Source organism: Triturus cristatus, chromosome 11 (assembly GCF_964204655.1).
Source record: "Triturus cristatus chromosome 11, aTriCri1.1, whole genome shotgun sequence".
In the NCBI taxonomy this organism is placed as follows: Eukaryota; Metazoa; Chordata; class Amphibia; order Caudata; family Salamandridae; genus Triturus; species Triturus cristatus.
Window position 1 is genome coordinate 131,207,596 of NC_140594.1, and position 144,179 is coordinate 131,351,774.

Sequence of the window (144,179 nt, forward strand, 5' to 3'; positions counted from 1 at the left end):
AGCTACTCGCACAGGCAGGCAGGGGTGAGTACTACTGCCTAAGTTGTCACCGACACTCACATGCTGCAAGTATCTGTCATAATGGGAGGACGGGGCCAGCACGCCACACATCAAACCAAATTAGACAAGTACGCCTGCAATAAGCCAAACCAGGAGCTACCGGACCAGGCGACAACATCGATAGAAGAGCATACCGCAACAGACGGCAAAGAAGTCGCGCTCCAAGATATAATGGCTACGTTAACTAAGATGCATACATCCTTAGAGTCTAGAATATACACTGTCGCCACTGAAATAACGTTAGTCCATGCGGATTTCCGCAAACTGAGTACGAGAGTGACGGACGTTAAAACGACGACAACTACTCTTGGCGAAGATACTGCTGCCCTCAAGTGGCAAGTGTTGCGCCTAGAAACAGAGCACAAAGTCATGAAAACGAAACTGGATGATTATGAAGGCCCCTCGCGGCGCAATAATGTTCGTATCATAGGGGTGCCAGAAGGAACAGGGGGGCCAGCCATCGACCTGCTTGTGGAAGACCTAGTCAAGAATCACCTCCAACCCCGAGGCCTCTCCAACTACTTCTCAGTCGAGAGGGCCCATCGCGTCCCTGGAGGTAGGCCTAAACCAGGAGCACCCCCAGGGCTATATTAGCCTGTGTTTTCACCTTCCGAGATCCTTACCTTATTTTGCAGACAGCCAGGGTGGCCCCTCCCATCAGGTACAAACAAAGTACAATCTCCTTCTTTCCCGACAGCCACAGTCATAGGCAACAACGTGATTTTTTTAGCAGTGAAGAAAGAACTACGGGCTCGCGAGCTCAAATACTCCATGATGTTCCCCTCAAAGTTAAAGAGTAGTAGCCAATGGGAAAACATGGTTCTTTACAACGCCAGAAGAGGCGTGGGACTGGCTTGAGGGTTGGCGCCAGATCACTCATCCTGGTAGAGCCGGAAAAGAACAAGAGCATCAAGCAACAGGCACATCACTGTCAGATCGATGAGATGACAGGCCCGATGGGGAGAAATGACTGACTGGAGGAACACCTCCCTTCTGAGGACAGCAGGGTCGTCTATAACCTATCAAAAGCGTGAAGTATCCACAAACATTACTGGTGAAACGATAAGGTCGTAGGCAACAGACCAAAAGTATAAACCTACTGATCGAACACTTATTGATATGTATAGACACGTCAGCACCGCCTGATGACACTTTCGGGCAGGCCCTTCGTGGTGGCCGAGAAGACGCCGTAGTGATCGTACTTATCTCTGAAGATCCATGCATGATTGACTAGAGAACATACAACATGTTGGCGAATAATCTAGGGAGGATACTGGGGTGATCTCACCCCCCTACAGAGTTACTGGGAAATGGGCATTAAGCACTCTGCACAGTTGGGGAGGCGGGTAGTTCGTGAACCGTGATGCAGGGAAGGGGAGCGACGAATGTTTAATTGTATTAGTTTAAGTTTATTTTCTTTGTGTTCTATGTTGTGGGTCACAGTGCACCCCCATTACACTCATGTGAGGCCGCTACATAGAGACCAGCATTTGAACTCCTCCACCCCAGACCCCAGTGATGCACACAACCACCCACCCTAACACCCCGGCTAACGTGCCTGTACACCCGCTACACCTGTCGCTGATTTCTTCCTGGAACGTAAATGGCCTCAGAGATAATGTAAAGAGTGGACTGATATTACAATATCTTAAACGCAAAGCGCCTGCGGTCGTACTTCTGCAGGAGACCCACTTAGTAGGGACAACTTCTAAGGCTCTAGACAGATGGGGCTTTAAACTGATAGTCCACTCTGAATTCACATCCGGTTCCCGAGGGGTTGGGATCCTGATTAAGAAACAAAGCCCACTCATCATCAAACACACATACACAGATGAACAAGGTTGTTTCGCAGCCATGTCCTGCCAATGGGAGGGACGATCGATCAACATCGTGACCGTGTATATACCAATAGCACTTCACTCGTTGGCATTCCCGGCACTTAGCGCATTCCTACTCCGACTTCCAGAAGGAGACCTTATCCTGGGAGGTAACCTTAATGCAACCCTCAATGACACGCTTGACAGGACACCATACCGACAACAACATCGAACACACTTTCCCCTAGCAGACTTCCTTGACACAATAGGCCTAGTCGACATCTGGCGTTCGCAATTCCCACACACACAGCAATATACACACCACTCAGTGGCACATAATAGTCTCTCTAGGATAGACTATATACTGACATCAGCGGACAACGTGGAAAGATTCATCGACATGACACATCTGCCACGGGGAATATTGGACCACGCACCAATATTCATTAAATACACAAGACACACATCTACCCAAAACCGTATTTTCCCCATATATCCAGGATATCTAAAAAATCCCAAAATCGGAAAGGGCCTAACCACAACCACAAAGCACTATTTCAACGAAAACAAGTCCTTGGTCACCTCACCCCTCACTCTATGGGAAGAATACAAGACCGTTCTCCGTGGACTGGCCATATCCCTTATTGCAGAACTCAAAAGGGAAAGGGTGAGACTGATATCGACACTCGAGCAGGAATTGAAAGACTTAGAATCAGAGCATTCACAGGACCCCCCGGACACCAACACACACCGGCTTCATCTTAAAAAACAAGAATACAAGGAATATCTATGGCAAGACGCCAAAACTCGATTGACAACCACTCTTCATACAGTTTACAAAGCAGGGGATAAAGCCGGTAGGCTTCTGACGTGGCTAGATATGCGAGAGCGAGCAAGTCGCTGGGTAGCAGAACTCCAAAACTCTATGGGAGAAATAATAACAGACCCCCAAGCGATAATAGACACACTGGCCCTTCACTATAGTGACATATATACCCCCACAGCCACAATACATCAGGAGGACGCAGCAGCGTTCTTCTGAGACATACAACTCCCCAGACTCACAGAACAAGAAACACTGTTGTTGGAATCGGAATTCACCACTGATGAACTAACAATTGCTATAGGGAACGTACAATCTGGGGAAGCTCTAGGGCCGAATGTCATTCCGATGGAATTATATAAACGAAATGCGACTGCAATTACCCCACACCTACTAAACATGTACAACGCGAGCTTGGAATTGGGAAAACTCCCCAAGGATCAGAGGACGGCCACAGTGGTGGTTATACACAAGCCAGGAAAGCCTGCCTAGGAAAGCACCTCCTACCGGCCCATCCCCCTAATCAACGCGGAAGCTAAGAGTTTGGCCAAAGCATTGGCAAACAGAATGACGCCCTGTAGGAGAGAAGGGTCTGCCTCTTATGGTTACCCCCACTTTTTGATGATGTATCACTGTTTTTAACTTAGACTGGCTGGGATCCTGCTATTCAGGACCCCAGCCTATCTGCTTTCTCCTGTAAATTGATTGCATGTACTTTAGGTACACTCAAGATTGGATTCTGGGGTACCCTTATCAGTCTTTAGTATATGGTACACCATGTACCCAGGGCATAGATACCCCAGAGGCCTCCCAGGGGCTGAAGCATGTATTGTGCCACCCCTGAGAGGCCATTCAAAATGACACCACAGGTCTGCTACTGCAGCCTGTGTAAGGAGGTGCATGCGCGCCTTACTTAGATATAGGTTCCCTATATCTCTTCTAAATCACTACATACTTAGACCTATCAGTCACCCCTATGGCAGGCCTTAACAATCCTTAAGGCAGGGTGCTGGGTTTTGTGTGAGAGGGTGACCCTACATGAGTAGGGCCCCACTGCAGCCTTTGGAACCTATTTTCCGGGGTTATCTGTGATGCAGCCAACCATATATATCTTTAAGTGCATTATAACCTCGCGGTAAATGCTAACTTTAAAATGGCTGCTTAGAATAATGTCATGTTTAGTGTCAAACACCTTGGAATGATACCTCCCCTCCAGTAACTGGTGGGGGAGGTATGATTCCATCTTCCTAGAGGGACTTATGTGGAACACCAGCTTTCTCGACCTGGGCATCACAAAATGGATGCTGCCAGCCACAGACTCGTGTCTGCCCTCCTACTGCTGAGCCAAGCTCGAGCAGAGGAAGGCCTGAAAATAGGTTTCCTGTCACAGGGAGGTGTGACCACCACCCAGACAGGCTTTAGTGTATTGGGGCTGGGTGGGGGCACTCTGATAGTGCCAGAAAGTCTGCACTGGGGGCACATTTGGTGTCCCCATGCATAGTCCAGCTCAAACCAGTTGCAGGAGCCATTTGCTCCTGCTCTGGCACGAAACTGGACAAAGGACATGGGTGTAGCCAGCCCTCTGTCCTGTCCCTCCCCTAGGAGGGTCCCCAGAGTCAGTCCAACCCCTTCCCTGGGTATAAAGTGGGAAACCTGATTACAGGACTATGGATTTTACCTGGACTAAACTCTGCAACAGAAACCAAGTACTTCGACAATCTACACTTCGCTGGACGACAGAAGAATCTCCCTTGGAGTAAAGGAGTTACTCCCCTGCAGCCGCAGGCACCTAAACGCATCTGACCTCTTTGAATCTCCCGAGCTCCTGAGGACTCCGAAGATTTCTGAAACACAGGAGATGGGTTCCCGAGCCTTTCTGAGGTCGATCTGCTCTCTCAGCAATCCTGAGACCAGTATCCCTCGTGGGGACCGTGCAACCTGAACCCCTGTGCACTGTGTACGTTTGCAGCAGCATATGCTTTTTGGAGATCCTTGAGGCTGTGCTTTGGACTACGTGTAGTCCCGACCCCGAGCAGTATTTCCACCGAAGATCCACTCCACGAGTGCTCTGTGGGCTGGTGCTTTGTGAATTCGCTCGATGTCCCCTCGTGATCCCTGTCCGTTGGCCTGTGGGTCCTGGCGAGGGTCACTTTGATTTTCCTTGGGTTTCCCTGGTTGCTCCAGACGTTCCCCTGACTCCCCATAGCTTGGAGAGTCACCTGGACCTTGCTGATCCACACCGTAATCTGTTTCCTCTGCCCGCGTTGGTTGCCTTTGTCAAGGCTTGTTAGTTTTCAATCCGGACACTGACCCCTCAGCAATCGACATCCTTTGTGGGACAGCTCACCTCCAGACTTTAGTCGCCGTCGACATCTCCTGCTCCCCGTGGCTGCAGAGTCAAGCATCCTATCTTCACACCTGAAGCACCCCACATCGGTGGGCATTCGTCTTTCGAGCCCCTGGTCATCCTGAAGTGACCCAGACTATGTCCCCTCTGCTTTCAGGTTCTTCTCACCTCGGATCCAGGCTTGGATCCCAACAGACACTTCATCTTCCCGGCAGCAGCACTTCTTCGCATCATGCCAATTGAAACCGACGAGGGTTTCCGACACCACTTGACCCCTATGCAACCTGCTCCTCTGGGATAGGTAACATGGATACCTCGGTACTCATAAGGGTGCTGGCCTTAAAACCTTCTAGGTTCCAAAGGGTTTGCTGAAAGTCCTTTCCGAAGTGTCCTTAAACTGTAATTTTCCAACCGCGACTTTCCCATAGAGTTTACGGAGCACGCCTCTGTGTTCCCAAACTGCACCCGTCCTCCGTGGGCTCCCTGTATCACTCCTTTGGGTGGTTCCTTAGGGTCTCAGCGATTCTACGTGCTCTAAGCACTGTGTCTATTGAAGTCGTTGTTGTTATACCATTTTTTTAGTATATGGTTCGGTCTTCCCCTGGAGCCCGCGAGAAAAAAATGGCAACTCTCCGCACTCGCATGCAGCGGAGAGTCGCCATCCCCAGTGTCCCCATTTTTCTTTTGGATTGACTCCAACTTCACAACTCTCCCCCATCGGTACCGACTCGCGGTACCTCGAGGAGCCGTAGTTCATCTAATCTCCACAATTGCCAATGTTCCCCCTGTGACACGACATTCACCTCATAAAACGCGTCTCGTCGTGTTTTTACATTCAGGATATCCCTTCTTGGAATCTGGACTACACCACTACAATAATTTCTCCTTCGTTCGCCAGGGACACGGGCTAGTGTCCTGCTCAGCACCGCTCTAATTCAACAACCCGGTTCTGAAGATGATCCTGAGTCAGAGGATCGAAACGTCGCAAATAATAGTGCATGATACACTGTGGTTCTATCAAACAACTGTCTCCATTAAACAAATGTGTTAAATTATTGCCAGAACCACCAATATTCACTGTATATATCAGTTCACTTATCTCTCGTTGCGCCGTTTTCCGCTGATTACACTTTGTCACTTGCGTTGCCACTTGTTGTGTCACTTACACAATTGAGCACCAAGTCCAATTCGGGTTGTTTTACGCATTTCTTGCCTACAGTGCTTTACTGAGTTTTGAAAATATATGATGCCTGGTGCACCTTTCAAAAAATTCTACGAGAGTCTTACTCTTCCTTGCATGCAAAGTATTATACATGCATTTCTAACCGTCCTCAATAATCATACCAGTTGAGATATTGTTATTGTACTTCTCGCACCTACCCACATCTCAACGTGGTTTATGGGTTATACTCCTGTCGTGTTATACAAGTTTCCAGGTAAGAGCCACACCCTGTTTAGTGACCAAACAGGCCACGCCCCAAAAAGATTTGCTTAGCCCAGGGACCCCCAATTTCCTCCACCAATCCCAATAGCACAGCATGGGGTGTGAGATCCAGGGTGATGCCCAAAACAGAGGAAAGCACTCACCCCACCCCCTCCCAAAAGAGCCTCAACACTGAACACTGCCATGCTACATGAAAGAAATCTGCTGCGGGAAGTGGCCTCGCGCACAGACTGCCTGAGAGTCGGGGAGCACGTGTTGCAGGCTCAGCTCCAGGTTTCAATGTGATATCACAGTCCGATGGATGAGGTGGTGGCAACAGACTGACCTTTGGTTTGTTAAAGATGTCAGACAGTTATAGATACTGCTCTGGAATCATATCCAGAGCCGCCACCCCTTGAGCGCTTCCATTTTCTTCTGACTGGGTTCTTTCCATTCCAATTTCTGGTTCTCTCAAACAGTTTTGGTGGCAATATTCTGAACTAAGGTACATAGGTTTGGCATCACAATTATTATAATGGTTCTGATGGCACAACCTGTGAAGTCCTAAAATCACAGGATGACTAGGTAATGTATCTAGCAGCAATTGTACATGAAGACTTTCAAAATAGCAGTACATTCTGTGAGTGGACCAGAAGTTCTTGGGATCCCATGGGGTTCCATCGACAGTGTGCACCAGTTCAGCCTTATTTTTTAATCGCCTTTTAATAGTATGATTCTTGGCCAATTTGAGATCCATAAAGATTCTAGCCATATGCCAGAAACCGGTCCTAGGAAGCTTGTTTCCGGTCCAGGGAAGACATGGTTTGGCAGTTTGGGCTGGACTGTTCCCATGAGGCACAGGGTCAGACTGATTTGCATATGGCCATGTCTGAACTGGGGTGGCAGAGTGGGCTAAAGAACGGTGATGGATTAAACCCAGATTAGTTGACTGGGGGTGAGTGCTTGCAATGTTCAACACTCCATCCATCATTTCCTTTGGTTTTTGCTTTGTTCGCCATAAGTTGGCAGGGTATGCTCAGACGTGAGTCCCTTGCTCACTTTGCCACTGGATTCAAGCCAGCCTGTCTGAAAACGGCTGAAATGCCAGAAACCGGTCCTAAGAAGCTTGTTTCCGGTCCAGGGAAGACATGGTTTGGCAGTTCGGGCTGGACTGTTCCCATGAGGCACAGGGTCAGACTGATTTGCATATGGGCATGTCTGAACTGGGGTGGCAGAGTGGGCTAAAGAACGGTGATGGATTAAACCCAGATCAGTTGACTGGGGGTGAGTGCTTGCAATGTTCAACACTTTGTCCATCATTTCCTTTGGTTTTTGCTTTGTTTGCCATAAGTTGGCAGGGTATGCTCAGACGTGAGTCCCTTGCTCACTTTGCCACTGGATTCAAGCAAGCCTGGCTGAAGACGGCTGAAATGCCAGAAACCAGTCCTAAGAAGCTTGTTTCCGGTCCAGGGAAGACATGGTTTGGCAGTTCGGGCTGGACTGTTCCCATGAGGCACAGGGTCAGACTGATTTGCATAAGGCCATGTCGGAACTGGGGTGGCAGAGTGGGCTAAAGAACGTTGATGGAGTAAACCCAGATCAGTTGACTGGGGGTGAGTGCTTGCAATGTTCAACACTCCGTCCATCATTTCTTTTGGTTTTTGCTTTGTTCGCCATAATGTGGCATGGTATGCTCAGACGTGAGTCCCTTGCTCACTTTGCCACTGGATTCAAGCAAGCCTTTCTGAAGACGGCTGAAATGCCAGAAACCGGTCCTAGGGAGCTTGTTTCCGGTCCAGGGAAAACATGGTTTGGCAGTTTGGGCTGGACTGTTCCCATGAGGCACAGGGTAAGACTGATTTGCATAGGCCATGTCTGAACTGGGGTTGCAGAGTGGGCTAAAGAACGGTGATGGATTAAACCCAGATCAGTTGACTGGGGGTGAGTGCTTGCAATGTTCAACACTCTGTCCATCATTTCCTTTGGTTTTTGCTTTGTTCGCCATAAGTTGGCAGGGTATGCTCAGACGTGAGTCCCTTGCTCACCTTGCCACTGGATTCAAGCAAGCCTGGCTGAAGACGGCTGAAATGCCAGAAACCGGTCCTAGGAAGCTTGTTTCCTATCCAGGGAAGGCATGGCTTGGCAGTTCGGGCTGGACTGTTCCCATGAGGCACAGGGTCAGATTGATTTGCATATTGCCATGTTTGAACTGGGGTGGCAGAGTGGGCTAAAGAACGGTGATGGATTAAACCCAGATCAGTTGACTGGGGGTGAGTGCTTGCAATGTTCAACACTCTGTCCATCATTTCCTTTGGATTTTGCTTTGTTCCCCATAAGTTGGCAGGGTATGCTCAGACGTGAGTCCGTTGCTCACTTTGCCACTGGATTCAAAAAAGCCTGGCTGAAGACGGCTGAAATGCCAGAAAGCGGTCCTAGGAAGCTTGTTTCCGGTCCAGGGAAGACATGGTTTGGCAGTTCGGGCTGGACTGTTCCCATGAGGCACAGGGTCAGACTGATTTGCATATGGCCATGTCTGAACTGGGGTGGCAGAGTGGGCTAAAGAACGGTGATGGATTAAGCCCAGATCAGTTGACTGGGGGTGAGTGCTTGCAATGTTCAACACCCCGTCCATCATTTCCTTTGGTTTTTGCTCCTTAAGATACCCGCCATCAGCGAACAACTTACTGAACAGACTGACCACTATTTCGCAGAAAACCTTGGGTCGGTGGAATCAGCACAGACAATTTGGGAAGCGTATAAAGCAGTGTTGAAAGGCCACGCACTTGCGCTAAAGATGGGCCATATCCGGCGTCACAACGAGCACATACTTGAAATTGAGAGTGACCTACAACAACCAGAGTTGCTCCATAACTCTTCGCCCAGTGAAAACACAGCGCACCGCCTAACTGCTAGACGTCTTGAATACACAGCCCTAGTGCAAGAAAAGGCAAGGGCGCGATTGCTGTCCACAGTTCACAGAGTGTATGAGATGGGGGAAAGGGCAGGTAAGATGCTGGCTTGGCTCGAGCGTCCGGAACAAGAACACAGATGGGTGCCCGAGTTATCTACCACTGCGGGCGTGAAAATATCTGACCCGCAAGAAATTGCAGATATGTTTGCAGACCATTTGGAGAAGGTATACACACCCTCCACCACGTACACGTCGGAAGACTCCCGGCAACTACTTGTGGATAGTGATTTGCCCTCCCTGACGGAAACAGACAGGGTTGATTTGGAGGCAGATATCACTAATGAGGAACTCTGCAAAGCTATATATAGTGTTCCGTCAGGAATAGCGATGGGGCCGAATGGCATCCCAGTAGAGTTTCTTAAATCCATGGCGGTGAAAATAGCCCCCCCACCTTAACCTTATGTACTCGGAGAGCCTGGAGAAGGGCCTACTGCCACCAGATCAGAGACTGGCGTCTTTAGTAGTTATATGTAAACCCGGGAAAGCAGCGGATAGTTGCGGATCGTACAGGCCAATCTCGTTAATAAATGCAGAGGCTAAGGTTCTAGCGAAACTATTGGCCTCCCGTTTGAATGCCGTGTAGCTGTCCCTGGTCCATGCGGACCAGTCTGGCTTCATCACTGGTCGCAACACAGCGTTAAAGATTCGCATGGTCCATAATGTGCTTGCGAGGCAACCCTATTTGGAGGAAGACGCAGTGATCATGTCATTAGATGCCTTTGGATCTCAGGTTTGCTGAGAGCATAGATGGGCCTCGGGGAAGCTTGGAAACCCACCTCCTGTATTGCAAATTCGTGTCCTTCAGGAGCAGCGTCGATGCAAACCGGACAGATGCGTCTTTGGTGCCTGCCTTTCAGGGGAGTAACTCCTTTACTCCAAGGGATATTCTTTGATCATCCAATGTCGTGTAGATAGTAGAAGTTCTGGGATTCTGTAGCAGAGTTTCGTCCAGGTAAATCTAAAGTCCTGTAGTCAGGGGTTCCTACTTTATACCCAAAGAAGGGGTGGGACAAACTCTGGGGACCCACCAATGGGAGGGTCAGGACAGAGGGGTGGCTAAACCCATGTCCTTTGTCCAGTTTTGTGCCAGAGTAGGGGCTGAGTGCCGGTTTGAGCTGGACTATGCACAGGGACACCAAATGTTCCCCCAGTGCAGACATCAAAGCACTCTTGGAGTGCACCCACCCAGCCCCAATACACTAAAGCCTGTCTGGGAGGTGGTCACATCTCCCTGTGACAGGAAACCTATTGTCCAGGCCTCCCCTGCCGGAGTTTCGTCCAGCAGCAGGAGGGCATACTCGTGTTTGTGGCTGGCAGCATCCATTTTGTGATGCGAAGGTCTGTGAAGCTGGTACCGGGTGTACCGGTAAAGCAATGGTTCTCCCTTTAGTAGGGTGGAATCATACCTCCCACACCAGTTACTGGTGTGGGGGTATGATTCCAAGGTGTTTGACACCAAACACGACATGTTTCCATGCAGCCATTCCAAAGTTAGCATTTACAGCAAGGTTATAATGTACTTAAGAGTATATGGTTTGGCTGCATCACAAACAACCTCAGAATTAAGGTTCCGAAGGCTGCAGAGGGGCTCTGCTCATGCAGGGGCACCCTCTCACATAAAACCCAGCACCCTGCCTTCAGGATTGATAAGGCCTGCCATAGGGGTGACAAATAGGTTTATATGTGCAGTGATATGGAGAGATATAGGGAACCTATATCGCAGTAAGGTGTGCATACACCACCTTATACAGGCTGCAGTAGCAGACCTGTTGTGTCATTTTAAATGGCTTCCAAAACACCCCCCCTCCCCTGAAACTACACCCCCGGGTGATGGCTTCTATCGACTAAGGTGCTCCAATTAAATCTAAGACTTGGACTAGAGCTTTAGCATCTACACCCTGGTACTCGGAAGAACTGAAAGACCTCAGACGGCAGTGCCGGAGGCAAGAGCGGAACTGGAGGGCTAACTCCACTCTAGAGGGGAAAGGCAAACATAAAGATTTGTTACTTATGTATAAACGTGCTATTGTGGCTGCCAAATCTCTTCACTACGTTAACAAAATCAGGTCTCCCACCAATTCACCTACCAAACTATTCAAGGTGTTTAGAGAGCTCTCAGACGGCTCAGCAGTCCTTGGACAGATCACAAAGTTGCTACAACAATGTTGAAGTGTACTTCAGGGATAAGATCTTGAAGATCTATTCTGACTTTAATGTCAGTGGGGATAGGCCTCCCCTCACGTTGCCTGCTCAGGACACTACGGATCGTCATTCCTCAGCAGTTGTGTCTGCTTTCCCTCCCATCCCCCCAATGAAAGTATAAAATCTCCTTCTAAACCTGAAGTCAGGTTCCTCTGATGATCCCTGCCCTCCTTGAATTTTGCAGCACGCCCCTGATCAGATTGCGACCTTCCTGGCAAAGGTCTTCAATCAGATATTGTCAATGGGAGTCTTTCCCTGACCTTGGAAGGAGGCCGCAGTTATTCCACGTCAAACGAAACCCAATGAGGATCCTTTGGACTTCAAAAACCTGCGCCCAATTTCTCTTCTGCCCGCACTGGGAAAAAGTCTTGAAAAAAATATCAACAAGGAACTGGCTGAGTTTATTACAGCCTCTTGAACCCCGAACAGAATGGGTTCCGCAGTGGTCATAGCACCGAGTCGGCACTGGTTCCCACTGCAGATTCCATTCGCTGCCAAATCAAGGAGACTCTGCTATCTTGGTAATGTTGCATCTGTCAGCGGCATTTGACACAATATACCCACCCCGCTTGGTGTGAAGATTGCATCAAGCAGGGCTGAGTGATACAGCTTTGGACTGCCTGGGTTTTTTTTGTTGACAAATAGGACTCCAATAGTCAGCTGTGGGAACTTCAGGGCAGAACTGTTCTAGCTCCTTTGTGGGATCTCACAGGGGTCCTTCTATTTAACAAATATGTTACTCCCCTGGCTTAACCAGTGGAGTCGTTTGGCTTTCAGGTGTTGTCCTATGTGAACGACACCCAAATCATTGTTTCCATATCAGAAGATTTGCCCTTGGTAGCTGATAAATTCAAAATCTGTATGATCAGTGTGAGCGCATGGATGAAGATTAAATGCCTATCATACAGAGATTCTGCTCTTTGGGGCACTGCAGTCAGTGTGGTCAAAGCTCTGGTGGCCAGAGAAGTGGGGTCCTTCACCTACCCCAGTGGCTTCCGCTAAAAACGTAGGTGCTATTTTTGATAACACTCTTGCCTTTCAAACCCAGGTCAATAGGACCGCGAGGTCTTCCCATTTATTCCGGCTGAGCTCAGAGAAGCAGTGGTCATTGCTCTAATTACATAGCCCCTAGATTATTGCAATGCTCATACATAAACATCAATAAATCCTCGCTTAACAGACTGCAGGTCATTCGGAATTCGGCAGCCTGCCTGGTCCTGAATGTTCCTATACAACTCATAGTTAGGGAAGGCATGCACTCCCTTCACTAGCTGCCTGCTAGGAAGTGTGACATACAAAGCTCTTTGCATAATATTTCTGGCTCTTCATCCTCAAGGGCTGGTTCCTCTGAAAACAACATTTCACTGGCATACCCCAAAAAGACACACCAGAACCTGGGCTTCTATGGGAATTCACAAGGGCATATTATCAAGCCCATTATCGCTGCTTTAGCGGCGGTTTCCTGCCGCTAAAGCGGCGATAACGTTATCGCCGTTCCTTGATAATATGGCCCCACATTCTTTTAAAGCCAGACGGATTGGCATTGACATTGCTTGTTTTCTTGTGTTGATCTAGTGCTAATGGTGTCTTCATTCAGTCTGTTTGAGGCCTCTGATAGCCTCGCCCACTGTCTTTGGTCAAAGCTCCTCATTAAGCAGCTTTGAGCCTCAACTAATATCTCATGTGCTCTCCATCATCTACAAATATAAACAATACCTACCTTCATCCTCGGCCAACCCATGCCATGCTCAGACAAGATCATGTCCAGCTCATGGACCACTGCCCCTACTCCTCCAACACCCTCACTTGACTGTACCTCATCACCCCCGGCTTGTGCCTGGGTATCACTATCGAGTACACTTGTGCATGCGAAGCTTACCATAAGTCCATTGCACTCGTGTCTGTCGATGAAAGCGTTTGCATGATCTGCTTCTGTGGATGCCCGTAGAGGTTCACGTAGACGCAGAGCAACAAATCAATGACATTGAGCGAAAGTTGTGAAACATGTTTATTGAATGTGCAAGCATGCAAATACGTTAAATAAAGGATCATTGGCTCCAGTAATGCAGTTGTATGGACATACGATGAACAGAAAAGAACAAAACCATATTCTGGTGGAGAGTTTTTGTAAGTTACCAGCTGAAGCATGTGAACACAGCTCCATCAATGGATGGCAGTCTTACTCCAGCTACTGGATAAATCATAGGCTGTTCTGGAATATGGTGGCCCCATTGCTTAGACAAGTCATGAGCCTTGAGGCATAAGGGGCATTTTCTCAGGCAGGTCCTGCTCCTCGATAGACCTTATTTGCAGTATTTTTTTACATCCACGTTCTTGTACTCGGGGTTGTACTTAGACTTGGAGAAGCAGATGGCGGCAGCTCGGTCGCACTCACAGATAAATGCCTCGCAAGGGTTGTTTTTACCTGGAGAAAGAAGAGAAGTTTTTGTTAAAAGTTGTGTCTTATCTGAGAAAGCAGGAAACCTTGGGAGAATAGGCTGCATGTGAGGGACATTGGGACTGTTGTTGGCCTGTGCCAGAACAAAAAGATCTCTGGACTTGACTCAGGGGTCCAGACCTGAATATTACACTCTTCCGACTTTCAAGACTTTACAGAGTTTGCTTGCATGGCTGCTGCTTACTGCTGGAAGTTTTAATCCCCCCCTTCAAAGAGTGTACAACCTGGCCAGGGTCCACCATGCACCTAGCTATTGTGAATTTTACTAGGCACAGTTATGCTGAACCCAGGACAACTGGACGGTTCTGTTCTCCATCCTTGTTTGCAGCATACATAGATAGAGGAAAACACCTCACAAGATTGTTTTTGTGTAGGAAGGCGTCCCTTCCTACACAAAAACAATCTCCCCTAAAACGCAGACACCCTTGCACCATGACGCAAAGGTGCCTGCATTGACACATGGCAGCCTATTGCACGCCAGCCTAGAGGAAAGTACAGGGATGTGACATATTGTTGTAAATATGATGCATACCAGTGCTTTGTAAGTGACGCAGCACGGCACAGCCAAATGGCTTGCAGTGCCACGCTGTGTCACTTTCTTGTAAATATGCTCTTAATGTTTAGCAATACTTTCTTACCTGTCACTGATACCCGGCCTTTGTAAAATGTCACTGTATGTAGAAGTCACCTATTCTAAAGCAATAAGCGTCACGAAGTGTAAAGTGTGTAAATGAGGAGCTGTATTATGGATGTAGACAAATGAATATGGTAATATGTTTATGATGCTATAAAACTCAATAAATAAAGTTAAAAAAAGTGTTTAGCAATGCTTAGGTTCCCATTATCAGTGACCACACGCAGCTGGCCCAATTATGGCACACTTATACGTTTTTGAGCCTAAAACCAGTAATATTTCTATATGATGTACTAGTACCATACGTTCATTTGCATGTTTTTCCCAATTACAGGGCGGTTTATAGGTGAATCTCTGGCCAGAAATCCTGTTCCTCTGGTAATGGGGCCCTTTGTGTTTATTTACCCATCGGAGTGTTTATTATACTTGCCGGATCTTTCCTGTTTAACTGCCCCCCTTGTCACACTGTGATCCCACTCAAAGTACCTTGAATCAGCTTTTGTGGCATTCTACTGTGGTGTGTCTAATTCAGGTGTACACATTGTCACTGAAAGGGAGAGTTAGAGAGAGAGAGAGAGAGAAAGAACCTAGTACTGGTTGAGACTGAGGGGCATATTTACAAAGGCATTGCTCCACAGAACGTCACTTTTAGCAACGTTCCTGTGGCGCAGTTCCCTGCCCATATTTACAAAGTGTTGTTAAGCCACTTTTTGTGACTTAACGCTGATTTGTAATCATGGTACCATTTCAAGCAGGTATCTGCGTGAAAAGGGCGTTCAGTGGGTGTTGCTGTGGGCGTTCCCCCGCAGCACCCATTGGTTTTTGACGCTGCCCCAGATTTACAAGAATGTGTAGATCTGAGGCAGTGGCAAAAGCTAATGCCATGCAGGAGCCGGCGTTAGAATGGTGCAACGAGGAAAATACTTTTATTTCTCCTCGTTTTTGCAATATACCTTCCTGCACATAAACAATCTTTAAATAATGATGATTTGCTACTTCTATGTATGCTGCATTGTGCCGCACACATAGATAACAAATCGCCATTATTGATTGTTTATGTGCATGAAGGTACAACTTCCTACAGATAAACAATCATTCCCTGCAACGCAGGCACCCTTGAACATAGGTGCTTGGCAGCTAACTTTAGCGCCAGCGCTGGGGAAAATACAGGGGTGCTCTGTATTGTAGAAATACGATGCATCCCTGCATTTTAGAAATGTCGGAGCTCTGCGCTCCGACATTTCCTTGTACATATGCCCCTAAGTGACGGAGAACCAGAAATTGGGAAGTAAACATAGGGTACATACTGCTGCAGGTGATGCTGGTCCCAGAGCATGAATAGGTGTAGTTCTCGGTGTAGGGGTTGTCACCGATGCCTCTGCAGCTGGGATGGCTCATAGCTTGACCATAGCAGTCATCATGGACGTAACAGCATCTGTAAGAGAAGGAAAGAAACACTTGTTCATACGAGATCATAGCAAATCGCGGGATGTTATGTTATGATATGTTATAAATTCTTGTAAAGCACATGGCTGCCCCAGTAACGGGGCGTCCCAGTGCTAAGATTGACAGGAGCATGAAGGGAAGGTTTCAACTAAAGGTTAGAGAAAATACATGTTTTAATAATTTTTCTGATGGCCCAATGGTCTTGTGTTCCCCCGAGCAGCAAGAGGGATAGAATTCCATAGGACGGGTGCCATGGCCCTGAAAGAACGTCCCCCTGCTCTTTGCCTGCGCACTCAGGAGACACAGGCCAGATGCAGATCCGCGGAGCACAGAGCTCAAGCCGGTACATACGGTAAGCACAGCCCGTACAGGATTTGCCGGCCTTGGCCATGCAAAATCTTGTGCGTAGTACAGAGAATCTTAAAATAGACTCTCTGTTCTATTGGCAGCCAGTGAAGTCGGCAAAGAAGGTCTGAAGCATTGTAATGCATAGGTAGTGCAAAAAGCATATGGGCAGCAGCGTTCTGGGCCCGTTGGAGTCTTTTGGTCATGGATTTATTCACGCCAAGTAAGAGCCCATTGCAGTAGTCTAGTCGGGACTGTACAGTAGATTGGACAATCATTTGATTGATGGAAGCGTAAAAGAATCCCAGAATGGGTTTCAGGCCACGTAAGAGGCCAAGAAGCAAGTGCCTGCCACTATTTTGGCTTGACTTCAAATGAGAGGGCACTGTCCAGCAGAACTTCTAAGTTCTTAACCACGGTTTTCGGTTGGGGAGGGGTACCCAGGGTCGTAGGCCACCATTGGTTGTCCCGTCGATGGGCATCGCGGCCCACCAGGAGCACCTATGACTTGGTGGAGTTCAGTTGCAAGTAGTTATCCACCATCCAGTCAGATATGGCCATAAGATCATCTTGAAATTTAGCTTGGTCCTGTTTGGAGTTATTGGAGAAAGTGGATATCAGTTGGGTATCATCGGCGTATGATACCATGTCGATGTTCTGTGCTTTGGCCAGAATGGCCAGGGTGCGGACATAAACATTGAATAGGGTGGGGCTTAGGACAGAACCCTGGGGAACACCACATCCGAGAGGGTGGACGCTGGAAAAAAAAGGAGTAGCAGAGATCTGAAAGGAACGATCGGTCAGAAAAGACGCAAACCAGGCCAGCACCTTGCCCTTCACCCCGATCTCCTCTAACCGTTGTAACAGAATTTTATGGGAGACTGTGTCAAATGCTGCACTGAGGTCCAACAAAATCATTGCCATGGTTTTGCCCTCATCCAGAGTGACCCGTAGCTGCTCTGTGACTGCAAATAGTGCAGCTTCAGTGCTATGACTGGGCCGAAAACCCTTTTGTGACCTATCCAGGATAGGTTATAAGATGACCAAGTTACACTCAAGAGACTGAATTACAACAGTGTTAAGCTCTCTACAAGATTAGAGATATTCTAATCTATACAGGAAGATTGATTCCTATTGACCAATGGCGTACAATCTAGAAGGAGGAGGCTTGCATACATGATATTTTTTCAGTACATCAAGCTAATAAATTTGCATACTTTGGGATCTATTCACAAACTTCTCTTCATTAGTTTGATTTCAAATATGTGAATGAAATTAAACTTACACCCCAGAAGAGGCAATGAGATAATGGGTGCACACTTTCGGGCTGCCTACTCCTTCCTCTCTTTGGGATCCATTGGATTCAACCCAGATCAGTGTTGAATTTTCTACAACATTCTTGGCCTTTAGATCAGCATTTGAGCAAGAGAGGAAGCCACCTAATTTGCAGTGCTTAATTAGTAAAGACATAAGTGTCAGGGTCCTCATCAAGCTATAAAAATGGCTTAGGCGGCAGGTGCTCCCCACTTTTAATCAGGCTCCCCCTCCCCCCAGGATATCACAATTTCGCGATTTGCAAAAAAACTGCAAAATTGGGACTGTTGTAAAAATCCTACGATTTTTACAAAAGTGCCCTAAAATTTGCGTTAATTAAAAAAATCTTGGGCTTCACCCTCTCTTTAATTGCTTTCCGCTCGCTAAGCCAGTGAATGGAAGGTGAACAGCATACTAGCAGTCAGCAGAGGTTTTAACTTTCTCTGTCACCTGCCTTTCAAATGGACACAGTGGCGTAGCTAGACAGTTGCCCCACATGGCGGTCCCTGCGGCTGCCAGCCCCGCAGAAGCTGTATGTAAGAGCAGGGGGTGCTGGCGATTCCTGCAACGGCAGCCCCGCGACGGCTGCAGATAAGAGTGGGGAGCTGCCGTCCCCATAACTTGTGCCGCCTGGGACGGCCCCTCCCCCTGCTATGCCACTAAATGGACAGAGCCCCTCCTGTGAAATTAGCCTGCAGCCCTTATCACATGTTTCAGTGTGCCCCCTGCGGACTCTGCAGGCTGTTGAAAGGCACTCTCCCCCCACCCTCCACTGTACTCCTCTCCCTCAGTCCGCTCTGTCTTTTGTCAATCCCTAACCCACCCTCATCTCCTCTTTTTTTTTGTGTGCATTTTTTTTGCTGCCAACCTTCACTGCCCTCCACCCCCCAGACCCTGCTGCCCTGCATATGGCTGGGAACGCAGGTTGTCTAATGACAGAAAAAGCCAGTTTCCTATTGTAATCTGCTCTCTTTGGTATCAGACATCCTCCAATTTGTGTGGCACTATGCTTATGCTGCTGGAGACTGCAAAGTTACAGATTGTGACATAGCACAGTCTCCAGCAGTGACAGAGCACAGGCCTTGCAGTATTTTTGTGGCAGGCACAGTTTTGCCCAAATCAATATTACTGTGAATTTTGCGGTTTTGGGATACACATTTTCCTTTTTTGTGTCTCACAATTTGCCACACAAAGCTGCAAAATCCTGGGGGGTATGTTCAATGTATATTGAATGAATAAACAACTATTGTGTTCAATCTGAAAAGCAGACAAACAGAGCCACCATGTGGCAGACTGTCATAAGTGCTGGTATTGACAATTAAGTGCTGGTGCCGAGCACCAGAAACCACAGGCTCAAATTAACCACTGCTTTCTATCGGAAGATAAGAGTTGTTTGTTTTTCTTACGAAGACCTCCTGCATTCTACATTTCTAGCACTGCTTATGGGTACAAACTAGAGCCGCTCTCTTATATGCAAACTTGAGGACCAATTCACATAAAGCATGCTAGAAGGATGCTAATTTTAGGGTTTGTTTTAGAGAAGTGCTTATTTTATTTTATTTAGGCTTGGTTTTGGAAAGTGCCAACTTTAGGCTTGGTTTTGGGAAGTGCTAATTTTAGGTGAAGTTTGGGCCATGGTTTTGGGCAGAATGGGTATTTTATCACCTTTGACCGTTGACAGATCATTATCGAGCTCTGCCATGAACTTTTGTTCTATTTCCCTCTGGCTTTCCTTACAAGCACAGTTGATTCTGGGGCACTTTCCACATTTCAATTGCTTCTTTTGCGGGTTACAGGTACTTGCATTACAAGCTGTTACTGATGATAATGCAGGCTGTAATGCAGCATGGGTGGAGAACATGCAAAGTGCACATGACTGTTCGGCCGGCCCGAGAGCTGCAGCAGCTACAGGAAAAAATAAAATGCTAACAACTAGTTATCATTTTATTTTTCCTTTATTTACACTGCTTAGTGGAGGAGCTGCTACTGGCTTAAAAGATATCAGTATAGGACCATTACGCCCAGTGAAAGGTTCACTGCACAATGGGCAATGGAAACCCTCTTTGGACAGGACAGAGACATGTGATGCACTCTCCCGCATCCAGCCCTACCAGACCTATCTAGCGCTGTTTCCAATGCCCTCGCCGGCACTTGCAGAGCAGCGCCTATTCCTGGGAGTGCAACAAGGCTGCTCGGGGAAATTATTTTGTGGAAGAGGTTTGATCAATAGAGGTTAATTTTAAAACAAATCACTAACTTTTGGATATCAGTTTGCTATGTATTTTAGGAAATGTGACAAAATCTCAGTGAAATGAGCAATGCTAGGATCTCAAGATGGAAAATTCAATCTGCAAATGCTAATTGCAGAAATTCACATTAGGAAAAAAGTATGAAATATTGTGTGTTCTTTACTTTAGAAAACCAATCTCCTTGCTTTAGAAAACATAAATGGAGGACTTGGCTTCATTTTGAACTAGAACTTCGACAGTTCTGGGCAAGTCTGATACATTTTAAGTAGTGGACTCACCCCTTCTGGCTGAAGCCGCAGAACTGCCTCTGTGTGTTTCTATTTAAAGTTCTTATATCACTCTTGCTTTTGTCAATAGACTAAAAGAAGAAACAAACACCTTCAAAAGGTCATGTAAGTATATCTGATATCTTTTGTATTTCATTGCATATCTCCTGTGTAAAATATTAATAGATTTGGGCTTAGGTTACTCTTGAGAGCAGGGCGGTCTCAGACCATCTGCCAAAAATCACAGGAAATGTCCCATATCATATAGAGGTGGGGGACCCCTTCGTTTCTGATGGTGAAGTCTCAGCTAGTTCTGTTACCATGAACCCTTTCAGAGGTGGCCAGCTGCCACAGGGCCACTGCTGAAAGGCATTGGAAATTTCCCCTATTTACGATGGGGCTTCTGGTGCTGTGTTTTACTACCTGAGACAACTTTGTAGAGCTTTGCAATGCAGGGTGTGGCAGTCCAAAGCAAAAAACACACCAGGGGCGGCTCCTCAACTAGGGCGGAGGAGCGTCGCCCCACTGCTTTCTCACATGCGAGAAGCAGAAACATAAAATGGTAACAACTTTCAGTTATTACCATTTTATGTTTGGTTGCAGGCGGGCGGGGCAGCTCTGAGAGCAGGGGAGGAGTGGTGTGCCTGCCCATTCCCGAGTGTGCAAAGGATGTTTGTTCGGCCCCTTGGGGTCGTCCAAACCAGTCATTTGCACTCTGCCCTTCTCCATGAAGGCAACCTACATGGAGAAAAAGGCCTCCACAAAAGCCCCTGGCTGGGCGGCGTCCCGACCAATTACAACGCTGCTTGCAGCATTGTGGTTGGCTATGGGGAGGATGGCTGCCTGCTTCTGCTTCCTGTGCCTGGAGAGCAGAAGAGCAAAGAAGATGCGAGACCCCGCTGGCGGAAAGGTAAGTTTAATTAAATATACTTTTTATCAAATTAAGCCCACTGCGAGACCCCCCTCTCCACGTGACCCCCCTCCCAGCGTGACCCCCCCCAACCTCCAACCGCGAGTCATGCCGGCCGCGACTGAACACACCAACAAAGTCACCAAGGAACTGAGAAAAAACATCCGTCAAATCTTTTCAGAAACAAAGCCCCCACTTCTTTTTTTTAAAAGGAAAACATGCCGACTGGTTCACCATTCCAGCGTGATGCGGCAGAACAGTCAGCAATGGTCATTCTCAAAACCCAGTCTGACCCATTGGGAATCTCTAATACGGTGGATGAGCTGCAGCGTGGCTGGTAAAAAGAAGGACTTCAGCCGTCACAACAGCTCAGCAGCAGCCTGCCTGCCTGCCTGCCTGCCTGCCAGGGTCTCAATTCCTCTCTAATAATCCAGGTGCCTCAGATGCCAACCTTGGCTACAGATCTCATCCAGTGCTTAATTTGTAAAAAGCATAAATGCCAGGGCCCTCGTCTAGAAGTTAGTGCACCACCCATTGCCCCTTCCAGCTCTGCCAATGAAAGTGCCAACACAACTAATAACCATCGCACTTTTACAAGTCTGATAATTCAGGCTTTGCCAGGCCACAAAGCTATAAGAATGTATTCGGTCGCATGTATTGGTCATGTTTGATGTGTATTGAATTAATAAACAGCTGTTGTACTCCTCTCTAAATTAGACAGACAGCGCCACATTGTGGCAGTCTATCAGAAGTGCTGGTGTTTACAATCATGTGCCAGGGCCTGCACCAGAAACCACCGGCTCATATGAAGCACTGATCCCAATGAGAGAACTACAGTGAGAGAAGAGAAGGAAAGCGGATGCAGAGGGAAATAAGCAAAGGAGAGGATGCCTAAGAAAGAGAGGAGGCGAGATAGTGAGATAAAGTTGGTGCAAGACCGATCTATGGCAAAAGATACGTAGAAGAAAGGTAACTCTCTTGGAGGGCAGAAGATGCTCTCACTCACCTGTCTAGATCATCGAGCGGAGTCCCGCTGCCTCCGTAGCCGCAGAAACAGCCGTAGTCGTTGTAGTCCAGGAGAGGGTTGCTGGAGGGGACGGCGCACTTTATCATGTTCCTGAAATTCAATAGTGAATTCAGGTCTGGGCTGCCATTTTTTGCAGAGGCCACTGCAGAGAAAGAACAGGACTTATGTCAGGTATCTTCATGTCATCAGCAGCATGAGGAAATGAAATGTGTAGACCTCAGAGTGCAGCACGAGGAAGGAGGGTGGAGGCCCGGGAGTGCAGCAGAGGTAAGGCCAGATGTAAACCAGTCTAAAGTTGGGGGCCTCACAGTGCAAAGCCAAAGCCATATGAGTCTACAGGTAGATCAAGAAATGGTAGCATGCGCCAGCGCCACTTAAGATCTGGTATCTTTGGGGACAAGTCTGCATGGGCAGCTCCACCCAAACCCTCTTGATCTTCCGGAGGCGCTGAGCTGTTTGTTGTGTAGTTTGCCTCCAGGTGTGAGGAGCATCTCTACAATAAAGTGCTCAATGCGTGGAACATCAGAGGACCCCTCTTTTACAAGAAATCTGCAGGGTTAGTGAGTGTAATTCAGTCCTGCACACAGGGGCACATGTTTTATCAACCCATTATTACAGGCCTCCATTACACTCAGCTAGCTCATGATGCAAGGGTGTCTGTGTTCGGGCTAGGCAGATATTTTTGGCACCAGAGTAAGGGAAAATACAGGGGTGCATCATATTCTTGTGAATATGGTGCATCCCTGTGTTTTTTAAATGACACAGCACGGCGCTGCTAAATTGCTTGCGGCACCGTGCTGCACCATTTCTTTGTACATTTGCCCCACTGTGCTCTGAAACTATAATGGTGTCTCCCTAGTAAGACTGTATTATGAACTAAAACACCTCACTGGTGAGACTATGCCATGAGTTAAGGACACCTCACTGGTGAGACTATGCCATGAGTTAAGGACACCTCACTGGTGAGACTATGCCATGAGCTAAGGACACCTCACTGCTGAGACTATGCCACAAGCTAAGGACACCTCACTGGTGAGACTATGCCATGAGTTAAGGACACCTCACTGGTGAGACTATGCCATAATCTAAGGACACCTCACTGGTGAGACTATGCCATGAGTTAAGGACACCTCACTGGTGAGACTATGCCACAAGCTAAGGACACCTCACTGGTGAGACTATGCCATAAGCTAAGGACACCTCACTGGTGAGACTATGCCATGAGTTAAGGACACCTCACTGGTGAGACTATGCCATAAGCTAAGGACACCTCACTGGTGAGACTATACCATGAGTTAAGGACACCTCACTGGTGAGACTATGCCACAAGCTAAGGACACCTCACTGGTGAGACTATGCCACAAGCTAAGGACACCTCACTGGTGAGACTATGCCACGAGTTAAGGACACCTCACTGGTGAGACTATGCCATGAGTTAAGGACACCTCACTGGTGAGACTATGCCATGAGCTTAGGACACCTCACTGGTGAGACTATGCCACAAGCTAAGGACACCTCACTGGTGAGACTATACCATGAGTTAAGGACACCTCACTGGTGAGACTATGCCATGAGTTAAGGACACCTCACTGGTGAGACTATGCCATAAGCTAAGGACACCTCACTGGTGAGACTATGCCATGAGTTAAGGACACCTCACTGGTGAGACTATGCCATAAGCTAAGGACACCTCACTGGTGAGACTATGCCATGAGTTAAGGACACCTCACTGGTGAGACTATGCCACAAGCTAAGGACACCTCACTGGTGAGACTATGCCACAAGCTAAGGACACCTCACTGGTGAGACTATGCCACGAGTTAAGGACACCTCACTGGTGAGACTATGCCATGAGTGAAGGACACCTCACTGGTGAGACTATGCCATGACCTAAGGACACCTCACTGGTGAGACTATGCCACAAGCTAAGGACACCTCACTGGTGAGACTATGCCATGAGTTAAGGACACCTCACTGGTGAGACTATGCCATAATCTAAGGACACCTCACTGGTGAGACTATGCCACAAGCTAAGGACACCTCACTGGTGAGACTATGCCACAAGCTAAGGACACATCACTGGTGAGACTATGCCATAAGCTAAGGACACCTCACTGGTGAGACTATGCCATGAGTTAAGGACACCTCACTGGTGAGACTATGCCATAAGCTAAGGACACCTCAATGGTGAGACTATGTCACAAGCTAAGGACACCTCACTGGTGAGACTGTGCCACAAGCTAAGGACACCTCACTGGTGAGACTACGCCATGAGTTAAGGACACCTCACTGGTGAGACTATGCCATGAGCTAAGGACACCTCACTGGTGAGACAATGCCACGAGCTAAGGACACCTCACTGGTGAGACTATGCCATGAGTTAAGGACACCTCACTGGTGAGACTATGCCATAATCTAAGGACACCTCACTGGTGAGACTATGCCACAAGCTAAGGACACCTCACTGGTGAGACTATGCCATAAGCTAAGGACACCTCACTGGTGAGACTATGCCATGAGTTAAGGACACCTCACTGGTGAGACTATGCCATAAGCTAAGGACACCTCACTGGTCAGACTATGCCATGAGTTAAGGCTGGTGAGACTATGCCATAAGCTAAGGACACCTCACTGGTGAGACTATGCCATAAGTTAAGGACACCTCATTGCTGAGACTATGCCATGAGTTAAGGACACCTCACTGGTGAGACTATGCCATGAGTTAAGGACACCTCACTGGTGAGACTATGCCATGAGTTAAGGACACCTCACTGGTGAGACTATGCCATGAGTTAAGGACACCTCACTGGTGAGACTATGCCATAAGCTAAGGACACCTCACTGGTGAGACTATGCCATGAGTTAAGGACACCTCACTGGTGAGACTATGCCATGAGTTAAGGACACCTCACTGGTGAGACTATGCCATAAGTTAAGGACACCTCACTGGTGAGATTGTGCCATGAGTAAAGGACACCTCACTGCTGAGACTATGCCATAAGCTAAGGACACCTCACTGTTGAGACTATGCCATACACTAAGGACACCTCACTGGTGAGACTATGCCATGAGCTAAGGACACCTCACTGGTGAGACTATGCCACAAGCTAAGGACACCTCACTGCTGAGACTATGCCATAAGCTAAGGACACCTCACTGCTGAGACTATGCCATAAGCTAAGGACACCTCACTGGTGAGACTATGCCACAAGCTAAGGACACTTCACTGGTGAGACTATGCCACAAGATAAGGACACCTCCCTGGTGAGATTATTTCACAAGCTAAGGACACCTCACTGGTGAGTCTATGCCATGAGTTAAGGACACCTCACTGGTGAGACTATGCCACAAGCTAAGGACACCTCACTGGTGAGACTATGCCATAAGCTAAGGACACCTCACTGGTGAGACTATGCCATGAGTTAAGGACACCTCACTGGTGAGACTATGCCATAAGCTAAGGACACCTCACTGGTGAGACTATGCCATGAGTTAAGGGCACCTCACTGGTGAGACTATGCCATAAGCTAAGGACACCTCACTGGTGAGACTATGCCATGAGTTAAGGACACCTCACTGGTGAGACTATGCCATAAATTAAGGACACCTCACTGGTGAGATTGTGCCATGAGTAAAGGACACCTCACTGGTGAGACTACGCCATGAGTTAAGGACACCTCACTGGTGAGACTATGCCATAAGCTAGGGACACCTCACTGCTGAGACTATGCCATAAACTAAGGACACCTCGCTGGTGAGACTATGCCATGAGTTAAGGACACCTCACTGGTGAGACTATGCCATGAGCTAAGGACACCTCACTGGTGAGACTATGCCATGAGTTAAGGACACCTCACTGGTGAGACTATGCCATAAGTTAAGGACACCTCACTAGTGAGATTGTGCCACGAGTAAAGGACACCTCACTGGTGAGACTATGCCATAAGTTAAGGACACCTCACTGGTGAGATTGTGCCATGAGTAAAGGACACCTCACTGGTGAGACTATGCCATGAGTTACGGACACCTCACTGGTGAGACTATGCCATGAGTTAAGGACACCTCACTGGTGAGACTATGCCATGAGCTAAGGACACCTCACTGGTGAGATTGTGCCATGAGTTAAGGACACCTCACTGGTGAGACTATGCCATAAGCTAAGGACACCTCACTGCTGAGACTTTGTCATATGCTAAGGACACCTCACTGGTGAGACTATGCCATGAGTTAAGGACACCTCACTGGTGAGACTATGTCATGAGCTAAGGACACCTCACTGGTGAGATTGTGCCATGAGTAAAGGACACCTCACTGGTAAGACTATGCCATGAGTTAAGGACACCTGACTGGTGAGACTATGCCATGAGTTAAGGACACCTCCCTGGTGAGTCTATGCCATGAGTTAAGGACACCTCACTGGTGAGACTATGCCATAAGCTAAGGACACCTCACTGCTGAGACTATGCCATAAGCTAAGGACACCTCACTGGTGAGACTATGCCATGAGTTAAGGACACCTCACTGGTGAGACTATGCCATGAGTTAAGGACACCTCACTGGTGAGATTGTGCCATGCACTGTGAACATGTCACTGGCAAGACAGTGAAATGAGCTAATGAACGAATGAGCTGAGAGCCGCACCCTGGAGAGGCCGTGCTTCTAATCTATAAGAGCAGCTTCCTGAGAGTCTGTGTCGAAAGTGAAGGCGCCTCCTCCTTCATGAACTAGGTGCACCTCGCTTATGAGACCGCGGCATGACCTAAAGTAATCTCCCTGGTGACGCTGCACCTTCCTCATGATGAAGGATGGTCTGTGGACCCTGCTCAATGGCTGTAGCAGCCTTTGCTTGTTTGACCATGGGAGGTGGGCGATGCCTTGGGCTGCCTCAACCCTTCTGTGCCGTGAAACCAGCAGATCCATAAACTCATCCACTTTCCAACTAAGTGGCCTTCTGTACCAGAGGCTTCTGCAGCCTGACTGACACTTCTGCTAGTAAACTCAAGAGTCATACACAGAGATGGAGGCTTCTATAAAACAGAGAGGAGTGAATCACCAAGAAAGGTAGAATTGAGATGCCCTACGGATATAGTATCCCCATGAAGCGAGCGCTGTGCCAGGAGGAGAGCTGGAGACTGCATTACCTGCCAGGAGTAGGACGGCTACGAGCAGCTTCATGGTGAGGGTGTCTTGGGTGTTCCAGCAGCAAACTGAAGGTGTCCCTCCAATCAGCCTATTTATTCCCTAACACTGCCCTTCATTTCAGCTCTAGATAATATTTACATTTTTAGCTTTTTCCGCTCCTCTTCTGGCATTTGCAATGTTCCTGGTTTGTTGACAAGCATGTGGGCTTGGCCTTCACCACATGGGAAAATCTTGTCCTTGGGGAAGGGTTTGACATCTGAAGTCTTTCCAGGAATTGAAATTCCTCTCATTTGGCAGTCACCAAACTTTGAATTTACTGCTCAGGGTCTCACATTGTTGGAGCTGTCTCTTCATAGGATTTCTCTCCACTGTGTTTACTTTTGACTGTATGCGTCACATTCATGTACAGTACAACAACTTCCATCTAAACATCGACCAATCACTGGGTTTTGCAAACAAATAAGCACCTATAGTAAACATTAGCAGTCCATGCAGCAGGGAACCTTAAAGGAAGTGGTGGAACAGGATGAACACTTAACTGCGCCTTAGGATTTTTCGAGGGTCTGGCGACCAGTCCGTTGCTACATTAGGGTATCAGAGGCATTTACTCTGCTGCCCTTGCAGAATACTGACCACCATATTTACAGTTCCCCGCCAGGCAGACGGAGATCTGTATACATTCAGCAGAGCCACTGTTACGTTGAAGCCATGTTTAACGAGGTGATCCGAACAGATTGTAGCTCTAGCAAATTCCCAAAGCAAGATTTTCTTTTTGAAAACAAAACATGAATGGCCCAGACATGCTGGGAGTATTTGTCCCAACATGAGGGCATTTCTTTTTTGTTTGCTTTCCTGTTTGGGACCACAAGCCTTTCCCTCGCCACCCCGAACATGGAAAAAATGAATCAGATCATCTCCCTAAATAGATTGGGCGGTCTGAGATACCTTGATCAACAGCCCAATGTCAGTCAAGCCGTCGGTCTAAGGTTTCTGCCGGAAGCGGCAGCGGAGGCACTAATGGTGGTCACGTGACTTTAAATGGAATGGGTGGACTGCCAGTTTGGCATAAAGGGCACTCCTCCAATTTTGTGGCAGAATATCCTGTCTGCCAAACTCTAGATAAGCCTCTCTATAAGAACCAGATTTGTGGGAGTCACCAGACCAATGCCATTCAAAGTCATGCCTTATATAAAAGAGAATCTGATGCCACCTTCCCTTTTTGAACAAGCATTGGCAAAGCCACTAGTTCTGGATTCAATGCACATAGTGAACACAGGCATGCACAAAAGCTCACAGAATATTTCTGCTGTGTCACTATTTAACCTTGTGCATGGCACTGAAACTTTCAAAACACTAGCTGAACTGACTATCATACAAGTTTGTAAAATTTTGTGAAGATTCATCAAACGTTGCCAAAGTTATTGGCAAAAGAAAAAGCGCTTTTCCTATGGAAACTAGATCCTACCTATGACTACCTACTGGTGACGCCAGTATATATATATTGGAATTGGTATTTAAAAAACCTTAGAAATTCACTGAAAAAACCATAGGTTTCAGGGGTGTTATAGTTAGCTGGACAGGAGACACTACAAGGAGAAATGTCTTCATTTCTCCTATTTTTTTCCTTTTTATATGTGTGCTGCATTCTGAAGAACATATAGAAAGAGGAAATCGCCTGAATTGATTGATTTTGTGCAGAAAGGTGTCCCTTCCTGCACAAAATCAATCAGCCCCTCTACGCAGGCAACGTTGCACCATGGTGCAAGGGTGCCTGTGTTGGCGCATGGCAGCCTGTTGTGCGCCAGCTCAGTGGAAAAGGACAGGAATGCTCTGTATCTGATAGATATGGTGCATTCCTGCCCTTTTCTTTTGACGCAGGGCAGCAAAGCAAGATTTCTTGTGGCACTGCCCTGCACCAAAACCTCATAAATGAGGCCCAAAAGGATTTTGCATCGGGCTGCGCCACAAAAGTGAGGCTTCCCCAAAGCAAAGTTATAGTAGATCTGTGCCGCAATGTCTGGAAGGTTTTAAACTTTGTCTTGCATAGTATCGCACACTTGAAGGGAACGCTTCCAGTACAGAACCTGTGCTAGAAATCACACACCTTTACACTGTGGAGTTAAGATGTGTGCTTGGTGCTAAATAGTCTGATTGTGTACCAGTGTTGGGGAAGAGAGCAGCAGCGCCATTCCTATGTATATAGTTAAATAAACATAAGAGGGTCCCTGATACTAGGGTATGAGAAGAGGAGGGCAGGGAAAGAAACACAAATTAAACAAGAGCCTCTTCTCAACAACTAATTATACAGTGGGGAGTATCTCCACAATCAATGTATAACAACAACCATGTACCACAGAGTTGAATTTGTAATTCACAGTTTTATTAATCAAAATAAATATATTATTTTTGTATTTATCATTTTATCTTTGAAGACATACAATTACACATACAAATAGTCATGTGTTAATTTGGTCACATCACTATCAAAGTTAAACGTGAGACAGAAACAGGACATATATTTTAGCAACAAAAAACATAATTCATGTCTTATATCAAAACAGACAACCAAACAATGCAATGACCCTATATAACAGGGATATACATATAGAAACAGTGATACATTTCATAGATATGTACAATAAAATAGAAATGTAGTCAAGAAGAAGACAGACAAAAGACAAAAGACAAAAGCGCCGACGCGCGTTTCGGAGTAGGATCAACAGACCCCAAATTCCTTCGTCAGGGCGCAACAATCCTTTAGCGGTTGGTATGGGTATCAATATAATTCCCAACTAGTTCCATAGTCTCTTCTCACTGGAGAAATATTTAACAAGATTTAGAGAATTTGTAATGGTACTTGTTTAAACAATCTGTGGAGACAAGGGAAACAACATATATAAAAAAAAAGAATTAATGATTCAAACAAACTAGATCCAATCTATGGGGGAGCCATCATCACAAGTAAAGAGCCAACAATTCCCAAAATAGGAGAAAAGGTAAAATGGGTAACACCAAGTGCACAAGAAAAATAGTGTATCAGTCTTATACCCAAATGTGCCGATGAAGCAAAAGCTGCCAACCAGAATAAAGAGAATCTCGTGAGAAGGAAAGAATTAAATGAAAAAATGGAAAGGAGAAGAGAATAAAGAATGAAGAAATGAAAAAATGAAGAAACTACACCTACTCAGCAACAAGTAAAATGGAGACACCGCTTGATGTAGAACCCAGGGCAGTAATATACTCTAAGGGTATTCCAAATGGCTGCGGGTAGAGAGAAGGGAAAGCAAAAATGAGTAATCTGCTAAACAGACTCAATGGACAGACTCAATGACCTACGCTGTGGGTGGGAGACTACAAATAGGATAAATAAGGACTGGGGAAAACAGATATTTTTTGACAAATAGGTATTGAATAAAACCAACCTATAAGTAGGATGATAAAGCTACAGGCGGTCTTGAGATCCTGGCGTGGAATGAAACAGCTTGACTGGGAGCCCGAATCAGCTAAAAAAGAAGAAATGGGGCTAGTTTAAGAGGGAGGGAAACCATAATAACTAACACAGTGGCACTGAAAGGGGGGGACTCCGACTTACTCAAGAAAACTCGGTATTGGGAATGCAGGACCGGAAAAAGCAGATTCGTAATGTGGTCACATCCCAGGCAAGGAAGTGGATGCTGCGTAAAGATTGGGTATACCCTGGAATAAAGGGAAAACTCCAATTAACTAAAAGACAAAATGAATATACTCGGTCCGGCCGTAAGAACGTCGCTAATATACTATTTACCTGCAGGAGGATAGAAGAAACCGATAACGAGTGCCAACAGGGGCGGTGTCCGTATCCAAAGGCTCTCCGACAAGAATGGCCGGGACTGAGGATATAAATGTAGAAAAAAGCCCGGGAAAATTTCTCTGAAGAAGGAGGGAGTGGAGATTGAACTGCTGGTGAACGCCAGGCAGCGCGGTGAAGGTAAATAGGTTCAATCGTCAGAAGGAAGCCGCCATGTTGGAGATGGTAAAGAGAAATAAAACAAAAATAGAGAGATACTGGTAGCAGTATCATAATACACACACATGAGTGTAATGTTCTATGCGGGATGAGCTATGTTCAGCATACGGATGCGTGAGAGAAACATAATACAACAAGAGTAGTAGAGGGGTGTGTTGATGGAAGATAGACCTACCTGTAAAAGAACGGCCGCCATGTTGGAAGTAGAAACCAAAAATGAGCCTGCACCAGAAACCACCGGCTCATATGAAGCACTGATCCCAATGAGAGAACTACAGTGAGAGAAGAGAAGGAAAGCGGATGCAGAGGGAAATAAGCAAAGGAGAGGATGCCTAAGAAAGAGAGGAGGCGAGATAGTGAGATAAAGTTGGTGCAAGACCGATCTATGGCAAAAGATACGTAGAAGAAAGGTAACTCTCTTGGAGGGCAGAAGATGCTCTCACTCACCTGTCTAGATCATCGAGCGGAGTCCCGCTGCCTCCGTAGCCGCAGAAACAGCCGTAGTCGTTGTAGTCCAGGAGAGGGTTGCTGGAGGGGACGGCGCACTTTATCATGTTCCTGAAATTCAATAGTGAATTCAGGTCTGGGCTGCCATTTTTTGCAGAGGCCACTGCAGAGAAAGAACAGGACTTATGTCAGGTATCTTCATGTCATCAGCAGCATGAGGAAATGAAATGTGTAGACCTCAGAGTGCAGCACGAGGAAGGAGGGTGGAGGCCCGGGAGTGCAGCAGAGGTAAGGCCAGATGTAAACCAGTCTAAAGTTGGGGGCCTCACAGTGCAAAGCCAAAGCCATATGAGTCTACAGGTAGATCAAGAAATGGTAGCATTCGCCAGCGCCACTTAAGATCTGGTATCTTTGGGGACAAGTCTGCATGGGCAGCTCCACCCAAACCCTCTTGATCTTCCGGAGGCGCTGAGCTGTTTGTTGTGTAGTTTGCCTCCAGGTGTGAGGAGCATCTCTACAATAAAGTGCTCAATGCGTGGAACATCAGAGGACCCCTCTTTTACAAGAAATCTGCAGGGTTAGTGAGTGTAATTCAGTCCTGCACACAGGGGCACATGTTTTATCAACCCATTATTACAGGCCTCCATTACACTCAGCTAGCTCATGATGCAAGGGTGTCTGTGTTCGGGCTAGGCAGATATTTTTGGCACCAGAGTAAGGGAAAATACAGGGGTGCATCATATTCTTGTGAATATGGTGCATCCCTGTGTTTTTTAAATGACACAGCACGGCGCTGCTAAATTGCTTGCGGCACCGTGCTGCACCATTTCTTTGTACATTTGCCCCACTGTGCTCTGAAACTATAATGGTGTCTCCCTAGTAAGACTGTATTATGAACTAAAACACCTCACTGGTGAGACTATGCCATGAGTTAAGGACACCTCACTGGTGAGACTATGCCATGAGTTAAGGACACCTCACTGGTGAGACTATGCCATGAGCTAAGGACACCTCACTGCTGAGACTATGCCACAAGATAAGGACACCTCACTGGTGAGACTATGCCATGAGTTAAGGACACCTCACTGGTGAGACTATGCCATAATCTAAGGACACCTCACTGGTGAGACTATGCCATGAGTTAAGGACACCTCACTGGTGAGACTATGCCACAAGCTAAGGACACCTCACTGGTGAGACTATGCCATAAGCTAAGGACACCTCACTGGTGAGACTATGCCATGAGTTAAGGACACCTCACTGGTGAGACTATGCCATAAGCTAAGGACACCTCACTGGTGAGACTATACCATGAGTTAAGGACACCTCACTGGTGAGACTATGCCACAAGCTAAGGACACCTCACTGGTGAGACTATGCCACAAGCTAAGGACACCTCACTGGTGAGACTATGCCACGAGTTAAGGACACCTCACTGGTGAGACTATGCCATGAGTTAAGGACACCTCACTGGTGAGACTATGCCATGAGCTTAGGACACCTCACTGGTGAGACTATGCCACAAGCTAAGGACACCTCACTGGTGAGACTATACCATGAGTTAAGGACACCTCACTGGTGAGACTATGCCATGAGTTAAGGACACCTCACTGGTGAGACTATGCCATAAGCTAAGGACACCTCACTGGTGAGACTATGCCATGAGTTAAGGACACCTCACTGGTGAGACTATGCCATAAGCTAAGGACACCTCACTGGTGAGACTATGCCATGAGTTAAGGACACCTCACTGGTGAGACTATGCCACAAGCTAAGGACACCTCACTGGTGAGACTATGCCACAAGCTAAGGACACCTCACTGGTGAGACTATGCCACGAGTTAAGGACACCTCACTGGTGAGACTATGCCATGAGTGAAGGACACCTCACTGGTGAGACTATGCCATGACCTAAGGACACCTCACTGGTGAGACTATGCCACAAGCTAAGGACACCTCACTGGTGAGACTATGCCATGAGTTAAGGACACCTCACTGGTGAGACTATGCCATAATCTAAGGACACCTCACTGGTGAGACTATGCCACAAGCTAAGGACACCTCACTGGTGAGACTATGCCACAAGCTAAGGACACATCACTGGTGAGACTATGCCATAAGCTAAGGACACCTCACTGGTGAGACTATGCCATGAGTTAAGGACACCTCACTGGTGAGACTATGCCATAAGCTAAGGACACCTCAATGGTGAGACTATGTCACAAGCTAAGGACACCTCACTGGTGAGACTGTGCCACAAGCTAAGGACACCTCACTGGTGAGACTACGCCATGAGTTAAGGACACCTCACTGGTGAGACTATGCCATGAGCTAAGGACACCTCACTGGTGAGACAATGCCACGAGCTAAGGACACCTCACTGGTGAGACTATGCCATGAGTTAAGGACACCTCACTTGTGAGACTATGCCATAATCTAAGGACACCTCACTGGTGAGACTATGCCACAAGCTAAGGACACCTCACTGGTGAGACTATGCCATAAGCTAAGGACACCTCACTGGTGAGACTATGCCATGAGTTAAGGACACCTCACTGGTGAGACTATGCCATAAGCTAAGGACACCTCACTGGTCAGACTATGCCATGAGTTAAGGACACCTCACTGGTGAGACTATGCCATAAGCTAAGGACACCTCACTGGTGAGACTATGCCATAAGTTAAGGACACCTCATTGCTGAGACTATGCCATGAGTTAAGGACACCTCACTGGTGAGACTATGCCATGAGTTAAGGACACCTCACTGGTGAGACTATGCCATGAGTTAAGGACACCTCACTGGTGAGACTATGCCATGAGTTAAGGACACCTCACTGGTGAGACTATGCCATAAGCTAAGGACACCTCACTGGTGAGACTATGCCATGAGTTAAGGACACCTCACTGGTGAGACTATGCCATGAGTTAAGGACACCTCACTGGTGAGACTATGCCATAAGTTAAGGACACCTCACTGGTGAGATTGTGCCATGAGTAAAGGACACCTCACTGCTGAGACTATGCCATAAGCTAAGGACACCTCACTGCTGAGACTATGCCATACACTAAGGACACCTCACTGGTGAGACTATGCCATGAGCTAAGGACACCTCACTGGTGAGATTCTGCCATGAGTTAAGGACACCTCACTGGTGAGACTATACCTCAAGCTAAGGACACCTCACTGCTGAGACTATGCCATAAGCTAAGGACACCTCACTGCTGAGACTATGCCATAAGCTAAGGACACCTCACTGGTGAGACTATGCCACAAGCTAAGGACACTTCACTGGTGAGACTATGCCACAAGATAAGGACACCTCCCTGGTGAGATTATTTCACAAGCTAAGGACACCTCACTGGTGAGTCTATGCCATGAGTTAAGGACACCTCACTGGTGAGACTATGCCATAAGCTAAGGACACCTCACTGGTGAGACTATGCCATGAGTTAAGGACACCTCACTGGTGAGACTATGCCATAAGCTAAGGACACCTCACTGGTGAGACTATGCCATGAGTTAAGGGCACCTCACTGGTGAGACTATGCCATAAGCTAAGGACACCTCACTGGTGAGACTATGCCATGAGTTAAGGACACCTCACTGGTGAGACTATGCCATAAATTAAGGACACCTCACTGGTGAGATTGTGCCATGAGTAAAGGACACCTCACTGGTGAGACTACGCCATGAGTTAAGGACACCTCACTGGTGAGACTATGCCATAAGCTAGGGACACCTCACTGCTGAGACTATGCCATAAACTAAGGACACCTCGCTGGTGAGACTATGCCATGAGTTAAGGACACCTCACTGGTGAGACTATGCCATGAGCTAAGGACACCTCACTGGTGAGACTATGCCATGAGTTAAGGACACCTCACTGGTGAGACTATGCCATAAGTTAAGGACACCTCACTAGTGAGATTGTGCCACGAGTAAAGGACACCTCACTGGTGAGACTATGCCATGAGTTAAGGACACCTCACTGGTGAGACTATGCCATGAGTTAAGGACACCTCACTGGTGAGACTATGCCATAAGTTAAGGACACCTCACTGGTGAGATTGTGCCATGAGTAAAGGACACCTCACTGGTGAGACTATGCCATGAGTTACGGACACCTCACTGGTGAGACTATGCCATGAGTTAAGGACACCTCACTGGTGAGACTATGCCATGAGCTAAGGACACCTCACTGGTGAGATTGTGCCATGAGTTAAGGACACCTCACTGGTGAGACTATGCCATAAGCTAAGGACACCTCACTGCTGAGACTTTGTCATATGCTAAGGACACCTCACTGGTGAGACTATGCCATGAGTTAAGGACACCTCACTGGTGAGACTATGTCATGAGCTAAGGACACCTCACTGGTGAGATTGTGCCATGAGTAAAGGACACCTCACTGGTAAGACTATGCCATGAGTTAAGGACACCTGACTGGTGAGACTATGCCATGAGTTAAGGACACCTCCCTGGTGAGTCTATGCCATGAGTTAAGGACACCTCACTGGTGAGACTATGCCATAAGCTAAGGACACCTCACTGCTGAGACTATGCCATAAGCTAAGGACACCTCACTGGTGAGACTATGCCATGAGTTAAGGACACCTCACTGGTGAGACTATGCCATGAGTTAAGGACACCTCACTGGTGAGATTGTGCCATGCACTGTGAACATGTCACTGGCAAGACAGTGAAATGAGCTAATGAACGAACGAGCTGAGAGCCGCACCCTGGAGAGGCCGTGCTTCTAATCTATAAGAGCAGCTTCCTGAGAGTCTGTGTCGAAAGTGAAGGCGCCTCCTCCTTCATGAACTAGGTGCACCTCGCTTATGAGACCGCGGCATGACCTAAAGGAATCTCCCTGGTGACGCTGCACCTTCCTCATGATGAAGGATGGTCTGTGGACCCTGCTCAATGGCTGTAGCAGCCTTTGCTTGTTTGACCATGGGAGGTGGGCGATGCCTTGGGCTGCCTCAACCCTTCTGTGCCGTGAAACCAGCAGATCCATAAACTCATCCACTTTCCAACTAAGTGGCCTTCTGTACCAGAGGCTTCTGCAGCCTGACTGACACTTCTGCTAGTAAACTCAAGAGTCATACACAGAGATGGAGGCTTCTATAAAACAGAGAGGAGTGAATCACCAAGAAAGGTAGAGTTGAGATGCCCTACGGATATAGTATCCCCATGAAGCGAGCGCTGTGCCAGGAGGAGAGCTGGAGACTGCATTACCTGCCAGGAGTAGGACGGCTACGAGCAGCTTCATGGTGAGGGTGTCTTGGGTGTTCCAGCAGCAAACTGAAGGTGTCCCTCCAATCAGCCTATTTATTCCCTAACACTGCCCTTCATTTCAGCTCTAGATAATATTTACATTTTTAGCTTTTTCCGCTCCTCTTCTGGCATTTGCAATGTTCCTGGTTTGTTGACAAGCATGTGGGCTTGGCCTTCACCACATGGGAAAATCTTGTCCTTGGGGAAGGGTTTGACATCTGAAGTCTTTCCAGGAATTGAAATTCCTCTCATTTGGCAGTCACCAAACTTTGAATTTACTGCTCAGGGTCTCACATTGTTGGAGCTGTCTCTTCATAGGATTTCTCTCCACTGTGTTTACTTTTGACTGTATGCGTCACATTCATGTACAGTACAACAACTTCCATCTAAACATCGACCAATCACTGGGTTTTGCAAACAAATAAGCACCTATAGTAAACATTAGCAGTCCATGCAGCAGGGAACCTTAAAGGAAGTGGTGGAACAGGATGAACACTTAACTGCGCCTTAGGATTTTTCGAGGGTCTGGCGACCAGTCCGTTGCTACATTAGGGTATCAGAGGCATTTACTCTGCTGCCCTTGCAGAATACTGACCACCATATTTACAGTTCCCCGCCAGGCAGACGGAGATCTGTATACATTCAGCAGAGCCACTGTTACGTTGAAGCCATGTTTAACGAGGTGATCCGAACAGATTGTAGCTCTAGCAAATTCCCAAAGCAAGATTTTCTTTTTGAAAACAAAACATGAATGGCCCAGACATGCTGGGAGTATTTGTCCCAACATGAGGGCATTTCTTTTTTGTTTGCTTTCCTGTTTGGGACCACAAGCCTTTCCCTCGCCACCCCGAACATGGAAAAAATGAATCAGATCATCTCCCTAAATAGATTGGGCGGTCTGAGATACCTTGATCAACAGCCCAATGTCAGTCAAGCCGTCGGTCTAAGGTTTCTGCCGGAAGCGGCAGCGGAGGCACTAATGGTGGTCACGTGACTTTAAATGGAATGGGTGGACTGCCAGTTTGGCATAAAGGGCACTCCTCCAATTTTGTGGCAGAATATCCTGTCTGCCAAACTCTAGATAAGCCTCTCTATAAGAACCAGATTTGTGGGAGTCACCAGACCAATGCCATTCAAAGTCATGCCTTATATAAAAGAGAATCTGATGCCACCTTCCCTTTTTGAACAAGCATTGGCAAAGCCACTAGTTCTGGATTCAATGCACATAGTGAACACAGGCATGCACAAAAGCTCACAGAATATTTCTGCTGTGTCACTATTTAACCTTGTGCATGGCACTGAAACTTTCAAAACACTAGCTGAACTGACTATCATACAAGTTTGTAAAATTTTGTGAAGATTCATCAAACGTTGCCAAAGTTATTGGCAAAAGAAAAAGCGCTTTTCCTATGGAAACTAGATCCTACCTATGACTACCTACTGGTGACGCCAGTATATATATATTGGAATTGGTATTTAAAAAACCTTAGAAATTCACTGAAAAAACCATAGGTTTCAGGGGTGTTATAGTTAGCTGGACAGGAGACACTACAAGGAGAAATGTCTTCATTTCTCCTATTTTTTTCCTTTTTATATGTGTGCTGCATTCTGAAGAACATATAGAAAGAGGAAATCGCCTGAATTGATTGATTTTGTGCAGAAAGGTGTCCCTTCCTGCACAAAATCAATCAGCCCCTCTACGCAGGCAACGTTGCACCATGGTGCAAGGGTGCCTGTGTTGGCGCATGGCAGCCTGTTGTGCGCCAGCTCAGTGGAAAAGGACAGGAATGCTCTGTATCTGATAGATATGGTGCATTCCTGCCCTTTTCTTTTGACGCAGGGCAGCAAAGCAAGATTTCTTGTGGCACTGCCCTGCACCAAAACCTCATAAATGAGGCCCAAAAGGATTTTGCATCGGGCTGCGCCACAAAAGTGAGGCTTCCCCAAAGCAAAGTTATAGTAGATCTGTGCCGCAATGTCTGGAAGGTTTTAAACTTTGTCTTGCATAGTATCGCACACTTGAAGGGAACGCTTCCAGTACAGAACCTGTGCTAGAAATCACACACCTTTACACTGTGGAGTTAAGATGTGTGCTTGGTGCTAAATAGTCTGATTGTGTACCAGTGTTGGGGAAGAGAGCAGCAGCGCCATTCCTATGTATATAGTTAAATAAACATAAGAGGGTCCCTGATACTAGGGTATGAGAAGAGGAGGGCAGGGAAAGAAACACAAATTAAACAAGAGCCTCTTCTCAACAACTAATTATACAGTGGGGAGTATCTCCACAATCAATGTATAACAACAACCATGTACCACAGAGTTGAATTTGTAATTCACAGTTTTATTAATCAAAATAAATATATTATTTTTGTATTTATCATTTTATCTTTGAAGACATACAATTACACATACAAATAGTCATGTGTTAATTTGGTCACATCACTATCAAAGTTAAACGTGAGACAGAAACAGGACATATATTTTAGCAACAAAAAACATAATTCATGTCTTATATCAAAACAGACAACCAAACAATGCAATGACCCTATATAACAGGGATATACATATAGAAACAGTGATACATTTCATAGATATGTACAATAAAATAGAAATGTAGTCAAGAAGAAGACAGACAAAAGACAAAAGACAAAAGCGCCGACGCGCGTTTCGGAGTAGGATCAACAGACCCCAAATTCCTTCGTCAGGGCGCAACAATCCTTTAGCGGTTGGTATGGGTATCAATATAATTCCCAACTAGTTCCATAGTCTCTTCTCACTGGAGAAATATTTAACAAGATTTAGAGAATTTGTAATGGTACTTGTTTAAACAATCTGTGGAGACAAGGGAAACAACATATATAAAAAAAAAGAATTAATGATTCAAACAAACTAGATCCAATCTATGGGGGAGCCATCATCACAAGTAAAGAGCCAACAATTCCCAAAATAGGAGAAAAGGTAAAATGGGTAACACCAAGTGCACAAGAAAAATAGTGTATCAGTCTTATACCCAAATGTGCCGATGAAGCAAAAGCTGCCAACCAGAATAAAGAGAATCTCGTGAGAAGGAAAGAATTAAATGAAAAAATGGAAAGGAGAAGAGAATAAAGAATGAAGAAATGAAAAAATGAAGAAACTACACCTACTCAGCAACAAGTAAAATGGAGACACCGCTTGATGTAGAACCCAGGGCAGTAATATACTCTAAGGGTATTCCAAATGGCTGCGGGTAGAGAGAAGGGAAAGCAAAAATGAGTAATCTGCTAAACAGACTCAATGGACAGACTCAATGACCTACGCTGTGGGTGGGAGACTACAAATAGGATAAATAAGGACTGGGGAAAACAGATATTTTTTGACAAATAGGTATTGAATAAAACCAACCTATAAGTAGGATGATAAAGCTACAGGCGGTCTTGAGATCCTGGCGTGGAATGAAACAGCTTGACTGGGAGCCCGAATCAGCTAAAAAAGAAGAAATGGGGCTAGTTTAAGAGGGAGGGAAACCATAATAACTAACACAGTGGCACTGAAAGGGGGGGACTCCGACTTACTCAAGAAAACTCGGTATTGGGAATGCAGGACCGGAAAAAGCAGATTCGTAATGTGGTCACATCCCAGGCAAGGAAGTGGATGCTGCGTAAAGATTGGGTATACCCTGGAATAAAGGGAAAACTCCAATTAACTAAAAGACAAAATGAATATACTCGGTCCGGCCGTAAGAACGTCGCTAATATACTATTTACCTGCAGGAGGATAGAAGAAACCGATAACGAGTGCCAACAGGGGCGGTGTCCGTATCCAAAGGCTCTCCGACAAGAATGGCCGGGACTGAGGATATAAATGTAGAAAAAAGCCCGGGAAAATTTCTCTGAAGAAGGAGGGAGTGGAGATTGAACTGCTGGTGAACGCCAGGCAGCGCGGTGAAGGTAAATAGGTTCAATCGTCAGAAGGAAGCCGCCATGTTGGAGATGGTAAAGAGAAATAAAACAAAAATAGAGAGATACTGGTAGCAGTATCATAATACACACACATGAGTGTAATGTTCTATGCGGGATGAGCTATGTTCAGCATACGGATGCGTGAGAGAAACATAATACAACAAGAGTAGTAGAGGGGTGTGTTGATGGAAGATAGACCTACCTGTAAAAGAACGGCCGCCATGTTGGAAGTAGAAACCAAAAATGAGCCAAGCATACAAAAGTGCCGGTGGCATGTTAGATAGACACTTACAGAAAATAAAGATACTAAACAGAATAAGAAGCATAAGGCTAAAAGGTGCCTGGGGATAATAAGGTGCAAAGAGTAGCGGGGCCAAGTATCATAAATAGACGGCCTGATGAAGACCAACAAAGGTATTAGCCCAAACAAAGAAACGGTTCAATTACTGTACCCTAAAGTGCAGGTCGCACCTCTCCTAAACAAACTCTCACCTATCTCCCTAAATATTAAATTCAAAAGAAAAGCTGTTTAGCCAACACAGTGTGCAACCTTACAACCCCCACCGTTTCCCGGGGGCGATCCACTTGATCCAAAACTTTTTAACCCACTGAAGGTCGCACCACCTTATAAAGTCCAAATAATAATGTCCATCCAGTGATGTTTAAGTTTTCAAATCTTGCTCTTTATTCTTCTTATAGTATGAAAATTCATAAACAGCCAACGCGTTTCGTTCTTAGGGAAGAACTTCGTCAGGGCTGAAAAAACATTTTAAAAACACATATGTAATACCAGCTTCATTAAAAAGTTTTATAAAATAAGCATAATACAATTACATTGTGAATCAATCACAAAGACCTATAGACACAAGTTATGGATAGCATCCAGCTAATAAATTCCACATGGTGTGATTGCATTACAGGCACATTAGCCCAGTGACACTCGCCGTGAGGAACAAGTACTATACTGAAGGACCAACATATACCACAATGTCGTAATGACCGGAACACCTGTGGTCCCGCTCTATGCAGTGCATAATTAATATTCTACACTACAATGAATCTTTTGGTAGGTGCATTTATAACAATTACCTTTTCTTGTAAGAATCTAGAGGGTTTTGGAACCGTTATGTTCAGAGGAAGCCATGTCTGGTACTAACTAAAACAGGAACCCTGAATGAGTGTTTCTGAAATGTTATTATTGACATCATATAATAAGATGCTACTCATATAACTTGCCCCATCAGGAATGTGTACATGAGATAGTAAGGACTATCAATTGAACTTTTGAATGTTATTTAAATTGGAATGCACCATTTTGGACAATGTGGAATTTATTAGCTGGATGCTATCCATAACTTGTGTCTATAGGTCTTTGTGATTGATTCACAATGTAATTGTATTATGCTTATTTTATAAAACTTTTTAATGAAGCTGGTATTACATATGTGTTTTTAAAACGTTTTTTCAGCCCTGACGAAGTTCTTCCCTAAGAACGAAACGCGTTGGCTGTTTATGAATTTTCATACTATAAGAAGAATAAAGAGCAAGATTTGAAAACTTAAACATCACTGGATGGACATTATTATTTGGACTTTATAAGGTGGTGCGACCTTCAGTGGGTTAAAAAGACCAACAAAGGTATTGATAAGGAGCAGATTTACAGAAGCGCATTTTCCCAAGGGATGTGTTCATTAAGGCCGCAGTCAGCTGTCTTGAGAGTAAACATCCAGAATACTTCTCTTTTTTTCCTTAATGCCTCAGTGTTGTTATCTCTGGGAGTCAGTACTTTTTCTACAATAATCCATTTTATATCCTCAATCTTGTGATTTTTAGCAAGCCAGTGTTCAACTAGAGGGGCCCCTCTACGTTTATTTCTGATTGAGGATTTGTGTTCGCTCAGTCTTGTTCTAAATTCCCTGCTTGTCTCTCCTACATATCCTTTGTGGCAGGGGCAAAGGATAAGGTAGATGACGTTAGATGATCTACAATTAGTCATTTCTGTGAGGTTAAATTTAGACTTTCCCCATTCAAGTACACTGGAAGTAATGGCAGACTCACAGGCGTGGCAATTGCCACACCTATGGTTACCTAACACCGGATTGCTGCCAGTGATAGATTTTTGCACCCACTTATTGGTGTTATTGAAGTGGGATTTCACTAAAGAATTGCGTAGATTCTTATTGCGGCGAAACGCAAAAATCGGTTTGGGCATATTGTTGTTAGGGTCGCCTGTGTTGAGGATATGCCATTGAGAGCCAATGATTTGACGCAATTTGTTGTCAAAATTGGAGTGGCGAGTAACACAAACCAGTTTTTGTTCTTCAGTGTGGGTTCTTTGTTGCAAGAGAGCCTCCCTGTTATAATGTTTGGCTCTTTTGTACGCATCTCTTATCACTCTATGTGGATATCCTCGTTTGAGTAATTTGCCTCTAAGGTCATTGGCATGAATTTCAAAGTTGGCCATGGTGGTACAATTCCTACGTAATCTGAGGAATTGACTGAATGGTATGTTATCTTTTTGGTTACGTGGGTGATAACTTTTGTATTGAAGCATGGTGTTTCTTGCCGTGGGTTTGGTATACAGTGATACCTCAATTTTGCCTTCTATGTTATGAATCCATATGTCTAGAAATTCAATCCGTTCCTTACTGATGTTAGCACAGAATTTGAGATGGCTGTCACAAAGATTTAACCAAAGAATAAATTCATGAAGGTGTTCTTCTAGGCCATCCCAAATAAAAAAAAATATCGTCAATGAATCTGCTCCAGTGTTGAATATTTTCAAAAAAAGGTGCAATTTCATTGAAGATACAGCGCTCTTCAAACAAACCCATATAGGTATTGGCTACATTGGGTGCACAGGCTGCTCCCATGCTTACGCCTTGGATCTGTTTATAGATTGTTTTATCAAATTCAAAGTAGTTTTCATTAAGTACGATAGCTAGACATTCCAGAATGAAAAGTATGTCTTCAGTGCCGCTATTCTTTTCCAGATAACTTTTTACTGCCTCTAAGGCTCCTTTCTGAGGAATATTCGTATATAATGCTTCTATATCCATAGAAACCAAAAAATCTGTATTGGGGTTGAACAAAAGTCCCTCAATTTTACCTATTAGGTGGCCCGTATCCTTGATATATCCTGGTAGTATACTGACTAATGGATTTATGAATTTGTCAACGTATTTGGATAGTGGCTCTGTAATGGATCCGATAGTAGATACAATAGGTCTGTATCGGGGATTTGCTGTGTTTTTGTGCATTTTTGGTACTCCATAGAGGACTGGAATGTTAAAATACTGTTTATTAAGGTAGTCAAATTCTTGTTGACAAATAGAGCCTCTGTCCAGAGCTCTCTGAGTGATTACCAGTATTTCCTCTTTTATTCTATCGCTCGGGTATGAGTTGACTTTGTGGTAGTGTTCAGGAACTTGTAGCATTTTAAGTATTTGTGTTCTATAATCTGTACTGTCAATTAAAACAATCCCGCCACCCTTGTCACACGGTTTAATTGTGATTTGTTGATTTGATGATAGATCTTTCAGAGCCTTATATTCCTCATAGTTCAAATTGTATATAGGTTTAGGTACAAATTTGATAGAATTTTGTATTTTAGTATAAACACTCTTCTCGAAGATGCTGACTTCTGGGCCAACTTGATCTAGGGATGGTGTGAAACTAGAATCCGGGTGTAATCCCGTTCTGTTGTTGGTCTGAGTGGGAGTTATTTGAGAAAATAATTTTTTAAGCCTAATTTTTCTGAAAAAGGCCTGTAGGTCTTGGTTAAGTTCAAATTTGTTGAGTGTGGTGGTCGGGACAAAAGATAGACCACGAGTTAGCAAATTGAGGGCATAGTTGTCAAGCATGGACTGTGATAGATTGAAGATGGGTATGGTTTCCATACTATTGGAGTATGTTATTGTCTCCAATATTGGTTCCTTCTCGTTTGGAGATATTGTGGTTGATTCTCCGAGTATTGGTAGTGGTGTTCTGGATATTGGTATTGGCCCCTTCCTTGGCCTCTGTATCTGGATCTTGGTGTCCCCCTGCGGTTCCCCAAAAAACGACTACCTCTATTAGAGTTTTCAAATGGAGTTCTCCTATTATTTATACCTCCTGATGGACCCGGGGCGCTTTCACTATCCGATTCGGAGGTATCGGAGAATGTAAGTATCTTTTTGTTAGTCCAAAATTGGTAATCTGCTTGCTGACTTTGTTCCTTTCCTGTGTTGTAATATTGGGCTCCTAAGTAAGGATATACTCTTTCCTCGGAAAAATAGCATATATCCTTTTTGAGTTTTTCTGTTTTCTTTTTGACAAGATATTCACTGAAGGAGTTAAGTTCAAAATTGACTTCCTCTAGTTTTTTCTTTGCATCTTCTACTGGATTGTTTTTCTTAAGTAATTCCTCTATTTCTGCTATTTCTTTAAATAGGGACTCTACTACTTCCCGAGCTGTTTCAATAATGAGGATCATAAGATTTCTCGAGCATCTATTTGCAATTAGTGACCATTTTTCAAGGAATATCCTAATTTCTACGAATAAGCCTGGTATATTTCTTATTCTTAGGCCATTTGGTATGACTCCTGCTCTAAGGTATTGGAGCATGAAATCTGCATGAGATTCTGTTCTTTTTGCTTTCTTTTTAAGATTTAGTAGTTTAAGCCATTCATCATTATTGGTTTTGTTAAAGGTAAATGGACGATCAGAGGAAGTGTCTTGTCCTAGTAGTTTTGAAAAATCTTCATCACTAAATCCAAATGTTTTGATGCTATCCATAGGGAGAGGGAAGATATATCACCTGGACAGAGGGGAACTTACAAGAAAGATGGAACAATAAAAAATGTGGCGTGGTCTACATGAAGAACTACCAGAAAATATGGAGAAATATATATAGAAATAGGTGCACAGAGAGGAACAAATCGTGTTATAGTGGAGCAAAAAAAACAAACAAAAAAAAAACTACAGTGAATAAGTGATGCTAAACAGGCTCCAGCGTAGAGAACACAGCGACCTAATACCCTCACAGCAAAGTGCTGGGACAACTAAATAAACATAAGAGGGTCCCTGATACTAGGGTATGAGAAGAGGAGGGCAGGGAAAGCAACACAAATTAAACAAGAGCCTCTTCTCAACAACTAATTATACAGTGGGGAGTATCTCCACAATCAATGTACAACAACAACCATGTACCACAGAGTTGAATTTGTAATTCACAGTTTTATTAATCAAAATATATATATTATTTTTGTATTTATCATTTTATCTTTGAAGACATACAATTACACATACAAATAGTCATGTGTTAATTTGGTCACATCACCATCAAAGTTAAACGTGAGACAGAAACAGGACATATATTTTAGCAACAAAAAAAATAATTCATGTCTTATATCAAAACAAACAACCAAACAATGCAATGACCCTATATAACAGGGATATACATATAGAAACAGTGATACATTTCATAGATATGTACAATAAAATAGAAATGTAGTCAAGAAGAAGACAGACAAAAAACAAAAGACAAAAGCGCCGACGCGCGTTTCGGAGTAGGATCAACAGACCCCAAATTCCTTCGTCAGGGCGCAACAATCCTTTAGCGGTTGGTATGGGTATCAATATAATTCCCAACTAGTTCCATAGTCTCTTCTCACTGGAGAAAAATTTAACAAGATTTAGAGAATTTGTAATGGTACTTGTTTAAACAATCTGTGGAGACAAGGGAAACAACATATATAAAAAAAATTTAATGATTCAAACAAACTAGATCCAATCTATGGGGGAGCCATCATCACAAGTAAAGAGCCAACAATTCCCAAAATAGGAGAAAAGGTAAAATGGGTAACACCAAGTACACAAGAAAAATAGTGTATCAGTCTTATACCCAAATGTGCCGATGAAGCAAAAGCTGCCAACCAGAATAAAGAGAATCTCGTGAGAAGGAAAGAATTAAATGAAAAAATGGAAAGGAGAAGAGAATAAAGAATGAAGAAATGAAAAAATGAAGAAACTACACCTACTCAGCAACAAGTAAAATGGAGACACCGCTTGATGTAGAACCCAGGGCAGTAATTTACTCTAAGGGTATTCCAAATGGCTGCGGGTAGAGAGAAGGGAAAGCAAAAATGAGTAACCTGCTAAACAGACTCAATGGACAGACTCAATGACCTACGCTGTGGGTGGGAGACTACAAATAGGATAAATAAGGACTGGGGAAAACAGATATTTTTTGACAAATAGGTATTGAATAAAACCAACCTATAAGTAGGATGATGAAGCTACAGGCGGTCTTAAGATCCTGGCGTGGAATGAAACAGCTTGACTGGGAGCCCGAATCAGCTAAAAAAGAAGAAATGGGGCTAGTTTAAGAGGGAAGGAAACCAAAATAACTAACACAGTGGCGCTGAAAGGGGGGGACTCCGACTTACTCAAGAAAACTCGGTAGTGGGAATGCAGGACCGGAAAAAGCAGATTCGTAATGTGGTCACATCCCAGGCAAGGAAGTGGATGCTGCGTAAAGATTGGGTATACCCTGGAATAAAGGGAAAACTCCAATTAACTAAAAGACAAAATGAATATACTCTGTCCGGCCGTAAGAACGTCGCTAATATACTATTTACCTGCAGGAGGATAGAAGAAACCGATAACGAGTGCCAACAGGGGCGGTGTCCGTATCCAAAGGCTCTCCGACAAGAATGGCCGGGACTGAGGATATAAATGTAGAAAAAAGCCCGGGAAAATTTCTCTGAAGAAGGAGGGCGTGGATATCGAACAGCTGGTGAACGCCAGGCAGCGCGGTGAAGGTAAATAGGTTCAAGCATCAGAAGGAAGCTGCCATGTTGGAGAAGGTAAAGAGAAATAAAACAAAAATAGAGAGATACTGGTAGCAGTATCATAATACACACACATGGGTGTAATGTTCTATGCGGGATGAGCTACGTTCAGCATACGGATGCGTGAGAGAAACATAATACAACAAGAGTAGTAGAGGGGCGTGTTGATGGAAGATAGACCTACCTGTAAAAGAACGGCCGCCATGTTGGAAGTAGAAACCAAAAATGAGCCAAGCATACAAAAGTGCCGGTGGCATGTTAGATAGACACTTACAGAAAATAAAGATACTAAACAGAATAAGGAGCATAAGGCTAAAAGGTGCCTGGGGATAATAAAGTGCAAAGAGTAGCGGGGCCAAGTATCATAAATAGACGGCCTGATGAAGACCAACAAAGGTATTGATAAGGAGCAGATTTACTGAAGCGCATTTTCCCAAGGGATGTGTTCATTAAGGCCGCAGTCAGCTGTCTTGAGAGTAAACATCCAGAATACTTCTCTTTTTTTCCTTAATGCCTCAGTGTTGTTATCTCTGGGAGTCAGTACTTTTTCTACAATAATCCATTTTATATCCTCAATCTTGTGATTTTTAGAAAGCCAGTGTTCAACTAGAGGGGCCCCTCTACGTTTATTTCTGATTGAGGATTATGTATATAGACCTGTACAGAGCGTACATTTTTTGCGCTCCGGTGGCGTTGCGCCGTTCACCATATTTACAAAATGGCTATAAGTCACTTAACGTGACTTAACGCCATCTTGTAAATATGCCCCTTTCGGCAGCAGTCCGCTGCGGCAAAGGGGCGGGCTGGGTGTTGCAGTGGGCGTTTCAACGTAACACCCATTGCTTTTTGAAGGTGCCACAGATTTACAAGGCTGGGACTGTGGCAAAACTGAGGCCAGGATGCCAATACGAGGAGAAATTCATAATTTATCCTCATTTTGTGCTCTTTCTATGTTCAGCACACATAGAAATAGCAAATCGCCATTATTGATTGTTTATGTGCTGGAAGGTGTACCCTTCCTGCCAGGGCCGGACTGGCCGTAGCGGGCACCGGGCAATCCCCCGGTGAGCCGCACGGGTGGGGGCTGGTTTTGGGCCCCTGGGGGCCGTTTTTGTTACAGGGCAGTTTTTGCAGCATAGCTGCAAAATCGGCCCTGTAACAAAATCGGCCGAAAACCGGCCCTGGCAAAGAGCTCAGCGGCACCCCAACCCCCCGGGGGGCCGGCCGAGTACTTTGCCAGGGCCGGTTTTGGTTCCCACTCCGGCCCAACTTCCTGCACATAAACAATCGCCCCTGTAGCGCAGGCACCCTTGCAACATGGCGCAAGGGTGCCTGCGCTGGTGCTAGGCAGCTTTTTAAGAGCGCCAGTGCTAGGGGAAACAAAGGGGTGTGCCCCTTTATCAGCACATCTCTACGTTTCGAAAATGTCGGAGCGTGGCATTGCCAAATTTTCTTGAAAATATGCTCCTTGGTTGCTGCGCTGATTTGTACTAGAAATTAGTAAACCTGTCCCCATAGTTTATGGCTGTTTAATATCGGTACAAAACCTTATAGGTATTCAAGGGTGAATTTTGATTGTTTGCATTAATAAAAAAATAAAATGTGGAACAACATTAGTTGCAACTTTATTTTTTCACAGAACAAAGACCTAGACTTGGGTGAATGCAGATACAAGAAGCTAAAAATAAACGTGGATTCATACTGTCAGAATTAGCTAAAAGAAAACTATCCCATAAAACAGAGAGTCCTTTATATAATGGATAAGTTATTATTATTAATACAGTGTCAGAAATACCTAGTTCCTATACAAGGAAATTGTTTTCTTAATTTTAAGACAGTGTTTGCTTATTTCGAACTTCTGGACATTTGTAGTTGGCCTGTTCTGATTACAGCAAATAGTATTTCTTGTCGAAATGTTGTCCTATTGGTCCCTGGAATTATGTTCTGTACTTTTGGAAGGGATGCCTATCTAGGCCTGGGCTACACCACTCGTTGCAAAAAAAAAAAGAATCTTACCTGACCTGATATCTATATGTTAAATATAGGTTTCCGTCAGAGTTATCCTGATATCTATATGTTAAATATAGGTTTCCTTCAGAGTTATCCTGATATCTATATGTTAAATATAGGTTTCCGTCAGAGTTATCCAGTAACCAGAGGAAGGTGGAGCAGAGGGACCTTGTCTGAGGCTGTGGGTTCCCAGGTCCTAAGCATGGGAGCTTTACCTGATTGCCACAAAATGGCTCATCAAAGATGCTTTCTATTTTTGACTTCATTGCCAAGATATTGATCCAGGTGAAAAGATGTTATTGGTTCTAGCATATGATCGAGGCGTCAGTCTTCGATCCTACCGCCAGTAGCCTTTTTCTCTTAGTGGACCCAGTTTTGCGTTTTTGTCATTTGCTTAGTTTATTATTCTGTGCCGTTCTGGCTGAGATTTTGTTATTTGTTTTAGAAATATGTATTTCTGTCTCTTCCATATTGAGGGGCATACTTATTAAGGGGCTTATTTATGAGCCCCCTGCGATACTTTTGCGCTGCCGACGCATCACTTTTTGTGACCCAGCGGTGGAATAAACAATGCTCATGTTGCGCCATATTTACAAAGTGACGCATCTAGGCAGATGCGTCACTTTGTAAACCCCCGCACCACATTATACCTCTGTCAGGTATAATGGATGTAGGGTGGGTGTTCCCCCTCAAGAAACCCTTGTAGAAGTGGTGCAGTGATATTCAGATGCCTCATGGCAGGCGTAAAGGTGATGAAGTGCAATGGAAATACGCCACCCCCATGCATTGCTGGAGTTTCGCCATGCTTATGACACAACTCCAGCAATGCATGAGTTTTGTGCCAACAGATACGTCAGGATTCCTGAGGCATCTGTCATTCCTTGCGACATGGAGCACCGTACAGTAAATACGGCTCATTCATGGTGTCGCAAGAAGACGGCTGAAATGCCAGAAACCGGTCCTAGGAAGCTTGTTTCCGGTCCAGGGAAGACATGGCTTGGCAGTTCGGGCTGGACTGTTCCCATGAGGCACAGGGTCAGACTGATTTGCATATGGCCATGTCTGAACTGAGGTGGCAGAGTGGGCTAAAGAACGGTGATGGATTAAACCCAGATCAGTGGACTGGGGGTGAGTGCTTGCAATGTTCAACACTCCGTCCATTATTTCCTTTGGTTTTTGCGTCGCAAGAAGGACAGCCACGGCCCGTATAGGGCGTGCCACCGGGTGGTGACATGGGGTGGGGGAGGGGCAGGGTGGGGGGTTGTAAAATGCGGCATACGGACGATTTCAGGTAAGTAACGGAAAAAAAAACGAATTTTGTTGCGCGCGCTGCATCGCATTTCCATGCACAGTAACACCCATGCTCCACCAATGGAACGCCTACCACTACGATGTGTAATGCAACAAAACTCAAGCTCAGGCTTTGCGTTACATTTCTTTACAAAGTCAAACAAGGCATCTCGAATCACCCCTTGTGTGGTTTTGTAAATCGTAACTAAGACATTGCGTTGCCTTCGTTGTCCTGTGCGACGCAATGACAACTCAGAGGTTTAATATATCTGGGCCGGAGTTTTTAGGTTTCACATGCATGTCACTTGCGCCATTCATGGGGAAAATATTTTATTCCATGCATTGTTTAAGGCAGCAGTTCTTAACCTTTTAACCACCACTGGTGACCCCTAATGATTCACTACTGGAAGCCCAGACCTTCCTGTGCAATGTCTACAATTTGAGCCTCAAATTAATCCATAAAAACACAGCAAACAAATACACAAAAGATCAAATAATGTATTTAACTTACCAAACAAAGAATACAAAACTTGACATTTTAGTATGAAGGTTGGACCATTTCAAAATGTAATTTCCATTTGTAAAAGATGAAGGGATATTCTAGAGTCTAGCATATCACTTTGTATTTCTGCTTCTAATGCATGTTCCCTTGTTGTCAGCGCATGCCAGTGTTGGAGTTGAGGCCACCGACCATCCATACTAGATTTAATTTGTTCTAGTTGTGCTGCTCCCATTAAATCAAGATAAGGATTTATTTAAATTTTTAGCCTACAATGTGAAATTCATTCCTATTTACAGGGCATTTTAAATATTTTAATTTTAGATGTTGCTTTTTATGTATACATTTGTATTAATCTGCTGATATTATTTGATATCTAAAAAAATCGTGGACCCAAGGAGTAGGCATCCCAGACACCTGAGGTCCGTGGACCCCAGGTCCAGGTTAAGAACCGCTGATTTAAGCGTCTTGGGTCAGTACTGGGAGCATTTTACAGTATGCCGCCAGCAGCTTGGTGGTATTTGAGAATGAGCTCTGAAAAATGGATTCCGCAGAAAAAGGGTTGCTTTGTTGTCTGTGGCATCCATGTTTCAGATGCTTTTATCATCGTGTTTTCCCCAGTTTCACATTGACTCTCATCAACTGACTACAAATCAAGCAGCCATGTTGAAACAGTATTCTACATATTCTATTTTTGTTTTACCACTCCATAATGGCTGCCATGTTAGGTCTGGCCTAGAGTCCTCTTCAGCTTTGTTTGCCTGGATCATATTTTCCCCAAAATCCTTATTAAAAATCATATGTATACATATACATACATAAAGGGCCTTTCGGTCAGCTCTCTCAATCCACTGATTTGTTGAAGTTCCTTTTACCATTTGATTCTGCCCACCGCAGCACACAACACGGGGAAATGGTTCAGTCCTCTTTATTCATTGGCTGTCTTGTCCTGTAAGTGAAAGCAGTTTGCCTGGTCATGTGTGTGTAACCACTATAAAATAAGTGCTGTCCAGTGCAAAAGCTTTATTTTATTTTCAGACTCAGACAAGGTGACCATCTGCCTGGAAGGAACTTCAGTTCCAGTTTTTTTTATGACCAACTTTATTGAAGGTTTTTTGGCAAGACACCTAGGGTGCCTATTACAATCTCTGTTGAAAAGCCTCCGACCTGAGGTCGGAGGTTTTCCGACCGAGATCGTCGGTTTCACTTACGACTGCCTAATTACAATTTAGGTAGTCAGAAGTGAAACTGGGCGGTCAATCCAGCTGGCTTTCGACGGGCTCAGTAGTAGGCCGGCTCGTAATTCATATGGTTGGCATTTTACGCTGTCCAGATTACAATGCACGGTTTCTGGCAGGCTAACCATGCCGGGCTTTCTGACTTGGAAATCCTGTTGGAAAGCGTGTTTGATTAGTGACCTCTAGTTGGGGGTCGAGAGGGGGCACCATAGGTGCCCCCTTGTTGATCTGTGCACCATGTTACAGGCACGCTGAGGAACCTGCCATGAGGTCCAGGGATGAACACAGCCTCCCATTTCCCTATGGGAGCTTGTGCTACAGCTGGTTTACGTCAGGTTTACGGCTGTAACACAGATGCCATAGGGAAATGTGAGTATGTGACGGGAGATCGGTTGGTCTCGTTTCTGCAACGATGTCTGCCCGATATGGTAATAAGCCCCATAGTATCACAGTTCAAAAGAGCAAGCCCAGCCATCAATATTGCAAAAGCCCAGCCATCAATATTGCAAAAACAGGGTGCGTGGCCAGCAGCCAAGGAAAATGGCCGCCGCCTAGAGGAGTTCCGGATCTCCACAAGACTCCCTAAGCTCCGCTTCACTTATCCGCATATAAACCCGACTGCGCTAACACGTGGCGGCATCGGAAGGAGATGGGCACCAATCGATCTGCCCGCGGTGAGCGGCGGCTGAAAACTCATTGAGATCTGCCATGACGAAGGACTGCGGGCTACATGCCATGCCAAGACCGTAGCCTCAAGTGATCCGTCAGCCCAAAAAACCGGAACCACGTCTTCCCTCCACTACAATGCACACAGAAGATACACTGCCCATTCCAACGGCAGGCGCTGATGTACCTGATGGGCGGGGTCCCATTCTGACCTTCGGGACCTCCGGAGGACTTGCCCAAAACACCACGCGTCGGCCCACTGCAGTGCCCATTCGGAACTCACACGGCACGACTGTGAGAGACCGGGAGAAGGTGCATGACCGCACAAGCAAAGACTGCACTGGCGGGGGTTCTGGCTTCCTGGCGGGCCATATATCCTCTACCAAAAACAGTGCAAATTGGCACTCCTTGGGTGCATTACGAAGGAGCCCATAACCTGACGGGCTGCAGCTTGCTCCTAACCAGGGACAGCCCCAGCTGCTCATCCAGTGCAATTGAGAAGGGGGAAGACCCACCAGGCTGAGGCATCAAGAAGTACCGAGTTCCCCCCTCACCTACAGAGCTCCCATGCACCTGGGTTCAAGGAGCAAGTGTGGAGCCAGTGCGCACCCCGAATAGTTGTGTACTCCCTGAATAACGAGGAAAGGCGCATGTGCGCTTGCACTCAGGGCTCAGGGGGATAAGGAAACCTAGCGACGCAGCCCCCTAAGCGCACTTCATCAACGAGCCACCGAGCAGTGCATGACCCTTGGGGTCGGAAACCCGAAAGGCCGTGTTCGACAGCTACTCGCACAGGCAGGCAGGGGTGAGTACTACTGCCTAAGTTGTCACCGACACTCACATGCTGCAAGTATCTGTCATAATGGGAGGATGGGGCCAGCACGTCACACATCAAACCAAATTAGACAAGTACGCCTGCAATAAGCCAAACCAGGAGCTACCGGACCAGGCGACAACATCGATAGAAGAGCATATCGCAACAGACGGCAAAGAAGTCGCGCTCCAAGATATAATGGCTACGTTAACTAAGATGCATACATCCTTAGAGTCTAGAATATATACTGTCGCCACTGAACTAACGTTAATCCATGCGGATTTCCGCAAACTGAGTACGAGAGTGACGGACGTTGAAACGACGACAACTACTCTTGGCGAAGATACTGCTGCCCTCAAGCGGCAAGTGTTGCGCCTAGAAACAGAGTACAAAGTCATGACAACGAAACTGGATGATTATGAAGGCCCCTCGCGGCGCAATAATGTTCGTATCATAGGGGTGCCAGAAGGAACAGGGGGGCCAGCCATCGAACTGCTTGTGGAAGACCTAGTCAAGAATCACCTCCAACCCCGAGGCCTCTCCAACTACTTCTCAGTCGAGAGGGTCCATCGCGTCCCTGGAGGTAGGCCTAAACCAGGAGCACCCCCAGGGCTATATTAGCCTGTGTTTTCAACTTCCGAGATCCTTACCTTATTTTGCAGACAGCCAGGGTGGCCCCTCCCATCAGGTACAAACAAAGTACAATCTCCTTCTTTCCCGACTGCACAGCCACAGTCATAGGCAACAACGCGATTTTTTTGGCAGTGAAGAAAGAACTACGGTCTCGCGAGCTCAAATACTCCATGATGTTCCCCTCAAAGTTAAAGAGTAGTAGCCAATGGGAAAACATGGTTCTTTACAACGCCAGAAGAGGCGTGGGACTGGCTTGAGGGTTGGCGCCAGATCACTCATCCTGGTAGAGCCGTAAAAGAACAAGAGCATCAAGCAACAGGCACATCACTGTCAGATCGATGAGATGACAGGCTCGATGGGGAGAAATGACTGACTGGAGGAACACCTCCCTTCTGAGGACAGCAGGGTCGTCTATAACCTATCAACAGCATGAAGTATCCACAAACATTACTGGTGAAACGATAAGGTCGTAGGCAACAGACCAAAAGTATAAATCTACTGACCGAACACTTATTGATATGTATAGACACCTCAGCACCGCCTGATGACACTTTCGGGCAGGCCCTTGGTGGTGGCCGAGAAGACGCCGTAGTGATCGTACTTATCTCTGAAGATCCATGCATGATTGACTAGAGAACATATAACATGTTGGCGAATAATCTAGGGAGGATACTGGGGTGATCTCACCCCCCTACAGAGTTACTGGGAAATGGGTATTAAGTACTCTGCACAGTTGGGGAGGCGGGTAGTTCGTGAACCGTGATGCAGGGAAGGGGAGCGACGAATGTTTAATTGTATTAGTTTAAGTTTATTTTCTTTGTGTTCTATGTTGTGGGTCAGAGTGCACCCCCATTACACTCATGTGAGGCCGCTACATAGAGACCAGCATTTGCACTCTTCCACCCCAGACCCCAGTGATGCACACAACCACCCACCCTAACACCCCGGCTAACGTGCCTGTACACCCGCTACACCTGTCACTGATTTCTTCCTGGAATGTAAATGGCCTCAGAGATAAAGTAAAGAGTGGACTGATATTACAATATCTTAAACGCAAAGCGTCTGCGGTCGTACTTCTGCAGGAGACCCACTTAGTAGGGACAACTTGTAAGGCTCTAGACAGATGGGGCTTTAAACTGATAGTCCACTCTGAATTCACATCCGGTTCCCGAGGGGTTGGGATCCTGATTAAGAAACAAAGCCCACTCATCATCAAACACACATACACAGATGAACAAGGTTGTTTCGCAGCCATGTCCTGCCAATGGGAGGGACGATCGATCAACATCGTGACCGTGTTTATACCAATAGCACTTCACTCGTTGGCATTCCCGGCACTTAGCGCATTCCTACTCTGACTTCCAGAAGGAGACCTTATCCTGGGAGGTAACCTTAATGCAACCCTCAATGACACGCTAGACAGGACACTATACCGACAACAACATCAAACACACTTTCCCCTAGCAGACTTCCTTGACACAATAGGCCTAGTCGACATCTGGCGTTCGCAATTCCCACACACACGGCAATATACACACCACTCAGTGGCACATAACAGTCTCTCTAGGATAGACTATATACTGACATCAGTGGACAACGTGGAAAGATTCATCGACATGACACATCTGCCACGGGGAATATCGGACCATGCACCAATATTCATTAAATACACACGACACACATCTACCCAAAACCGTATTTTCCCCATATATCCAGGTTATCTCAAAAATCCCAAAATCGGAAAGGGCCTAACCACAACCACAATGCACTATTTCAACGAAAACAAGTCCTTGGTCACCTCACCCCTCACTCTATGGGAAGAATACAAGACCGTTCTCTGTGGACAGGCCATATCCCTTATTACAGAACACAAAAGGGAAAGGGTGAGACTGATATCGACACTCGAGCAGGAATTGAAAGACTTAGAATCAGAGCATTCACAGGACCCCCCGGACACCAACACACACCGGCTTCATCTTAAAAAACAAGAATACAAGGAATATCTATGGCAAGACGCCAAAACTCGATTGACAACCACTCTTCACACAATTTACAAAGCAGGGGATAAAGCCGGTAGGCTTTTGGCGTGGCTAGATAAGCGAGAGCGAGTAAGTCGCTGGGTAGCAGAACTCCAAAACTCTATGGGAGAAATAATAACAGACCCCCAAGCGATAGTAGACACACTGGCCCTTCACTATAGTGACATATATACCCCCACAGCCACAATACATCAGGAGGACGCAGCAGCGTTCTTCTGAGACATACAACTCCCCAGACTCACAGAACAAGAAACACTGTTGTTGGAATCGGAATTCACCACTGATGAACTAACAATTGCTATAGGGAACGTACAATCTGGGGAAGCTCTAGGGCCGAATGTCATTCCGATAGAATTATATAAACGAAATGCGACTGCAATTACCCCACACCTACTAAACATGTACAACGCGAGCTTGGAATTGGGAAAACTCCCCAAGGATCAGAGGACGGCCACAGTGGTGGTTACACAAGCCAGGAAAGCCTGCCCGGGAAAGCACCTCCCACCGGCCCATCTCCCTAATCAACGCGGAAGCTAAGAGTTTGGCCAAAGCATTGGCAAACAGAATGACGCCCTGTAGGAGAGAAGGGTCTGCCTCTTATGGTTACCCCCACTTTTTGATGATGTATCACTGTTTTTGACTTAGACTGGCTGGGATCCTGCTATTCAGGACCCCTGCCTATCTGCTTTCTCCTGTAAATTGATTGCATGTACTTTAGGTACACTCAAGATTGGATTCCGGTGTACCCTTATCAGTCTTTAGTATATAGTACACCATGTACCCAAGTTATAGATACCCCAGAGGCCTCCCAGGGGCTGAAGCATGTATTGTGCCACCCCTGAGAGGCCATTCAAAATGACACCTCAGGTCTACTACTGCAGCCTGTGTAAGGAGGTGCATGCGCGCCTTACTTAGATATAGGTTCCCTATATCTCTTCTAAATCATTACATACTTAGACCTATCAGTCACCCCTATGGCAGGCCTTAACAATCCTTAAGGCAGGGTGCTGGGTTTTGTGTGAGAGGGTGACCCTACATGAGTAGGGCCCCACTGCAGCCTTCGAAACATATTTTCCGGGGTTATCTGTGATGCAGCCAACCATATATATTTAAGTGCATTATAACCTCGCGGTAAATGCTAACTTTAAAATGGCTGCTTAGAATAATGTCATGTTTAGTGTCAAACACCTTGGAATCATACCTCCCCACCAGTAACTGGTGGGGGAGGTATGATTCCATCTTCCTAGAGGGACTTATGTGGAACACCAGCTTTCTCGACCTGGGCATCACAAAATGGATGCTGCCAGCCACAGACTCGTGTCTGCCCTCCTACTGCTGAGCCAAGCTGGAGCAGAGGAAGGCCTGAAAATAGGTTTCCTGTCACAGGGAGGTGTGACCACCACCCAGACAGGCTTTAGTGTAATGGGGCTGGGTGGGGGCACTCTGAGAGTGCCAGAAAGTCTGCACTGGGGGCACATTTGGTGTCCCCATGCATAGTCCAGCTCAAACCAGTTGCAGGAGCCATTTGCTCCTGCTCTGGCACGAAACTGGACAAAAGACATGGGTGTAGCCACCCCTCTGTCCTGCCCCTCCCCTAGGAGGGTCCCCAGAGTCAGTCCAATCCCTTCCCTGGGTATAAAGTGGGAAACCTGATTACAGGACTATGGATTTTACCTGGACTAAACTCTGCAACAGAAACCAAGTACTTCGACAATCTACACTTCGCTGGACGACAGAAGAATCTCCCTTGGAGTAAAGGAGTTACTCCCCTGCAGCCGCAGGCACCTACACGCATCTGACCTCTTTGAATCTCCCGAGCTCCTGAGGACTCCGAAGATTTCTGAAACACAGGAGATGGGTTCCCGAGCATTTCTGAGGTTGATCTGCTCTCTCAGCAATCCTGAGACCAGTATCCCTCGTGGGGACCGTGCAACCTGAACCCCTGTGCACCGTGTACGTTTGCAGCAGCATATGCTTTTTGGAGATCCTTGAGGCTGTGCTTTGTACTACGTTTAGTCCCGACCCCGAGCAGTATTTCCACCGAAGATCCACTCCACGAGTGCTCTGTGGGCTGGTGCTTTGTGAATTCGCTCGATGTCCCCTCGTGATCCCTGGTCCGTTGGCCTGTGGCTCCTGGCGAGGGTCACTTTGATTTTCCTTGGGTTTCCCTGGTTGCTCCAGACGTTCCCCTGACTCCCCATAGCTTGGAGAGTCACCTGGACCTTGCTGATCCACACCGTAATCTGTTTCCTCTGCCCGCGTTGGTTGCCTTTGTCAAGGCTTGTTAGTGTTCAATCCGGACACTGACCCCTCAGCAATCGACATCCTTTGTGGGACAGCTCACCTCCAGACTTTGGTCGCCGTCGACATCTCCTGCTCCCCGAGGCTGCAGAGTCAAGCATCCTATCTTCACACCTGAAGCACCCCACATCGGTGGGCATTCGTCTTTCGAGCCCCTGGTCATCCTGAAGTGACCCAGACTATGTCCCCTCTGCTTTCAGGTTCTTCTCACCTCGGATCCAGGCTTGGATCCCAACAGACACTTTTCATCTTCCCGGCAGCAGCACTTCTTCGCATCATGCCAATTGAAACCGACAAGGGTTTCCGACACCACTTGACCCCTATGCAACTTGCTCCTCTGGGATAGGTAACATGGATACCTCGGTACTCATAAGGGTGCTGGCCTTAAAACCTTCTAGGTTCCAAAGGGTTTGCTTGAAGTCCTTTCCGAAGTGTCCTTAAACTGTAATTTTCCAACCGCGACTTTCCCATAGAGTTTACGGAGCACGCCTCTGTGTTCCCAAACTGCACCCGTCCACCGTGGGCTCCCTGTATCACTCCTTTGGGTGGTTCCTTGGGTTCTCAGCGATTCTACGTGCTCTAGGCACTGTGTCTATTGAAGTCGTTGTTGTTATACAATTTTTTTTTTTTTTTTTTTTGAAAACCTTTATTGACAGTTCAAGAAGAACAAGTATGGGCCTACAACCCCCCAGGGCCGGCCGCTAAGCAATCAGAGCAAGAACGACAAGTATAAACACAGGCAGCACTTCGGGGAGCAAAATCGTACTGCTTATACTGTGGACAGCGTAAGTAGGGCACCAGGAGAAAGAGGTTTTCATTTTATGATGAAACAAGGCAGAAGGATCAGGTGACAAGCAATTTTAAAACAACGATCACGGATATGCAGAGTAATGAACGTTAGCGATTTACAGCAATCTATTCGGTCGATGGCGCAAATACAAGAACATCAGGATGGAGAAAAACATAGTCTACAGCTGCGCCCGCAGTCCCCCGCCAGAACTCCCCAAGAACACCCCAGAAGTTGTGAACACATGGAACGGCAACAAGGCATAGCAAAAGGAGGTGTATCACGCTGATCCCAGAAAAAGAAAGACAAAAAGAATCAGAGAAGAAAAAGGAGGCCATGGAAAAAGATGAAGGAATACAGAGTCCCCTCCCCCAACCCCCCACCCTGCACCTCTGCAGATGAGTACGGCCCCCCCCCCCAGCAGTGTGCCTGTCGCCCTGGAACCAGACCCGAAATGTAGGAGAATAGGGAAAAAGAAGTAGGAAAGGACCCCCACCAGACGGGGGGGTTGAGAAAGCATTTATAAACTGGAGGGGGGCCTTCATAACAGACCCCCGGCTTCTCCCTCCCGCACGGTAAGGTTCCCCTAAAGTGAACAAGGAACAGCACAAAAACAATCTTCTCAAACCACAATGGGGAGCATTATGCACCTATTGTGCCAGTAGCCATGTCAGGAGAGCACACCACCCCAAGCCCGCCCGTCCACTAGGCGACCACCCCCGAGGGGCCAGCCTCATCCCTGACCACTCTGTGGAATTCTGCCCATGCCAACCCCTCGACCCAGCACCATACCCAATGTTCCTAGGCAGAGGAATGTCCAACAATGACAGAGAAGCGACGCACACAGGTGGGGTGGAAGTCTCTGAGCAGCAACACAGTCCGCCGCGTGAGGAAACAGGCTTCCCAGTGCTGCCCTAGGGTCTGCACTGCACGCAAGGCTCAGGAAGGCAGAAGCAGCCAAAACAGACATTAGTTGCTGGAGTTGTCTCTGGGTCGCAGGAGGGCATGCACGGGATGAGGCCACCACATCCCACTCAGGTCCAACGCCTCCGGGACAGATCAGGCCCTCAGAAGGTCGAACACACTGTAGCATACTGGCCGGGGCGTCCAGTCGTGTACTAACCTCAGGGGGGGCCGCCACAGCGTCCTCCTGCGCGCAGTGTGGGTAGACTCTGTGTTCGTGCGGACAGGCGGGCCGCCACTGCCCCATCTCCGACGCCACACCATCGAGCTTACTCCCCAAGATCACGAAACCATGAACCAAGGAGGAGTGAAGAGTACCAAGAGCCTCTAGGAGGTCGCCGTACCCCAGCTCAGCTCTCTGTGATCTCGCCGCCACACTCCCAAGAATCGTACGCTCACAGGCCCGCTGCGGTCCAGCGGACAGGATGGTAGGCTTCATCGACCCAAGATGGCCGCCAAGTATGCCCGACCCTCACCGGGGCCGGGACCCCGGGACAAGCGTCGTGATGTCCACGTCGCGGGTGACCGGGTTCCGGGGGCAGGCAAAAAACTATCCGTGGTCACGGGCAACAGTCGTCCCCACCACGGACCAGCTCCCGTAGAAATCCGGGGGCGGCCCGCAATGATCGGGGCAGGATACGGACGGCGGCCGGGCAGCTCACCAGCAAGGCAGGGGCAGTCACCGGAGGATCTAAGATTTGCACCCCCGGTCATGCACTCGGTCAGCTACACTGGGCAGTAGAAGTGACCACGCCGAACTGTAGGCCGAGTTTAACACCGCTTCGGTGGGCCGACTCCACCCAGTCACCACCGGCCGCTGTTGTCGCACTGCCACCCGGCCACGGCGCCCACTCGATGTCCCGGCTCCAGGGCCGCACAGGCCGCAAAGTTCAGATGCAGTTTTCTCCGGCGATAGCACGGCTAGAAACCTCGGAGTCACACAGTCGGGAGCCCCTCTCCTTCAGAAACACGACCACGTAGCACAAGTTGAGGATCTCAGGCAGGATATCCGTGCGGGGTGCGGAGGTTCACGGAGCCGGGAGTCTACGCTGCCGTCCCGGTCGCCATCTTGGCTCCTCCCCCTATACAATTTTTTTAGTATATGATTCGGTCTTCCCCTAGAGCCCGCGAGAAAAAAATGGCAACTCTCCGCACTCGCACGCAGCGGAGAGTCGCCATCCCCAGTGTCCCCATTTTTCTTTTGGATTGACTCCAACTTTACAACTCTCCCCCATCGGTACCGACTCGCGGTACCTCGAGGAGCCGTAGTTCATCTAATCTCCACAATTGCCAATGTTCCCCCTGTGACACGACATTCACCGCATAAAACGCGTCTCGTCGTGTTTTTACATTCAGGATAAACCTTCTTGGAATATGGGCTACACCACTACAATAATTTCTCCTTCGTTCGCCAGGGACATGGGCTAGTGTCCTGCTCAGCACCGCTCTAATTCAACAACCCGGTTCTGAAGATGATCCTGAGTCAGAGGATCGAAACGTCGCAAATAATAGCGCATGATACACTGTGGTTCTATCAAACAACTGTCTCCATTAAACAAATGTGTTAAATTATTGCCAGAACCACCAATATTCACTGTATCTATCAGTTCACTAATCTCACATTACGCCGTTTTCCGCTGATTACACGTTGTCACTTGCGTTGCCACTTGTTGTGTCACTTACACAATTGAGCACCAAGTCCAATTCGGGTTGTTTTACGCATTTCTTGCCTACAGTGCTTTATTGAGTTTTGAAAATATATGATGCCTGGTGCACCTTTCAAAAAATTCTACGAGAGTCTTACTCTTCCTTGCATGCAATGTATTATACATGCATTTCAAACCGTCCTCAATAATCATACCAGTTGAGATATTGTTATTGTACTTCTCGCACCTACCCACATCTCAACGTGGTTTATGGGTTATACTCCTGTCGTGTTATACAAGTTTCCAGGTAAGAGCCACACCCTGTTTAGTGACCAAACAGGCCACGCCCCAAAAAGATTTGCTTAGCCCAGGGACCCCCAATTTCCTCCACCAATCCCAATAGCACAGCATGGGGTGTGAGATCCAGGATGATGCCCAAAACAGAGGAAAGCACTCACCCCACCCCCTCCCAAAAGAGCCTCAACACTGAACACTGCTATGCTACATGAAAGAAATCTGCTGCGGGAAGTGGCCTCGCGCACAGACTGCCTGAGAGTCGGGGAGCACGTGTTGCAGGCTCAGCTCCAGGTTTCAATGTGATATCACAGTCCGATGGATGAGGTGGTGGCAACAGACTGACCTTTGGTTTGTTAAAGATGTCGGACAGTTATAGATACTGCTCTGGAATCATATCCAGAGCCGCCACCCCTTGAGCGCTTCCATTTTCTTCTGACTGGGTTCTTTCCATTCCAATTTCTGGTTCTCTCAAACAGTTTTGGTGGCAATATTCTGAACTAAGGTACATAGGTTTGGCATCACAATTATTATAATGGTTCTGATGGCACAACCTGTGAAGTCCTAAAATCACAGGATGACTAGGTAATGTATCTAGCAGCAATTGTACATGAAGACTTTCAAAATAGCAGTACATTCTGTGAGTGGACCAGAAGTTCTTGGGATCCCATGGGGTTCCATCGACAGTGTGCACCAGTTCAGCCTTATTTTTTAATCGCCTTTTAATAGTATGATTCTTGGCCAATTTGAGATCCATAAAGATTCTAGCCATATGCCAGAAACCGGTCCTAGGAAGCTTGTTTCCGGTCCAGGGAAGACATGGTTTGGCAGTTTGGGCTGGACTGTTCCCATGAGGCACAGGGTCAGACTGATTTGCATATGGCCATGTCTGAACTGGGGTGGCAGAGTGGGCTAAAGAACGGTGATGGATTAAACCCAGATTAGTTGACTGGGGGTGAGTGCTTGCAATGTTCAACACTCCGTCCATCATTTCCTTTGGTTTTTGCTTTGTTCGCCATAAGTTGGCAGGGTATGCTCAGACATGAGTCCCTTGCTCACTTTGCCACTGGATTCAAGCAAGCCTGGCTGAAGACGGCTGAAATGCCAGAAACCGGTCCTAAGAAGTTTGTTTCCGGTCCAGTGAAGACATGGTTTGGCAGTTCGGGCTGGACTGTTCCCATAAGGCACAGGGTCAGACCGATTTGCATATGGCCATGTCTGAGCTGGCGTGGCAGAGTGGGCTAAAGAACGGTGATGGATTAAACCCAAATCAGTTGATTTGGGTTGAGTGCTTGCAATGTTCAACACTCTGTCCATCATTTCCTTTGGTTTTTGCTTTGTTCGCCATAAGTTGGCAGGGTATGCTCAGACATGAGCCCGTTGCTCACTTTGCCACTGGATTCAAGCAAGCCTGGCTGAAGACTGCTGAAATGCCTGAAACCGGTCCTAATAAGCTTGTTTTCGGTCCAGGGAAGACATGGTTTGGCAGTTCGGGCAGAACTGTTCCCATGAGGCACAGGGTCAGACTGATTTGCATATGGCCATGTCTGAACTGGGGTGGCAGAGTGGGCTAAAGAACGGTGATGGATGAAACCCAGATCAGTTGACTGGGGGTGAGTGCTTGCAATGTTCAACACTCTGTCCATCATTTCCTTTGGTTTTTGCTTTGTTCGCCATAAGTTGGCAGGGTATGCTCAGACATGAGCCCGTTGCTCACTTTGCCACTGGATTCAAGCAAGCCTGGCTGAAGACTGCTGAAATGCCTGAAACCGGTCCTAATAAGCTTGTTTTCGGTCCAGGGAAGACATGGTTTGGCAGTTCGGGCAGAACTGTTCCCATGAGGCACAGGGTCAGACTGATTTGCATATGGCCATGTCTGAACTGGGGTGGCAGAGTGGGCTAAAGAACGGTGATGGATGAAACCCAGATCAGTTGTCTGGGGGTGAGTGCTTGCAATGTTCAACACTCTGTCCATCATTTCCTTTGGTTTTTGCTTTGTTCGCCATAATGTGGCATGGTATGCTCAGACGTGAGTTCCTTGCTCACTTTGCCACTGGATTCAAGCAAGCCTGGCTGAAGACGGCTGAAATGCCAGAAAGCGGTCCTAGGAAGCTTGTTTCCGGTCCAGGGAAGACATGGTTTGGCAGTTCGGGCTGGATTGTTCCCATGAGGCACAGGGTCAGACTGATTTGCATATGGCCATGTCTGAACTGGGGTGGCAGAGTGGGCTAAAGAACGGTGATGGATTAAACCCAGATCAGTTGACTGGGGGTGAGTGCTTGCAATGTTCAACACTCCGTCCATCATTTCCTTTGGTTTTTGCTCCTTAAGATACCCGCCATCAGCGAACAACTTACTGAACAGACTGACCACTATTTCGCAGAAAACCTTGGGTCGGTGGAATCAGCACAGACAATTTGGGAAGCGTATAAAGCAGTGTTGAAAGGCCACGCACTTGCGCTAAAGATGGGCCATATCCGGCGTCACAACGAGCACATACTTGAAATTGAGAGTGACCTACAACAACCAGAGTTGCTCCATAACTCTTCACCCAGTGAAGACACAGCGCACCGCCTAACTACTAGACGTCTTGAATACACAGCCCTAGTGCGAGAAAAGGCAAGGGCACGATTGCTGTCCACAGTTCACAGAGTGTATGAGATGGGGGAAAGGGCGGGTAAGATGCTTGCTTGGCTCGAGCGTCGGGAACAAGAACACAGATGGGTGCCCGAGTTATCTACCACTGCGGGCGTGAAAATATCTGACCCGCAAGAAATTGCAGATATGTTTGCAGACCATTTGGAGAAGGTATACACACCCTCCACCACGTACACGTCGGAAGACTCCCGGCAACTACTTGTGGATAGTGATTTGCCCTCCCTGACGGAAACAGACAGGGTTGATTTGGAGGCAGATATCACTAATAAGGAACTCTGCAAAGCTATATATAGTGTTCCGTCAGGAATAGCGATGGGGCCGAATGGCATCCCAGTAGAGTTTCTTAAATCCATGGCGGTGAAAATAGCCCCCCCACCTTAACCTTATGTACTCGGAGAGCCTGGAGAAGGGCCTACTGCCACCAGATCAGAGACTGGCGTCTTTAGTGGTTAGATGTAAACCCGGGAAAGCAGCGGATAGTTGCGGATCGTACAGGCCAATCTCGTTAATAAATGCAGAGGCTAAGGTTCTAGCGAAACTATTGGCCTCCCGTTTGAATGCCATGTAGCCGTCCCTGGTCCATGCGGACCAGTCTGGCTTCATCACTGGTCGCAACACAGCGTTCAAGATTCGCATGGTCCATAATGTGCTTGCGAGGCAACCCTATTTGGAGGAAGACGCAGTGATCATGTCATTAGATGCCTTTGGATCTCAGGTTTGCTGAGAGCATAGATGGGCCCCGGGGAAGCTTGGAAACCCACCTCCTGTATTGCAAAATCGTGTCCTTCAGGAGCAGCGTCGATGCAAACCGGACAGATGCGTCTTTGGTGCCTGCCTTTCAGGGGAGTAACTCCTTTACTCCAAGGGATATTCTTTGGTCATCCAATGTCGTGTAGATAGTAGAAGTTCTGGGATTCTGTAGCAGAGTTTCGTCCAGGTAAATCTAAAGTCCTGTAGTCAGGGGTTCCTACTTTATACCCAAAGAAGGGGTGGGACAAACTCTGGGGACCCACCAATGGGTCAGGACAGAGGGGTGGCTAAACCCATGTCCTTTGTCCAGTTTTGTGCCAGAGTAGGGGATGAGTGCCGGTTTGAGCTGGACTATGCACAGGGACACCAAATGTTCCCCCAGTGCAGACATCAAAGCACTCTTGGAGTGCACCCACCCAGCTCCAATACACTAAAGCCTGTCTGGGAGATGGTCACATCTCCCTGTGACAGGAAACCTATTGTCCAGGCCTCCCCTGCCGGAGTTTCGTACAGCAGCAGGAGGGCATACTCGTGTTTGTGGCTGGCAGCATCCATTTTGTGATGCGAAGGTCTGTGAAGCTGGTACCGGGTGTACCGGTAAAGCAATGGTTCTCCCTTTAGTATGGTGGAATCATACCTCCCACACCAGTTACTGGTGTGGGGGTATGATTCCAAGGTGTTTGACACCAAACACGACATGTTTCCATGCAGCCATTCCAAAGTTAGCATTTACAGCAAGGTTACAATGCACTTAAGAGTATATGGTTTGGCTGCATCACAAACAACCTCAGAATTAAGGTTCCGAAGGCTGCAGAGGGGCTCTGCTCATGCAGGGGCACCCTCTCACATAAAACCCAGCACCCTGCCTTCAGGATTGATAAGGCCTGCCATAGGGGTGACTAATAGGTTTATATGTGCAGTGATATGGAGAGATACAGGGAACCTATATCGCAGTAAGGTGTGCATACACCACCTTACACAGGCTGCAGTAGCAGACCTGTTGTGTCATTTTGAATGGCTTCCATAACACCCCCCCTCCCCTGAAACTACACCCCCGGGTGATGGCTTCTATCGACTAAGTTGCTCCGATTAAATCTAAGACTTGGACTAGAGCTTTAGCATCTACACCCTGGTACTCGGAAGAACTGAAAGACCTCAGACGGCAGTGCCGGAGGCAAGAGCGGAACTGGAGGGCCAACTCCACTCTAGAGGGGAAAGGCAAACATAAAGATTTGTTACTTATGTATAAACGTGCTATTGTGGCTGCCAAATCTCCTCACTACGTTAACAAAATCAGGTCTCCCACCAATTCACCTACCAAACTCTTCAATGTGTTTAGAGAGCTCTCAGATGGCTCAGCAGTCCTTGGACAGATCACAAAGTTGCTACAACAATGTTGAAGTGTACTTCAGAGATAAGATCTTGAAGATCTATTCTGACTTTAATGTCAGTGGGGATAGGCCTCCCCTCACGTTGCCTGCTCAGGACACTACGGATCGTCATTCCTCAGCAGTTGTGTCTGCTTTCCCTCCCATCCCCCCAATGAAAGTATAAAATCTCCTTCTAAACCTGAAGTCAGGTTCCTCTGATGATCCCTGCCCTCCTTGAATTTTGCAGCACGCCCCTGATCAGGCAAAGGTCTTCAATCAGATATTGTCAATGGGAGTGTTTCCCTGACCTTGGAAGGAGGCCGCAGTTATTCCACGTCAAACGAAACCCAATGAGGATCCTTTGGACTTCAAAAACCTGCGCCCAATTTTTCTTCTGCCCGCACTGGGAAAAAGTCTTGAAAAAAATATCAACAAGGAACTGGCTGAGTTTATTACAGCCTCTTGAACCCCGAAGAGAATGGGTTCCGCAGTGGTCATAGCACCGAGTCGGCACTGGTTCCCACTGCAGATTCCATTCGCTGCCAAATCAAGGAGACTCTGCTATCTTGGTAATGTTGCATCTGTCAGCGGCATTTGACACAATATACCCACCCCGCTTGGTGTGAAGATTGCATCAAGCAGGGCTGAGGGATACAGCTTTGGACTGCCTGGGTTTCTTTTTTGACAAATAGGACTCCAATAGTCAGCTGTGGGAACTTCAGGGCAGAACTGTTCTAGCTCCTTTGTGGGGTCTCACAGGGGTCCTTCTATTTAACATATATGTTACTCCCCTGGCTTAACCAGTGCAGTCGTTTGGCTTTCAGGTGTTGTCCTATGTGAACGACACCCAAATCATCGTTTCCATATCAGAAGATTTGCCCTTGGTAGCTGATAAATTCAAAATCTGTATGATCAGTGTGAGCGCATGGATGAAGATTAAATGCCTATCATACAGAGATTCTGCTCTTTGGGGCACTGCAGTCAGTGTGGTCAAAGCTCTGGTGGCCAGAGAAGTGGGGTCCTTCACCTACCCCAGTGGCTTCCGCTAAAAACGTAGGTGTTATTTTTGATAACACTCTTGCCCTTCAAACCCAGGTCAATAGGACCGCGAGGTCTTCCCATTTATTCCGGCTGAGCTAGGAAGTGTGTGACATACAAAGCTCTTTGCATAATATTTCTGGCTCTTCATCCATAAGGGGTGGTGCCTCTGAAAACAACATTTCACTGGCATACCCCAGAAAGACACACCAGAACCTGGGCTTCTATGGGAATTCACAAGGGCATATTATCAAGCCCATTATCGCTGCTTTAGCGGCGGTTTCCTGCCGCTAAAGCGGCGATAACGTTATCGCCGTTCCTTGATAATATGGCCCCACATTCTTTTAAAGCCAGACGGATTGGCATTGACAGTGCTTGTTTTCTTGTGGTGATCTAGTGCTAATGGTGTCTTCATTCAGTCTTTTTGAGGCCTCGGATAGCCTCGCCCACTGTCTTTGGTCAAAGCTCCTCATTAAGCAGCTAAGAGCCTCAACTAATATCTCATGTGCTCTCCATCATCTACAAATATAAACAATACCTACCTTCATCCTCGGCCAACCGATGTCATGCTCAGACAAGATCATGTCCAGCTCATGGACCACTATTCCTCCAACACCCTCACTTGACTGTACCTCATCACCCCCGGCTTGTGCACGGGTATCACTATCAAGTACACTTGTGCATGCGAAGCTTACCATAAGTCCATTGCACTCGTGTCTGTCGATGAAAGCGTTTGCATGATTTGCTTCTGTGGATGCCCGTAGAGGTTCACGTAGACGCAGAGCAACAAATCAATGACATTGAGCGAAAGTTGTGAAACATGTTTATTGAATGTGCAAGCATGCAAATACGTTAAATAAAGGATCATTGGCTCCAGTAATGCAGTTGTATGGACATACGATGAACAGAAAAGAACAAAACCATATTCTGGTGGAGAGTTTTTGTAAGTTACCAGCTGAAGCATGTGAACACAGCTCCATCAATGGATGGCAGTCTTACTCCAGCTACTGGATAAATCATAGACTGTTCTGGAATATGGTGGCCCCATTGCTTAGACAAGTCATGAGCCTTGAGGCATAAGGGGCATTTTCTCAGGCAGGTCCTGCTCCTCGATAGACCTTATTTGCAGTATTTTTTTACATCCACGTTCTTGTACTCAGGGTTGTACTTAGACTTGGAGAAGCAAATGGCGGCAGCTCGGTCGCACTCACAGATAAATGCTTCGCAAGGGTTGTTTTTACCTAGAGAAAGAAGAGAAGTTTTTGTTAAAAGTTGTGTCTTATCTGAGAAAGCAGGAAACCTTGGGAGAATAGGGTGCATGTGAGGGACATTGGGACTGTTGTTGGCCCGTGCCAGAACAAAAAGATCTCTGGACTTGACTCAGGGGTCCAGACCTGAATATTACACTCTTCCGACTTTCAAGACTTTACAGAGTTTGCTTGCATGGCTGCTGCTTACTGCTGGAAGTTTTAATCCCCCCCTTCAAAGAGTGTACAACCTGGCCAGGGTCCACCATGCACCTAGCTATTGTGAATTTTACTAGGCACAGTTATGCTGAACCCAGGACAACTGGACGGTTCTGTTCTCCATCCTTGTTTGCAGCACACATAGATAGAGGAAAACACCTCACAAGATTGTTTTTGTGTAGGAAGGCGTCCCTTCCTACACAAAAACAATCTCCCCTAAAACGCAGACACCCTTGCAGCATGACGCAAAGGTGCCTGCATTGACACATGGCAGCCTATTGCACGCCAGCTTAGGGGAAAGTACAGGGATGTGACATATTGTTGTAAATATGATGCATACCAGTGCTTTGAAAGTGACGCAGCACGGCACAGCCAAATGGCTTGCAGTGCCACGCTGTGTCACTTTCTTGTAAATATGCTCTTAATGTTTAGCAATACCTTCTTACCTGTCACTGATACCCCGTCATTGTAAAATGTCACTGTATGTAGAAGTCACCTATTCTAAAGCAATAAGCGTCACGAAGTGTAAAGTGTGTAAATGAGGAGCTGTATTATGGATGTAGAAAAATGAATATGGTAATATGTTTATGATGCTATAAAACTCAATAAATAAAGTTAAAAAAAAGTGTTTAGCAATGCTTAGGTTCCCATTATCAGTGACCACACGCAGCTGGCCCAATTATGGCACACTTATACGTTTTTGAGCCTAAAACCAGTAATATTTCTATATGATGTACTAGTACCATACGTTCATTTGCATGTTTTTCCCAATTACAGGGCCGTTTTATAGGTGAATCTCTGGCCAGAAATCCTGTTCCTCTGGTAATGGGGCCCTTTGTGTTTATTTACCCATCGGAGTGTTTATTATACTTGCCGGCTCTTTCCTGTTTAACTGCCCCCCTTGTCACACTGTGATCCCACTCAAAGTACCTTGAATCAGCTTTTGTGGCATTCTACTGTGGTGTGTCTAATTCAGGTGTACACATTGTCACTGAAAGGGAGAGTTAGAGAGAGAGAGAGAGAGAAAAAGAACCTAGTACTGGTTGAGACTGAGGGGCATATTTACAAGGGCATTGCTCCACAGAACGTCACTTTTAGCAACGTTCCTGTGGCGCAGTTCCCTGCCCATATTTACAAAGTGTTGTTAAGCCACTTTTTGTGGCTTAACGCTGATTTATAATGATGGTACCATTTCAAGCAGGTATCTGCGTGAAAAGGGCGTTCAGTGGGTGTTGCTGTGGGCGTTCCCCCGCAGCACCCATTGGTTTTTGACGCTGCCCCAGATTTACAAGAATGTGTAGATCTGAGGCAGTGGCAAAAGCTAATGCCATGCAGGAGCCGGCGTTAGAATGGTGCAACGAGGAAAATACTTTTATTTCTCCTCGTTTTTGCAAGATACCTTCCTGCACATAAACAATCATTAAATAATGATGATTTGCTACTTCTATGTATGCTGCATTGTGCCGCACACATAGATAACAAATCGCCATTATTGATTGTTTATGTGCATGAAGGTACAACTTCCTACACATAAACAATCATTCCCTGCAACGCAGGCACCCTTGAACATAGGTGCTTGGCAGCTAACTTTAGCGCCAGCGCTGGGGAAAATACAGGGGTGCTCTGTATTGTAGAAATACGATGCATCCCTGCATTTTAGAAATGTCGGAACTCTGCGCTCCGACACATCCTTGTACATATGCCGCTAAGTGACGGAGAACCAGAAATTGGGCAGTAAACAGAGCCCAGGGTACATACTGCTGCAGGTGATGCTGGTCCCAGAGCATGAATAGGTGTAGTTCTCGGTGTAGGGGTTGTCACCGATGCCTCTGCAGCTGGGATGGCTCATAGCTTGACCGTAGCAGTCATCATGGACGTAACAGCATCTGTAAGAGAAGGAAAGAAACACTTGTTCATACGAGATCATAGCAAATCGCGGGATGTTATGTTATGATATGTTATAAATTCTTGTAAAGCACATGGCTGCCCCAGCAACGGGGCGTCCCAGCGCTAAGATTGACAGGAGCATGCAGGGAAGGTTTCAACTAAAGGTTAGAGAAAATAGATGTTTTAATAATTTTTCTGATGGCCCAATGGTCTTGCGTTCCCCCGAGGAGCAAGAGGGATAGAATTCCATAGGACGGGTGCCATGGCCCTGAAAGAACGTCCCCCTGCTCTTTGCCTGCGCACTCAGGAGACACAGGCCAGATGCAGATCCGCGGAGCACAGAGCTCAAGCCGGTACATACGGTAAGCACAGCCCGTACAGGATTTGCCGGCCTTGGCCATGCAAGAACTTGTGCGTAGTACAGAGAGTCTTAAAATAGACTCTCTGTTCTATTGGCAGCCAGTGAAGTCGGCAAAGAAGGTCTGAAGCATTGTAATGCTTAGGTAGTGCAAAAAGCATATGGGCAGCAGCGTTCTGGGCCCGTTGAAGTCTTTTGGCCACGGATTTATTCACGCCAAGTAAGAGCCCATTGCAGTAGTCTAGTCGGGACTGTACAGTAGATTGGACAATCATTTGATTGATGGAAGCATAGAAGAATCCCAGAATGGGTTTCAGGCCACGTAAGAGGCCAAGAAGCAAGTGCCTGCCACTATTTTGGCTTGACTTCAAATGAGAGGGCACTGTCCAGCAGAACTTCTAAGTTCTTAACCACGGTTTTCGGTTGGGGAGGGGTACCCAGGGTCATAGGCCACCATTGGTTGTCCCATCGATGGGCATCGCGGCCCACCAGGAGCACCTATGACTTGGTGGAGTTCAGTTGCAAGTAGTTATCCACCATCCAGTCAGATATGGCCATAAGATCATCTTGAAATTTAGCTTGGTCCTGTTTGGAGTTATTGGAGAAAGTGGATATCAGTTGGGTATCATCGGCGTATGATACCATGTCGATGTTCCGTGCTTTGGCCAGAATGGCCAGGGGGCGGACATAAACATTGAATAGGGTGGGGCTTAGGACAGAACCCTGGGGAACACCATATCCGAGAGGGTGGACGCTGGAAAAAAAAAGGAGTAGCAGAGATCTGAAAGGAAAGATCTGTCAGAAAAGACGCAAACCAGGCCAGCACCTTGCCCTTCACCCCGATCTCCTCTAACCGTTGTAACAGAATTTTATGGGAGACCGTATCAAATGCTGCACTGAGGTCCAACAAAATCAGTGCCAAGGTTTTGCCCTCATCCAGAGTGGCCCGTAGCTGCTCTGTGACTGCAAGTAGTGCAGATTCAGTGCTATGACTGGGCCGAAAACCCTTTTGTGACCTATCCAGGATAGGTCACAAAATGACCAAGTTACACTCAAGAGACTGAATTACAACAGTGTTAAGCTCTCTTCAAGATTAGAGATATTCTAATCTATACAGGAAGATTGATTCCTATTGACCAATGGCGTACAATCTAGGAGGAGGAGGCTTGCCTACATGCTATTTTTTCAGTATATCAAGCTAATAAATTTGCATACTTTGGGATCTATTCACAAACTTCACTTCATTTGTTTGGTTTCAACTATGTGAATGAAATTAAACTTACACCCCAGAAGAGGCAATGAGATAATGGGTGCACACTTTCAGGCTGCCTACTCCTTCCTCTCTTTGGGATCCATTGGATTCAACCCAGATCAGTATTGAATTTTCTACAACATTCTTGGCCTTTAGATCAGCATTTGAGGAAGAGAGGAAGCAACCTGATTTGCAGTGCTTAATTAGTAAAGACATAAGTGTCAGGGTCCTCATCAAGGGCCCTCGTCAGGAGGCCACTGCAGCCTGCACAACCCATTGCCGCCTGCAAATGCTGCCAATGACAACCACTAACCATCACAGAACTACAAGCGTGACAATTCAGACTATTTCAGGCACCCAAAGCCATAAAAATGGCTTAGGCGGCAGGTGCTCCCCACTTTTAATCAGGCTCCCCCTCCCCCCAGGATATCACAATTTCGCGATTTTCAAAAAAACTGCAAAATTGGGACTTTTGTAAAAATCCTACGATTTTTACAAAAGTGCCCTAAAATTTGCGTTAATTAAAAAAATCTTGGGCTTCACCCTCTCTTTAATTGCTTTCCGCTCGCTAAGCCAGTGAATGGAAGGTGAACAGCATACTAGCAGTCAGCAGAGGTTTTAACTTTCTCTGTCACCTGCCTTTCAAATGGACACAGTGGCATAGCTAGACAGTTGCCCCACATGGCGGTCCCTGCGGCTGCCAGCCCCGCAGAAGCTGTATGTAAGAGCAGGGGGTGCTGGCGATTCCTGCAACGGCAGCCCCGCGACGGCTGCAGATAAGAGTGGGGAGCTGCCGTCCCCATAACTTGTGCCGCCTGGGACGGCCCCTCCCCCTGCTATGCCACTAAATGGACAGAGCCCCTCCTGTGAAATTAGCCTGCAGCCCTTATCACATGTTTCAGTGTGCCCCCTGCGGACTCTGCAGGTTGTTGAAAGGCACTCTCCCCCCACCCTCCACTGCACTCCTCTCCCTCAGTCCGCTCTGTCTTTTGTCAATCCCTAACCCACCCTCATCTCCTCTTTTTTTTTGTGTGCATTTTTTTTGCTGCCAACCTTCACTGCCCTCCACCCCCCAGACCCTGCTGCCCTGCATATGGCTGGGAACGCAGGTTGTCTAATGACAGAAAAAGCCAGTTTCCTATTGTAATCTGCTCTCTTTGGTATCAGACATCCTCCAATTTGTGTGGCACTATGCTTATGCTGCTGGAGACTCTGCAAAGTTACAGATTGTGACATAGCACAGTCTCCAGCAGTGACAGAGCACAGGCCTTGCAGTATTTTTGTGGCAGGCACAGTTTTGCCCAAATCAATATTACTGTGAATTTTGCGGTTTTGGGCTACACATTTTCCTTTTTTGTGTCTCACAATTTGCCACACAAAGCTGCAAAATCCTGGGGGGTCTGTTCAATGTATATTGAATGAATAAACAACTATTGTGTTCAATCTGAAAAGCAGACAAACAGAGCCACCATGTGGCAGACTGTCATAAGTGCTGGTATTGACAATTAAGTGCTGGTGCCGAGCACCAGAAACCACAGGCTCAAATTAACCACTGCTTTCTATCGGAAGATAAGAGTTGTTTGTTTTTCTTACGAAGACCTCCTGCATTCTACATTTCTAGCACTGCTTATGGGTACAAACTAGAGCCGCTCTCTTATATGCAAACTTGAGAACCAATTCACATAAAGCATGCTAGAAGGATGCTAATTTTAGGGTTTGTTTTAGAGAAGTGCTTATTTTATTTTATTTAGGCTTGGTTGTGGAAAGTGCCAACTTTAGGCTTGGTTTTGGGAAGTGCTAATTTTAGGTGAAGTTTGTGCCATGGTTTTGGGCAGAATGGGTATTTTATCACCTTTGACCGTGGACAGATCATTATCGAGCTCTGCCATGAACTTTTGTTCTATTTCCCTCTGGCTTTCCTTACAAGTACAGTTGATTCTGGGGCACTTTCCACATTTCAATTGCTTCTTTTGTGGGTTACAGGTACTTGCATTACAAGCTGTTACTGATGATAATGCAGGCTGTAATGCAGCCTGGGTGGAGAACATGCAAAGTGCACATGACTGTTCGGCCGGCCCGAGAGCTGCAGCAGCTGCAGGAAAAAATAAAATGCTAACAACTAGTTATCACCATTTTATTTTTCCTTTATTTACACTGCTTAGTGGAGGAGCCGCCACTGGCTTAAAAGATATCAGTATAGGACCATTACGCCCAGTGAAAGGTTCACTGCACAATGGGCAATTGAACCCTCTTTGGACACGACAGAGACATGTGATGCACTCTCCCGCATCCAGCCCTACCAGACTTATCTAGCGCTGTTTCCAATGCCCTCGCCGGCACTTGCAGAGCAGCGCCTATTCCTGGGAGTGCAACAAGGCTGCTCGGGGAAATTATTGTGGGGAAGAGGCTTGATCAATAGAGGTCAATTTGAAAACGAATCACTAACTTTTGGATATCAGTTTGCTATGTATTTTAGGAAATGTGACAAAATCTGAGTGGAATGAGCAATGATAGGATCTCAAGATGGAAAATTCAATCTGCAAATGCTAATTGCAGAAATTCACATTAGGAAAAAAGTATGAAATATTGTGTGTTCTTTACTTTAGAAAAACAATCTCCTCGCTTTAAAAAAATAAATGGAGGACTTGGCTTCATTTTGAACTAGAACTTCGACAGTTCTGGGCAAGTCTGATACATTTTAAGTAGTGGACTCACCCCTTCTGGCTGAAGCCGCAGAACTGCCTCTGTGTGTTTCTATTTAAAGTTCTTATATCACTCTTGCTTTTGTCAATAGACTAAAAGAAGAAACAAACACCTTCAAAATGTCAAGTGAGTATATCTGCTATCTTTTGTATTTCATTGCATATCTCCTGTGTAAAATGGTAATAGATTTGGGCTTAGGTTACTCTTGAGAGCAGGGCGGTCTCAGACCATCTGCCAAAAATCACAGGAAAGGTCCCATATCATATAGAGGTGGGGGAACCCCTTCGTTTCTGATGGTGAAGTCTCAGCTAGTTCTGTTACCACAAACCCTTTCAGAGGTGGCCAGCTGCCACAGGGCCACTGCTGAAAGGCATTGGAAATTTCCCCTATTTACGATGGGGCTTCTGGTGCTGTGTTTTACTACCTGAGACAACTTTGTAGAGCTTTGCAATGCAGGGTGTGGCAGTCCAAAGCAAAAAACACACCAGGGGCGGCTCCTCAACTAGGGCGGAGGAGCGTCGCCCCACTGCTTTCTCGCATGCGAGAAGCAGAAACATAAAATGGTAACAACTTTCAGTTATTACCATTTTATGTTTGGTTGCAGGCGGGCGGGGCAGCTCTGAGAGCAGGGGAGGAGTGGTGTGCCTGCCCATTCCCGAGTGTGCAAAGATGTTTGTTCGGCCCCTTGGGGTCGTCCACACCAGTCATTTGCACTCTGCCCTTCTCCATGAAGGCAACCTACATGGAGAAAAAGGCCTCCACAAAAGCCCCTGGCTGGGCGGCGTCCCGACCAATTACAACGCTTTATCAAATTAAGCCCACTGCGAGACCCCCCTCTCCACGTGACCCCCCTCCCAGCGTGACCCCCCCCAACCTCCAACCGCGAGTCATGCTGGCCGCGACTGAACACACCAACAAAGTCACCAAGGAACTGAGAAAAAACATCCGTCAAATCTTTTCAGAAACAAAGCCCCCACTTCTTTTTTTTTTAAAGGAAAACATGGCGACTGGTTCACCATTCCAGCATGATGCGGCAGAACAGTCAGCAAGGGTCATTCTCAAAACCCAGTCTGACCCATTGGGAATCTCTCATACGGTGGATGTGCTGCAGCGTGGCTGGTAGAAAGAAGGACTTCAGCCGTCACAACAGCTCAGCGGCAGCCAGCCTGCCTGCCTGCCTGCCTGCCTGCCTGCCTACCTGCCAGCCTGCCTGCCTGCCTGCCTGCCTGCCAGCCTGCCTGCCTGCCTGCTTGCCAGGGTCTCAATTCCTCTCTAATAATCCAGGTGCCTCAGATGCCAAACTTGGCTACAGATCTCATCCAGTGCTTAATTTGTAAAAAAACATAAATGCCAGGTCCCTCGTCTAGAAGTCAGTGTAGCTTGCACCACCCATTGCCCCTTCCAGCTCTGCCAATGAAAGTGCCAACACAACTAATAACCATCGCACTTTTACAAGTCTGATAATTCAGGCTTTGCCAGGCCACAAAGCTATAAGAATGTATTCGGTCGCATGTATTGGTCATGTTTGATGTGTATTGAATTACTAAACAGCTGTTGTACTCCTCTCTAAATTAGACAGACAGCGCCACGTTGTGGCAGTCTATTAGAAGTGCTGGTGTTTACAATCATGTGCCAGGGCCTGCACCAGAAACCACCGGCTCATATGAAGCACTGATCCCAATGAGAGAACTACAGTGATCGACGAGAAGGAAAGCGGATGCAGAGGGAAATAAGCAAAGGAGAGGATGCCTAAGAAAGAGAGGAGGCGAGATAGTGAGATAAAGTTGGTGCAAGACCGATCTATGGCAAAAGATACGTAGAAGAAAGGTAACTCTCTTGGAGGGCAGAAGATGCTCTCACTCACCTGTCCAGATCATCGAGCGGAGTCCCGCTGCCTCCGTAGCCGCAGAAACAGCCGTAGTTGTTGTAGTCCAGGAGAGGGTTGCTGGAGGGGAAGGCGCACTTTATCATGTTCCTGAAATTCAATAGTGAATTCAGGTCTGGGCTGCCATTTTTTGCAGAGGCCACTGCAGAGAAAGAACAGGACTTATGTCAGGTATCTTCATGTCATCAGCAGCATGAGGAAATGAAATGTGTAGACCTCAGAGTGCAGCACGAGGAAGGAGGATAGAGGCCTGGGAGTGCAGCAGAGGTAAGGCAAGATGTAAACCAGTCTAAAGTTGAGGGCCTCACAGTGCAAAGCCAAAGCCATATGAGTCTACAGGTAGATCAAGAAATGGTGGCATGGGCCAGCGCCACTTAAGATCTGGTATCTTTGGGGACAAGTCAGCATGGCCAGCTCCACCCAAACCCTCTTGATCTTCCGGAGGCGCTGAGCTGTCAGGAAATACTCTCTTTTTTATTGTGTAGTTTGCCTCCAGGTGTGAGGAGCATCTCTACAATAAAGTGCTCAATGTATGGAACATCAGAGGACCCCTCTTTTACAAGAAATCTGCAGGGTTAGTGAGTGTAATTCAGTCTTGCACACAGGGGCACATGTTTTATCAACCCATTATTACAGGCCTCCATTACACTCAGTTAGCTCATGATGCAAGGGTGTCTGTGTTCGGGCTAGGCAGATATTTTTGGCACCAGAGTAAGGGAAAATACAGGGGTGCGTCATATTCTTGTGAATATGGTGCATCCCTGTGTTTTTTAAATGACACAGCACGGCGCTGCTAAATTGCTTGCATCACCGTGCTCCACCATTTCTTTGTGAATATGCCCCACTGTGCTTTTAAACTATAATGGTATCTCCCTAGTAAGACTGTATTATGAACTAAAACACCTCACTGGTGAGACTATGCCATGAGTTAAGGACACCTCACTGGTGAGACTAGTGAGACTGTGCCATGAGTTAAGGACACCTCACTGGTGAGACTGTGCCATGAGTTAAGGACACCTCACTGGTGAGACTGTGCCATGAGTTAAGGACACCTCACTTGTGAGACTGTGCCATGAGTTAAGGACACCTCACTGGTGAGACTATGCCATGAGTTAAGGGCACCTCACTGGTGAGATTGTGCCATGAGTAAAGGACACCTCACTGGTGAGACTATGCCATGAGTTAAGGGCATCTCACTGGTGAGATTGTGCCATGAGTTAAGGACACCTCGCTGGTGAGACTATGCCATAAGCTAAGGACACCTCACTGGTGAGACTATGCCATAAGCTAAGGACACCTCACTGGTGAGACTATGCCATAAGCTAAGGACACCTCACTGGTGAGACTATGCCATGGGTTAAGGACACCTCACTGGTGAGACTATGCCATGAGTTGAGGACACCTCACTGGTGAGACTATGCCATGAGTTAAGGACACCTCACTGGTGAGACTATGCCATAAGCTAAGGACACCTCACTGGTGAGACTATGCCATGAGTTAAGGACACCTCACTGGTGAGACTATGCCATGAGTTAAGGACACCTCACTGGTGAGACTATGCCATGAGTTAAGGACACCTCACTGGTGAGACTGTGCCATGAGTAAAGGACACCTCACTGGTGAGACTATGCCATAAGCTAAGGACAGCTCATTGGTGAGACTATGCCATAAACTAAGGACACCTCACTGGTGAGAATATGCCATGAGTTAAGGACACCTCACTGGTGAGACTATGCCATGAGTTAAGGACACCTCACTGCTGAGACTATGCCATAAGCTAAGGACACCTCACTGGTGAGACTATGCCATAAGCTAAGGACACCTCACTGGTGAGACTATGCCATAAGCTAAGGACACCTCACTGGTGAGACTATGCCATGAGTTAAGGACACCTCACTGGTGAGACTATGCCATGAGTTAAGGACACCTCACTGCTGAGACTATGCCATAAGCTAAGGACACCTCACTGGTGAGACTACGCCATAAGCTAAGGACGCCTCACTGGTGAGACTATGCCATAAGCTAAGGACACCTCACTGGTGAGACTATGCCATAAGCTAAGGACACCTCACTGGTGAGACTATGCCATAAACTAAGGACACCTCACTGGTGAGACTATGCCATGAGTTAAGGACACCTCACTTGTGAGACTATGCCATGAGTTAAGGACACCTCACTGCTGAGACTATGCCATAAGCTAAGGACACCTCACTGCTGAGACTATGCCATAAGCTAAGGACACCTCGCTGGTGAGACTATGCCATGAGTTAAGGACACCTCACTGGTGAGATTGTGCCATGCACTGTGAACATGTCACTGGCAAGACAGTGAAATGAGCTAATGAACGAATGAGCTGAGAGCTGCACCCTGGAGAGGCCGTGCTTCTAATCTATAAGAGCAGCTTCCTGAGAGTCTGTGTCGAAAGTGAAGGCGCCTCCTCCTTCATGAACTAGGTGCACCTCGCTTATGAGAGCGCGGCATGACCTAAGGGAATGTCCCTGGTGACGCTGCACCTTCCTCATGGTGAAGGATGGTCTGTGGACCCTTCTCAATGGCTGTAGCAGCCTTTGCTTGTAGGACCATGGGAGGTGGGCGATGCCTTGGGCTGCCTCAACCCTTCTGTGCCGTGAAACCAGCAGATCCATAAACTCATCCACTTTCCAACTAAGTGACCTTCTGTACCAGAGGCTTCTGCAGCCTGACTGACACTTCTGCTAGTAAACTCAAGAGTCAGCCACTGTTACGTTGAAGCCATGTTTAACGAGGTGATCCGAACAGATTGTAGCTCTAGCAAATTCCCAAAGCAAGATTTTCTTTTTGAAAACAAAACATGAATGGCCCTGACATACTGGGAGTATTTGTCCCAACATGAGGGCATTACTTGTTTGTTTGCTTTCCTATTTGAGACCACAAGCCTTTCCCTCGCCACCCCGAACATGGAAAAAATGCATCAGATCATCTCCCTAAATAGATTGGGCGGTCTGAGATACCTTGATCAACAGCCCAATGTCAGTCAAGCCGTCGGTCTAAGGTTTCTGCCGGAAGCGGCAGCGGAGGCTCTAATGGTGGTCACATGACTTTAAATGGAATGGGTGGACTGCCAGTTTGGCATAAAGGGCACTCCTCCAATTTTGTGGCAGAATATCCTGTCTGCCAAACTCTAGATAAGCCTCTCTATAAGAACCAGATTTGTGGGAGTCCCCAGACCAATGCCATTCAAAGTCATGCCTTATATGCCCTGAAAAAGATAATCTGATGCCACCTTCCCTTTTTGAACAAGCATTGGCAAAGCCACTAGTTCTGGATTCAATGCACATAGTGAACACAGGCATGCACAAAAGCTCACAGAATATTTCTGCTGTGTCACTATTTAACCTTGTGCATGGCACTGAAACTTTCAAAACACTAGCTGAACTGACTATCATACAAGTTTGTAAAATTTTGTGAAGATTCATCAAACGTTGCCAAAGTTATTGGCAAAAGAAAAAGCGCTTTTCCTATGGAAACTAGATCCTACCTATGACTACCTACTGGTGACGCCAGTATATATATATTGGAATTGGTATTTAAAAAACCTTAGAAATTCACTGAAAAAACCATAGGTTTCAGGGGTGTTATAGTTAGCTGGACAGGAGACACTACAAGGAGAAATGTCTTCATTTCTCCTATTTTTTTCCTTTTTATATGTGTGCTGCATTCTGAAGAACATATAGAAAGAGGAAATCGCCTGAATTGATTGATTTTGTGCAGAAAGGTGTCCCTTCCTGCACAAAATCAATCAGCCCCTCTACGCAGGCAACGTTGCACCATGGTGCAAGGGTGCCTGTGTTGGCGCATGGCAGCCTGTTGTGCGCCAGCTCAGTGGAAAAGGACAGGAATGCTCTGTATCTGATAGATATGGTGCATTCCTGCCCTTTTCTTTTGACGCAGGGCAGCACAGCAAGATTCCTTGTGGCACTGCCCTGCACCAAAACCTCATAAATGAGGCCCAAAAGGATTTTGCATCGGGCTGCGCCACAAAAGTGAGGCTTCCCCAAAGCAAAGTTATAGTAGATCTGTGCCCCAATGTCTGAAAGGTTTTAAACTTTGTCTTGCATAGTATCGCACACTTGAAGGGAACGCTTCCAGTACAGAACCTGTGCTAGAAATCACACACCTTTACACTGTGGAGTTAAGATGTGTGCTTGGTGCTAAATAGTCTGATTGTGTGCCAGTGTTGGGGAAGAGAGCAGCAGCGCCATTCCTATGTATATAGTTAAATAAACATAAGAGGGTCCCTGATACTAGGGTATGAGAAGAGGAGGGCAGGGAAAGCAACACAAATTAAACAAGAGCCTCTTCTCAACAACTAATTATACAGTGGGGAGTATCTCCACAATCAATGTACAACAACAACCATGTACCACAGAGTTGAATTTGTAATTCACAGTTTTATTAATCAAAATAAATATATTATTTTTGTATTTATCATTTTATCTTTGAAGACATACAATTACACATACAAATAGTCATGTGTTAATTTGGTCACATCACTATCAAAGTTAAACGTGAGACAGAAACAGGACATATATTTTAGCAACAAAAAACATAATTCATGTCTTATATCAAAACAGACAACCAAACAATGCAATAACCCTATATAACAGGGATATACATATAGAAACAGTGATACATTTCATAGATATGTACAATAAAATAGAAATGTAGTCAAGAAGAAGACAGACAAAAGACAAAAGCGCCGACGCGCGTTTCGGAGTAGGATCAACAGACCCCAAATTCCTTCGTCAGGGCGCAACAATCCTTTAGCGGTTGGTATGGGTATCAATATAATTCCCAACTAGTTCCATAGTCTCTTCTCACTGGAGAAATATTTAACAAGATTTAGAGAATTTGTAATGGTACTTGTTTAAACAATCTGTGGAGACAAGGGAAACAACATATATAAAAAAAAAATTAATGATTCAAACAAACTAGATCCAATCTATGGGGGAGCCATCATCACAAGTAAAGAGCCAACAATTCCCAAAATAGGAGAAAAGGTAAAATGGGTAACACCAAGTGCACAAGAAAAATAGTGTATCAGTCTTATACCCAAATGTGCCGATGAAGAAAAAGCTGCCAACCAGAATAAAGAGAATCTCGTGAGAAGGAAAGAATTAAATGAAAAAATGGAAAGGAGAAGAGAATAAAGAATGAAGAAATGAAAAAATGAAGAAACTACACCTACTCAGCAACAAGTAAAATGGAGACACCGCTTGATGTAGAACCCAGGGCAGTAATATACTCTAAGGGTATTCCAAATGGCTGCGGGTAGAGAGAAGGGAAAGCAAAAATGAGTAATCTGCTAAACAGACTCAATGGACAGACTCAATGACCTACGCTGTGGGTGGGAGACTACAAATAAGATAAATAAGGACTGGGGAAAACAGATATTTTTTGACAAATAGGTATTGAATAAAACCAACCTATAAGTAGGATGATAAAGCTACAGGCGGTCTTGAGATCCTGGCGTGGAATGAAACAGCTTGACTGGGAGCCCTAATCAGCTAAAAAAGAAGAAATGGGGCTAGTTTAAGAGGGAGGGAAACCATAATAACTAACACAGTGGCGCTGAATGGGGGGGACTCCGACTTACTCAAGAAAACTCGGTATTGGGAATGCAGGACTGGAAAAAGCAGATTCGTAATGTGGTCACATCCCAGGCAAGGAAGTGGATGCTGCGTAAAGATTGGGTATACCCTGGAATAAAGGGAAAACTCCAATTAACTAAAAGACAAAATGAATATACTCGGTCCGGCCGTAAGAACGTCGCTAATATACTATTTACCTGCAGGAGGATAGAAGAAACCGACAACGAGTGCCAACAGGGGCGGTGTCCGTATCCAAAGGCTCTCCGACAAGAATGGCCGGGACTGAGGATATAAATGTAGAAAAAAGCCCGGGAAAATTTCTCTGAAGAAGGAGGGCGTGGAGATTGAACTGCTGGTGAACGCCAGGCAGCGCGGTGAAGGTAAATAGGTTCAATCGTCAGAAGGAAGCCGCCATGTTGGAGAAGGTAAAGAGAAATAAAACAAAAATAGAGAGATACTGGTAGCAGTATCATAATACACACACATGGGTGTAATGTTCTATGCGGGATGAGCTATGTTCAGCATACGGATGCGTGAGAGAAACATAATACAACAAGAGTAGTAGAGGGGTGTGTTGATGGAAGATAGACCTACCTGTAAAAGAACGGCCACCATGTTGGAAGTAGAAACCAAAAATGAGCCAAGCATACAAAAGTGCCGGTGGCATGTTAGATAGACACTTACAGAAAATAAAGATACTAAACAGAATAAGAAGCATAAGGCTAAAAGGTGCCTGGGGATAATAAGGTGCAAAGAGTAGCGGGGCCAAGTATCATAAATAGACGGCCTGATGAAGACCAACAAAGGTATTGATAAGGAGCAGATTTACAGAAGCGCATTTTCCCAAGGGATGTGTTCATTAAGGCCGCAGTCAGCTGTCTTGAGAGTAAACATCCAGAATACTTCTCTTTTTTTCCTTAATGCCTCAGTGTTGTTATCTCTGGGAGTCAGTACTTTTTCTACAATAATCCATTTTATATCCTCAATCTTGTGATTTTTAGCAAGCCAGTGTTCAACTAGAGGGGCCCCTCTACGTTTATTTTTGATTGAGGATTTGTGTTCGCTCAGTCTTGTTCTAAATTCCCTGCTTGTCTCTCCTACATATCCTTTGTGGCAGGGGCAAAGAATAAGGTAGATGACGTTAGATGATCTCCAATTAGTCATTTCTGTGAGGTTAAATTTAGACTTTCCCCATTCAAGTACACTGGAAGTAATGGCAGACTCACAGGCGTGGCAATTGCCACACCTATGGTTACCTAACACCGGATTGCTGCCAGTGATAGATTTTTGCACCCACTTATTGGTGTTATTGAAGTGGGATTTCACTAAAGAATTGCGTAGATTCTTATTGCGGCGAAACGCAAAAATCGGTTTGGGCATATTGTTGTTAGGGTCGCCTGTGTTGAGGATATGCCATTGAGAGCCAATGATTTGACGCAATTTGTTGTCAAAATTGGAGTGGCGAGTAACACAAACCAGTTTTTGTTCTTCAGTGTGGGTTCTTTGTTGCAAGAGAGCCTCCCTGTTATAATGTTTGGCTCTTTTGTACGCATCTCTTATCACTCTATGTGGATATCCTCGTTTGAGTAATTTGCCTCTAAGGTCATTGGCATGAATTTCAAAGTTGGCCATGGTGGTACAATTCCTACGTAATCTGAGGAATTGACTGAATGGTATGTTATCTTTTTGGTTACGTGGGTGATAACTTTGGTATTGAAGCATGGTGTTTCTTGCCGTGGGTTTGGTATACAGTGATACCTCAATTTTGCCTTCTATGTTATGAATCCATATGTCTAGAAATTCAATCCGTTCCTTACTGATGTTAGCACAGAATTTGAGATGGCTGTCACAAAGATTTAACCAAAGAATAAATTCATGAAGTTGTTCTTCTAGGCCATCCCAAATAAAAAAAAATATCGTCAATGAATCTGCTCCAGTGTTGAATATTTTCAAAAAAAGGTGCAATTTCATTGAAGATACAGCGCTCTTCAAACGAACCCATATAGGTATTGGCTACATTGGGTGCACAGGCTGCTCCCATGCTTACGCCTTGGATCTGTTTATAGATTGTTTTATCAAATTCAAAGTAGTTTTCATTAAGTACGATAGCTAGACATTCCAGAATGAAAAGTATGTCTTCAGTGCCGCTATTCTTTTCCAGATAACTTTTTACTGCCTCTAAGGCTCCTTTCTGAGGAATATTCGTATATAATGCTTCTATATCCATAGAAACCAAAAAATCTGTATTGGGGTTGAACAAAAGTCCCTCAATTTTACCTATTAGGTGGCCCATATCCTTGATATATCCTGGTAGGATACTGACTAATGGATTTATGAATTTGTCAACGTATTTGGATAGTGGCTCTGTAATGGATCCGATAGTAGATACAATAGGTCTGTATCGGGGATTTGCTGTGTTTTTGTGCATTTTTGGTACTCCATAGAGGACTGGAATGTTAAAATACTGTTTATTAAGGTAGTCAAATTCTTGTTGACAAATAGAGCCTCTGTCCAGAGCTCTGAGTGATTACCAGTATTTCCTCTTTTATTCTATCGCTCGGGTATGAGTTGACTTTGTGGTAGTGTTCAGGAACTTGTAGCATTTTAAGTATTTGTGTTCTATAATCTGTACTGTCAATTATAACAATCCCGCCACCCTTGTCACACGGTTTAATTGTGATTTGTTGATTTGATGATAGATCTTTCAGAGCCTTATATTCCTCATAGTTCAAATTGTATATAGGTTTAGGTACAAATTTGATAGAATTTTGTATTTTAGTATAAACACTCTTCTCGAAGATGCTGACTTCTGGGCCAACTTGATCTAGGGATGGTGTGAAACTAGAATCCGGGTGTAATCCCGTTCTGTTGGGAGTTATTTGAGAAAATAATTTTTTAAGCCTAATTTTTCTGAAAAAGGCCTGTAGGTCTTGGTTAAGTTCAAATTTGTTGAGTGTGGTGGTCGGGACAAAAGATAGACCACGAGTTAGCAAATTGAGGGCATAGTTGTCAAGCATGGACTGTGATAGATTGAAGATGGGTATGGTTTCCATATTATTGGAGTATGTTATTGTCTCCAATATTGGTTCCTTCTCGTTTGGAGATATTGTGGTTGATTCTCCGAGTATTGGTAGTGGTGTTCTGGATATTGGTATTGGCCCCTTCCTTGGCCTCTGAATCTGGATCTTGGTGTCCCCCTGCGGTTCCCCAAAAAACGACTACCTCTATTAGAGTTTTCAAACGGAGTTCTCCTATTATTTATACCTCCTGATGGACCCGGGGCGCTTTCACTATCCGATTCGGAGGTATCGGAGAATGTAAGTATCTTTTTGTTAGTCCAAAATTGGTAATCTGCTTGCTGACTTTGTTCCTTTCCTGTGTTGTAATATTGGGCTCCTAAGTAAGGATATACTCTTTCCTCGGAAAAATAGCATATATCCTTTTTGAGTTTTTCTGTTTTCTTTTTTGACAAGATATTCACTGAAGGAGTTAAGTTCAAAATTGACTTCCTCTAGTTTTTTCTTTGCATCTTCTACTGGATTGTTTTTCTTAAGTAATTCCTCTATTTCTGCTATTTCTTTAAATAGGGACTCTACTACTTCCCGAGCTGTTTCAATAATGAGGATCATAAGATCTCTCGAGCATCTATTTGCAATTAGTGACCATTTTTCAAGGAATTTCCTAATTTCTACGAATAAGCCTGGTATATTTCTTATTCTTAGGCCATTTGGTATGACTCCTGCTCTAAGGTATTGGAGCATGAAATCTGCATGAGATTCCGTTCTTTTTGCTTTCTTTTTAAGATTTAGTAGTTTAAGCCATTCATCATTATTGGTTTTGTTAAAGGTAAATGGACGATCAGAGGAAGTGTCTTGTCCTAGTAGTTTCGAAAAATCTTCATCACTAAATCCAAATGTTTTGATGCTATCCATAGGGAGAGGGAAGATATATCACCTGGACAGAGGGGAACTTACAAGAAAGATGGAACAATAAAAAATGTGGCGCGGTCTACATGAAGAACTACCAGAAAATATGTAGAAATATATATAGAAATAGGTGCACAGAGAGGAACAAATCGTGTTATAGTGGAGCAAAAAAAAAAAAACTACAGTGAATAAGTGATGCTAAACAGGCTCCAGCGTAGAGAACACAGCGACCTAATACCCTCACAGCAAAGTGCTGGGACAACTAAATAAACATAAGAGGGTCCCTGATACTAGGGTATGAGAAGAGGAGGGCAGGGAAAGCAACACAAATTAAACAAGAGCCTCTTCTCAACAACTAATTATACAGTGGGGAGTATCTCCACAATCAATGTACAACAACAACCATGTACCACAGAGTTGAATTTGTAATTCACAGTTTTATTAATCAAAATATATATATTATTTTTGTATTTATCATTTTATCTTTGAAGACATACAATTACACATACAAATAGTCATGTGTTAATTTGGTCACATCACCATCAAAGTTAAACGTGAGACAGAAACAGGACATATATTTTAGCAACAAAAAACATAATTCATGTCTTATATCAAAACAAACAACCAAACAATGCAATGACCCTATATAACAGGGATATACATATAGAAACAGTGATACATTTCATAGATATGTACAATAAAATAGAAATGTAGTCAAGAAGAAGACAGACAAAAAACAAAAGACAAAAGCGCCGACGCGCGTTTCGGAGTAGGATCAACAGACCCCAAATTCCTTCGTCAGGGCGCAACAATCCTTTAGCGGTTGGTATGGGTATCAATATAATTCCCAACTAGTTCCATAGTCTCTTCTCACTGGAGAAAAATTTAACAAGATTTAGAGAATTTGTAATGGTACTTGTTTAAACAATCTGTGGAGACAAGGGAAACAACATATATAAAAAAAATTTAATGATTCAAACAAACTAGATCCAATCTATGGGGGAGCCATCATCACAAGTAAAGAGCCAACAATTCCCAAAATAGGAGAAAAGGTAAAATGGGTAACACCAAGTACACAAGAAAAATAGTGTATCAGTCTTATACCCAAATGTGCCGATGAAGCAAAAGCTGCCAACCAGAATAAAGAGAATCTCGTGAGAAGGAAAGAATTAAATGAAAAAATGGAAAGGAGAAGAGAATAAAGAATGAAGAAATGAAAAAATGAAGAAACTACACCTACTCAGCAACAAGTAAAATGGAGACACCGCTTGATGTAGAACCCAGGGCAGTAATTTACTCTAAGGGTATTCCAAATGGCTGCGGGTAGAGAGAAGGGAAAGCAAAAATGAGTAACCTGCTAAACAGACTCAATGGACAGACTCAATGACCTACGCTGTGGGTGGGAGACTACAAATAGGATAAATAAGGACTGGGGAAAACAGATATTTTTTGACAAATAGGTATTGAATAAAACCAACCTATAAGTAGGATGATGAAGCTACAGGCGGTCTTAAGATCCTGGCGTGGAATGAAACAGCTTGACTGGGAGCCCGAATCAGCTAAAAAAGAAGAAATGGGGCTAGTTTAAGAGGGAGGGAAACCATAATAACTAACACAGTGGCGCTGAAAGGGGGGGACTCCGACTTACTCAAGAAAACTCGGTAGTGGGAATGCAGGACCGGAAAAAGCAGATTCGTAATGTGGTCACATCCCAGGCAAGGAAGTGGATGCTGCGTAAAGATTGGGTATACCCTGGAATAAAGGGAAAACTCCAATTAACTAAAAGACAAAATGAATATACTCGGTCCGGCCGTAATAACGTCGCTAATATACTATTTACCTGCAGGAGGATAGAAGAAACCGATAACGAGTGCCAACAGGGGCGGTGTCCGTATCCAAAGGCTCTCCGACAAGAATGGCCGGGACTGAGGATATAAATGTAGAAAAAAGCCCGGGAAAATTTCTCTGAAGAAGGAGGGCGTGGATATCGAACAGCTGGTGAACGCCAGGCAGCGCGGTGAAGGTAACTAGGTTCAAGCATCAGAAGGAAGCTGCCATGTTGGAGAAGGTAAAGAGAAATAAAACAAAAATATAGAGATACTGGTAGCAGTATCATAATACACACAAATGGGTGTAATGTTCTATGCGGGATGAGCTACGTTCAGCATACGGATGCGTGAGAGAAACATAATACAACAAGAGTAGTAGAGGGGCGTGTTGATGGAAGATAGACCTACCTGTAAAAGAACGGCCGCCATGTTGGAAGTAGAAACCAAAAATGAGCCAAGCATACAAAAGTGCCGGTGGCATGTTAGATAGACACTTACAGAAAATAAAGATACTAAACAGAATAAGGAGCATAAGGCTAAAAGGTGCCTGGGGATAATAAAGTGCAAAGAGTAGCGGGGCCAAGTATCATAAATAGACGGCCTGATGAAGACCAACAAAGGTATTGATAAGGAGCAGATTTACAGAAGCGCATTTTCCCAAGGGATGTGTTCATTAAGGCCGCAGTCAGCTGTCTTGAGAGTAAACATCCAGAATACTTCTCTTTTTTTCCTTAATGCCTCAGTGTTGTTATCTCTGGGAGTCAGTACTTTTTCTACAATAATCCATTTTATATCCTCAATCTTGTGATTTTTAGCAAGCCAGTGTTCAACTAGAGGGGCCCCTCTACGTTTATTTCTGATTGAGGATTATGTATATAGACCTGTACAGAGCGTACATTTTTTGCGCTCCGGTGGCGTTGCGCCGTTCACCATATTTACAAAATGGCTCTAAGTCACTTAACGTGACTTAACGCCACCTTGTAAATGTGCCCCTTTCGGCAGCAGTCCGCTGCGGCAAAGGGGCGGGCTGGGTGTTGCAGTGGGCGTTTCAACGTAACACCCATTGCTTTTTGAAGGTGCCACAGATTTACAAGGCTGGGACTGTGGCAAAACTGAGGCCAGGATGCCAATACGAGGAGAAATTCATAATTTATCCTCATTTTGTGCTCTTTCTATGTTCAGCACACATAGAAATAGCAAATCGCCATTATTGATTGTTTATGTGCTGGAAGGTGTACCCTTCCTGCCAGGGCCGGACTGGCCGTAGCGGGCACCGGGCAATCCCCCGGTGAGCCGCACGGGTGGGGGCTGGTTTTGGGCCCCTGGGGGCCGTTTTTGTTACAGGGCAGTTTTTGCAGCATAGCTGCAAAATCGGCCCTGTAACAAAATCGGCCGAAAACCGGCCCTGGCAAAGAGCTCAGCGGCACCCCAACCCCCCGGGGGGCCGGCCGAGTACTTTGCCAGGGCCGGTTTTGGTTCCCACTCCGGCCCAACTTCCTGCACATAAACAATCGCCCCTGTAGCGCAGGCACCCTTGCAACATGGCGCAAGGGTGCCTGCACTGGTGCTAGGCAGCTTTTTGGGAGCGCCAGTGCTAGGGGAAACAAAGGGGTGTGCCCCTTTATCAGCACATCTCTACGTTTCGAAAATGTCGGAGCGTGGCATTGCCAAATTTTCTTGAAAATATGCTCCTTGGTTGCTGCGCTGATTTGTACTAGAAATTAGTAAACCTGTCCCCATAGTTTATGGCTGTTTAATATCGGTACAAAACCTTATAGGTATTCAAGGGTGAATTTTGATTGTTTGCATTAATAAAAAAATAAAATGTGGAACAACATTAGTTGCAACTTTATGTTTTTCACAGAACAGAGACCTAGACTTGGGTGAATGCAGATACAAGAAGCTAAAAATAAACGTGGATTCATACTGTCAGAATTAGCTAAAAGAAAACTATCCCATAAAACAGAGAGTCCTTTATATAATGGATAAGTTATTATTATTAATACAGTGTCAGAAATACCTAGTTCCTATACAAGGAAATTGTTTTCTTAATTTTAAGACAGTGTTTACTGATTTCGAACTTCTGGACATTTGTAGTTGGCCTGTTCTGATTACAGCAAATAGTATTTCTTGTCGAAATGTTGTCCTATTGGTCCCTGGAATTATGTTCTGTACTTTTGGAAGGGATGCCTATCTAGGCCTTGGCTACACCACTCGTTGCAAAAAAAAAGAATCTTACCTGACCTGATATCTATATGTTAAATATAGGTTTCCGTCAGAGTTATCCTGATATCTATATGTTAAATATAGGTTTCCTTCAGAGTTATCCTGATATCTATATGTTAAATATAGGTTTCCGTCAGAGTTATCCAGTAACCAGGGGAAGGTGGAGCAGATGGACCTTGTCTGAGGCTGTGGGTTCCCAGGTCCTAAGCATGGGAGCTTTACCTGATTGCCACAAAATGGCTCATCAAAGTTGCTTTCTATTTTTGACTTCATTGCCAAGATATTGATCCAGGTGAAAAGATGTTATTGGTTCTAGCATATGATCGAGGCGTCAGTCTTCGATCCTACCGCCAGTAGCCTTTTTCTCTTAGTGGACCCAGTTTTGCGTTTTTGTCATTTGCTTAGTTTATTATTCTGTGCCGTTCTGGCTGAGATTTTGTTATTTGTTTTAGAAATATGTATTTCTGTCTCTTCCATATTGAGGGGCATACTTATTAAGGGGCTTATTTATGAGCCCCCTGCGATACTTTTGCGCTGCCGACGCATCACTTTTTGTGACCCAGCGGTGGAATAAACAATGCTCATGTTGCGCCATATTTACAAAGTGACGCATCTAGGCAGATGCGTCACTTTGTAAACCCCCGCACCACATTATACCTCTGTCAGGTATAATGGATGTAGGGTGGGTGTTCCCCCTCAAGAAACCCTTGTAGAAGTGGTGCAGTGATATTCAGATGCCTCATGGCAGGCGTAAAGGTGATGCAGTGCAATGGAAATACGCCACCCCCATGCATTGCTGGAGTTTCGCCATGCTTATGACACAACTCCAGCAATGCATGAGTTTTGTGCCAACAGATACGTCAGGATTCCTGAGGCATCTGTCATTCCTTGCGACATGGAGCACCGTACAGTAAATACGGCTCATCCATGGTGTCGCAAGAAGACGGCTGAAATGCCAGAAACCGGTCCTAGGAAGCTTGTTTCCGGTCCAGGGAAGACATGGCTTGGCAGTTCGGGCTGGACTGTTCCCATGAGGCACAGGGTCAGACTGATTTGCATATGGCCATGTCTGAACTGAGGTGGCAGAGTGGGCTAAAGAACGGTGATGGATTAAACCCAGATCAGTGGACTGGGGGTGAGTGCTTGCAATGTTCAACACTCCGTCCATTATTTCCTTTGGTTTTTGCGTTGCAAGAAGGACAGCCACAGCCTGTATAGGGCGTGCCACCGGGTGGTGACATGGGGTGGGGGAGGGGCAGGGTGGGGGGTTGTAAAATGCGGCATACGGACGATTTCAGGTAAGTAACGGAAAAAAAACCGAATTTTGTTGCGCGCGCTGCATCGCATTTCCATGCACAGTAACACCCATGCTCCACCAATGGAACGCCTACCACTACGATGTGTAATGCAACAAAACTCAAGCTCAGGCTTTGCGTTACATTTCTTTACAAAGTCAAACAAGGCATCTCGAATCACCCCTTGTGTGGTTTTGTAAATCGTAACTAAGACATTGCGTTGCCTTCGTTGTCCTGTGCGACACAATGACAACTCAGAGGTTTAATATATCTGGGCCGGAGTTTTTAGGTTTCACATGCATGTCACTTGTGCCATTCATGGGGAAAATATTTTATTCCATGCATTGTTTAAGGCAGCAGTTCTTAACCTTTTAACCACCACTGGTGACCCCTAATGATTCACTACTGGAAGCCCAGACCTTCCTGTGCAATGTCTACAATTTGAGCCTCAAATTAATCCATAAAAACACAGCAAACAAACACAAATGATCAAATAATGTATTTAACTTACCAAACAAAGAATACAAAACTTGACATTTTAGTATGAAGGTTGGACCATTTCAAAATGTAATTTCCATTTGTAAAAGATGAAGGGATATTCTAGAGTCTAGCATATCACTTTGTATTTCTGCTTCTAATGCATGTTCCCTTGTTGGCAGCGCATGCCAGTGTTGTAGTTGAGGCCACCGACCATCCATACTAGATTTAATTTGTTCTAGTTGTGCTGCTCCCATTAAATCAAGATAAGGATTTATTTAAATTTGTAGCCTACAATGTGAAATTCCTTCCTATTTACAGGGCATTTTAAATATTTTAATTTTAGATGTTGCTTTATATGTATACATTTGTATTAATCTGCTGATATTATTTGATATCTAAAAAAATCGTGGACCCAAGGAGTAGGCATCCCAGACACCTGAGGTCCGTGGACCCCAGGTCCAGGTTAAGAACCGCTGATTTAAGCGTCTTGGGTCAGTACTGGGAGCATTTTACAGTATGCCGCCAGCAGCTTGGTGGTATTTGAGAATGAGCTCTGAAAAATGGATTCCGCAGAAAAAGGGATGCTTTGTTGTCTGTGGCCTCCATGTTACAGATGCTTTTATCATCGTGTTTTCCCCAGTTTCACATTGACTCTCATCAACTGACTACAAATCAAGCAGCCATGTTGAAACAGTATTCTACATATTCTATTTTTGTTTTACCACTCCATAATGGCTGCCATTTTAGGTCTGGCCTAGAGTCCTCTTCAGCTTTGTTTGCCTGGATCATATTTTCCCCAAAATCCTTATTAAAAATCATATGTATACATATACATGCATAAAGGGCCTTTCGGTCAGCTCTCTCAATCCACTGATTTGTTGAAGTTCCTTTTACTATTTGATTCTGCCCACCGCAGCACACAACACGGGGAAATGGTTCAGTCCTCTTTATTCATTGGCTGTCTTGTCCTGTAAGTGAAAGCAGTTTGCCTGGTCATGTGTGTGTAACCACTATAAAATAAGTGCTGTCCAGTGCAAAAGCTTAATTTTATTTTCATACTCAGACAAGGTGACCATCTGCCTGGAAGGAACTTCAGTTCCAGTTTTTTTTATGACCAACTTTATTGAAGGTTTTTCGGCAAGACACCTAGGGTGCCTATTACAATCTCTGTTGAAAAGCCTCCGACCTGAGGTCGGAGGTTTTCCGACCGAGATCGTCGGTTTCACTTACGACTGCCTAATTACAATTTAGGCAGTCAGAAGTGAAACTGGGCGGTCAATCCAGCTGGCTTTCGACGGGCTCAGTAGTAGGCCGGCTCGTAATTCATATGGTTGGCATTTTACGCTGTCCAGATTACAATGCACGGTTTCTGGCAGGCTAACCATGCCGGGCTTTCCGACTTGGAAATCCTGTTGGAAAGCGTGTTTGATTAGTGACCTCTAGTTGGGGGTCGAGAGGGGACACCATAGGTGCCCCCTTGTTGATCTGTGCACCATGTTACAGGCACGCTGAGGAACCTGCCATGCGGTCCAGGGATGAACACAGCCTCCCATTTCCCTATGGGAGCTTGTGCTACAGCTGGTTTACGTCCGGTTTACGGCTGTAACACAGATGCCATAGGGAAATGTGAGTATGTGACGGGAGATCGGTTGATCTCGTTTCTGCAACGATGTCTGCCCGATATGGTAATAAGCCCCATAGTATCACAGTTCAAAAGAGCAAGCCCAGCCATCAATATTGCAAAAGCCCAGCCATCAATATTGCAAAAACAGGGTGCGTGGCCAGCAGCCAAGGAAAATGGCCACCGCCTAGAGGAGTTCCGGATCTCCACAAGACTCCCTAAGCTCCGCTTCACTTATCCGCATATAAACCCGACTGCGCTAACACGTGGCGGCATCGGAAGGAGATGGGCACCAATCGATCTGCCCGCGGTGAGCGGCGGCTGAAAACTCATTGAGATCTGCCATGACGAAGGACTGCGGGCTACATGCCATGCCAAGACCGTAGCCTCAAGTGATCCGTCAGCCCAAAAAACCGGAACCACGTCTTCCCTCCACTACAATGCACACAGAAGATACACTGCCCATTCCAACGGCAGGCGCTGATGTACCTGATGGGCGGGGTCCCATTCTGACCTTCGGGACCTCCGGAGGACTTGCCCAAAACACCACGCGTCGGCCCACTGCAGTGCCCATTCGGAACTCACACGGCACGACTGTGAGAGACCGGGAGAAGGTGCATGACCACACAAGCAAAGACTGCACTGGCGGGGGTTCCGGCTTCCTGGCGGGCCATATATCCTCTACCAAAAACAGTGCAAATTGGCACTCCTTGGGTGCATTACGAAGGAGCTCATAACCTGACGGGCTGCAGCTTGCTCCTAACCAGGGACAGCCCCAGCTGCTCATCCAGTGCAATTGAGAAGGGGGAAGACCCACCAGGCTGAGGCATCAAGAAGTACCGAGTTCCCCCCTCACCTACAGAGCTCCCATGCACCTGGGTTCAAGGAGCAAGTGTGGAGCCAGTGCGCATCCCGAATAGTTGTGTACTCCCTGAATAATGAGGAAAGGCGCATGTGCGCTTGCACTCAGGGCTCATGGGGATAAGGAAACCTAGCGACGCAGCCCCCTAAGCGCACTTCATCGACGAGCCACCGAGCAGTGCATGACCCTTGGGGTCGGAAACCCGAAAGGCCGTGTTCGACAGCTACTCGCACAGGCAGGCAGGGGTGAGTACTACTGCCTAAGTTGTCACCGACACTCACATGCTGCAAGTATCTGTCATAATGGGAGGATGGGGCCAGCACGTCACACATCAAACCAAATTAGACAAGTACGCCTGCAATAAGCCAAACCAGGAGCTACCGGACCAGGCGACAACATCGATAGAAGAGCATATCGCAACAGACGGCAAAGAAGTCGCGCTCCAAGATATAATGGCTACGTTAACTAAGATGCATACATCCTTAGAGTCTAGAATATATACTGTCGCCACTGAACTAACGTTAATCCATGCGGATTTCCGCAAACTGAGTACGAGAGGGACGGACGTTGAAACGACGACAACTACTCTTGGCGAAGATACTGCTGCCCTCAAGCGGCAAGTGTTGCGCCTAGAAACAGAGCACAAAGTCATGACAACGAAACTGGATGATTATGAAGGCCCCTCGCGGCGCAATAATGTTCGTATCATAGGGGTGCCAGAAGGAACAGGGGGGCCAGCCATCGACCTGCTTGTGGAAGGCCTAGTCAAGAATCACCTCCAACCCCGAGGCCTCTCCAACTACTTCTCAGTCGAGAGGGCCCATCGCGTCCCTGGAGGTAGGCCTAAACCAAGAGCACCCCCAGGGCTATATTAGCCTGTGTTTTCAACTTCCGAGATCCTTACCTTATTTTGCAGACAGCCAGGGTGGCCCCTCCCATCAGGTACAAACAGAGTACAATCTCCTTTCCCGACAGCCACAGTCATAGGCAACAACGTGATTTTTTTAGCAGTGAAGAAAGAACTACGGGCTCGTGAGCTCAAATACTCCATGATGTTCCCCTCAAAGTTAAAGAGTAGTAGCCAATGGGAAAACATGGTTCTTTACAACGCCAGAAGAGGCGCGGGACTGGCTTGAGGGTTGGCGCCAGATCACTCATCCTGGTAGAGCCGGAAAAGAACAAGAGCATCAAGCAACAGGCACATCACTGTCAGATCGATGAGATGACAGGCCCGATGGGGAGAAATGACTGACTGGAGGAACACCTCCCTTCTGAGGACAGTAGGGTCGTCTATAACCTATCAACAGCATGAAGTATCCACAAACATTACTGGTGAAACGATAAGGTCGTAGGCAACAGACCAAAAGTATAAATCTACTGACCGAACACTTATTGATATGTATTGACACCTCAGCACCGCCTGATGACACTTTCGGGCAGGCCCTTGGTGGTGGCCGAGAAGACGCCGTAGTGATCGTACTTATCTCTGAAGATCCATGCATGATTGACTAGAGAACGTATAACATGTTGGCGAATAATCTAGGGAGGATACTGGGGTGATCTCACCCCCCTACAGAGTTACTGGGAAATGGGTATTAAGCACTCTGCACAGTTGGGGAGGCGGGTAGTTCGTGAACCGTGATGCAGGGAAGGGGAGCGACGAATGTTTAATTGTATTAGTTTAAGTTTATTTTCTTTGTGTTCTATGTTTTGGGTCACAGTGCACCCCCATTACACTCATGTGAGGCCGCTACATAGAGACCAGCATTTGCACTCTTCCACCCCAGACCCCAGTGATGCACACAACCACCCACCCTAACACCCCGGCTAACGTGCCTGTACACCCGCTACACCTGTCGCTGATTTCTTCCTGGAATGTAAATGGCCTCAGAGATAAAGTAAAGAGTGGACTGATATTACAATATCTTAAACGCAAAGCGCCTGCGGTCGTACTTCTGCAGGAGACCCACTTAGTAGGGACAACTTGTAAGGCTCTAGACAGATGGGGCTTTAAACTGATAGTCCACTCTGAATTCACATCCGGTTCCCGAGGGGTTGGGATCCTGATTAAGAAACAAAGCCCACTCATCATCAAACACACATACACAGATGAACAAGGTTGTTTCGCAGCCATGTCCTGCCAATGGGAGGGACGATCGATCAACATCGTGACCGTGTTTATACCAATAGCACTTCACTCGTTGGCATTCCCGGCACTTAGCGCATTCCTACTCTGACTTCCAGAAGGAGACCTTATCCTGGGAGGTAACCTTAATGCAACCCTCAATGACACGCTAGACAGGACACTATACCGACAACAACATCAAACACACTTTCCCCTAGCAGACTTCCTTGACACAATAGGCCTAGTCGACATCTGGCGTTCGCAATTCCCACACACACGGCAATATACACACCACTCAGTGGCACATAATAGTCTCTCTAGGATAGACTATATACTGACATCAGTGGACAACGTGGAAAGATTCATCGACATGACACATCTGCCACGGGGAATATCGGACCATGCACCAATATTCATTAAATACACACGACACACATCTACCCAAAACCGTATTTTCCCCATATATCCAGGTTATCTCAAAAATCCCCAAATCGGAAAGGGCCTAACCACAACCACAAAGCACTATTTCAACGAAAACAAGTCCTTGGTCCCCTCACCCCTCACTCTATGGGAAGAATACAAGACCGTTCTCTGTGGACAGGCCATATCCCTTATTACAGAACACAAAAGGGAAAGGGTGAGACTGATATCGACACTCGAGCAGGAATTGAAAGACTTAGAATCAGAGCATTCACAGGACCCCCCGGACACCAACACACACCGGCTTCATCTTAAAAAACAAGACTACAAGGAATATCTATGGCAAGACGCCAAAACTCGATTGACAACCACTCTTCACACAATTTACAAAGCAGGGGATAAAGCCGGTAGGCTTCTGACGTGGCTAGATAAGCGAGAGCGAGCAAGTCGCTGGGTAGCAGAACTCCAAAACTCTATGGGAGAAATAATAACAGACCCCCAAGCGATAGTAGACACCCTGGCCCTTCACTATAGTGACATATATACCCCCACAGCCACAATACATCAGGAGGACGCAGCAGCGTTCTTCTGAGACATACAACTCCCCAGACTCACAGAACAAGAAACACTGTTGTTGGAATCGGAATTCACCACTGATGAACTAACAATTGCTATAGGGAACGTACAATCTGGGGAAGCTCTAGGGCCGAATGTCATTCCGATAGAATTATATAAACGAAATGCGACTGCAATTACCCCACACCTACTAAACATGTACAACGCGAGCTTGGAATTGGGAAAACTCCCCAAGGATCAGAGGACGGCCACAGTGGTGGTTATACACAAGCCAGGAAAGCCTGCCCGGGAAAGCACCTCCCACCGGCCCATCTCCCTAATCAACGCGGAAGCTAAGAGTTTGGCCAAAGCATTGGAAAACAGAATGACGCCCTGTAGGAGAGAAGGGTCTGCCTCTTATGGTTACCCCCACTTTTTGATGATGTATCACTGTTTTTGACTTAGACTGGCTGGGATCCTGCTATTCAGGACCCCTGCCTATCTGCTTTCTCCTGTAAATTGATTGCATGTACTTTAGGTACACTCAAGATTGGATTCCGGTGTACCCTTATCAGTCTTTAGTATATAGTACACCATGTACCCAAGGCATAGATACCCCAGAGGCCTCCCAGGGGCTGAAGCATGTATTGTGCCACCCCTGAGAGGCCATTCAAAATGACACCACAGGTCTACTACTGCAGCCTGTGTAAGGAGGTGCATGCGCGCCTTACTTAGATATAGGTTCCCTATATCTCTTCTAAATCATTACATACTTAGACCTATCAGTCACCCCTATGGCAGGCCTTAACAATCCTTAAGGCAGGGTGCTGGGTTTTGTGTGAGAGGGTGACCCTACATGAGTAGGGCCCCACTGCAGCCTTCGGAACCTATTTTCCGGGGTTATCTGTGATGCAGCCAACCATATATATTTAAGTGCATTATAACCTCGCGGTAAATGCTAACTTTAAAATGGCTGCTTAGAATAATGTCATGTTTAGTGTCAAACACCTTGGAATCATACCTCCCCACCAGTAACTGGTGGGGGAGGTATGATTCCATCTTCCTAGAGGGACTTATGTGGAACACCAGCTTTCTCGACCTGGGCATCACAAAATGGATGCTGCCAGCCACAGACTCGTGTCTGCCCTCCTACTGCTGAGCCAAGCTCGAGCAGAGGAAGGCCTGAAAATAGGTTTCCTGTCACAGGGAGGTGTGACCACCACCCAGACAGGCTTTAGTGTATTGGAGCTGGGTGGGGGCACTCTGATAGTGCCAGAAAGTCTGCACTGGGGGCACATTTGGTGTCCCCATGCATAGTCCAGCTCAAACCAGTTGCAGGAGCCATTTGCTCCTGCTCTGGCACGAAACTGGACAAAAGACATGGGTGTAGCCACCCCTCTGTCCTGCCCCTCCCCTAGGAGGGTCCCCAGAGTCAGTCCAATCCCTTCCCTGGGTATAAAGTGGGAAACCTGATTACAGGACTATGGATTTTACCTGAACTAAACTCTGCAACAGAAACCAAGTACTTCGACAATCTACACTTCGCTGGACGACAGAAGAATCTCCCTTGGAGTAAAGGAGTTACTCCCCTGCAGCCGCAGGCACCTAAACGCATCTGACCTGTTTCAATCTCCCGAGCTCCTGAGGGCTCCGAAGATTTCTGAAACACAGGAGATGGGTTCCCGAGCATTTCTGAGGTCGATCTGCTCTCTCAGCAATCCTGAGACCAGTATCCCTCGTGGGGACCGTGCAACCTGAACCCCTGTGCACCGTGTACGTTTGCAGCAGCATATGCTTTTTGGAGATCCTTGAGGCTGTGCTTTGGACTACGTGTAGTCCCGACCCCGAGCAGTATTTCCACCGAAGATCCACTCCACGAGTGCTCTGTGGGCTGGTGCTTTGTGAATTCGCTCGATGTCCCCTCGTGATCCCTGGTCCGTTGGCCTGTGGCTCCTGGTGAGGGTCACTTTGATTTTCCTTGGGTTTCCCTGGTTGCTCCAGACGTTCCCCTGACTCCCCATAGCTTGGAGAGTCACCTGGACCTTGCTGATCCACACCGTAATCTGTTTCCTCTGCCCGCGTTGGTTGCCTTTGTCAAGGCTTGTTAGTGTTCAATCCGGACACTGACCCCTCAGCAATCGACATCCTTTGTGGGACAGCTCACCTCCAGACTTTGGTCGCCGTCGACATCTCCTGCTCCCCGAGGCTGCAGAGTCAAGCATCCTATCTTCACACCTGAAGCACCCCACATCGGTGGGCATTCGTCTTTCGAGCCCCTGGTCATCCTGAAGTGACCCAGACTATGTCCCCTCTGCTTTCAGGTTCTTCTCACCTCGGATCCAGGCTTGGATCCCAACAGACACTTTTCATCTTCCCGGCAGCAGCACTTCTTCGCATCATGCCAATTGAAACCGACGAGGGTTTCCGACACCACTTGACCCCTATGCAACTTGCTCCTCTGGGATAGGTAACATGGATACCTCGGTACTCATAAGGGTGCTGGCCTTAAAACCTTCTAGGTTCCAAAGGGTTTGCTTGAAGTCCTTTCCGAAGTGTCCTTAAACTGTAATTTTCCAACCGCGACTTTCCCATAGAGTTTACGGAGCACGCCTCTGTGTTCCCAAACTGCACCCGTCCTCCGTGGGCTCCCTGTATCACTCCTTTGGGTGGTTCCTTGGGGTCTCAGCGATTCTACGTGCTCTAGGCACTGTGTCTATTGAAGTCGTTGTTGTTATACAATTTTTTTAGTATATGGTTCGGTCTTCCCCTGGAGCCCGCGAGAAAAAAATGGCAACTCTCCGCACTCGCATGCAGCGGAGAGTCGCCATCCCCAGTGTCCCCATTTTTCTTTTGGATTGACTCCAACTTTACAACTCTCTCCCATCAGTACCGACTCGCGGTACCTCGAGGAGCCGTAGTTCATCTAATCTCCACAATTGCCAATGTTCCCCCTGTGACACGACATTCACCGCATAAAACGCGTCTCGTCGTGTTTTTACATTCAGGATAAACCTTCTTGGAATATGGGCTACACCACTACAATAATTTCTCCTTCGTTCGCCAGGGACACGGGCTAGTGTCCTGCTCAGCACCGCTCTAATTCAACAACCCGGTTCTGAAGATGATCCTGAGTCAGAGGATCGAAACGTCGCAAATAATAGCGCATGATACACTGTGGTTCTATCAAACAACTGTCTCCATTAAACAAATGTGTTAAATTATTGCCAGAACCACCAATATTCACTGTATCTATCAGTTCACTAATCTCACATTGCGCCGTTTTCCGCTGATTACACGTTGTCACTTGCGTTGCCACTTGTTGTGTCACTTACACAATTGAGCACCAAGTCCAATTCGGGTTGTTTTACGCATTTCTTGCTTACAGTGCTTTATTGAGTTTTGAAAATATATGATGCCTGGAGCACCTTTCAAAAAATTCTACGAGAGTCTTACTCTTCCTTGCATGCAATGTATTATACATGCATTTCTAACCGTCCTCAATAATCATACCAGTTGAGATATTGTTATTGTACTTCTCGCACCTACCCACATCTCAACGTGGTTTATGGGTTATACTCCTGTCGTGTTATACAAGTTTCCAGGTAAGAGCCACACCCTGTTTAGTGACCAAACAGGCCACGCCCAAAAAGATTTGCTTAGCCCAGGGACCCCCAATTTCCTCCACCAATCCCAATAGCACAGCATGGGGTGTGAGATCCAGGGTGATGCCCAAAACAGAGGAAATCACTCACCCCACCCCCTCCCAAAAGAGCCTCAACACTGAACACTGCTATGCTACATGAAAGAAATCTGCTGCGGGAAGTGGCCTCGCGCACAGACTGCCTGAGAGTCGGGGAGCACGTGTTGCAGGCTCAGCTCCAGGTTTCAATGTGATATCACAGTCCGATGGATGAGGTGGTGGCAACAGACTGACCTTTGGTTTGTTAAAGATGTCGGACAGTTATAGATACTGCTCTGGAATCATATCCAGAGCCGCCACCCCTTGAGCGCTTCCATTTTCTTCTGACTGGGTTCTTTCCATTCCAATTTCTGGTTCTCTCAAACAGTTTTGGTGGCAATATTCTGAACTAAGGTACATAGGTTTGGCATCACAATTATTATAATGGTTCTGATGGCACAACCTGTGAAGTCCTAAAATCACAGGATGACTAGGTAATGTATCTAGCAGCAATTGTACATGAAGACTTTCAAAATAGCAGTACATTCTGTGAGTGGACCAGAAGTTCTTGGGATCCCATGGGGTTCCATCGACAGTGTGCACCAGTTCAGCCTTATTTTTTAATCGCCTTTTAATAGTATGATTCTTGGCCAATTTGAGATCCATAAAGATTCTAGCCATATGCCAGAAACCGGTCCTAGGAAGCTTGTTTCCGGTCCAGGGAAGACATGGTTTGGCAGTTTGGGCTGGACTGTTCCCATGAGGCACAGGGTCAGACTGATTTGCATATGGCCATGTCTGAACTGGGGTGGCAGAGTGGGCTAAAGAACGGTGATGGATTAAACCCAGATTAGTTGACTGGGGTGAGTGCTTGCAATGTTCAACACTCCGTCCATCATTTCCTTTGGTTTTTGCTTTGTTCGCCATAAGTTGGCAGGGTATGCTCAGACGTGAGTCCCTTGCTCACTTTGCCACTGGATTCAAGCAAGCCTGGCTGAAGACGGCTGAAATGCCAGAAACCGGTCCTAAGAAGTTTGTTTCCGGTCCAGTGAAGACATGGTTTGGCAGTTCGGGCTGGACTGTTCCCATAAGGCACAGGGTCAGACCGATTTGCAGATGGCCATGTCTGAGCTGGGGTGGCAGAGTGGGCTAAAGAACGGTGATGGATTAAACCCAAATCAGTTGATTTGGGTTGAGTGCTTGCAATGTTCAACACTCTGTCCATCATTTCCTTTGGTTTTTGCTTTGTTCGCCATAAGTTGGCAGGGTATGCTCAGACATGAGTCCGTTGCTCACTTTGCCACTGGATTCAAGCAAGCCTGGCTGAAGACTGCTGAAATGCCTGAAACCGGTCCTAATAAGCTTGTTTCCGGTCCAGGGAAGACATGGTTTGGCAGTTCGGGCTGAACTGTTACCATGAGGCACAGGGTCAGACTGATTTGCATATGGCCATGTCTGAACTGGGGTGGCAGAGTGGGCTAAAGAACGGTGATGGATTAAACCCAGATCAGTTGTCTGGGGGTGAGTGCTTGCAATGTTCAACACTCTGTCCATCATTTCCTTTGGTTTTTGCTTTGTTCGCCATAAGTTGGCAGGGTATGCTCAGACGTGAGTTCCTTGCTCACTTTGCCACTGGATTCAAGCAAGCCTGGCTGAAGACGGCTGAAATGCCAGAAAGCGGTCCTAGGAAGCTTGTTTCCGGTCCAGGGAAGACATGGTTTGGCAGTTCGGGCTGGACTGTTCCCATGAGGCACAGGGTAAGACTGATTTGCATAGGCCATGTCTGAACTGGGGTGGCAGAGTGGGCTAAAGAACGGTGATGGATTAAACCCAGATCAGTTGACTGGGTGTGAGTGCTTGCAATGTTCAACACTCCGTCCATCATTTCCTTTGGTTTTTGCTCCTTAAGATACCCACCATCAGCGAACAACTTACTGAACAGACTGACCACTATTTCGCAGAAAACCTTGGGTCGGTGGAATCAGCACAGACAATTTGGGAAGCGTATAAAGCAGTGTTGAAAGGCCACGCACTTGCGCTAAAGATGGGCCATATCCGGCATCACAACGAGCACATACTTGAAATTGAGAGTGACCTACAACAACCAGAGTTGCTCCATAACTCTTCGCCCAGTGAAAACACAGCGCACCGCCTAACTACTAGACGTCTTGAATACACAGCCCTAGTGCAAGAAAAGGCAAGGGCGCGATTGCTGTCCACAGTTCACAGAGTGTATGAGATGGGGGAAAGGGCGGGTAAGATGCTGGCTTGGCTCGAGCGTCCGGAACAAGAACACAGATGGGTGCCCGAGTTATCTACCACTGCGGGCGTGAAAATATCTGACCCGCAAGAAATTGCAGATATGTTTGCAGACCATTTGGAGAAGGTATACACACCCTCCACCACGTACACGTCGGAAGACTCCCGGCAACTACTTGTGGATAGTGATTTGCCCTCCCTGACGGAAACAGACAGGGTTGATTTGGAGGCAGATATCACTAATGAGGAACTCTGCAAAGCTATATATAGTGTTCTGTCAGGAATAGCGATGGGGCCGAATGGCATCCCAGTAGAGTTTCTTAAATCCATGGCGGTGAAAATAGCCCCCCCACCTTAACCTTATGTACTCGGAGAGCCTGGAGAAGGGCCTACTGCCACCAGATCAGAGACTGGCGTCTTTAGTGGTTAGATGTAAACCCGGGAAAGCAGCGGATAGTTGCGGATCGTACAGGCCAATCTCGTTAATAAATGCAGAGGCTAAGGTTCTAGCGAAACTATTGGCCTCCCGTTTGAATGCCGTGTAGCCGTCCCTGGTCCATGCGGACCAGTCTGGCTTCATCACTGGTCGCAACACAGCGTTCAAGATTCGCATGGTCCATAATGTGCTTGCGAGGCAACCCTATTTGGAGGAAGACGCAGTGATCATGTCATTAGATGCCTTTGGATCTCAGGTTTGCTGAGAGCATAGATGGGCCTCGGGGAAGCTTGGAAACCCACCTCCTGTATTGCAAAATCGTGTCCTTCAGGAGCAGCGTCGATGCAAACCGGACAGATGCGTCTTTGGTGCCTGCCTTTCAGGGGAGTAACTCCTTTACTCCAAGGGATATTCTTTGGTCATCCAATGTCGTGTAGATAGTAGAAGTTCTGGGATTCTGTAGCAGAGTTTCGTCCAGGTAAATCTAAAGTCCTGTAGTCAGGGGTTCCTACTTTATACCCAAAGAAGGGGTGGGACAAACTCTGGGGACCCACCAATGGGAGGGTCAGGGCAGAGGGGTGGCTAAACCCATGTCCTTTGTCCAGTTTTGTGCCAGAGTAGGGGATGAGTGCCGGTTTGAGCTGGACTATGCACAGGGACACCAAATGTTCCCCCAGTGCAGACATCAAAGCACTCTTGGAGTGCACCCACCCAGCCCCAATACACTAAAGCCTGTCTGGGAGGTGGTCACATCTCCCTGTGACAGGAAACCTATTGTCCAGGCCTCCCCTGCCGGAGTTTCGTCCAGCAGCAGGAGGGCATACTCGTGTTTGTGGCTGGCAGCATCCATTTTGTGATGCGAAGGTCTGTGAAGCTGGTACCGGGTGTACCGGTAAAGCAATGGTTCTCCCTTTAGTATGGTGGAATCATACCTCCCACACCAGTTACTGGTGTGGGGGTATGATTCCAAGGTGTTTGACACCAAACACGACATGTTTCCATGCAGCCATTCCAAAGTTAGCATTTACAGCAAGGTTATAATGCACTTAAGAGTATATGGTTTGGCTGCATCACAAACAACCTCAGAATTAAGGTTCCGAAGGCTGCAGAGGGGCTCTGCTCATGCAGGGGCACCCTCTCACATAAAACCCAGAACCCTGCCTTCAGGATTGATAAGGCCTGCCATAGGGGTGACTAATAGGTTTATATGTGCAGTGATATGGAGAGATATAGGGAACCTATATCGCAGTAAGGTGTGCATACACCACCTTACACAGGCTGCAGTAGCAGACCTGTTGTGTCATTTTGAATGGCTTCCATAACACCCCCCCTCCCCTGAAACTACACCCCCGGGTGATGGCTTCTATCGACTAAGTTGCTCCGATTAAATCTAAGACTTGGACTAGAGCTTTAGCATCTACACCCTGGTACTCGGAAGAACTGAAAGACCTCAGACGGCAGTGCCGGAGGCAAGAGCGGAACTGGAGGGCCAACTCCACTCTAGAGGGGAAAGGCAAACATAAAGATTTGTTACTTATGTATAAACGTGCTATTGTGGCTGCCAAATCTCCTCACTACGTTAACAAAATCAGGTCTCCCACCAATTCACCTACCAAACTCTTCAATGTGTTTAGAGAGCTCTCAGATGGCTCAGCAGTCCTTGGACAGATCACAAAGTTGCTACAACAATGTTGAAGTGTACTTCAGAGATAAGATCTTGAAGATCTATTCTGACTTTAATGTCAGTGGGGATAGGCCTCCCCTCACGTTGCCTGCTCAGGACACTACGGATCGTCATTCCTCAGCAGTTGTGTCTGCTTTCCCTCCCATCCCCCCAATGAAAGTATAAAATCTCCTTCTAAACCTGAAGTCAGGTTCCTCTGATGATCCCTGCCCTCCTTGAATTTTGCAGCACGCCCCTGATCAGATTGCGACCTTCTTGGCAAAGGTCTTCAATCAGATATTGTCAATGGGAGTGTTTCCCTGACCTTGGAAGGAGGCCGCAGTTATTCCACGTCAAACGAAACCCAATGAGGATCCTTTGGACTTCAAAAACCTGCGCCCAATTTCTCTTCTGCCCGCACTGGGAAAAAGTCTTGAAAAAAATATCAACAAGGAACTGGCTGAGTTTATTACAGCCTCTTGAACCCCGAACAGAATGGGTTCCGCAGTGGTCATAGCACCGAGTCGGCACTGGTTCCCATTGCAGATTCCATTCGCTGCCAAATCAAGGAGACTCTGCTATCTTGGTAATGTTGCATCTGTCAGCGGCATTTGACACAATATACCCACCCCGCTTGGTGTGAAGATTGCATCAAGCAGGGCTGAGGGATACAGCTTTGGACTGCCTGGGTTTCTTTTTTGACAAATAGGACTCAAATAGTCAGCTGTGGGAACTTCAGGGCAGAACTGTTCTAGCTCCTTTGTGGGGTCTCACAGGGGTCCTTCTATTTAACATATATGTTACTCCCCTGGCTAAACCAGTGCAGTCGTTTGGCTTTCAGGTGTTGTCCTATGTGAACGACACCCAAATCATTGTTTCCATATCAGAAGATTTGCCCTTGGTAGCTGATAAATTCAAAATCTGTATGATCAGTGTGAGCGCATGGATGAAGATTAAATGCCTATCATACAGAGATTCTGCTCTTTGGGGCACTGCAGTCAGTGTGGTCAAAGCTCTGGTGGCCAGAGAAGTGGGGTCCTTCACCTACCCCAGTGGCTTCCGCTAAAAACGTAGGTGTTATTTTTGATAACACTCTTGCCTTTCAAACCCAGGTCAATAGGACCGCGAGGTCTCCCCATTTATTCCGGCTGAGCTCAGAGAAGCAGTGGTCATTGCTCTAATTACATAGCCCCTAGATTATTGCAATGCTCATACATAAACATCAATAAATCCTCGCTTAACAGACTGCAGGTCATTTGGAATTCGGCAGCCTGCCTGGTCCTGAATGTTCCTTTACAACTCATAGTTAGGGAAGGCATGCACTCCCTTCACTAGCTGCCTGTTAGGAAGTGTGACATACAAAGCTCTTTGCATAATATTTCTGGCTCTTCATCCATAAGGGGTGGTGTCTCTGAAAACAACATTTCCCTGGCATACCCCAAAAAGACACACCAGAACCTGGGCTTCTATGGGAATTCTCAAGGGCATATTATCAAGCCCATTATCGCTGCTTTACCGGCGGTTTCCTGCCGCTAAACCGGCGATAATGTTATCGCCGTTCCTTGATAATATGGCCCCACATTCTTTTAAAGCAAGACGGATTGGCATTGACAGTGCTTGTTTTCATGTGGTGATCTAGTGCTAATGGTGTCTTCATTCAGTCTGTTTGAGGCCTCTGATAGCCTCGCCCACTGTCTTTGGTCAAAGCTCCTCATTAAGCAGCTTTGAGCCTCAACTAATATCTCATGTGCTCTCCATCATCTACAAATATAAACAATACCTACCTTCATCCTCGGCCAACCCATGCCATGCTCAGACAAGATCATGTCCAGCTCATGGACCACTGCCCCTACTCCTCCAACACCCTCACTTGACTGTACCTCATCACCCCCGGCTTGTGCCTGGGTATCACTATCGAGTACACTTGTGCATGCGAAGCTTACCATAAGTCCATTGCACTCGTGTCTGTCGATGAAAGCGTTTGCATGATTTGCTTCTGTGGATGCCCGTAGAGGTTCACGTAGACGCAGAGCAACAAATCAATGACATTGAGCGAAAGTTGTGAAACATGTTTATTGAATGTGCAAGCATGTAAATACGTTAAATAAAGGATCATTGGCTCCAGTAATGCAGTTGTATGGACATACGATGAACAGAAAGGAACAAAACCATATTCTGGTGGAGAGTTTTTGTAAGTTACCAGCTGAAGCATGTGAACACAGCTCCATCAATGGATGGCAGTCTTACTCCAGCTACTGGATAAATCATAGACTGTCCTGGAATATGGTGGCCCCATTGCTTAGACAAGTCATGAGCCTTGAGGCATAAGGGGCATTTTCTCAGGCAGGTCCTGCTCCTCGATAGACCTTATTTGCAGTATTTTTTTACATCCACGTTCTTGTACTCAGGGTTGTACTTAGACTTGGAGAAGCAAATGGCGGCAGCTCGGTCGCACTCACAGATAAATGCCTCGCAAGGGTTGTTTTTACCTAGAGAAAGAAGAGAAGTTTTTGTTAAAAGTTGTGTCTTATCTGAGAAAGCAGGAAACCTTGGGAGAATAGGGTGCATGTGAGGGACATTGGGACTGTTGTTGGCCCGTGCCCGAACAACAAGATCTCTGGACTTGACTCAGGGGTCCAGACCTGAATATTACACTCTTCCGACTTTCAAGACTTTACAGAGTTTGCTTGCATGGCTGCTGCTTACTGCTGGAAGTTTTAATCACCCCCTTCAAAGAGTGTACAACCTGGCCAGGGTCCACCATGCACCTAGCTATTGTGAATTTTACTAGGCACAGTTATGCTGAGCCCAGGACAACTGGACGGTTCTGTTCTCCATCCTTGTTTGCAGCATACATAGATAGAGGAAAACACCTCACATGATTGTTTTTGTGTAGGAAGGCGTCCCTTCCTACACAAAAACAATCTCCCCTAAAACGCAGACACCCTTGCACCATGACGCAAAGGTGCCTGCATTGACACATGGCAGCCTATTGCACACCAGCCTAGAGGAAAGTACAGGGATGTGACATATTGTTGTAAATATGATGCATACCAGTGCTTTTTAAGTGACGCAGCACGGCACAGCCAAATGGCTTGCAGTGCCACGCTGTGTCACTTTCTTGTAAATATGCTCTTAATGTTTAGCAATACTTTCTTACCTGTCACTGATACCCCGTCATTGTAAAATGTCACTGTATGTAGAAGTCACCTATTCTAAAGCAATAAGCGTCACGAAGTGTAAAGTGTGTAAATGAGGAGCTGTATTATGGATGTAGACAAATGAATATGGTAATATGTTTATGATGCTATAAAACTCAATAAATAAAGTTAAAAAAAAGTGTTTAGCAATGCTTAGGTTCCCATTATCAGTGACCACACGCAGATGGCCCAATTATGGCGCACTTATACGTTTTTGAGCCTAAAACAGTAATATTTCTATATGATGTACTAGTACCATACGTTCATTTGCATGTTTTTCCCAATTACAGGGCCGTTTTATAGGTGAATCTCTGGCCAGAAATCCTGTTCCTCTGGTAATGGGGCCCTTTGTGTTTATTTACCCATCGGAGTGTTTATTATACTTGCCGGCTCTTTCCTGTTTAACTGCCCCCCTTGTCACACTGTGATCCCACTCAAAGTACCTTGAATCAGCTTTTGTGGCATTCTACTGTGGTGTGTCTAATTCAGGTGTACACATTGTCACTGAAAGGGAGAGTTAGAGAGAGAGAGAGAGAGAAAGAACCTAGTACTGATTGAGACTGAGGGGCATATTTACAAAGGCATTGCTCCACAGAACGTCACTTTTAGCAACGTTCCTGTGGCGCAGTTCCCTGCCCATATTTACAAAGTGTTGTTAAGCCACTTTTTGTGACTTAACGCTGATTTGTAATCATGGTACCATTTCAAGCAGGTATCTGCGTGAAAAGGGCGTTCAGTGGGTGTTGCTGTGGGCGTTCCCCCGCAGCACCCATTGGTTTTTGACGCTGCCCCAGATTTACAAGAATGTGTAAATCTGAGGCAGTGGCAAAAGCTAATGTCATGCAGGAGCCGGCGTTAGAATGGTGCAACGAGGAAAATACTTTTATTTCTCCTCGTTTTTGCAATATACCTTCCTGCACATAAACAATCATTAAATAATGATGATTTGCACCTTCTATGTATGCTGCATTGTGCCGCACACATAGATAACAAATCGCCATTATTGATTGTTTATGTGCATTAAGGTACAACTTCCTACACATAAACAATCATTCCCTGCAACGCAGGCACCCTTGAACATAGGTGCTTGGCAGCTAACTTTAGCGCCAGCGCTGGGGAAAATACAGGGGTGCTCTGTATTGTAGAAATACGATGCATCCCTGCATTTTAGAAATGTCGGAGCTCTGCGCTCCGACATTTCCTTGTACATATGCCCCTAAGTGACGGAGAACCAGAAATTGGGCAGTAAACATAGGGTATATACTGCTGCAGGTGATGCTGGTCCCAGAGCATGAATAGGTGTAGTTCTCGGTGTAGGGGTTGTCACCGATGCCTCTGCAGCTGGGATGGCTCATAGCTTGACCGTAGCAGTCATCATGGACGTAACAGCATCTGTAAGAGAAGGAAAGAAACACTTGTTCATACGAGATTATAGCAAATCGCGGGATGTTATGTTATGATATGTTATAAATTCTTGTAAAGCACATGGCTGCCCCAGCAACTGGGCGTCCCAGCGCTAAGATTGACAGGAGCATGCAGGGAAGGTTTCAACTAAAGGTTAGAGAAAATACATGTTTTAATAATTTTTCTGATGGCCCAATGGTCTTGCGTTCCCCCGAGCAGCAAGAGGGATAGAATTCCATAGGATGGGTGCCATGGCCCTGAAAGAACGTCCCCCTGCTCTTTGCCTGCACACTCAGGAGACACAGGCCAGATGCAGATCCACGGAGCACAGGGCTCTAGCCGGTACATACGGTAGTAGAAGAGAAATGGTCCCAGAACAAACGTACATTTAAAACCTGAACATAATCAACATAGTAAATATTGCAACAATTTAGGCATATCGAAGTGTTATTTAATCACACCTGGATTGAACATATGAATGTGTCAATAAATTCACATTAATCGAAAAAGAGTGCAGGGTGCCACAGGGACGGGAAGGGAGTGATGAGTAAGGTAGGGTAATAGGATAAGTGACATACATAGATTTATTGCAATAATACAAATCAATTGTAGGGCACATTAATATCGTGCCAAATAATCAGGATAAAGTTCATTCATTGCAAGATTGGGTGTTTTGACAGAAAAACCATATACAATCGAAGGTTCACAGTGCTCTTTGCACTATTGAAAGTACTGGCATAATCAAAAAGTCGACGTTTCGACCCCTCGGCAAGGGTAGGTTGATTCAATCCTTACGAACGGGGTCTTCCTCAGGACAGAGAGGGCGGTGAGAGAAGGAGGGGAGGCACCTATAAAGACATTAGGTAGGTATTAAAAATGAGATCGGGTCCCCAAGCGGAATTAATCAGGAAGACTGGGTAAGGGAGGGTATCACCATAATTACCATGTTAAAGAACGGGCATCTAGTCAATGTCGACTTGGCGTCCAGAGGCGCAGGGGCTAGTAGGCTCCAAAAGCGGGTGAGAGTGATGGACACCTATAACGAATTTAGGGTGTCAGTGGGGTGATCCAAAAAACAAATGAATGGATTCGTATGGTTAAGCTGAATAGAAAAAAGAGAGGACTTACTGGTATTGATTCAATCACAAAGGAGATATTAATTACTCCATCGTAACACGCCGTTACATAGATCGGTGAGTTGAAGTGAAATGAATCACGGGGGAATCAGCCTCTAAAAATCAAATGAAAAGTACTATTTTTAAAAAAACCCATAGGTAATCCAAACCTAGAGAAATATAAAGCTACAGGGAACTGGTCCCCAAATCTGTCATCCACAAACTAATGGTCAATCAAAAGGGAGGATAGTCAACCCCGTGAGGACGTAGTGGGACATGCAATCTGTCGTTCGACTATACATCAATCTTCGAAAGGGAAAGCTATCCGGAATCTCAGTCAATGCCATGCGTGGTCGAGCAATTCAAAATTGACAGAAAGAAGGAAGGAAAAAATATAATAAATAAAATAATTATCTACTGAAACGGAAAAGAACCTATCGTGTTGAAATGAAGCGTGAGGAAAGAAGCCACACATTACACCAAGATTCGCATTAGCAACGTAAAGAGATAGGGCACAGACTAAACAAGAGGGTTAGGGGTGAAGCTTCCATACCTTTAGACGGCACCCGTGAATGCGGCGCTCGGGGTTCTGACAAAGCACGGAACCCGTAGGGAAACGTCCTCATATGGAGAACGCCACGCACCGCGTGACGTTAAACCGGGCGCAGCCGCTAGATGCTGCCCGCACCGGTGTATTAGAAGACAGACAACCCGAGTAGTTTGTTGGTTGAAAAAGATATCGGTTATTGGAGCTAAACTAATAATATACACAGTTGATGAATAATTGAGTGGGCATGGTTAGGAAATGTATTAAAAAATAACAAGAGTCGAAGCCGAAGGCGCGCCAAAGGCAAGCCCGTCTGCGCCCGTCCGCGCCAGGAGCGTGCCAGTGGCAGGGCTCCCCCCCCTTACCCCCCCCCCGGGTTCCCTACGATACTCTCGCTCCAGCCTACTAGCTCTACGGATGCAAGAAACAGCCCATTGTCTCCCTGTCTCAGATCCAGAAGACCTACTCAGTCACCTCTGCCCTGGATGTGGTTTTTCCGCTGCTAGCGAGGCGGGGAGTTGGAGAGTGGGATCCTTGCATTCCTCTTGCGCGGGGTGGAGGGTGGGACATTGTGTCGGTTCCAGTGACATTCAGAGGAGATCTGTCGGGCGGGATTCAGGTGGGTGCTTGTATGACCATTTGGTCTGTATCCTCCTGAACGCCCGCTCTGTGGTCAAACATAAACATGAACTTGAACTTTTATTGTCCGCCCACTCTCCGGATATGGCTTTTATCACGGAAACTTGGACCAACGCAGCCTCCTGCCCTGACTGGAACATCGCCATGCCACCTGGATACGCGTTACACTGTCTCGATAGAAAGCTGGGCAGGGGGGGGGGCTTAGCGATCATTTACAAAGAACATCTAAAGGTCCAGGTCAGGGCCATTGAAAATATGCACGCAGAAGCACTACATTTTAGCATATCTCTAAAAGACACTAACATCGCCGATGGGTTATTGGTGTATAGACCTCCCGGACCCAGGGCCCCATTTTTGGAGGCCCTTCAAACGCATCTAGAGTCCTGTGCTGAGTTCGAGTCCTATACGATTCTTGGGGACTTTAATCTCCATTTGGAGGCCACAAACAACTCAGACACTACGAGGTTTCTGGACTGCCTGGAGGCTTATGGACTACCTCAATTGGTGACAGCCCCAACTCATGATGGAGGCCACACCCTTGATGGTCTCTTTTCCAGCCACCCCGACCTGGTACATCTCAGGGTTGAATCCCTGCCATGGACCGATCATAGGGCAGTGTTTTTCAAGATTGGGCTAAAATTAAGGGTAGGAAGCAGTCCCCACATACCCAACAAGATCTTCTATAGGAGATGGAATAGGGTAGCCCAAGAGTCCCTGATGGAAGCTCTGGGTAGCCCCCCTCCCATCTCGGAGGATAATAATGACACAGCTGTTGTTCAGCTCACCAACTGGATTGGGGATGCCATTAACCAGGTTGTTCCCCTCCAGTCAGCTACCCAGAACAGGCATCCTCCGGGTGCCCCCTGGTATGGTCCGGAGTTGAAAGCCCTGAAGGTAGAATGTAGACGGTGGGAACGACTTTGGAGAACCGACTATAATAGGGACCATAAGTTGGCATACAACCTGGCCCTGCACAACTACAAGCGGGCCATTTTGAAAGCCAAGCAGGACTACTTCTCCCGTAAAATCTTTGAGGCTGGGAATTCATTTAAAGAATTGTTTAAAACTGTAGTCTTTCTGTCAAGTCCGCAGCAGACTAACCAGTTCAGTCCGGACCAGTCCTTCTGTGACCAACTAGCTACCTTTTTTCACACTAAGGTAGCTACTATCTACAATGATTTAGCTAACACCTCGGGACCCCCCACCTTGGATTTTCAGCAGGTGATGCCTACATGTACACTGACTAACTTTGATCCTCTAACCTGCGGGGAGGTTCTAGCACTATTAGGCTCCATAAAGTCCGGGGCCGCCTCCGATCCATGTCCTCCTCATATCATCCACCTAATAGCGGAAAGGATTGGCCCAAGTCTTACGACCCTAATCAATCAGATTCTAGCAGTAGGTACTTATCCAGTCTCTTGGAAATCAGCATGTGTCAAACCCCTTCTTAAGAAGGCCTCCTTGGACCCCACAGAACCCAAAAATTATCGTCCCATCTCCGGCCTCCCTTTGATGGCCAAAGTCATTGAGAAGGCCATTAACCAAAGTCTGATGGGTTACTTGGACACAAACGCCCTGCTTGACAGCTCCCAGCACGGCTTCCGGCCTAGGCACTCCACAGAGTCCGCCCTAATAACGGCAGCCGAAGGAATTCGGACGACAGTAGACGAAGGAGGACGAGCTATTCTCGTCCTCCTGGACCTGTCTGCTGCGTTCGATACTGTGAACCATCTGGTGCTGATTCAGCGCCTCAGGGAGGTCGGGATTGCAGGGCAAGCCCTGACTTTGCTTTCCTCTTTTTTGGAAGACAGAAAGCAATGCTTAAATTGGGCCGGTTTACACTCTGACAGTTTTGCCCTGCCTTGCGGCGTCCCCCAAGGCTCGGCTCTTTCTCCGACCCTTTTTAATATTTACGTCAGACCTCTGGCTAATTTGGTCAGGAAGCATGGCTTCTTACTGGTATCCTATGCTGATGATTCTCAGCTTGTGATATCAGTTGTTGAGGATCCTGACCGAATAGCAGCCAAATTCCACGCCTGTCTCTCTGATGTGATGAAGTGGATGCACCTGAGTTTTCTGAAAATTAATACGGAGAAGACAGAAGTGATGGAATTTGGGAAAGGCCCCTCAGTCTGGAGTTCTCTTTGGTGGCCATCGGCGGCAGGGAAATGCCCCCTCCCGGTCACCAAGGTCAGGAATCTGGGGGTCATGTTTGACCAAAAGCTAAATATGTCAGCTCAGGTCAACAGCTTAACGTCCTCCTGTTTCTTTTTGCTAAAAACCTTGCGGAAGATCCTTCCCTATATACCACTGTCGCTAAAAAAAACTGTGATGGCTGCACTTTTCATGTCCAGATTGGACTATTGCAACGCCATGTTTCTGGGCATTGACAAGTTTCAGGTCAGAAAGCTTCAATCTCTGCAGAATGCCGCAGTTCGGGTAATTCTCAATTTACCCAGGGGTTGTTCCACCTCAGGGGGTAGGAACTCCCTACACTGGCTACCGGTTCAACAAAGAATTGAATTTAAAGCACTCTGTCTGGTGCATCGGGCCCGTTTTGGCGGGGGCGCGAATGATGGGACCAACAGGTTTCTACCTTACATTCCGTCCCGTGCCTTGCGGTCGGCCAATCTTGGCCTTATCTGTATTCCCAGACACAAACTTGCTAGATGGGGCGGCCGCTCTTTCGCCATTTGTGCAGCCAGACTGTGGAACCAACTGCCTGTGGAGCTGCGACTCCAACCGGGCTATGCCCTTTTCAGAAAAATGCTCAAATACCGCCTGTTCCAGGCACAATCTTAGCTCACTTCCCTGCTATTTACACACACCACAGCGCCAAGACACCTTCGGGTATACGAGCGCTTTATAAGCCTTTTTATACTTATACTTATACTTATTACATTATTTAAATAAACTACAAGTCTTCGAGTGTGCCACTCAACGGAAGTGATCGAAAACAGGTTCATGGACGTAATCTGCCAGACGGTTGTGAATAATTGAGTGGGCAAGGTTAGGAAATCTATTGCAATAACATGAGTCGTGTTATTACATTATTTAAATGAACTACAAGTCTTCGAGTGTGCCACTCAGCGGAAGTGATCGAAAACAGGTTCATGGACGTAATCGGCCAGACGGTTGTGTGACAAGAAAAATTAAAATGAGAATAAATCATACAACTATATGATATACATTGCATGACGGAATCTAAAAAGAAACATCTAAATGTGCATAGTAGGTGGACACGCATGTGGGTTTGGACAGATGAACAATGTCCCATTGGATTGGAGAAAATCTCGTGAGGACACCTTGGATGGAAAAGACATTCAAATTTACATGCGAACATTGCGTACCATAGTCACATACCTCCAAAGGTCAATCTAACAAAAGATTCAAAAATGACATTGGCAACAGGCTAGATTACGAGCTGGTTAAAACAGATAATCATGAACATTATTCCTAGTTACTAAGAATGGCTAATTGGGCATTGCTGGGATCTTGTTCTTTCAAACCCATGGTAATAGTGTCAAAGCGGATCATCCATTTAGACTCTCTGATGGTCAGGATAGAGGATATATTACCTCCCCTGGGGCCCAGTTCAGTTTTTTCCAAAACAATCCATTGCATTTGATCGGGGCTGTGTCCTAATTGATGGAAGTGTTCAACTAGGGGTGCACCCGTCACATTACATCTTATTCTGCGTTGGTGCTGAAGAATTCTCGCTTTAACTTTCTGCTGTGTCTGGCCAATATATAGTTGGCCGCAAGGGCAGAGGATCCCATAGATAACGTTAATTGAATTGCAGTTTGTATGGGATTGCAGTGTAATAGTCTGGTGTTTGTAGATATACTTCTTGGATTGGAGAGTGGTGGGGCATGCTTTACATGACCCACACTTGAAATGGCCTATGACTGGTGGTAGATTCCAGAGTGACTGGATAGTCGGTTCAATTGGGTCTTCAAGAAAGGAGTGTACCACATGATCCTTAATGCTCATGGCTTTTCTAAAGGAATGCATCGGTAAGTTCGGTTGGTTGATCTCAGTAGATACAAGGCTCCAGTGTTTATTAATGATCTTTTTCACGGCATTACTTCTAGTAGAGAAGGTTGTGACACATATCATCTTGTTATTTTTTGGCGTTGTGGTAGGGTCTTTGGTTGAGAGTAGAGTGTCCCTTGGGTTGTACCAAGCCCTCTTCTGGGCCCTCTTCACCAAACGCTTGGGGTAACCTCTTGCAATTAGTCTGGCACTTAGGTCCTCAGACTCTGCTGTGTAATCTGTTCGTTTCGTGCAGTTCCTGCGGATTCGCAGGAACTGGCCTACCGAAAGATTATCACGTAGGCCACTCCTTTCGTTTGTACGTAATACTTTCCTTGAAAATAGAAGAAGTTCTTTTTCATAGCGATCGTCAAGAGAGCTATAATGAAGTCAGTAGGTACCCTCATTGGTGCTGGTCTGGAGTTCAAAACTTCTCGCATAACCGCCAATGCTGGTTCCTGCGGAATGCTGGTATATAGTGAGACAATATCACAGGTAACAAGTATTTGCTCACTAGAAAGAGGAAATCGCCTGAATTGATTGATTTTGTGCAGAAAGGTGTCCCTTCCTGCACAAAATCAATCAGCCCCTCTACGCAGGCAACGTTGCACCATGGTGCAAGGGTGCCTGTGTTGGCGCATGGCAGCCTGTTGTGCGCCAGCTCAGTGGAAAAGGACAGGAATGCTCTGTATCTGATAGATATGGTGCATTCCTGCCCTTTTCTTTTGACGCAGGGCAGCACAGCAAGATTCCTTGTGGCACTGCCCTGCACCAAAACCTCATAAATGAGGCCCAAAAGGATTTTGAATCGGGCTGCGCCACAAAAGTGAGGCTTCCCCAAAGCAAAGTTATAGTAGATCTGTGCCCCAATGTCTGAAAGGTTTTAAACTTTGTCTTGCATAGTATCGCACACTTGAAGGGAACGCTTCCAGTACAGAACCTGTGCTAGAAATCACACACCTTTACACTGTGGAGTTAAGATGTGTGCTTGGTGCTAAATAGTCTGATTGTGTGCCAGTGTTGGGGAAGAGAGCAGCAGCGCCATTCCTATGTATATAGACCTGTACAGAGCGTACATTTTTTGCGCTCCGGTGGCGTTGCGCCGTTCACCATATTTAAAAAATGGCTCTAAGTCACTTAACGTGACTTAATGCCACCTTGTAAATATGCCCCTTTCGGCAGCAGTACGCAGCGGCAAAGGGGCGGGCTGGGTGTTGCAGTGGGCGTTCCAACGTAACACCCATTGCTTTTTGAAGCTGCCACAGATTTACAAGGCTGGGACTGTGGCAAAACTGAGGCCAGGATGCCAATACGAGGAGGAATTAATAATTTATCCTCATTTTGTGCTCTTTCTATGTGCAGCACACATAGAAATAGCAAATCGCCATTATTGATTGTTTATGTGCTGGAAGGTGTACCCTTCCTGCCAGGGCCGGACTGGCCGTAGCGGGCACCGGGCAATCCCCCGGTGAGCCGCACGGGTGGGGGCCGGTTTTGGGCCCCTGGGGGCCGTTTTTGTTACAGGGCAGTTTTTGCAGCATAGCTGCAAAATCGGCCCTGTAACAAAATCGGCCGAAAACCGGCCCTGGCAAAGAGCTCAGCGGCACCCCAACCCCCCGGGGGGCCGGCCGAGTACTTTGCCAGGGCCGGTTTTGGTTCCCACTCCGGCCCAACTTCCTGCACATAAACAATCGCCCCTGTAGCGCAGGCACCCTTGCAACATGGCGCAAGGGTGCCTGCGCTGGTGCTAGGCAGCTTTTTGGGAGCGCCAGTGCTAGGGGAAACAAAGGGGTGTGCCCCTTTATCAGCACATCTCTACGTTTCGAAAATGTCGGAGCGTGGCATTGCCAAATTTTCTTGAAAATATGCTCCTTGGTTGCTGCGCTGATTTGTACTAGAAATTAGTAAACCTGTCCCCATAGTTTATGGCTGTTTAATATCGGTACAAAACCTTATAGGTATTCAAGGGTGAATTTTGATTGTTTGCATTAATAAAAAAATAAAATGTGGAACAACATTAGTTGCAACTTTATTTTTTCACAGAACAAAGACCTAGACTTGGGTGAATGCAGATACAAGAAAATAAAAATAAACGTGGATTCATACTGTCAGAATTAGCTAAAAGAAAACTATCCCATAAAACAGAGAGTCCTTTATATAATGGATAAGTTATTATTATTAATACAGTGTCAGAAATACCTAGTTCCTATACAAGGAAATTGTTTTCTTAATTTTAAGACAGTGTTTGCTTATTTCGAACTTCTGGACATTTGTAGTTGGCCTGTTCTGATTACAGCAAATAGTATTTCTTGTCGAAATGTTGTCCTATTGGTCCCTGGAATTATGTTCTGTACTTTTGGAAGGGATGCCTATCTAGGCCTTGGCTACACCACTCGTTGCAAAAAAAAAAGAATCTTACCTGACCTGATATCTATATGTTAAATATAGGTTTCCGTCAGAGTTATCCTGATATCTATATGTTAAATATAGGTTTCCTTCAGAGTTATCCTGATATCTATATGTTAAATATAGGTTTCCGTCAGAGTTATCCAGTAACCAGGGGAAGGTGGAGCAGAGGGACCTTGTCTGAGGCTGTGGGTTCCCAGGTCCTAAGCATGGGAGCTTTACCTGATTGCCACAAAATGGCTCATCAAAGTTGCTTTCTATTTTTGACTTCATTGCCAAGATATTGATCCAGGTGAAAAGATGTTATTGGTTCTAGCATATGATGGAGGCGTCAGTCTTCGATCCTACTGCCAGTAGCCTTTTTCTCTTAGTGGACCCAGTTTTGCGTTTTTGTCGTTTGCTTAGTTTATTATTCTGTGCCGTTCTGGCTGAGATTTTGTTATTTGTTTTGGAAATATGTATTTCTGTCTCTTCCATATTGAGGGGCATACTTATTAAGGGGCTTATTTATGAGCCCCCTGCGATACTTTTGCGCTGTCGACGCATCACTTTTTGTGACCCAGCGGCGGAATAAACAATGCTCATGTTGTGCCATATTTACAAAGTGACGCATCTAGGCAGATGCGTCACTTTGTAAACCCCCGCACCACATTATACCTCTGTCAGGTATAATGGATGTAGGGTGGGTGTTCCCCCACAATAAACCCTTGTAGAAGTGGTGCAGTGATATTCAGATGCCTCATGGCAGGCGTAAAGGTGATGCAGTGCAATGGAAATACGCCACCCCCATGCATTGCTGGAGTTTCGCCATGCTTATGACACAACTCCAGCAATGCATGAGTTTTGTGCCAACAGATACGTCAGGATTCCTGAGGCATCTGTCATTCCTTGCGACATGGAGCACCGTACAGTAAATACGGCTCATCCATGGTGTCGCAAGAAGGACAGCCACGGCCCGTATAGGGCGTGCCACCGGGCGGTGACATGGGGCGGGGGAGGGGCAGGGTGGGGGGTTGTAAAATGCGGCATACGGACGATTTCAGGTAAGTAACGGAAAAAAAAACCGAATTTTGTTGCGCGCACTGCATCGCATTTCCATGCACAGTAACACCCATGCTCCACCAATGGAAAGCCTACCACAACGATGTGTAATGCAACAAAACTCAAGCTGAGGCTTTGCGTTACATTTCTTTACAAAGTCAAACAAGGCATCTCGAATCACCCCTTGTGTGGTTTTGTAAATCGTAACTAAGACATTGCGTTGCCTTCGTTGCCCTGTGCGACACAATGACAACTCAGAGGTTTAATATATCTGGGCCGGAGTTTTTAGGTTTCACATGCATGTCACTTGCGCCATTCATGGGGAAAATATTTTATTCCATGCATTGTTTAAGGCAGCAGTTCTTAACCTTTTGACCACCACTGGTGACCCCTAATGATTCACTACTGGAAGCCCAGACCTTCCTGTGCAATGTCTACAATTTGAGCCTCAAATTAATCCATAAAAACACAGCAAACAAACACAAATGATCAAATAATGTATTTAACTTACCAAACAAAGAATATAAAACTTGACATTTTAGTATGAAGGTTGGACCATTTCAAAATGTAATTTCCATTTGTAAAAGATGAAGGGATATTCTAGAGTCTAGCATATCACTTTGTATTTCTGCTTCTAATGCATGTTCCCTTGTTGTCAGCGCATGCCAGTGTTGTAGTTGAGGCCACCGACCATTCATACTAGATTTAATTTGTTCTAGTTGTGCTGCTCCCATTAAATCAAGATAAGGATTTATTTAAATTTGTAGCCTACAATGTGAAATTCATTCCTATTTACAGGGCATTTTAAATATTTAAATTTTAGATGTTGCTTTTTGTGTATACATTTGTATTAATCTGCTGATATTATTTGATATCTAAAAAAATCGTGGACCCAAGGAGTAGGCATCCCAGACACCTGAGGTCCGTGGACCCCAGGTCCAGGTTAAGAACCGCTGATTTAAGCGTCTTGGGTCAGTACTGGGAGCATTTTACAGTATGCCGCCAGCAGCTTGGTGGTATTTGAGAATGAGCTCTGAAAAATGGATTCCGCAGAAAAAGGGATGCTTTGTTGTCTGTGGCATCCATGTTACAGATGCTTTTATCATCGTGTTTTCCCCAGTTTCACATTGACTCTCATCAACTGACTACAAATCAAGCAGCCATGTTGAAACAGTATTCTACATATTCTATTTTTGTTTTACCACTCCATAATGGCTGCCATTTTAGGTCTGGCCTAGAGTCCTCTTCAGCTTTGTTTGCCTGGATCATATTTTCCCCAAAATCCTTATTAAAAATCATATGTATACATATACATACATAAAGGGCCTTTCGGTCAGCTCTCTCAATCCACTGATTTGTTGAAGTTCCTTTTACTATTTGATTCTGCCCACCGCAGCACACAACACGGGGAAATGGTTCAGTCCTCTTTATTCATTGGCTGTCTTGTCCTGTAAGTGAAAGCAGTTTGCCTGGTCATGTGTGTGTAACCACTATAAAATAAGTGCTGTCCAGTGCAAAAGCTTTATTTTATTTTCAGACTCAGACAAGGTGACCATCTGCCTGGAAGGAACTTCAGTTCCAGTTTTTTTTATGACCAACTTTATTGAAGGTTTTTTGGCAAGACACCTAGGGTGCCTATTACAATCTCTGTTGGAAAGCCTCCGACCTGAGGTCGGAGGTTTTCCGACCGAGATCGTCGGTTTCACTTACGACTGCCTAATTACAATTTAGGCAGTCAGAAGTGAAACTGGGCGGTCAATCCAGCTGGCTTTCGACGGGCTCAGTAGTAGGCCGGCTCGTAATTCATATGGTTGGCATTTTACGCTGTCCAGACTACAATGCACGGTTTCTGGCAGGCTAACCATGCCGGGCTTTCCGACTTGGAAATCCTGTTGGAAAGCGTGTTTGATTAGTGACCTCTAGTTGGGGGTCGAGAGGGGGGACCATAGGTGCCCCCTTGTTGATCTGTGCACCATGTTACAGGCACGCTGAGGAACCTGCCATGCTTTCCAGGGATGAACACAGCCTCCCATTTCCCTATGGGAGTGCTACAGCTGGTTTACGTCCGGTTTACGGCTGTAACACAGGCTGCCATAGGGAAATGTGAGTATGTGACGGGAGATCGGTTGGTCTCGTTTCTGCAACGATGTCTGCCCGATATAGTAATAAGCCCCATAGTATCACAGTTCAAAAGAGCAAACCCAGCCATCAATATTGCAAAAGCCCAGCCATCAATATTGCAAAAACAGGGTGCGTGGCCAGCAGCCAAGGAAAATGGCCGCCGCCTAGAGGAGTTCCGGACCTCCACAAGACTCCCCAAGCTCCGCTTCACTTATCCGCATATAAACTGCGCTAACACGTGGCGGCATCGGAAGGAGATGGGCACCGATCGATCTGCCCGCGGTGAGCGGCGGCTGAAAACTCATTGAGATCCGCCATGACGAAGGACTGCGGGCTACATGCCATGCCAAGACCGTAGCCTCAAGTGATCCGTCAGCCCGAAAAACCGGAACCACGTCTTCCCTCCACTACAATGCACACAGAAGATACACTGCCCATTCCAACGCCAGGCGCTGATGTACCTGATGGGCAGGGTCCCATTCTGACCTTCGGGACCTCCGGAGGACTTGCCCAAAACACCACGCATCGGCCCACTGCAGTGCCCATTCGGAACTCACACGGCACGACTGTGAGAGACCGGGAGAAGGTGCGTGACCGCACAAGCAAAGACTGAACTGGCGGGGGTTGCGGCTTCCTGGCGGGGCCATATATCACTACCAAAAACAGTGCAAATTGGCACTCCTTGGGTGCATTACGAAGGAGCCCATAACCTGACGGGCTGCAGCTTGCTCCTAACCAGGGACAGCCCCAGCTGCTCATCCAGTGCAATTGAGGAGGGGGAAGACCCACCAGGCTGAGGCATCAAGAAGTACCGAGTTCCGCCCTCACCTACAGAGCTCCCATGCACCTGGGTTCGAGGAGCAAGTGTGGAGCCAGTGCGCATCCCGAATAGTTGTGTACTCCCTGAATAACAAGAAAAGGCGCACGTGCGCTTGCACTCAGGGCTCAGGGGGAATAAGGAAACCTAGCGACGCAGCCCCCTAAGCGCACTTTATCGACGAGCCACCGAGAAGTGCATGACCCTTGGGGTAGGAAACCCGAAAGGCCGTGTTCGACAGCTACTCGCACAGGCAGGCAGGGGTGAGTACTACTGCCTAAGTTGTCACCGACACTCACATGCTGCAAGTATCTGTCATAATGGGAGGACGGGGCCAGCACGCCACACATCAAACCAAATTAGACAAGTACGCCTGCAATAAGCCAAACCAGGAGCTACCGGACCAGGCGACAACATCGATAGAAGAGCATATCGCAACAGACGGCAAAGAAGTCGCGCTCCAAGATATAATGGCTACGTTAACTAAGATGCATACATCCTTAGAGTCTAGAATATACAGTGTCGCCACTGAACTAACGTTAGTCCATGTGGATTTCCGCAAACTGAGTACGAGAGTGACGGACGTTAAAACGACGACAACTACTCTTGGCGAAGATACTGCTGCCCTCAAGTGGCAAGTGTTGCGCCTAGAAACAGAGCACAAAGTCATGAAAACGAAACTGGATGATTATGAAGGCCCCTCGCGGCGCAATAATGTTCATATCATAGGGGTGCCAGAAGGAACAGGGGGGCCAGCCATCGACCTGCTTGTGGAAGACCTAGTCAAGAATCACCTCCAACCCCGAGGCCTCTCCAACTACTTCTCAGTCGAGAGGGTCCATCGCGTCCCTGGAGGTAGGCCTAAACCAGGAGCACCCCCAGGGCTATATTAGCCTGTGTTTTCAACTTCCGAGATCCTTACCTTATTTTGAAGACAGCCAGGGTGGCCCCTCCCATCAGGTACAAACAGAGTACAATCTCCTTCTTTCCCGACAGCCACAGTCATAGGCAACAACGTGATTTTTTTAGCAGTGAAGAAAGAACTACGGGCTCGCGAGCTCAAATACTCCATGATGTTCCCCTCAAAGTTAAAGAGTAGTAGCCAACGGGAAAACATGGTTCTTTACAACGCCAGAAGAGGCGCGGGACTGGCTTGAGGGTTGGCGCCAGATCACTCATCCTGGTAGAGCCGGAAAAGAACAAGAGCATCAAGCAACAGGCACATCACTGTCAGATCGATGAGATGACAGGCCCGATGGGGAGAAATGACTGACTGGAGGAACACCTCCCTTCTGAGGACAGCAGGGTCGTCTATAACCTATCAACAGCATGAAGTATCCACAAACATTACTGGTGAAACGATAAGGTCGTAGGCAACAGACCAAAAGTATAAACCTACTGACCGAACACTTATTGATATGCATAGACACCTCAGTACCGCCTGATGACCCTTTCGGGCAGGCCCTTGGTGGTGGCCGAGAAGACGCCGTAGTGATCGTACTTATCTCTGAAGATCCATGCATGATTGACTAGAGAACGTATAACATGTTGGCGAATAATCTAGGGAGGATACTGGGGTGATCTCACCCCCCTACAGAGTTACTGGGAATTGGGTATCAAGCACTCTGCACAGTTGGGGAGGCGGGTAGTTCGTGAACCGTGATGCAGGGAAGGGGAGGGCAAATGTTTAATTGTATTAGTTTAAGTTCATTTTCTTTGTGTTCCATGTTGTGGGTCACAGTGCACCCCCATTACACTCATGTGAGACCGCTACATAGAGACCAGCGCTTGCACTCCTCCACCCCAGACCCCAGTGATGCACACAACCACCCACCCTAACACCCCGGCTAACGTGCCTGTACACCCGCTACACCTGCCGCTGATTTCTTCCTGGAACGTAAATGGCCTCAGAGATAAAGTAAAGAGTGGACTGATATTACAATATCTTAAACGCAAAGCGCCTGCAGTCGTACTTCTGCAGGAGACCCACTTAGTAGGGACAACTTGTAAGGCTCTAGACAGATGGGGCTTTAAATTGATAGTTCACTCTGAATTCACATCCGGTATCCGAGGGGTTGGGATCCTGATTAAGAAACAAAGCCCACTCATAATCAAACACACATACACAGATGAACAAGGTTGTTTCGCAGCCATGTCCTGCCAATGGGAGGGACGATCGATCAAATTCGTGACCGTGTATATACCAATAGCACTTCACTCGTTGGCATTCCCGGCACTTAGCGCATTCCTACTCCGACTTCCAGAAGGAGACCTTATCCTGGGAGGTAACCTTAATGCAACCCTCAATGACACGCTAGACAGGACACCATACCGACAACAACATCGAACACACTTTCCCCTAGCAGACTTCCTTGACACAATAGGCCTAGTCGACATCTGGCGTTCGCAATTCCCACACACACGGCAATATACACACCACTCAGTGGCACATAATAGTCTCTCTAGGATAGACTATATACTGACATCAGCGGACAACGTGGAAAGATTCATCGACATGACACATCTGCCACGGGGAATATCGGACCACGCACCAATATTCATTAAATACACACGACACACATCTACCCAAAACCGTATTTTCCCCATATATCCAGGTTATCTCAAGAATCCCAAAATCGGAAAGGGCCTAACCACAACCACAAAGCACTATTTCAACGAAAACAAGTCCTTGGTCACCTCACCCCTCACTCTATGGGAAGAATACAAGACCGTTCTCCGTGGACAGGCCATATCCCTTATTACAGAACTCAAAAGGGAAAGGGTGAGACTGATATCGACACTCGAGCAGGAATTGAAAGACTTAGAATCAGAGCATTCACAGGACCCCCCCGGACACCAACACACACCGGCTTCATCTTAAAAAACAAGAATACAAGGAATATCTATGGCAAGACGCCAAAACTCGATTGACAACCACTCTTCACACAATTTACAAAGCAGGGGATAAAGACGGTAGGCTTCTGGCGTGGCTAGATAAGCGAGAGGGAGCAAGTCGCTGGGTAGCAGAACTCCAAAACTCTATGGGAGAAATAATAACAGACCCCCAAGCGATAGTAGACACACTGGCACTTCACTATAGTGACATATATACCCCCACAGCCACAATACATCAGGAGGACGCAGCAGCGTTCTTCTGAGACATACAACTCCCCAGACTCACAGAACAAGAAACACTGTTATTGGAATCGGAATTCACCACTGATGAACTAACAATTGCTATAGGGAACGTACAATCTGGGGAAGCTCTAGGGCCGAATGTCATTCCGATAGAATTATATAAATGAAATGCGACTGCAATCACCCCACACCTACTAAACATGTACAACGCGAGCTTGGAATTGGGAAAACTCCCCAAGGATCAGAGGACGGCCACAGTGGTGGTTATACACAAGCCAGGAAAGCCTGCCCGGGAAAGCACCTCCCACCGGCCCATCCCCCTAATCAACGCGGAAGCTAAGAGTTTGGCCAAAGCATTGGCAAACAGAATGACGCCCTGTAGGAGAGAAGGGTCTGCCTCTTATGGTTACCCCCACTTTTTGATGATGTATCACTGTTTTTGACTTAGACTGGCTGGGATCCTGCTATTCAGGACCCCTGCCTATCTGCTTTCTCCTGTAAATTGATTGCATGTACTTTAGGTACACTCAAGATTGGATTCCGGTGTACCATTATCAGTCTTTAGTATATAGTACACCATGTACCCAAGGCATAGATACCCCAGAGGCCTCCCAGGGGCTGAAGCATGTATTGTGCCACCCCTGAGAGGCCATTCAAAATGACACCACAGGTCTGCTACTGCAGCCTGTGTAAGGAGGTGCATGCGCGCCTTACTTAGATATAGGTTTCCTATATCTCTTCTAAATCATTACATACTTAGACCTATCAGTCACCCCTATGGCAGGCCTTAACAATCCTTAAGGCAGGGTGCTGGGTTTTGTGTGAGAGGGTGACCCTACATGAGTAGGGCCCCACTGCAGCCTTCGGAACCTATTTTCCGGGGTTATCTGTGATGCAGCCAACCATATATATTTAAGTGCATTATAACCTCGTGGTAAATGCTAACTTTAAAATGGCTGCTTAGAATAATGTCATGTTTAGTGTCAAACACCTTGGAATCATACCTCCCCACCAGTAACTGGTGGGGGAGGTATGATTCCATCTTCCTAGAGGGACTTATGTGGAACACCAGCTTTCTCGACCTGGGCATCACAAAATGGATGCTGCCAGCCACAGACTCGTGTCTGCCCTCCTACTGCTGAGCCAAGCACGAGCAGAGGAAGGCCTGAACATAGGTTTCCTGTCACAGGGAGGTGTGACCACCACCCAGACAGGCTTTAGTGTATTGGGGATGGGTGGGGGCACTCTGAGAGTGCCAGAAAGTCTGCACTGGGGGCACATTTGGTGTCCCCATGCATAGTCCAGCTCAAACCAGTTGCAGGAGCCATTTGCTCCTGCTCTGGCACGAAACTGGACAAAGGACATGGGTGTAGCCACCCCTCTGTCCTGCCCCTCCCCTAGGAGGGTCCCCAGAGTCAGTCCAACCCTTTCCCTGGGTATAAAGTGGGAAACCTGATTACAGGACTATGGATTTTACCTGGACTAAACTCTGCAACAGAAACCAAGTACTTCGACAATCTACACTTCGCTGGACGACAGAAGAATCTCCCTTGGAGTAAAGGAGTTACCCCCCTGCAGCCGCAGGCACCTAAACGCATCTGACCTCTTTGAATCTTCCGAGCTCCTGAGGACTCCGAAGATTTCTGAAACACAGGAGATGGGTTCCCGAGCATTTCTGAGGTCGATCTGCTCTCTCAGCAATCCTGAGACCAGCATCCCTCGTGGGGACCGTGCAACCTGAACCCCTGTGCACCGTGTACGTTTGCAGCAGCATATGCTTTTTGGAGATCCTTGAGGCTGTGCTTTGGACTACGTGTAGTCCCGACCCGAGCAGTATTTCCACCGAAGATCCACTCCACGAGTGCTCTGTGGGCTGGTGCTTTGTGAATTCGCTCGATGTCCCCTCGTGATCCCTGGTCCGTTGGCCTGTGGTCACTTTGATTTTCCTTGGGTTTCCCTGGTTGCTCCAGACGTTCCCCTGACTCCCCATAGCTTGGAGAGTCACCTGGACCTTGCTGATCCACACCGTAATCTGTTTCCTCTGCCCGCGTTGGTTGCCTTTGTCAAGGCTTGTTAGTGTTCAATCCGGACACTGACCCCTCAGCAATCGACATCCTTTGTGGGACAGCTCACCTCCAGACTTTGGTCGCCGTCGACATCTCCTGCTCCCCGTGGCTGCAGAGTCAAGCATCCTATCTTCACACCTGAAGCACCCCACATCGGTGGGCATTCGTCTTTCGAGCCCCTGGTCATCCTGAAGTGACCCAGACTATGTCCCCTCTGCTTTCAGGTTCTTCTCACCTCGGATCCAGGCTTGGATCCAAACAGACACTTTTCATCTACCCGGCAGCAGCACTTCTTCGCATCATGCCAATTGAAACCGACGAGGGTTTCCGACACCACTTGACCCCTATGCAACCTGCTCCTCTGGGATAGGTAACATGGATACCTCGGTACTCATAAGGGTGCTGGCCTTAAAACCTTCTAGGTTCCAAAGGGTTTGCTTGAAGTCCTTTCCGAAGTGTCCTTAAACTGTAATTTTCCAACCGCGACTTTCCCATAGAGTTTACGGAGCACGCCTCTGTGTTCCCAAACTGCACCCGTCCTCCGTGGGCTCCCTGTATCACTCCTTTGGGTGGTTCCTTGGGGTCTCAGCGATTCTACGTGCTCTAGGCACTGTGTCTATTGAAGTCGTTGTTGTTATACCTTTTTTTTTAGTATATGGTTCGGTCTTCCCCTGGAGCCCGCGAGAAAAAAATGGCAACTCTCCGCACTCGCACGCAGCGGAGAGTCGCCATCCCCAGTGTCCCCATTTTTCTTTTGGATTGACTCCAACTTCACAACTCTCCCCCATCGGTACCGACTCGCGGTACCTCGAGGAGCCGTAGTTCATCTAATCTCCACAATTGCCAATGTTCCCCCTGTGACACGACATTCACCGCATAAAACGCGTCTCGTCGTGTTTTTACATTCAGGATATCCCTTCCTGGAATCTGGACTACACCACTACAATAATTTCTCCTTCGTTCGCCAGGGACACGGGCTAGTGTCCTGCTCAGCACCGCTCTAATTCAACAACCCGGTTCTGAAGATGATCCTGAGTCAGAGGATCGAAACGTCGCAAATAATAGCGCATGATACACTGTGGTTCTATCAAACAACTGTCTCCATTAAACAAATGTGTTAAATTATTGCCAGAACCACCAATATTCACTGTATATATCAGTTCACTAATCTCACGTTGCGCCGTTTTCCGCTGATTACACTTTGTCACTTGCGTTGCCACTTGTTGTGTCACTTACACAATTGAGCACCAAGTCCAATTCGGGTTGTTTTACGCATTTCTTGCCTACAGTGCTTTATTGAGTTTTGAAAATATATGATGCCTGGTGCACCTTTCAAAAAATTCTACGAGAGTCTTACTCTTCCTTGCATGCAATGTATTATACATGCATTTCTAACCGTCCTCAATAATGTAAACGTATGGTTTTTTATATAGCGCTGATCACCACTACAGGTATCTCAGCACTGTATTCATACCGCTGAAGGAACCCATCCTGGCTTTCCATGTGAGGTGTCCACTCCTGGGCACCCCCATGGTGAAGGCCAGGCATCCCAGCGCTGTTAGGGACGTTGTGGAGATTAAGCAAGCTATTGCCCAGAGTTGCAGCGTGGGACCCATGATTAGAATAGGCACTGAGGCGAGTATATCCGGTCCGCGGAATTTATAGCCCGAGACCCTGCCGCGACGGGAATTGAATCCTGGTCCCGGACCAGTGATCTGCATCGAGGTCTGCCGCACTAACCATTGAGCCACACTTCTCCACAATCATACCAGTTGAGATATTGTTATTGTACTTCTCGCACCTACCCACATCTCAACGTGGTTTATGGGTTATACTCCTGTCGTGTTATACAAGTTTCCAGGTAAGAGCCACACCCTGTTTAGTGACCAAACAGGCCAAGCCCAAAAAGATTTGCTTAGCCCAGGGACCCCCAATTTCCTCCACCAATCCCAATAGCACAGCATGGGGTGTGAGATCCAGGGTGATGCCCAAAACAGAGGAAAGCACTCACCCCACCCCCTCCCAAAAGAGCCTCAACACTGAACACTGCCATGCTACATGAAAGAAATCTGCTGCGGGAAGTGGCCTCGCGCACAGACTGCCTGAGAGTCGGGGAGCACGTGTTGCAGGCTCAGCTCCAGGTTTCAATGTGATATCACAGTCCGATGGATGAGGTGGTGGCAACAGACTGACCTTTGGTTTGTTAAAGATGTCAGACAGTTATAGATACTGCTCTGGAATCATATCCAGAGCCGCCACCCCTTGAGCGCTTCCATTTTCTTCTGACTGGGTTCTTTCCATTCCAATTTCTGGTTCTCTCAAACAGTTTTGGTGGCAATATTCTGAACTAAGGTACATAGGTTTGATATCACAATTTATATAATGGTTCTGATGGCACAACCTGTGAAGTCCTAAAATCACAGGATGACTAGGTAATGTATCTAGCAGCAATTGTACATGAAGACTTTCAAAATAGCAGTACATTCTGTGAGTGGACCAGAAGTTCTTGGGATCCCATGGGGTTCCATCGACAGTGTGCACCAGTTCAGCCTTATTTTTTAATCGCCTTTTAATAGTATGATTCTTGGCCAATTTGAGATCCATAAAGATTCTAGCCATATGCCAGAAACCGGTCCTAGGAAGCTTGTTTCCGGTCCAGGGAAGACATGGTTTGGCAGTTCGGGCTGGACTGTTCCCATGAGGCACAGGGTCAGACTGGTTTGCATATGGGCATGTCTGAACTGGGGTGGCAGAGTGGGCTAAAGAACGGTGATGGATTAAACCCAGATCAGTTGACTGGGGGTGAGTGCTTGCAATGTTCAACACTCTGTCCATCATTTCCTTTGGTTTTTGCTTTGTTTGCCTTAAGTTGGCAGGGTATGCTCAGACGTGAGTCCCTTGCTCACTTTGCCACTGGATTCAAGCAAGCCTGGCTGAAGACGGCTGAAATGCCAGAAACCAGTCCTAAGAAGCTTGTTTCCGGTCCAGGGAAGACATGGTTTGGCAGTTCGGGCTGGACTGTTCCCATGAGGCACAGGGTCAGACTGATTTGCATAAGGCCATGTCGGAACTGGGGTGGCAGAGTGGGCTAAAGAACGTTGATGGAGTAAACCCAGATCAGTTGACTGGGGGTGAGTGCTTGCAATGTTCAACACTCCGTCCATCATTTCTTTTGGTTTTTGCTTTGTTCGCCATAATGTGGCATGGTATGCTCAGACGTGAGTCCCTTGCTCACTTTGCCACTGGATTCAAGCAAGCCTGGCTGAAGACGGCTGAAATGCCCGAAACCGGTCCTAGGGAGCTTGTTTCCGGTCCAGGGAAAACATGGTTTGGCAGTTTGGGCTGGACTGTTCCCATGAGGCACAGGGTAAGACTGATTTGCATAGGCCATGTCTGAACTGGGGTTGCAGAGTGGGCTAAAGAACGGTGATGGATTAAACCCAGATCAGTTGACTGGGGGTGAGTGCTTGCAATGTTCAACACTCTGTCCATCATTTCCTTTGGTTTTTGCTTTGTTCGCCATAAGTTGGCAGGGTATGCTCAGACGTGAGTCCCTTGCTCACCTTGCCACTGGATTCAAGCAAGCCTGGCTGAAGACGGCTGAAATGCCAGAAACCGGTCCTAGGAAGCTTGTTTCCTATCCAGGGAAGGCATGGCTTGGCAGTTCGGGCTGGACTGTTCCCATGAGGCACAGGGTCAGATTGATTTGCATATTGCCATGTTTGAACTGGGGTGGCAGAGTGGGCTAAAGAACGGTGATGGATTAAACCCAGATCAGTTGACTGGGGGTGAGTGCTTGCAATGTTCAACACTCTGTCCATCATTTCCTTTGGATTTTGCTTTGTTCCCCATAAGTTGGCAGGGTATGCTCAGACGTGAGTCCGTTGCTCACTTTGCCACTGGATTCAAAAAAGCCTGGCTGAAGACGGCTGAAATGCCAGAAAGCGGTCCTAGGAAGCTTGTTTCCGGTCCAGGGAAGACATGGTTTGGCAGTTCGGGCTGGACTGTTCCCATGAGGCACAGGGTCAGACTGATTTGCATATGGCCATGTCTGAACTGGGGTGGCAGAGTGGGCTAAAGAACGGTGATGGATTAAGCCCAGATCAGTTGACTGGGGGTGAGTGCTTGCAATGTTCAACACTCCGTCCATCATTTCCTTTGGTTTTTGCTCCTTAAGATACCCGCCATCAGCGAACAACTTACTGAACAGACTGACCACTATTTCGCAGAAAACCTTGGGTCGGTGGAATCAGCACAGACAATTTGGGAAGCGTATAAAGCAGTGTTGAAAGGCCACGCACTTGCGCTAAAGATGGGCCATATCCGGCGTCACAACGAGCACATACTTGAAATTGAGAGTGACCTACAACAACCAGAGTTGCTCCATAACTCTTCGCCCAGTGAAAACACAGCGCACCGCCTAACTACTAGACGTCTTGAATACACAGCCCTAGTGCAAGAAAAGGCAAGGGCGCGATTGCTGTCCACAGTTCACAGAGTGTATGAGATGGGGGAAAGGGCAGGTAAGATGCTGGCTTGGCTCGAGCGTCCGGAACAAGAACACAGATGGGTGCCCGAGTTATCTACCACTGCGGGCGTGAAAATATCTGACCCGCAAGAAATTGCAGATATGTTTGCAGACCATTTGGAGAAGGTATACACACCCTCCACCACGTACACGTCGGAAGACTCCCGGCAACTACTTGTGGATAGTGATTTGCCCTCCCTGACGGAAACAGACAGGGTTGATTTGGAGGCAGATATCACTAATGAGGAACTCTGCAAAGCTATATATAGTGTTCCGTCAGGAATAGCGATGGGGCCGAATGGCATCCCAGTAGAGTTTCTTAAATCCATGGCGGTGAAAATAGCCCCCCCACCTTAACCTTATGTACTCGGAGAGCCTGGAGAAGGGCCTACTGCCACCAGATCAGAGACTGGCGTCTTTAGTGGTTATATGTAAACCCGGGAAAGCAGCGGATAGTTGCGGATCGTACAGGCCAATCTCGTTAATAAATGCAGAGGCTAAGGTTCTAGCGAAACTATTGGCCTCCCGTTTGAATGCCGTGTAGCTGTCCCTGGTCCATGCGGACCAGTCTGGCTTCATCACTGGTCGCAACACAGCGTTAAAGATTCGCATGGTCCATAATGTGCTTGCGAGGCAACCCTATTTGGAGGAAGACGCAGTGATCATGTCATTAGATGCCTTTGGATCTCAGGTTTGCTGAGAGCATAGATGGGCCTCGGGGAAGCTTGGAAACCCACCTCCTGTATTGCAAATTCGTGTCCTTCAGGAGCAGCGTCGATGCAAACCGGACAGATGCGTCTTTGGTGCCTGCCTTTCAGGGGAGTAACTCCTTTACTCCAAGGGATATTCTTTGATCATCCAATGTCGTGTAGATAGTAGAAGTTCTGGGATTCTGTAGCAGAGTTTCGTCCAGGTAAATCTAAAGTCCTGTAGTCAGGGGTTCCTACTTTATACCCAAAGAAGGGGTGGGACAAACTCTGGGGACCCACCAATGGGAGGGTCAGGACAGAGGGGTGGCTAAACCCATGTCCTTTGTCCAGTTTTGTGCCAGAGTAGGGGCTGAGTGCCGGTTTGAGCTGGACTATGCACAGGGACACCAAATGTTCCCCCAGTGCAGACATCAAAGCACTCTTGGAGTGCACCCACCCAGCCCCAATACACTAAAGCCTGTCTGGGAGGTGGTCACATCTCCCTGTGACAGGAAACCTATTGTCCAGGCCTCCCCTGCCGGAGTTTCGTCCAGCAGCAGGAGGGCATACTCGTGTTTGTGGCTGGCAGCATCCATTTTGTGATGCGAAGGTCTGTGAAGCTGGTACCGGGTGTACCGGTAAAGCAATGGTTCTCCCTTTAGTAGGGTGGAATCATACCTCCCACACCAGTTACTGGTGTGGGGGTATGATTCCAAGGTGTTTGACACCAAACACGACATGTTTCCATGCAGCCATTCCAAAGTTAGCATTTACAGCAAGGTTATAATGTACTTAAGAGTATATGGTTTGGCTGCATCACAAACAACCTCAGAATTAAGGTTCCGAAGGCTGCAGAGGGGCTCTGCTCATGCAGGGGCACCCTCTCACATAAAACCCAGCACCCTGCCTTCAGGATTGATAAGGCCTGCCATAGGGGTGACAAATAGGTTTATATGTGCAGTGATATGGAGAGATATAGGGAACCTATATCGCAGTAAGGTGTGCATACACCACCTTATACAGGCTGCAGTAGCAGACCTGTTGTGTCATTTTAAATGGCTTCCAAAACACCCCCCCTCCCCTGAAACTACACCCCCGGGTGATGGCTTCTATCGACTAAGGTGCTCCAATTAAATCTAAGACTTGGACTAGAGCTTTAGCATCTACACCCTGGTACTCGGAAGAACTGAAAGACCTCAGACGGCAGTGCCGGAGGCAAGAGCGGAACTGGAGGGCTAACTCCACTCTAGAGGGGAAAGGCAAACATAAAGATTTGTTACTTATGTATAAACGTGCTATTGTGGCTGCCAAATCTCTTCACTACGTTAACAAAATCAGGTCTCCCACCAATTCACCTACCAAACTATTCAAGGTGTTTAGAGAGCTCTCAGACGGCTCAGCAGTCCTTGGACAGATCACAAAGTTGCTACAACAATGTTGAAGTGTACTTCAGGGATAAGATCTTGAAGATCTATTCTGACTTTAATGTCAGTGGGGATAGGCCTCCCCTCACGTTGCCTGCTCAGGACACTACGGATCGTCATTCCTCAGCAGTTGTGTCTGCTTTCCCTCCCATCCCCCCAATGAAAGTATAAAATCTCCTTCTAAACCTGAAGTCAGGTTCCTCTGATGATCCCTGCCCTCCTTGAATTTTGCAGCACGCCCCTGATCAGATTGCGACCTTCCTGGCAAAGGTCTTCAATCAGATATTGTCAATGGGAGTCTTTCCCTGACCTTGGAAGGAGGCCGCAGTTATTCCACGTCAAACGAAACCCAATGAGGATCCTTTGGACTTCAAAAACCTGCGCCCAATTTCTCTTCTGCCCGCACTGGGAAAAAGTCTTGAAAAAAATATCAACAAGGAACTGGCTGAGTTTATTACAGCCTCTTGAACCCCGAACAGAATGGGTTCCGCAGTGGTCATAGCACCGAGTCGGCACTGGTTCCCACTGCAGATTCCATTCGCTGCCAAATCAAGGAGACTCTGCTATCTTGGTAATGTTGCATCTGTCAGCGGCATTTGACACAATATACCCATCCCGCTTGGTGTGAAGATTGCATCAAGCAGGGCTGAGTGATACAGCTTTGGACTGCCTGGGTTTTTTTTGTTGACAAATAGGACTCCAATAGTCAGCTGTGGGAACTTCAGGGCAGAACTGTTCTAGCTCCTTTGTGGGATCTCACAGGGGTCCTTCTATTTAACAAATATGTTACTCCCCTGGCTTAACCAGTGGAGTCGTTTGGCTTTCAGGTGTTGTCCTATGTGAACGACACCCAAATCATTGTTTCCATATCAGAAGATTTGCCCTTGGTAGCTGATAAATTCAAAATCTGTATGATCAGTGTGAGCGCATGGATGAAGATTAAATGCCTATCATACAGAGATTCTGCTCTTTGGGGCACTGCAGTCAGTGTGGTCAAAGCTCTGGTGGCCAGAGAAGTGGGGTCCTTCACCTACCCCAGTGGCTTCCGCTAAAAACGTAGGTGCTATTTTTGATAACACTCTTGCCTTTCAAACCCAGGTCAATAGGACCGCGAGGTCTTCCCATTTATTCCGGCTGAGCTCAGAGAAGCAGTGGTCATTGCTCTAATTACATAGCCCCTAGATTATTGCAATGCTCATACATAAACATCAATAAATCCTCGCTTAACAGACTGCAGGTCATTCGGAATTCGGCAGCCTGCCTGGTCCTGAATGTTCCTATACAACTCATAGTTAGGGAAGGCATGCACTCCCTTCACTAGCTGCCTGCTAGGAAGTGTGACATACAAAGCTCTTTGCATAATATTTCTGGCTCTTCATCCTCAAGGGCTGGTTCCTCTGAAAACAACATTTCACTGGCATACCCCAAAAAGACACACCAGAACCTGGGCTTCTATGGGAATTCACAAGGGCATATTATCAAGCCCATTATCGCTGCTTTAGCGGCGGTTTCCTGCCGCTAAAGCGGCGATAACGTTATCGCCGTTCCTTGATAATATGGCCCCACATTCTTTTAAAGCCAGACGGATTGGCATTGACATTGCTTGTTTTCTTGTGTTGATCTAGTGCTAATGGTGTCTTCATTCAGTCTTTTTGAGGCCTCTGATAGCCTCGCCCACTGTCTTTGGTCAAAGCTCCTCATTAAGCAGCTTTGAGCCTCAACTAATATCTCATGTGCTCTCCATCATCTACAAATATAAACAATACCTACCTTCATCCTCGGCCAACCCATGTCATGCTCAGACAAGATCATGTCCAGCTCATGGACCACTACTCCTCCAACACCCTCACTTGACTGTACCTCATCACCCCCGGCTTGTGCCTGGGTATCACTATCGAGTACACTTGTGCATGCGAAGCTTACCATAAGTCCATTGCACTCGTGTCTGTCGATGAAAGCGTTTGCATGATTTGCTTCTGTGGATGCCCGTAGAGGTTCACGTAGACGCAGAGCAACAAATCAATGACATTGAGCGAAAGTTGTGAAACATGTTTATTGAATGTGCAAGCATGCAAATACGTTAAATAAAGGATCATTGGCTCCAGTAATGCAGTTGTATGGACATACGATGAACAGAAAAGAACAAAACCATATTCTGGTGGAGAGTTTTTGTAAGTTACCAGCTGAAGCATGTGAACACAGCTCCATCAATGGATGGCAGTCTTACTCCAGCTACTGGATAAATCATAGGCTGTTCTGGAATATGGTGGCCCCATTGCTTAGACAAGTCATGAGCCTTGAGGCATAAGGGGCATTTTCTCAGGCAGGTCCTGCTCCTCGATAGACCTTATTTGCAGTATTTTTTTACATCCACGTTCTTGTACTCGGGGTTGTACTTAGACTTGGAGAAGCAGATGGCGGCAGCTCGGTCGCACTCACAGATAAATGCCTCGCAAGGGTTGTTTTTACCTGGAGAAAGAAGAGAAGTTTTTGTTAAAAGTTGTGTCTTATCTGAGAAAGCAGGAAACCTTGGGAGAATAGGGTGCATGTGAGGGACATTGGGACTGTTGTTGGCCTGTGCCAGAACAAAAAGATCTCTGGACTTGACTCAGGGGTCCAGACCTGAATATTACACTCTTCCGACTTTCAAGACTTTACAGAGTTTGCTTGCATGGCTGCTGCTTACTGCTGGAAGTTTTAATCCCCCCCTTCAAAGAGTGTACAACCTGGCCAGGGTCCACCATGCACCTAGCTATTGTGAATTTTACTAGGCACAGTTATGCTGAACCCAGGACAACTGGACGGTTCTGTTCTCCATCCTTGTTTGCAGCATACATAGATAGAGGAAAACACCTCACAAGATTGTTTTTGTGTAGGAAGGCGTCCCTTCCTACACAAAAACAATCTCCCCTAAAACGCAGACACCCTTGCACCATGACGCAAAGGTGCCTGCATTGACACATGGCAGCCTATTGCACGCCAGCCTAGAGGAAAGTACAGGGATGTGACATATTGTTGTAAATATGATGCATACCAGTGCTTTGTAAGTGACGCAGCACGGCACAGCCAAATGGCTTGCAGTGCCACGCTGTGTCACTTTCTTGTAAATATGCTCTTAATGTTTAGCAATACTTTCTTACCTGTCACTGATACCCCGTCATTGTAAAATGTCACTGTATGTAGAAGTCACCTATTCTAAAGCAATAAGCGTCACGAAGTGTAAAGTGTGTAAATGAGGAGCTGTATTATGGATGTAGACAAATGAATATGGTAATATGTTTATGATGCTATAAAACTCAATAAATAAAGTTAAAAAAAGTGTTTAGCAATGCTTAGGTTCCCATTATCAGTGACCACACGCAGCTGGCCCAATTATGGCACACTTATACGTTTTTGAGCCTAAAACCAGTAATATTTCTATATGATGTACTAGTACCATACGTTCATTTGCATGTTTTTCCCAATTACAGGGCGGTTTATAGGTGAATCTCTGGCCAGAAATCCTGTTCCTCTGGTAATGGGGCCCTTTGTGTTTATTTACCCATCGGAGTGTTTATTATACTTGCCGGATCTTTCCTGTTTAACTGCCCCCCTTGTCACACTGTGATCCCACTCAAAGTACCTTGAATCAGCTTTTGTGGCATTCTACTGTGGTGTGTCTAATTCAGGTGTACACATTGTCACTGAAAGGGAGAGTTAGAGAGAGAGAGAGAGAGAAAGAACCTAGTACTGATTGAGACTGAGGGGCATATTTACAAAGGCATTGCTCCACAGAACGTCACTTTTAGCAACGTTCCTGTGGCGCAGTTCCCTGCCCATATTTACAAAGTGTTGTTAAGCCACTTTTTGTGACTTAACGCTGATTTATAATTATGGTACCATTTCAAGCAGGTATCTGCGTGAAAAGGGCGTTCAGTGGGTGTTGCTGTGGGCGTTCCCCCGCAACACCCATTGGTTTTTGACGCTGCCCCAGATTTACAAGAATGTGTAAATCTGAGGCAGTGGCAAAAGCTAATGCCATGCAGGAGCCGGCGTTAGAATGGTGCAACGAGGAAAATACTTTTATTTCTCCTCGTTTTTGCAATATACCTTCCTGCACATAAACAATCATTAAATAATGAGGATTTGCAGCTTCTATGTATGCTGCATTGTGCCGCACACATAGATAACAAATCGCCATTATTGATTGTTTATGTGCATTAAGGTACAACTTCCTACACATAAACAATCATTCCCTGCAACGCAGGCACCCTTGAACATAGGTGCTTGGCAGCTAACTTTAGCGCCAGCGCTGGGGAAAATACAGGGGTGCTCTGTATTGTAGAAATACGATGCATCCCTGCATTTTAGAAATGTCGGAGCTCTGCGCTCCGACATTTACTTGTACATATGCCCCTAAGTGACGGAGAACCAGAAATTGGGCAGTAAACAGAGCCCAGGGTACATACTGCTGCAGGTGATGCTGGTCCCAGAGCATGAATAGGTGTAGTTCTCGGTGTAGGGGTTGTCACCGATGCCTCTGCAGCTGGGATGGCTCATAGCTTGACCGTAGCAGTCATCATGGACGTAACAGCATCTGTAAGAGAAGGAAAGAAACACTTGTTCATACGAGATCATAGCAAATCGCGGGATGTTATGTTATGATATGTTATAAATTCTTGTAAAGCACATGGCTGTCCCAGCAACGGGGCGTCCCAGCGCTAAGATTGACAGGAGCATGCAGGGAAGGTTTCAACTAAAGGTTAGAGAAAATACATGTTTTAATAATTTTTCTGATGGCCCAATGGTCTTGCATTCCTCCGAGCAGCAAGAGGGATAGAATTCCATAGGACGGGTGCCATGGCCCTGAAAGAACGTCCCCCTGCTCTTTGCCTGCGCACTCAGGAGACACAGGCCAGATGCAGATCTGCGGAGCACAGGGCTCAAGCCGGTACATACGGTAAGCACAGCCCGTACAGGATGTGCCGGCCTTAGCCATGCAAGATCTTGTGCGTAGTACAGAGAGTCTTAAAATAGACTCTCTGTTCTATTGGCAGCCAGTGAAGTCGGCAAAGAAGGTCTGAAGCATTGTAATGCTTAGGTAGTGCAAAAAGCATATGGGCAGCAGTGTTCTGGGCCAGTTGAAGTCTTTTGGTCACGGATTTATTTACGTGGATTTATTTAAGTAAGAGCCCATTGTAGTAGTCTAGTCGGGACTGTACAGTAGATTGGACAATCATTTGATGGATGGAAGGGTAGAAGAATCCCAGAATGGGTTTCAGGCCACATAAGAGGCCAAGCAGCAAGTGCCTGCCACTATTTTGGCTTGACTTCAAATGAGAGGGCACTGTCCAGCAGAACTTCTAAGTTCTTAACCACGGTTTTTGGTTGGGGAGGGGTACCCAGGGTCATAGGCCACCATTGGTTGTCCCATCGATGTTGCAGTTCTGATATAAACGTGTCTGTTGGGCTGGGCACGATACCATTGAGCACGCTGTGTCAGTAATGACTTTCAAAGATTTTGGATGAACTGGGTGAAAATAGGTGTCGCAACCCATTCTACTATAGTGCTTACGCAATGTCATGCCCTACCGGGTTAGCACCCACCAAAGAAAAATGGATTAAACATAACAGGTTGTGAATCTTGAGTTTTACCCTCATGCAAGGCGGTACATCGTAATTTACGAAGCATGTTTATTTTTGGTGTCAGTATAAAAAGGAAATTTACACATGTTGCATACAATTTATAATGATTTTAAAATGATTTCAGTTGCTTCTAAATGTTTCAACATTGCCACATGTTTTCAGTTTCTGATACTTTCTCCTTGTGAATGCATGACGGGAGCAGTAGTTTTAGAGGAGGCCCGGTAGTTTAGAATGTGACGCAGGTGATAATCATTTGGAGACTCGGTGGCAGGCCGCCAGATGGGAGGAGTGAAAAGGATTTAAATACAGGCGGGCGCTAAAGCAAATGGAGAATATTTCGGGATGGTGAATGAAGGAGGTTCGTTTTTTAGCAGGTATGTGAGGAAAACATGTAAGGAAGTTGGGAGGAGTGAATACAGGATAAGGGATGTTTTGATGGGAGGAGGTGAAAGGGTAGGTTTGTTGGGAGAAAACTTTTGGAGATGGATGCTAAGCGAGCAGTCAAAAGTGTTTAATAGCAGGCGTGAGCAAAATATAGACCAGTAAGGAAATGGAGTGTAGTGCGCAAAGGGCAGTTTGAAGACGAATGTTCTGATGGGTGGATTGGTAAAAGAAGGCTGTATTGGGTGAAAGCTAAAGGGAAGGACAGGATTGGCAGTACAAACAGGTGGGAGTATAGCATTGGATCACCGTGTGTAATTAATGTTTATCACGTTAAGGGAGAGGTGAAGAGACCGAGCCGAGGATAGAGGGACTGAAGGGATGCTAGTATCAAGTAATGTTTAAAACACATTGAAAAAGGTCATGAACTGTTGGTATGGGACATGAAGAAAACTTGTAAAATTAAGATGCACATGTATACATTGGTGTTATGGAATTTTAATTATGGAATAATTGTTATTTACAGTTTCCCCTGACGAAGGGCCATGTTAGGCCTGAAATGCATTGGGTTTGATTAAACTGCTATCGACAAATTTGGCTTAAGTCGTGTTCTTGATGAGAGGTACGGATGGCCCAACAGGAGCATTAGAAATCTGGAAAAATGCCACAATTCCTTGCATGCGGATTAAAAAGTTCACGAACACAAGAGTGAAAAAATGGAGTGAAGAAACGTTGAAAAAGAAAATGATTTAGTAGCGAAGACAACATTATAATGTATTGCAAACGCAATTTGCTGTGCCAGTGGACAGGGGCAGAAAGTGTCCCAAATGTTGCAGGGGGCGGACATAAACATTGAATAGGGTGGGGCTTAGGACAGAACCCTGGGGAACACCGCATCCGAGAGGGTGGACGCTGGAAAAGAAAGAGTAGCAGAGATCTGAAAGGAACGATCGGTCAGAAAAGACGCAAACCAGGCCAGCACCTTGCCCTTCACCCCGATCTCCTCTAACCGTTGTAACAGAATTTTATGGGAGACCGTATCAAATGCTGCACTGAGGTCAAACAAAATCAGTGCCAAGGTTTTGCCCTCATCCAGAGTGGCCCGTAGCTGCTCTGTGACTGCAAGTAGTGCAGATTCAGTGCTATGACTGGGCCGAAAACCCTTTTGTGACCTATCCAGGATAGGTCACAAAATGACCAAGTTACACTCAAGAGACTGAATTACAACAGTGTTAAGCTCTCTTCAAGATTAGAGATATTCTAATCTATACAGGAAGATTGATTCCTATTGACCAATGGCGTACAATCTAGGAGGAGGAGGCTTGCATACATGCTATTTTTTCAGTATATCAAGCTAATAAATTTGCATACTTTGGGATCTATTCACAAACTTCACTTCATTTGTTTTGTTTCAACTATCTGAATGAAATTAAACTTACACCCCAGAAGAGGCAATGAGATAATGGGTGCACACTTTCGGGCTGCCTACTCCTTCCTCTCTTTGGGATC

The 144,179-nt window shown here is 46.4% G+C and overlaps 4 protein-coding genes and 1 long non-coding RNA gene across 12 annotated transcripts in view; all 5 read right to left on the reverse strand.

Moving 5' to 3' along the window:
- Positions 1–13,633: 13,633 nt before the first annotated feature.
- LOC146783512 (phospholipase A2, major isoenzyme-like) lies at positions 13,634–31,706 on the reverse strand. 4 transcript variants are annotated; one of them, XM_085633569.1, is made up of 7 exons: positions 31,219–31,325; positions 31,027–31,130; positions 30,857–30,937; positions 30,619–30,695; positions 22,272–22,434; positions 16,043–16,170; positions 13,634–14,068 (listed from the first exon to the last, which is right to left on the reverse strand). In XM_085633569.1, coding segments are annotated over exons 4-7 (414 nt in total). In that variant the 5' UTR covers positions 30,620–30,695; positions 30,857–30,937; positions 31,027–31,130; positions 31,219–31,325; the 3' UTR covers positions 13,634–13,946. The 4 variants fall into 4 exon arrangements, with proteins under 4 accessions (XP_085489695.1, XP_085489696.1, XP_085489697.1 ...); XM_085633570.1 differs by lacking the exon at positions 30,619–30,695 and having other exon boundaries at positions 31,219–31,392; XM_085633571.1 differs by lacking the exons at positions 30,619–30,695; positions 30,857–30,937; positions 31,027–31,130; positions 31,219–31,325 and adding an exon at positions 31,616–31,706.
- On the reverse strand, positions 31,027–48,146 carry LOC146783513 (uncharacterized). The gene is made up of 8 exons (XM_085632842.1): positions 48,126–48,146; positions 47,729–47,883; positions 47,537–47,640; positions 47,367–47,447; positions 31,888–32,050; positions 31,616–31,712; positions 31,219–31,303; positions 31,027–31,130 (listed from the first exon to the last, which is right to left on the reverse strand). The coding sequence occupies exons 1-8, from the start codon at positions 48,144–48,146 to the stop codon at positions 31,027–31,029; spliced, it is 810 nt and encodes a 269-aa protein (XP_085488968.1).
- On the reverse strand, positions 39,487–41,124 carry LOC146783514 (uncharacterized). Its single transcript, XR_014970466.1, has 5 exons — positions 40,913–41,124; positions 40,721–40,824; positions 40,551–40,631; positions 40,313–40,389; positions 39,487–39,998 (listed from the first exon to the last, which is right to left on the reverse strand). It is a non-coding gene; the product is annotated as an uncharacterized LOC146783514 (long non-coding RNA).
- Positions 48,147–69,743: 21,597 nt separating the features above from the next.
- Positions 69,744–89,991, reverse strand: LOC146783515 (phospholipase A2, major isoenzyme-like). 5 transcript variants are annotated; one of them, XM_085636298.1, is made up of 7 exons: positions 89,885–89,971; positions 89,693–89,796; positions 89,523–89,603; positions 89,285–89,361; positions 78,468–78,630; positions 72,162–72,289; positions 69,744–70,178 (listed from the first exon to the last, which is right to left on the reverse strand). In XM_085636298.1, coding segments are annotated over exons 4-7 (414 nt in total). In that variant the 5' UTR covers positions 89,286–89,361; positions 89,523–89,603; positions 89,693–89,796; positions 89,885–89,971; the 3' UTR covers positions 69,744–70,056. The 5 variants fall into 5 exon arrangements, with proteins under 5 accessions (XP_085492424.1, XP_085492421.1, XP_085492423.1 ...); XM_085636295.1 differs by lacking the exons at positions 89,285–89,361; positions 89,523–89,603; positions 89,693–89,796; positions 89,885–89,971 and adding exons at positions 83,716–83,792; positions 83,954–84,034; positions 84,124–84,227; positions 84,316–84,385; XM_085636297.1 differs by lacking the exon at positions 89,285–89,361 and having other exon boundaries at positions 89,885–89,991.
- Positions 89,992–138,698: 48,707 nt separating this feature from the next.
- Positions 138,699–144,179, reverse strand: part of LOC146783516 (phospholipase A2, minor isoenzyme-like) — an 18,669-nt gene continuing 13,188 nt past the window's right edge. Inside the window, exons 3-4 of the mRNA XM_085636399.1 lie at positions 141,113–141,240; positions 138,699–139,133 (exon numbers count right to left, since the gene is read on the reverse strand). Coding sequence (XP_085492525.1) covers positions 139,012–139,133; positions 141,113–141,240 — 250 coding nt within the window. The 3' untranslated portion in view covers positions 138,699–139,011. The remainder of the gene's footprint in view (positions 139,134–141,112; positions 141,241–144,179) is intronic.

What these genes read in the sequence shown, in the direction of transcription:
- LOC146783515 (XM_085636298.1), bottom strand. An exon ending in CCGCTCGATGATCTGGACAG is followed by an intron (nt 72,290 to 78,467) that starts GTGAGTGAGAGC and finishes CTTCTCTTACAG; the next exon opens with ATGCTGTTACGTCCATGATG. An exon ending in GACCAGCATCACCTGCAGCA is followed by an intron (nt 70,179 to 72,161) that starts GTATGTACCCTG and finishes TTCTTTCTCTAG; the next exon opens with GTAAAAACAACCCTTGCGAA.
- LOC146783513 (XM_085632842.1), bottom strand. Translation starts at nt 48,146, where the DNA reads ATGGCGGCCGTTCTTTTACAG. An exon ending in TGGCGGCCGTTCTTTTACAG is followed by an intron (nt 47,884 to 48,125) that starts GTAGGTCTATCT and finishes GGCGTTCACCAG; the next exon opens with CTGTTCGATATCCACGCCCT. An exon ending in TTTCTTCTATCCTCCTGCAG is followed by an intron (nt 47,641 to 47,728) that starts GTAAATAGTATA and finishes CCTTTATTCCAG; the next exon opens with GGTATACCCAATCTTTACGC.
- LOC146783512 (XM_085633568.1), bottom strand. Translation starts at nt 27,467, where the DNA reads ATGAAGCTGCTCGTAGCCGTCCTACTCCTGGCAG. An exon ending in CCGCTCGATGATCTAGACAG is followed by an intron (nt 16,171 to 22,271) that starts GTGAGTGAGAGC and finishes CTTCTCTTACAG; the next exon opens with ATGCTGTTACGTCCATGATG. An exon ending in GACCAGCATCACCTGCAGCA is followed by an intron (nt 14,069 to 16,042) that starts GTATGTACCCTA and finishes TTCTTTCTCCAG; the next exon opens with GTAAAAACAACCCTTGCGAG.